This window comes from Alligator mississippiensis, chromosome 1, assembly GCF_030867095.1.
Source record: "Alligator mississippiensis isolate rAllMis1 chromosome 1, rAllMis1, whole genome shotgun sequence".
In the NCBI taxonomy this organism is placed as follows: domain Eukaryota; kingdom Metazoa; phylum Chordata; order Crocodylia; family Alligatoridae; genus Alligator; species Alligator mississippiensis.
In genome coordinates this window covers 79,315,395-79,459,573 of record NC_081824.1, presented here as the reverse complement: position 1 = coordinate 79,459,573, position 144,179 = coordinate 79,315,395, and the positions used below count along the sequence as shown (strand labels likewise).

Below are 144,179 nucleotides of genomic sequence, written 5' to 3'. Positions count from 1 at the left end.
CTGGTGCTTTATTGCAGCCTTTGCATGTGTGTGTGTGTTTGTGTGTGTGTACTTGAGAGACAGTACCCCTCATAATTTGAAGGTTTGATTTATGGTTTTTTACTCTATCAATTTTGCACATTCTGTGTAATAAACCCAAATTTTAAGGATCCTGGGAGTTGGTAATTTGTCACCAACATATGATATACCTTTACATAATAAAATAATGATGATGATGATGATGATAAAATTTGCAACTGTCTAGTTGGTTTAATTAAAGATATTGCCTCTACCATGCTGACTGCTTGTACTTTTAGACCAGCACGGCTACAAGCTTTATCCCTGATATACTTTTATATATTTTCATTTCTTAAAGAACCTTCAACAACAACACCTATCATTCTGGAACAGAGAAATAGTATATGATTTTGAAAATATTCTGTTTTGCCTTTGTTTCATACACTATTGCACTACACTTATGACTAACTACCCTTATGATTGGTTTGAAATGCAAGGTATGAATACTACTTGGAGATATTTAAGTTTCCTTTAATGAAAGAACACTTGAAGCACTGATAGTTCTGCACAATTTTAAGTGCCCAAACTGCAAAAATGTATATTACTTGTATGACGCTTAATAGCCTTTGTGCGTTTTTCATGTGAAATAGCAGTTCATCAGACTAAAGACTAGAAAACCTGTATCTTATTTGCTGAAGGATCTTCACAGAAAATTATAAACAAAACATTTTAAAAAAAGTGCACTTGAGCTATTCTAAAGGAGTCTGATGTTTTGAAACAGTGGATCACTTTAACAACTGAAAACCAGGATCCTTCAGGATATCTCAGTTTGGGCAGTCAAAAAAAAAAATAAGGTACAAAAAGCGAGGCCCAACAAAACTTCCATTGTTAGAGGTAGTTGAAAAAAAATGGTGTTTTCCATTAAAAAAGGAACTACACATGATTATATTTTTTTGATTATTTTTGATATTTTCTCCTATCCTTCTCTCCTATTCTTGTATAAGTTTGTTGGTGAAACATTTTTTATAAATTGTAATCAAAATGTTCTGGGTTCTAGTCCCTGGCTCTTCCCCGATGGCAATTCTGCATATGAAGTCATTAAATAGCATACAGAGGAATAGATTCTGCTCTACTGGGAGCAGGAGCAAGAACCCATGGTCCCCATTCTTCCTGAAGTGTCTGTCTCATTGAGTCATACTGCCTCTGGTTTGTTCTCCTTCTTAGCCCACGTATCTCCCCTCTTGGGAAGCTATTGATCTAGGTATGTTTTTTTAAAAAAACAATAGAATGAACTGAAGAGGCATGCTGTAGTTTTACAAATTAAATAACTAAAGTATGTCTGGGATTTTCTGAAAAATGGAGAGAATTTTCACATGATCAAAATGCTACATAAGGGATTCTCTCCATTGTTTCAAGCCACTAAATTAGGAAACATGTATATTTTACCATAAGGATACACATTGTTTCTTTCTGGTTTAAGATATGAGGTAATAACAAAGTTGGCCTTTATCTAAATTCTAGCAGCATAAACAGTCTTATAAACAGAATTTTTAAAGTTTTCTGCCTGTGGTATTAGTTCACCTGATCTTCAAAAACAGTAGTTCCTAGTACCTATATGCTCTAAGGTTTAGTGCTCATAGTCAGGCTAGATTGAAGAGTATTTTGAAATAAAGATACATTACATCATTTGGGGCACTGACAAATGTGGAAAAAAAATAGCACTTTACAAGACCAGGAAGTACATTTGTTTGACCCAATTCCACTGTGTCTGTATAGATCAGGCATTTGACACTTTTAAAAGGGCTTTTTGGCACTTTTATCTAATAGCTGATTCAATCAGCTATTAGATAAAAGCTAAAAAAAAAACAACCTAACCCACTGCAATGCCCGATCTATACAAATGTTAGGCAGGCTGGGTCAAACAAATGCAATGATTCTTCTGGGTATGCACTGAGCTTGGTGCAGGGGTGGGCTGAGGTGAAAATAAAGCGCTGTTTTGTTTTGTTTTCTTTTCACATCTGCAAGCAGCCTTTAGTCTTTTTCCCCCCCCATGCCTGCCTGATAAACGGTCAACCAATATCATGGAAACCCTATTTTTAAAGGTTCTGGTCTGCAAAAAGACCATAGGAATCTTAGTTGAACAAGTGTAAATCTGGAAGGATACCTTGAATTGCATGAAGTCATTCTAGTCTAAAGCCAAGTGAATGAGATCAAAATGTATTTACAAGAAATAATGGCCACAAGCTAGCAGAAAGCAGATTTAGACTGGACATTAGGAAGAACTTCTTCACAGTTAGAGTGGCCAAGGTCTGGAATGGGCTCCCAAGGGAGTTGGTGCTCTCCCCTACCCTGGGGGTCTTCGAGAGGAGGTTGGATATGCATCTAGCTGGGGTCATCTAGACCCAGCACTCTTTTCTGCCTATGCAGGGGGTCAGACTCGATGATCTATTGAGGTCCCTTCCGACCCTAACATCTATGAATCTATGAATCTATGTAGCTTTTCCACCATACAAGCTGGCTAGGTATAAAATGTGGGATCATTGCTTATAATGACATTTGAGAGGTCCAAACATGGCTGATTATAGTACAATCTCACATTCATCTGTTTTAGAGTTCATTGCAAGTCATTTATGGTCCTAGCATCTCCTGTCTTTAATGACCTAATAGCTGATCTCCCCAAGTCATTCAATAGAAATTCAAGGATGATATTATTTCAAGCAGAGTTGGTTAGGAACTGATTGACAATATGCTCCCCCCACCCCCCAAGCAGGAAAAATGATTTGTTGCTAGAACTGAAACTTTGAGGCAGGAATGCTCCAATTTATAATGTTGTTTAGAAATAGTTCTCAGCTCCAGAACAAGATTTCTGGTTAAAAACCCAGGGAAAATGAGAGACATCCAGTTCAGGCACAGTACAGACTTGAATGTGATTCTTCCATATCCCAGCTGGGTTTCTTAGTAAGTGGGGAATAAAATTAGTATGGGTTGCTCTTCATCTCATAGTTTCATAGTTTCATAGTTGGTAGGGTCGGAAGGGACCTAAGCAGATCATCTAGTGCGACACCCTGCATGGGCAGGAAAGGATGCTGGGGTCAAATGACCCCAGCTAGGTGGCTGTCTAGCCTCCTTTTGAAGACCACCAGGGTAGGGGCAAGCACCACTTCCCTTGGAAGTTGGTTCCAACTCCCAGCTGCCCTGACAGTGAAGTAGTGCCTCCTGATATCTAGCCTGAATGTACGCTCACTCAACAATCAACTAGCCAGAATCTACTCTCAGGCTGTTGTTCCTTGTTACCCCCGGTAGTGCTCAGGGGAACAGGGACACTCCCATTGCCTGCTGGTCCCCCTTGGCAAGTTTATAGGTGGCCACCAGATCCCTTCTCAGCCTTCTTTTGTGGAGGCTGAACAGGTTCAGGTCCCATAGCATCTCCTCATACAGCCTGCCCTGCTGCCCCCTAATCATGCGAGTGGCCCTCCTCTGGACCCTCTCGATGCTTCCCACATCCCTCCTGAAGTGCGTTGCCCAGAACTGGATGCAGTACTCCAACTGTGGCCTGACCAATGTTGCATAGAGGGGGAGGATCACCTCCTTGGACCTTCTCGTGATGCATCTATGGATGCATGACAAGGTGCGGTTAGCCTTCCTGATCGCATCCCTACATTAGCAGCCCATTTTCATCTTGGAATCAATAGTGATTCCAAGATCCTTCTCTGCCTCTGTGCTGACAAGAAGGGAGTTCCCCAGCCTGTAGGTCTGCTGCTGGTTCTTCCTCCCCAGGTGCAATGCCTTGCACTTGTCCATATTGAAACCCATCATCTGCCCACCTCTGTAATCCATCAAGATCTAGTTGTAGCCTGTCCCTCTCTTGTAGCGTGCTCACTTCTCCCCACATCTTAGCGTCACCTGCGAACTTGAACAAGGTGCTTTTCACCCCCTTGTCCAAAATGCCGATGAAGATATTGAACAGTGGGGGCCCGTGGACCGAGCCTGGGGAACCCCACTGCCCACATCTCTCCAGGTCAAAAATGACCCATCCACCACTGCTCTCTGGGTGCGGCCCTCCAGCCAATTTGTGACCCATCTGACTGTGTAGGCATTAACACCACAGACTCCTATTTTTTTTTTTTTTTTAATGAGGATGGGGTGAGAGACAGAGTCAAAGGCCTTCCTAAAGTCCAGGAAGACTATGTCCACAGTGACACCTGCATCCAAGGCTTTTGTGACCTGGTTATAGAAGGCCACCAGGTTGGTCTGACAGGACCTTCCTCTAATGAACCTGTGTTGATTGCCCCTAAGTATAAACTCCCCTTCTGGCCCCTCGCAGATGTGCTCCTGCATAATTTTTTCAAAGAGCTTCCCCAGGACCAAGGTAAGGCTAACGGGCCTATAGTTTCCTTGGTCCTCTTTCTTCCCTTTTATGAAAATGGGGACCACTTTGGCCCTTTTCCAGTCATCAGGCACCTCACCAGAGTACCACGAGTGCTCATAAAGCTGTGCCAGGGGTCCTGCAATGACTTCTGCCAGTTCCCTAAGCACTCTGGGTTGGAGGTAATCAGGACCTGCTGATTTGAACACATCTAGTCCCTCCAGAAGTTCCCTGACTAGGTCCTCGCTGACCCTGGGCCTGGCAGCACCTCCTTTGGGTCCATCCAGAATCCCAGTGTGGGGGATGTCCCTGTCTCTGCTCAGAAAAATGGAAGCAAAGAATCTGTTAAAGAGATTAGCTTTGTCATCTGATGCTACCACCAGATTACCAAGCATGCCCTGCAGAGGCCCCACATTATTTGGCATCTTCTTTTTACCCCCTATGTATTTAAAAAAGGACTTCTTGTTATCTTTGATCTGGGTTGCTAGTCCCAGTTCCATCTCTGCCTTAGCCTTCCTAATAGCCCACCTACAATCTCGAGCCAAGGAGGTATAATCCTCCATGGTGATGGCCCCTCCCTTTCATGGGGTGTACACCTCCTTTTTGGCTTTGAGGAGTTCATGGATGCTTTTGGTGAGCCTTGGGGGCTTTTGAGCACTCTTGCCCACTTTCATCTGCATTAGGACTGTCACGCTTTGGGCTTGGAGGATCGTATCCTTAAGGAACAATCACTCTTCTTGGACTCCCAGCTCCCCTCCCCTCCGGGACCTCAGTGCCTTCCTGACTAGTCTCCTTACCTCATTGAAATCTGCCCTTCTGAAGTCCAGGGATGCTGCCTTGCTGCAGGCCTTTGACACCCTGCACTAGATGGTAAATCTCACTTTTTATTAATAATTAAATATTCATTGGGACAATGATAGAAGAATTACTTTTGACTGAAAGACTATAGTCCAGATTCACAACACTGCCCTAAGATGTAAAAAAAAAAAAAAAATAGGTTCAAGCCCTTTCTCCAATGAGCAATTAAATGTGAAACACTTTGAAGAAGAGACATGTATATTCATCCCCCTTGTGATTAGGGCATTTACCTGAAATAGATGAGAAGTTGAGAAGAATAAAGAACTGAAACTTAAGTCTCCCAGATGATGCCTTTAATAATTGGTCATTTTTGTGTGGGTCTTTTCAATCTGTTTTGTCACAACCCCTATCTTTCTGTCAGTCTTTTCTTAGCATCTCTTGAAGTAGGCTATAACCAACAAAACCTCATGCATCTCTGAACCAGTCTCTGAACTTCCACCTGCACCTGACACACTTAAAGAAAAAGTAAGTTTTAAAAAGTAAGTTTGTTTTTTTTTCTACCCAGCCCTGATTAAAAATCAATTTAAGACAGTCATCTAAGATTCCATGTTTATTTTCTCACCCACCTTCCACAAAAGGTCACAAGTGCCCTGAGATAAATATCATCATACCCTCTCCAATATGTTTCCAGCTTTTATTTCATATAGCCTTTATTATTCTGTACACAACTTGAACTGATTGAAGACTCTACAACAAGGATCCCAGCTGAGTGAAAGGTTTGAAATATCTTTAAACCCACACAAACAATATTTGTTTTGAAGGTTTATGACAAACTGGGTGTGTCTACATGAGACTTGCAGTTGATACCAAATTATGGGGTAAAGTTAACATACCAGAGGGTAGGAAATGAATTCAGGCAGATTTGGACAGGTTGAAAAAGTGGGTGGAATAGAATAGGATACAGTTCAATAAGGACAAATGCAAGGTGCTGCACCTAGGGAGAAGGAATCACTAGCACGCTTACATGCTGTGGGAGGACTTTCTCAACAGCACAGCAGTGGAAAGGGACCTTGGAGTCACTGTTGATGCCAAGATGAACATGAGTTATCAATGTGACAAAGTGATCAGTAAAGCTAACCACATTTTATTATGCATTAACAGGTGCATAACAAACAGGTCCAAGGAGATGATACTTCCCCTTTATGCGGCATTGGTCTGGCTGCAGATGGAGTTTTGGGCACCACACTTCAAGAGGGATATGGACAACCTTGAAAGGGTTCAGAGGAGGTCCACTCGTATGGTTAGAGGCCTGCAAGAAAAGCCCTACAAGGAAAGATTTAGGGCCCTGGATCTCTTCAGCCTTCGCAAAAGAAGGCTGAGAGGTGATCTTGTGGCCACCTACAAATTCATCGGTGGGGGACAGCAAAGGAATAGGAGATGCTCTGTTTACTAGGGCACCCTTTAGAATAACCAGGAATAGTGGCCACAAAGAAACAGAGATCAGATTTAGGTTAGAAATCAGAAATAACTTCTTTATGGTAAGGGTTGCCAAAATCTGGAATGGGCTTCCAGGGGAGGTGGTGCTCTCCCCTACCTTGGAGGTCTTTAAGAGGAGCTAGACATACACCTGGCTGGGTCATATGATCCCAGTGCTCTTTTCTGCCCTGGACAGGGGGTCAGACTCAATGAACTGCTAAGGTACCTTCTGACCCAAACATCTATGAATCTATGAGATGTTTTACTGCTCAGTAGACTAATCTACTACACAGTAAGGCACCATCATGGAACCATGCACAGCAGCTATGCTGCAGTATATTAGTCTACTGCAAGGTTAGCTAGTACCTGTGAATACAGGTATTAGATTAACTGTGCAGTAGTTCCTATGCTGTAGCACTCATATAGATACTGACTAGAAGTAAATTTGCTTCTGGTCATCCAAACCAGCAGGGAGTCCAGTCCTGGCACTGCTCAGCTCCCCCCCAGGTTACAGCTTCTAACTCCCTGCTCAGCTCCTGGCTCCCTGCCCCCCTTGCTGGCAGCCGCTCCACTAGTGTCACATCTCCCACCCATCTCCTGGCTGGGTCAGGATTCCCTGCCCAGCCCAGGGCTTACTGTCAGCTGTCTCTGGTGATACAGCTTCCCAACAGCCCTTTGCTGGAGAGGAAAACCCCCAGACACTGGGCTGGCTGGCAAGTGATATGTCCAGATGTGCATGAGTCTGGGACAGCTCTGCTGGCTGCTTTGGCCCTTTGCACATCAGAATTCCTCCTGGCCCTGTGAGCATTAGGACTGGTCCCATTACCTCTTCTAGCCTCCAGGCTAGCACCCAGGGGGAGCCTGGAGCCCCCTGCTTCAAGGGAGCAGAGAAGGAACAGCCTGTACCAGGCTACTTCTGTTTGGAGCAGATTTGCTCCCAATAACATGTGCATGTAATTGTGCTCCTGGGGAAGTATTATTGCACCATATTTTACTGCACAGTAATATTATAGCACACTAATAGGATGTGTAGATGCATGCACTTTATCATGAGCCTAAGTTCAGTGAAAGGTACACTATGTTTCATTTACATTTGATTGATAATGAGTCTACTTTGGAGAGAACATGGACCAGATGGTCCTTTCAGCCAAAATAATGTAAAATTTGTAGTCACATGATTTTGATGTAAACTCAGTGGCCATGTCCAGATGAGCAGGGGCTCTGCACTTGCAATGGTAATAAGATTTGAATCTTATTACAAATTTGTGCTGCTACTCTGTGCCTCAGTGCATGCCCCTGCATGTGTGCTTTGTTTCAGGACAGAATGAAATGGTGCTTTTTACCTGATGTTAAAAAATGAAACTTGTTGGTGTTAGTGTACATAGAGAAGTAAAATAAAATGTTCACCTGGACCCTCTGAAACCAGCAGGTTTCTAGACATCTCCAGTGTTTGACTCAAGTTTAGAAAATTACACTGTTGAAATAAATACATACATAAATAAATAAGCAAATAAATAAATAATTAAAAAAAAAACCCCGATCAATCAATTGGCACTGTCATTCTTTACAGAGCATGGTGTATGTGGTGATGAGCAATTTGATGGCTGTTGAGTCAAATGCATGAGTGATAGTCCAGCCCACAGGTAGGGTATACCCATGCACTAGCAATGCTCTGAATATGAGCAGCAGATCCTTTTCTCCTCTGATGCTGGTCATCATAAAACTTGATCCAGTTGGCTTTGCAGTGCCTCGCTCCATCTGCAAGCTGTGACTGCCAACCAGAGTGGCATTTTGCACTCCTTTCCCAATCATCCACAGAGATTCCAAATGATGCAAAGTCATCTTTGCAAGCATCCCAAAATCTGCACAGCAGTCTGCCTCTCTTCCTAAACTCTTCATGAGGTTCAGAGTACAGCACTTTCTTTGAGACCCTGTTATCTGGCATTCACTTGACATGACCAAGGAAGAGCATAGAACAATAACAAACTGTCAACTAAAGGGAAAATCCAAATTTATGAGGTATGTTTTATTCACTCATCTATATGGCTTAGAAACATGGATGACCTATGCCAAACATATCAAAAGACTAAACTGTCAAAAGACTGTCAGATGCCAGCATAAAATTCTTCAAATAACATGGCAAGACAAGGAGAAAAGGTGGAAGTGTTAATTGTGCTGGTATGTCATCCATGGGAACATTGATTAGTAAGAAAACACTCAGCTGGCTTGGTCATTTTATGGTACAAAAAGCTAAAATAGTACAATGAAAACAAAATACTAAGATTGAGTTATGCCTTGTAAAATAGTTTATCTACCCTGGCTTGGAACTAAACCTCCTTTGAGGGCTTATGATCCTTACAGGTGCTGAGCTGTCTGTGGGCCTGATACAACAAAGCACTTAAGCATACACTTAAATTAAAGTGCATATAGCTTCCCATTTAATTCAATGGAATTAATTGCTTAAAGAAAACAGAAAGTACTTTGTTGCATGATAATCATTATATGTTCAGTAAGACTTGCAGAAGTAAGCAACATATACAGTATATTAGGTGTACATTGCTATGTACACCTATATACAGTATATCAGTGACCCTAGTCCAGGGAATTCACATGTGCTGTGTTCTTGTACAGTCTACATGTCAGTGGGTGCGTCTACACATACATTTTATCCAGGACCAGTTTACTTGCAGGTAAACTACTCACGAGTAAATGCTTCCAGACAGGTGTCTACGCATGCAGGAACATGGGAGCAGATTTCCTGCTCCTACCAGGAAATGACTCCCACTTCCCACCACCCTGCAATGGGCCTGTCACCACCAGGGGGAGCTTGAGGCTCTGGCCACAGCTGCCAGCATCCAGCAGCCATCTTGGAAAGGCATCCCCACTCCCTGCCAGCAAATTTCCTGGCCAGGAGAAGCATGCAGAGCACAGAGGCAACATACAGCAGCTGTCTTGTCTCTGCGTCTGCCTACATGCACCATGATTGCTCCAGCTCCTGCCCCTGGCAGCAATGCCCAGCACCCTGGGTTCCTTCTGGCCACCCTGCTGGCCCTGCTGGCCCACTACACTGTCCACCAGCTGGCCTATGGCGATCTAGACCCTACTAACTCCCCCACGTGAAGTGACCACCTGCCCGACTGTACCAAACCATTCCAGGGCCACTGCTGTCACACAGCTTCTGCATGGACCCTGTCTTACCGGCTGGGCCCCAGCAGAGATGCCCTTGATGTGCCCCTAGATGCCACTGTTGGGGCCATCCATGCCCTCCTGGGCCTCCAGCCCTGCTGCTTCTGGGTCTACTGGGCCCACCAGGACTGGTGGCTGCATGTTGTTCAGACCACCTGGGGCAATGAGCAATGGCTGGAGGAATTCAGGATGACCTGGGAAAAATTTTCTGTACCTTTTGGAGCATCTCTGCTTGCACCGGGACAGCAGGACACCACAATGCAGCTGCCTCTCCCCACAGACACCCAGATGGCCATTGCCCGGCTGAAGCAGGCCACTCCCAACAGTCTCCACTATGTGGGGCATCTCTTTGGTATAAGCAAATCCACTGTGGGGGAAGCTGTTCTGGAACTGTGTGGTGACTTCCAGGATGTGCTGTGGCATGCAGTGCTCTGGGTGCATGACGCCCTGGTGGTAGTGGCAGGGTTCTGTGCCCCACTGCATCAGGGCCCTGGATGGGACCCACATCCCTACCACCCGCCCAACCTATGAAAACCATGTCTATTACAGCCAGAGGGACTTTCATGCCAGGCCTTTGTCGACTACCACTGATGGCTAAAAACTCATATTTAGAGGTTTGTTTTTAGGAATTGGCTTGTAGGTAAAGTAGATATTGCATTAGAAAGATGGTCCAAGGGTTAATTGATTCCTAAAAGCCTGTTTGTGACAAAGTTTCCTTCAGCAGACTCATAGGCTGGGAAATTGAAGACATGTACCTCACTGTTCCATAACATGAGATAAGGTGGTAATAGGTCACAATGCCAAATTGCAGGACCCTTGGGAATTTCTGGCATTGGTGGCCAGATCAAACTAGGAGACCGGTAAAAAATCAAATTAAGTTGTTTGCATATGATTGGTTTGTGAAACAAAGGAATATGCTGATAGGACAGTGTGGATGGTATGATGACTACAGGAAAACCAATCAATGGTATCCAGAGATGAAGAGTCATCTCAGGGGAGAAAGAATAAAAAGGATGGATTTAAGAGCAGCAAAGGTTTCCCCCTGAGGCCACCATGGACAGAGGGCACACCACTGGCCTGTCACACCCATCCCACTGGGGGGAGCTGGGTTTCAGCCTTTGATCTCCAAGCTACTGACATCTGACATTCAAGAGAGAACCTCAGAGTGAAGCTCATATACTAACCAGATGTACCTTGCATCTGTAACAGCTTTAGGACTGGCAAATATAAATTTGTTTGTATTATTCTTATCTGCTATCACAGAGTATCAATACAATTTGACTATTATTGAATGGAGAGGTTGTGGTTGGTCTGATGGTTTGAATCCACCTGTAACAAGGTATCTGGGTCATCCAATGTCAACATCATGGCCTTCACCAATGTGAGTGTAAGCTGTACAGGCAGTGCCCACAATTTTCATAGATTTCATAGACATTAGGGCTGGAAGGGACCTCGGAAGATCATCGAGTCCAGCCCCCCGCCCAAAGGGCAGGAAGTCAGCTGGGGTCATAGGATCCCAGCAAGATAAGCATCGAGTTTCATCTTGAAGGTGTTCAATGAAGGCGCTTGAACAACCTCCGGTGGCAGGCTGTTCCAGACCTTGGGGGCTCGGACAGTAAAGAAATTCTTCCTTATGTCCAGCCTGAAACGATCTTGTAGTAGTTTGTGACCATTCGACCTCGTCATCCCTTGGGGCGCTCTGGTGAACAAACGTTCCCCCAGATACTGGTGGTCACCCCTGATAAACTTGTAGGTGGCCATCAGATCACCCCTGAGCCTGCGCTTTTCCAGGCTAAAGAGCCCCAGGGCTCTCAGCCTGTCATCGTAGGGTCTGCTTCCCTGACCTCTGATCATGCGCGTGGCTCTTCTCTGGACTCTCTCAAGCTTCTCCACATCCTTTTTGAATTGTGGAGCCCAAAACTAGACGCAGTACTCCAGCTGCGGCCTCACTAAGGCCGAGTACAGGGGGAGAATGACATCCCGGGATTTGCTTGAGAAGCATCTATGGATGCAAGCCAGCGTTTTGGTCGCTTTACAAGGGTGGGATTTCATCCTGGAAACAAGGAAATGTAGCATACCAGTAAGGGTATGAAGGAATAATTTACATTTACATTTATGAACCTTACATTTGAGACTGAAAGTTTAGCTATGAAACCTTTGCTCAGCTTTGGAGATATCTATTAAACAAACACAATGGAAGTCACACATATTTGAACAGTAAGTGATCTGTTGATCAGAATCAGTTTAAACAATTGCAATTCATTTCTGATTCCCTGCTGATATACAATATTGTTACTTACATAAATCTCTATTCTTCTACCAATAAAGTTATCATCAAATATTGTAACTTAGTCTTATTTTTTAAATTACCTGGAAGATTTTTTCTTCTTTTTTTATAATGTAGTGTGATAGAATTCTAGTTGAATTTGAAATTTGCTATTAGAAGAAAATAAACAATGTCTTTAATATGTGAGCAATTAACATTCAATTAAATTTTCAGGGAACAAAATCTGTTTCTCTATAATATGCTGTATAACAATTCAAATGTACATGATGCATATCAGCTGATATAAGCAGCATAGCTCCAGTGATTAAATTTAGAATATCTCCAGTCAGTGGGGAGATATGTTGATTTTCACCAGCAAAAAAACTTCCATTACTTCTAATTTTTCTGAATCTTATAACAAGCACGAACAACAATAGTGACTCCAATTATCTTAGTCCAAAGCATATGATTTAAAGCAGTTTGGGAACAAATAGCACATATCATCTCTCTTTTTCACCCAACAATCATGAATGAAATCAGCTGGGTCACATTCCACTTCACCCTTTAGCCACATAAGTGGAATTAGGTGCTCTGTGAAAAACTGTTAATACAAAAGATGGGTAGGTCCGCATCCTCCTCACCACTTCTTATTTTGGACTCAATAGTAAGAGTCAGATTGCAGTTGTTAAACAAACAGATACATTAATAGTTTTTCAGTGACTTGAGAACAACAGAATAGTCACACATACATACCTGAATCTACTTGTTCATAGGATATGTGGACCAGATTCTGGTCATTCCTGTCCATGAAGGGTCATAACACTGACTGTGTCCTTGTACCCCTGTTTTTGCCGTGGCAATTTAAGGAGTATTTTCAATGTTTTGGCCATTATGCCTGATAGCTGTACATGAGGATAGTTCACAAAGATTTTAAGAAAAGGTTAGACAAACACCTGTCCAGGAAAGGAACTATCCTCCCTTGTACAGAGGGCTAGCCTGGATGATTTTCTGAGGTCCTTTCTAGCCTTGCTTTTTTGTGACTGTATATTTAACCAATTATTTGTAGATGCTGTGGGTTAGGTCTGGTTATGTCCCTAAATTAGTCAATAGCATAGTTTTATGCAGATTTGTTGATAGTTTTCTATCGGTTGAGACTAAGGCATGAAGATACTTGCAATCATCATCCCATGATCCTTCTTCTTTCATTAGTTAGATCTTTTATCATTTCCTATTTTATATTTTCTTTTTTCAGGCATTTTTTTGGTTTTGATCAGAAATAATCTGTGTTCAGGGAAACAGCCATTTGCCTGCTTCTCCTGACTTCTGCCATACAAGAGGAGCCAGGGGAGGGGGCAATTAAAAGAGGAGAGACTCTATGACCAGCAGCCAGAGCATCTACCTGGAGGACTGAGCCTCCATGCCTGCCAGTGCACATGTGCACCAAACCAGTTATGTTTCACAGTGGGTTTTTTGACACTGGGATCTTCTGGTATCAAGTTTTGTCACCATGCTGCTAAGTTACAGTGCAGCGAATGGTTGCACGTGCACTGTGTACAGTTTGCAGTGCTTCAAAGAGCTTTGTAGGCACCAAAACTGCACATATGTGCTCATCTGGATATGCTCTAGAGGTTTTTCTGACTATTTCATTTCACTACCAAATTTTTGTTACTTAATTTCCTTAGACATTTTTGTGGTAGTGTGTAGTTGGTTTTGTTCAGTGTGTTTCTGGTGTGTAGGTTGGAATGTCTTTCCAATTTCTATATTTCCTCAAGGGCCAGGCAACTCATGGAAGATATTTCTTATGACAAGAAACAATCCATTTAAAACCCCAAACATGTCTTTTCAGTATTTCAGGAATATTTCCACTGTTTATTTACAATCTATGACAGTCTCTAAATACTTGAGATGTACCCAGCGTTTTTCAAACTAAATTTCTAACAGTTTTCCTTTTAGATAGACACATTCTCTTTCTCAACAGCAAGCAAATTTTATTTTTGCTTTTGTTTTATTTTCACAAGGTATGTTTTAGAAATGGCTTTAAAATGTAGATTTTTCATTTTGTTCAGCAGTGTGTTTGCTTCCTACTCTGACTATTTTGAAAAATGATAGTGTTAAAGTGATTTTCTAGCCATGATGGTCTTACATTCAAAAGCTTTCAGCTACGTGGTTTGTCCAATCAGAGATCTCATCTGAAGAAACATTTGCCTCTAACATATTTTGATTAAAAAAAAACAGGCATTAAATGGCATAACTGCAAAATACACTGGGCGCATCTACACATGGATTAATTTGCCACAGTTGTGGTGCATTAAGCTTAGTACCTGTAATAACAGATATTAACTTAATGCACGGTAATCGGCACCACTGTGTAGTAGTGCCAGCACACATCTTTAAGTGACACTTGTTACCTGTTAGCCCTGTGTTCCTGGGGAAACATGGCACATAACCCAGCCTGTCTGACTCATGAAGGACATCCCAATCCTCCTCCTTGCCCCCTGCCCACCTCACCTCTGTCTGATCCAGAACTGATCAGAAGCGCTTACAAAAGGAAATGAAAAATACAGTGAGAAACACACCTAAGCCACTCTGGATAAGTGTAACAAGATTACAGCAACTTCCCCCAGTCTCATTTACATTCAAGATGGGAAAAGGGAGGCAACGTAATTAGCATCAAGAGTGGAGAACAGAGTTCCAAGACAAGGACTGCACTGAACTCTGAGACCAGAGAAGCACAGAAGGACTGGATGATGGGGGAATCTCTGCTCCAGATATTAATTAACCCATGCCTGTACATATTCTGCTCAGCATTTATTAGAGCAATTTTATCGATAAATCCTATATTGGTACCCAAAAATACTGTTTCTGCCTGATTGCATTATGAGCTCCCTCTGAGTAACACCTCCCAGAGCCAGAAATAATCAGTTCCTATTGTCCAGCATAAACAAATCTATTATCCTCCCTTAAACCATCGTTACTTCCATATAAAAACCTTCACCCAAGCTCAAGTATCTGTCCTGGTGCTTGGATCCAAAAAGCTGCACCAGTTCTACTAAGACTAACCCTTCTCCTTTTTTGCCTGGAATACCTTCACTGATCATGCTTGGGGATCTGCCTGTCAACAACCACCTAGGAACCTTGGAGTCATGAGACCCCAACTCTCAGCTGGAAGTGCTGAGTAACCCAGGCTGACTCAGATGTGCTCTGTTAACCTGTGTGTGTGTGTATGTGTTCAACTAATTCTGTTGGGGGTCAGGAGCGGAGGGAGCAGGGCACACGTGTGCCCCACACACATGTGCCCCCTTACCTAGGCAGAAGAGGCAGCAGGCAGCAGCAGCGGTGTCAGCAGAGGGGGAAGCAGCAGCTGATCCCCCTAAGGTAAGTGGGGTACAGGGTGCCAGCACAGCTGAGGCAGATCTGAAGGGGAAGCTCTTTGGATCCCTCTTATTTCAGCCAGCAGGGAGCCACACTGCCAAGCCATCTGTGAGCAGCATGCATGAACAGTGCGTGCAAACAGGTGCACTCTGTAAGGGCGTGCCAGCATTTGCGCCAGCGTCCGCATAAGGCGGGTGCGTGGTAGCAGCCTGGAAGGGTGCCTCCAACAAGTGAGAGTAGTAGACTCAGCTCTGCAGACATGGTGCGGATGCAGAGCGCAGCTGCTAGGGGCCCCACTCTGGCGGTGCCACCTGCCTTGGGCTCTTCTGAGGCCTCCACCCAGATGGAGCTCCTGGTAGGGTCGGTAGCCCCTTGCCTGGCTGTCTGTGAGGGAGGCTCAATGGGGTCCCAGCTGCCGGTGGGAGGGGGAGGGCTGGTGGTTCCCTTGCCTGTCCCTCCTGTGCCCGACTTAAGGCTCTGGAGGAACAGGTACGGGAGGTCCAGACTGAGGTGAGCAGGCTGTAGGGGATCAGGGCTGCAGAGGATGAAATTGACTCATATTTCTGTTCACTGCATGACCAGTCATCCAGGAGATGCATTCAACACAGGAGTGGCAGAAGGTATCCACCAGATCCAGGGCTGCTCAGGCTAGTGTGGTGGAGGCTCCCCAGGTACATCTGAGGAACAGATATGAGGTCCTGGCAGCCGTGGTGGAGAATGATGAAGGGGATGCCTCCAGCAGGGACGATGCCACTCCAAGCAAGACACAGGTGGTGCAGAGAGGGAACATCAGGAGGAAGAAACGCTGGGTCCTCGTCATCGGGGACTCCATCCTAAGGGGAACGGAGGGACCCATCTGCCAACCCAACCCCATGGCATGAGAGGTCTGCTTCATGCCTGGGGCTTGGTTTCAGGACATCACAGAGAGGATCCCAGCCTACATTCAACCCTCAGACCAGTACCCCATGGTTCTCATCCATGTGGGAACAAATGACGCAGCCAGAGGCAACCCAGACCACATCATGAAGGACTTCGAGGCCCTGGGGGCCAATCTCAAGGAGACGGGGGCACAGGTTGTATTCTCCTGTATTTTCCCAGTGAGTAGGCATGGACGGGATAGGTTTCAACACTGACAAGTGCAAGGTGCTGCACCTGGGGAGGAAGAACCAGCAGCAGACCTACAGGCTGGGGAACTCCCTTTTTGTTAGTGCAGAGGCAGAAAAGGATCTTGGAATCATTACTGATGCCAAAATGAACATGGGCCGACAGTTTGGGGACGTGGTCAGGAAGGCCAATCACACCTTGTCATGCATCCACAGATGCATTTCAAGCAGGTCCAAGGAGGTGATTCTTCCCCTCTATGCGGCTATGGTCAGGCCACAGTTGGAGTACTGCATTCAGTTCTGGGTGCCGCACTTAAGCAGGGATGTGGACAGCATGGAGAGGGTCCAGAGGAGGGCCACCTGCATGATCAGGGGGCAGCAGGGCAGGCCGTACGAGGAGAGGCTATGGGACCTGAACCTGTTCAGCCTCCACAAGAGAAGGCTGAGGGGGGATCTAGTGGCCTATTATAAAATAGTCTTGGGGGACCAGCAGGCATTGGGGGAGTCCCTGTTTCCCTGAGCAGTACCAGGAGTGACTAGAAATAACGGTCACAAGTTGGCAGAGGGTAGATTTAGACTAGACATCAGGAGGCGCTACTTCACAGTCAGGGTGGCTAGGATCTGGAACCAACTTCCAAGAGAAGTGGTGCTGGCTCCTACCCTGGGAGTCTTTAAGAAGAGGCTAGATGAACACCTTGCTGGGGTCGTTTGACCCCAGTGCTCTTTCCTGCTATGGCAGGGGGTTGGACTTGCTGATCTGTCAAGGTCCCTTCCGACCCTACAAACTATGAAACTATGAAACTATGACGGTGACACAAGGCCTGCATTGGTGAGGTCAACCAATGGTTACCGAGTTGGTGCCACCAGGCAGGCCTCGGGTTCCTGGATAATGATCTGTACTTTCACGCAGGGGACTTGCTTGGGTGGGATGGGCTACAACTCTCTCCTAAAGACAAGTATGTGTTCTCTTCCAGGTTGGCTGATCTTGTGCGGCATGCTTTAAACTAGCTTTGCCGGGGGATGGGGCCACAGGAGGACTTGAGGATACCTCCCAACCAAGACAGGTGATGTGCACAAGGAGTACCTAGGTAAACAACAGGGGTCCAGGTAGTCCTGGGAATCAGAAGGTGGCAAATTCACCAATTCAAGGCCTTAAATGCCTCTACACCAATGCTCATAGTATGGGGAATAAGCAGGAGGAACTCGCCCTCCAAATAGCTAGTTCAAACCCAGACATAGTAGGGCTCACAGAAACCTGGTGGGATTCATCCCATGACTGGGCGGTTAACATTAGGGGCTATAGACTATACAGGCAGGATAGAAGGGGGAGGAAAGGCGGGGGTATGGTGCTTTACGTCAAAGAGCAATACACATCCTCAACCAGCAGGATGGGGTCTGAGGAGGGGCAGGCTGAAGTGCTCTGGGTCAGGATACAGAGGGGTCATGGGGAAAGAGACTTAACAGTGGGGGTCTACTACAGACCTCCCGATCAAGGGGAAGAGCTGGACCACAAATTCTTGGGTCAGCTTGTGGAGGCACTTAAGGCAAGGGATGTAGTTGTCATGGGTGATCTAAATTACCCAGACATCTGCTGGGCAGAGCAGTCAGCTAGGTCTGACCGCTCACGAAAGCTCCTTGCTGAAATACAGGACCTCCAATTAACCCAGGAGGTGTACAGTCCCACCAGGGAGAATGCCCTGCTGGACCTGGTCCTGGCCACAGGCGATGACTTGGTGAGGAGACACTGTCTCCCACCCCATTATCATTAAAAAGCTAGGCAACTGTGGCATTGATGCCTACACACTCAGATGGATTGCAGATTGGCTGAAGGGTCATACTCAGAGAGTGGTGGTGGACAGGTCATATTCAACCTGGAGGGAAATGGGCAGCGGAGTCCCTGAGGGCTCGGTCCTTCGGCCCGCGCTGTTCAATTTCTTTATTAGCGACTTGACGACGGGGTGAAAAGCACCCTGTTTAAATTCATAGATGACATCAAGATTTGGGGTGAGGTGGGCATGCTAGAAGGGAAGGACAGATTACAGTGGGATCTGAACAAGTTACAGGGGTGGGAAAATGAAAATAGGATGGGATTCAATACTGATAAGTACAGTGTGCTGCACTTAGGCAGTAGGAAGCAGCAGCATACCTATAGGCTGGGGAACTCCCTTCTCGAAAGCACAGTGGCAGAAAGAGATCTTGGAGTCATTATTGACTTCAAGACGAACGTGGGCCAACAATGCAAGGACACAGTCAGTAGGGCTAACCGTACCTTGTCGTGCATCCACAGATGCATCACAAGCAGGGCCAAGCAGGTGATCCTCCCCCTTTATGCGACCCTGGTCAGGCCACAGCTGGAGTACTGCGTCCAGTTCTGGGTGCCGCACTTCAGGAGAGATATGGACAGCATTGGGAGGGTCCAAAAGAGAGCCACTTGCATGATCCAGGGACAGCAGGGCAGACCCTACAAGGAGAGGCTATGGGACCTTAACCTGTTCAGCCTTCACAAGAGAAGGCTGAGAGGGGACCTGGTGGCTGTCTATAAACTTACTAGGGGGGACCAGTGAGGAATGGAAGACACCTTGTTCCCCCGAGCGCCTCCTGGAGTAACAAGGAATAATGGCCATAAGTTTCATAGATTTCATAGACGTTAGGGCTGGAAAGGACCTTGGAAGATCATCGAGTCCAGCCCCCTGCCCAAAGGGCAGGAAGTCAGCCGGGTTCATAGTATCCCAGCAAGATGAGCATCCAGTTTGCTCTTGAAGATGTTCAATGTGGGCGCTTGAACCACCTCCGGTGGCAGGCTGTTCCAGACCTTGGGGACTCGGACAGTAAAGAAATTCTTCCTTATGTCCAGCCTGAAACGGTCTTGTAGTAGTTTATGACCATTTGACCTAGTCGTCATCCCTTGGGGCACTCTGGTGAACAAACGTTCCCCCAGATACTGGTGGTCACCCCTGATAAACTTGCAGGTGGCCAGAGTTGTTAGAGTTGTTAGAAAGTAGGTTTAGACTAGATATTAGAAGGCACTACTTCACAGTCAGGGCAGCTAGGATCTGGAACCAACTTCCAAGGGAAGTGGTGCTGGCTCCTACCCTGGGGGTCTTTAAGAGGAGGCTTGACATTTACCTGGCTGGGGTAATTTGAGCCCAGTTTTCTCTCTTGCCCAAGGCAGGGGGTCAGACTAGAAGATCTACAAGGTCCCTTCCGACCCTACATCTATGATTCGGTAGCTGGAGAAACCCAGCCCCATTAAAACTAAGCCCTGTAAGGTAGCTCCATTGGGAGTGAGGGCTTGCAGAAGGGAGAGATAGAGCCCCATATAAAAACACAAGTGACACAAGCAGCACATTGATAGAATTACAGAGACCCCAGAAACAGCATTCTAATAAATGAGCGCACCTCAAAGTGACAGGCAAATCTGGTAACATGCTAATGCACAGTAGGCTAATTCTACTATGCACTAGCGTATTAGCACAGCTTCAGCCATGATGCACTAATGAGCAGTAGCATTAGTCTATTATGCTTTTAGCATCTAAGGTAGGTGCACCCACTCATAACTATTTCATGTGATTATTCAAGGAACCAACAAAAAACAGTTGCTTAATGGAGCTTGTTTTACAATAAAGGTGAAAAATATTTTTAGCCATCCTCAACCAGTCAAAAATCATAATTCAGCCCCATCTTTTTCTAACATCATCAGATTTAAAAAAAACAACATATATATGCACTTCTTTTCATTCATTCTAGAGCCTTTGGGATCTCTAGGATACACATCTTCTCTTTTTTTTGAAAGACAAAACTCAGATTTCTATGCAATCTCATGATTACAGGAATTGAAGCTTTAACAAAACACATGGATATGCTATGATTTAAATTAAAATTGAAAGAGTTATTTTCTAAAGAAGTCTTTACTCTGCTACAGATTTTGCAAAAACATGCTATTGCACATGCAATCACTTACAAGATCTACGTTTGGTGTATTTACATTTAGTTCTAGAGTTATATTTTTAATCATTATTTTGAATCTCCTCCTGTAACCTTTCACTCCAGCTAACACATACTGAAGATTTTAGCAAGTAGCTGTTAGATTACGCATTGGTTTATTTCTAAACTTTTAGAAAAGCATGCTCTTCCCATAGTTCATGGTTCTTCTGTAGCATATTTCCTTGATTTCTATTTATTACCTCCAGTCTCACTTTCACCAATAGAGCAGGACTGTTAGAAGTAATGGAACTGTTACTGAGTTAGGCATTGCTTCGCTGTGTAAGGTAGCTGCACTGGATCCTAAAGTAGGGATCAAACTTCATTAGAAAAAGACTGATACATTCCTATTGGTATGTGCCTCTAATTGTAAAGACACTTTTAAATTAGAAACTGTTGGGCTTTTTATTATAGGGGTTTTTTTTTAATTATTTATAGCTGCATACGTATAACTCTAAGTATGTCATACACTTTAAGCAAGTTATCTGTGTAGGAGATTTCTTGTGCTTAAGATGAGCAAGAATCCCTCCCACGTAAAAGAACAAATTAAAATAGCCAGATGGATAATTCAAACTGTGATTAATTGAGAGGATTATACCCCTGTAAATCTGAGAAACTGCATCAATCTCCTCAAGGTATTACCAAGAACCAATAATTACATTAGTATATTTTCTCTCTTTTTAAGGCTCATCACAGCATGAAGCAAAAGAAAAGAGGACGGGAGTAGGAAATTCAGGCTGGCTAATCACATGGATTAACAATAGGTTCAAATGAGCTGATTACCAAAGGGCCTTTGAGGTAGTCACTTCTCTAGTTTGGGAGTCAGCTAGAGAAAATGCAAAGGCTGCATGAAGGGGCTATTTGGGGGGGGGGGGAAATCTCTTAATGAGTGACCTCTATTTGAAAAACAAGGCAGAGCAAGCTTATAAGTGAGATTCTGGCCCTTGACTTTACACTCTGCTCTCATTATAAAAACAACCTTGGAGCTAATCATGTCAAAACCTGCAAAGGTTCCCTGTTCTTGTAGGGTATTTACATAAAATAATAACAATATGGAATATCACAGTAATATTCCAGGACAAAATAATATGCAATTCTAATTACCTAACTTTGTTTTAAAAACAATTCTGAGTAAAGGTCATTCCCAAGGTTATCAATAAGTTTTACATTTCATTTTTGTGGCATAGGAAAAAGAAATATAGCACCCTAAATATTTCACACAACAGACTCATAAGGAGTGTTGCACTGAATGTGATGTCCCCATGTGATTTCCAATTGGACAACTACTGCTATAGGATAAACATTCAAAGGTGACACAAAACATATTAATTGTGACACAGTTATAGTTTCAGTACTTATAAGTATCTGAAACATCTGTGTGAATATTAGCTCCTCAAGCAAGGACCTGACTTCCCAGATATTTGTCATAAGCTATAACTGCAAGTATCCTCAAAGGGTTCAGAAAGAAGTGCAGCTCCCCACTGTAACTGAGAACACTTTGCAGGAAGTGTTCTGGGTTACAACGATCCCCTGGACCAAACAGAAGGTCACTGCGGATCCACGGGGGAGTGGAATCTAGCTTTTGGTTGTCAGCCTGCAACCAGTATTCCCTACCAACAGTCCCTGCTCCCTGCAAGAGTGCAACATTTTCAGGATGGTGGTGATAGGAAGGGAGCAGAGGAAGATCATTCTAGGAGTTCCCCAACCAGTGCTGGAGAGGGGGGTGGATGAGCACCCCCATCCCCAACTGAAGTCACTGTGCTCTCTTTCTCCCCTCCCATTTTGAAAACAGCAACAAGATGGGAGGAAGGCAGACAGAAGTTACAGAGAACACTGTCATTTGAAACATCTTCATCTGATCTCTCATGCAACGAGGGTTCAGATTTTCACCCAATTGGCTGATTTTTAAGATGTCTTCAGCCATGCATTTGTGTTTGGTCGTGGCTATAGGCTACTTTCTGTTGCCAGTTTGGGCAAAAATTGTCACTTCTGTCTGCGCCCAAAATGTTTCCTCTTTATTAATAATTTGTAGTACAGCATATCAATATAACACATTACAGAAGTCCAGAGTGCGGAACTTTCATATACACAGCAGAATACTCACTCATTTAACTGAATCATTTGAGCTCAATGAGACTTCTTGCATGAAAAAGTACTTAGAAAGTAAGGGCTTCCCAGCCCAGACTGTTATTAGGAGCTCTCTATAGGTATGTTGTTACCTTCAGTGCAATGAGGCTACTTATTTGAGTAATATCAAGATATAATATAGAGTACTTTGAGGCCTAAGTACCAAAGGGTCACAGTGTACCACCCTTATTTATACCATATTGAGCTGTTATTTACTCATCAAATAATATCTTATCAAATGATCAAGTAATCCCAATGAACTCGCATAGGAATATTTGCAAAGTAAGGTGCTACTTACTATGCTAGTGTCTGTCCCAATGTGGGTAACATGGGCACTATGGATAAATGAAATGAGATTCACTTCAAGGACTAAGAAAGAATATACTACACAGGTTCCTATAAAATTATTTATGAGCTTTGCAAGTTGTTTCAATGCTAAAAACATAAACAACAAAGCTGTGACCACAACATCTTTTCATGTAAATGGAAATCTCTAATTGCTCCTGGATCTATAGATAACCTACTCATTTTCCTCATTAGTGTTTCTTGGCCACAGTCCCCATCAAGCAATGGCTTGTATAAGTAATGATATTCCAGGGGGAACTTCACCACCACCTGCTGCTAATTGAAAAATAGTGGCATTCTATATGAATTAGAATTTGTTCATCAGCTTTTAGTGAGTATTGATGAGAAACAGGAGTATTAATCCCTTCTGGAAATCAGTGAACACATAAGAAGGAAAAGTGGTTTTGAGCTAGACTTTTTTTCATTTTACAAAGCTAAGTGGTACCTGCCTAGCCAGACATTTTTTAGCACTTAAGCACACCTTGCACTTCTGTTTTATTCTCCCTTGATCTGTGGCCAAATCAAATATCCCTGTACCACTGCATACTTGTCATAAACAAGATGATGGAAGAGAAGGGCTTGCCCACAGTTTAGCCTAACTGTTTAATGATCAGGGTACTTCCTTGCATTCTGTTCTCATTTGACTCAGGAGAGTATTGGACTCTCTATATCTACTTCCCAGCACAGCATTCAAACCACCAAGCCACAGGTCAGGCCTTACCAAAAGCCCCTCTCCACCCCTTGTCTTGAAGCTGAGTCACCACACTTTACATTTATACACTGGATATGAGCAAATTTAAAATAAATGACAGATGAGTAGGGCAGGGTATGGTTCTTTTTTCTTTTACTTTACCTGCTTTTTTCACTTGTGCAAAATTTAGTGGTCCAAAATGGCCCTTGTAAATACTAATGCAAAAAATTAGCTTCAGATTTCTAAGTTTCAACTCTTGATTGGATTGAATCAGCCAGAATCTTTGTTTTATTCACAGGTTTTCATTTGTCTTACATATACATTATATATCTTATGATGATCTTTACATATTCTCTTCTATCCTAGAGGCATGCAGTGTACCAGTAGTGCATCAGTCTCCCAACACCTACTCTGGAGAAGGCTACATGTTCATGGTACTATATATTCCTCCAGTTTGTGAAGTGTTTTGGTATTTAAGATATATTATTTTATTAAATGATTAATTATATACAATCTTTATAATCCGCACATACATTACTTATTATTGATAAGCATGATCCAAATAATGTGTTTCTTTTAGGGGAAATTATAAAAGAATTAACTAATGTTGAATATTTGTGATCTGTGGTAAGTATTAAAGTAAGCACTGAAGAAAACATAAGATGCTGACTACTGCCCAAAAAGACCTACAAAACACAAATTCATTTTGGAAAGGTCTTAACACCTCCTTGATTTTTTAACTGTATCTTTGGAGGTTAACAATGTCCTTAATTGTGATTCATTCTGAATTCTAGGCATTGAAGGGAAACCAGGAAAAGAAGACTAATGCTTTGATGCTCCTGAAAACTTCTGTTGGGTGTCGAAGCAAGAAAAGAGAACTGATAGCCCAGCTACTATCTCATTTGCAAAGTTTTATCCTGAAGAGGAAACAACATTTCTTTGGACAAATAGCAAGATATGAGTCCTTACATGTTATCCTCTCCAACCTGATAAAAAACAAGCAAAGAACCAGAAGGCATGTGTATGGTGGATAAATGACAAAGCACTATGGTGAAGGGATGCAGTTCAGAAAGTGAACAACAATTCTGAATGAAGTCACTTTGTGTCATACACAATAGTCTATTTGGATGATTCATTTTACATAGGCAAATGTTTATTTATTCTTTAGGGCTGTATGAAGCTTTGGGTGGTGATACAATTCAGAGGAGATTCAGCCCAATTTGGTGGCTGAATCTCCAAATCTGAATCGAATTGAATCAGGGGACCCATTTAAAAGTCTGAATCAATTCAAAGATCTCTGAATCTTTGGAAAAGATTTGGAGAGCTTTGATGATTCGGGCAGTCCCCGGTGGCTGCAGCAGGGAGACACAGCTGACTCCAAGCTGGTAAGTACTAGGGGTGGGAGAGGGGGGGCTGAGAGTGGGGGGAGAGAGGCCTATGAGGAGACCCCTGCCAGGCCCCCTGACCCCCCCCACTCTCCCAGACTGCCCCCCGTCCGCCCCCCCACCTCGGTACTTTAAAAAAAAAGCCCTGCTGCTTACCAGATGATGCTGGGTGGGGGGGCGATCCTTGCTGCCCCTCACTGCCCCATGCTACATGGGGGGGTCTGCCACAAGCCCCCCAACCCCACACTTCCCCAGCCTCCCCATGGGTGTTCCTCCCAGGCCAGCTCTGGCCCTTTAATACCACCCCCCCCCCAAGAAATGCACTGGGACTCACTGCTCCTGCAGCAGCATCAGGGCTTCAGGGGCTCATGCAGAGCCCCCATTGGGGCACAGGGCAGCAGGGATCACTCCTCACTGGCAGGAGTGGTGAGTCTGGGGCTTTTTTTTGTTTGTTTGTTATTCTTAAAACGCTGGAGCTGACCCAGGCAAGGCACCCATGGGGGGGGCTGGGGGAGGGAGGAGGCATTTGGGGGGCTTGTGCAGAGGCCCCCACACAGCATGGGGCAGCAGGAATCACCCCCCACCTGGCAGCACCTGCCGAGTTGGGGCTATGTTTATAACAAGTGCTGGGAGCTGGAGCGGGCAGGGTAGCCATTCCCAGGCTGGGAGAGTGGGTGGGGGATGGGCCTGGCCTGACTGATTCGGAGATTCAGTAGCAGCCAAATCTCTGAATCAGATTCAGCTGAATCAAATCAGGACAGTGATTTGAATCACTGAATCGAATTGCTGTCCCCTGAATTGGCTGAATCTGAATCCAAAGCGAATACTAGCTGCTTCGCACAGGCCTGTTTCTCTTACAGAATTATTAGAAGAAAATATTTGTGAAGCCTTTTTGGATATATAAACAATGGCTCTAATATTTAATTTGTTTGTTTTTTACTGTTAGTCATCTACAATGTTTCTTCACATTTCCAAAGATAAAAGCCAAAGCCCTGAGGTAAGTGATGAAGTGGGTGACCTGAAGGAAGTACAAGCAGGAAGGGGAAACAGGGAAGGACTTATCATTCTGCCTGAGAAAGTAGGGCAATCAGATAGTAATTTCAGGATCTATACATGAATACATAGAGCCTGGAGGACAAGCAGGAGGAATTTGAAGTGCTTACACATTCCCTGCATTATGGTGTGATTGGAATAATAGACTTGGAAAGATAGTTTGCATGACTGGAGTACTGCCATGGAAGGGTATAAACTGTTAAGGAAGGACAGGCAGGGGAGAAGAGGAAGAGTTGTGCTGTATGTAAAAAAGCTGTAGGATTGCTTAGAACTCCAGTATGAAACCGGAGCTAGGACTGTTGAAACTCTTTGGGTTCAGGTCAGAGGGGAAAACAACAAGGGTGATATCATGGTGGGGTTCTGCTATAGACCACCAGGCCAAGAGGATGAGGTTTATAATGCTTTCTTCAAACAGCTAGTGGAAGTTTCCCATTAACAGGCCCCAGTTCTCTAGGGGACTTAAATCACCCTGACATCTGCTGGAAAGGCAATACAGCAGTGCACAGGCAATCCAGGAAGTTTTTGGAGAGTGTTGGGGACAACTTCCTGGTGCAAGTGCTGGAACATCCAAGTAGGGTGACCTGTTGCTCACAAACAGGGAAGAATTGGTGGGGAATGTAGTAGTGGATGGCAGCTTGGGCAGCAGTGACCACCAGATGATTAAGTTCAGGATCCTGAGGGAAGGAAGGAAAGAGAGCAGCAAAGTAAAGACTCTGGGCTTCAGAAAAGCAGACTTTGACTCATTCAGAGAATTCATGGGCAGGATCCCCAGGGAGGCCAATCTGAGGGGGAAAGGAGTTCAGGAAAGCTGGCTGTATTTTAAAGAAACCTTACTGAAGGTGCAGGAACAAACCATCCCAATGATCAGGAAGACTACCAAGTATGGCAGAAGACCATTTTAGCTTAATAGGGAACTCTTCATTAAGCTAAAAAACAAAAAGGGGCTGATAAGAAGTCAAAACTTGGACAAACAACTAGGGGGAGTAAGAGAGTATTGCTTGGCCATGCAAGGATGAAATCAGGAAAGACAAAGCTCAATTGGAGTTGCAGCTAGCAAGGGACATTAAGGGTAACAAGAACCATTTCTACTAGAATGCTAGCAATAAGAGGAAGTTTCGGGAAAGTATGGGTCCTAACTAAATAGGGGGAGGCAACCTAGTGACAGATGATGCAAAAAGGCTGAAGTATTCAATGCCTTTTTCACCTCAGTCTTCACAGGAAAGGTCAGCACCCAAACCACTGTACTTGGAAGCAGTTTGGGGAGGAGGTGAGCAGCCACAAAAAAACAGTTTAGGGACTATTATGAGAGGCTGATGTATACAAGTCCATGGGGCCAGAGAGGATGCACCTAAGTGTGCTAAAGGCATTGGTCAATGTGATCTCAGAGCTACTGGCTATTATCTTTGAAAACTCAAGGCACTCAGGAGAGGTCCCAGATGATTGAAAGCAAATATAATGTCCATCTTTGAGAAAGGGAAGAAGGAGTAACCAGGGAATTACAAATTGGTCATCCTTACCTCAGTTCCTGGAAAAATCATTGAGTAGGTTCTCAAGGAATCTGTTTCTAATCACTTGGAGGATAACATGATTAGGAACAGTCAGCATGGATTCATCAAGAGCAAATCATGCCTGCCCAACCTGATTGTCTTCTATGAGCTAGCTAAATTGTTGAACTTAAAGAGTAGTAATCAAAGGCTGGATGTCTAGTTGGCAGTGGGTATCAAATGGGGTGCCCCAGAGTTCGATCCTGGGATTGGTTTTGTTCAGTATCTTCATTAATGGTCTGAAAGATGGAATGGACTGCATCTACATCAAGTGTGTGGATGATACCAAGTTGGGGGGAGTAGTAGATACACTGGAGGGTAGGGCTATGATTCAGGATTCAGAGACCTCAACAACTTGGAGGATTGGACCAAAAGAGTTAATGAGGTTCAATAAGAAGTGTAAAGTTCTGCACTTAGGATAAAACAATCCCCAGCACCTCTATAGCCTGGGGCCTGCTAGGGTAAGCAGCAGCTCTGCAGAAAAGTAACTGAGGGTTACAGTAGCCGGTAAGTGGAACATAAGCCAAAAGTGTGCCCTTGTTGTGAAGAAAGCTAATGGTATATTGGGCTGCATTAGTAGGAGAGTTGTCAGGAGATCAAGGAAAGTGATTATTCCTCTCTATTTGGCACTGGTAAGGCCACATCTCAACTAGTATGTCCAGTTTGAGGCCCCCCACTACAGAAAGGATGTAGACAAATGGGAAAGAGTCCAGCAGAGGGCAATGAAAATGGTTAGGGGTCTGGGGCACGTGACTTCTGAGGAGAGGATAAGGGAACTGGTCTTTTTTAGTCTGGAGAAGAGAAGACTACTTGAAAGGTGTTTTCAAAGAGTATAAAGCTATACTGTTTTCTGTGGTGGCAAATGACAGAACAAAGAACAATGGTTTCAAGTTGCAGCAGGGGAAATTTAGGTTATATATTAAGAAAAACTCTCTCATAAGGAGGGTAGTAAAACACTGGAACAGGTTACCCAGGAAAGGTTATGGAATCTCCATCCTTGGAGGTTTTTAAAGATGTGACTAGGCAAATCCTTGGCTGGGATGATCTAGTTGGGGACGGTTCTGTTTTGAGCAGGGGGCTGAACTAGATAACCTCCTGATGTCCCTTCCAACCCTAATTTTCTGTGAAACTATGATTCTATGATTTTCCCTACTTTGCTCCAGACTTAAAATATATAGATACAGAGATATGATGTCTTACAATCATAACAAAAAATACTCATACTTTCTCTCTTTTCAAAATGCACCATATGGCATTTTACTATTGTGTCAACATCTATTTCACATTAACTTCCTCAGTTTTCCAATATAATGGTTGATTGCATGCCCACTGGAGTCAAAGATCTTTCTGTCAATTTAGTAAAAACTGGATTGAGAAACTTGGGCCTTTCTCTCTTCCATCTGCTGCCTGGGTATAGTCTTCTCTCTTAGATATATATATCCTTAAAAAAAATAATGATAGTTATTGATTCATCCAAAATGCATCTTATTGAATATTTGCAATATTATCATAGATTGAAAAACCTTTGTTGCTGTTGATACTCACACATTTTCTTTATTATATATATATATATATATATATATATATATATATATATATATATATATATCATATATATTATATATTATACATATATAAATATGAACCAATGGGAAAAGGAAAGCTGGGAAGTATGTAAGAAAGGCAAGAATTGAAAAATTAAAACATTTCAAAATTTCTGCTTTCTGTCTTATTTCAAAATTTAGTTATGAATAGAAATTCATAAAAAAAACTCCCAATACCTGAAAAAAAATCATATTTGAAATTGCAGAATGGAAATAACTTTATTTTTTCCAGGCTTTCTCCTCTTTTTGGACTAGCTTTAGCAGTACCAGAAAATGCAGAGTGAATAGTTTTTTGACACACGCTCATCATTTAATACTCAAATTTAGTTTCTTTCTTTAGGTAATATCATTATGAAATTAATGTTCATCACTCCCCTGCACACCGCAGTGCAAGCCAGTTAATGCTGTACTCTTCTTTTGGAAAAAAACCCACCCACTTCTGAAGACATGCCCATTTGCAACAGTTGTTGTTATAGAAAATTTATTTACAGGCTTTATATACTGAATATGTAGGGGTTGTTCAGACTAAAATTTGCCATTCCTGACCAAGAGAGGAAAGACTTGATGCACCTACAGATCACTGTAAAAAAATACAACCATATTGTTCTCTTGTTATGAGTTTTCTTTCTTGATGGTGGCTGTGTACAGATATTCAGACAGGTTAGATGGGTTTAAAATGGCCATCTGATGTTACTTACTTCACACAGGTATGGAGCTTATACTACTTGGTAGATCTAAGTGCAAACTGTGCATAAGTTCAGGATGGTTAGATCAGTCTAAAACTGGCTGACCCGATTTAAGTTAATCCTACCTCTGAGGTACACTTAACTTAGATCAGGTTGGCCATTTTTACATCAATCTAACTGTCCTGAGTTTCTGTACAGTTCCCAGAAGAGCCCCAGGGCTGGGGAGGTGGAGTCACTGGCCCTAGCCCCAGGGCTGCATTTTTCCTACCCCCTCCCTGGCACCAGGCTACTTTTAGTGTCTGCAGCCCCACCCCCTAGCCCCAGATGGACAGCCCCAGACCAATCCCAACCCCCCACAGCCAGTCAAAATCATCGTTCTGCAAGCTGCTCCCAGTGCTGTTTTACCAGCATTTGTGAGTGCCCAGGAGCTAAGCAAGTAAGCTAGGGTGGGACAGGGACAGGGACAGGCAGGATGAGGGTGTTGATTCATAGTGCAGTTGCTCATCTTGGGGTTGGGGGAGCTAAATATAGTCCCTGGTCCCAGAGGGAAGAGAGTTACCCCTTTTCCCTCCCCCATAGATCATGAGATCCCCCCAAACCCATGTGGACTCCCCAGTTCCCCCTGTGGACCCTGCCTCCCCAACATCCTCCCAACCCTCCCCCCTGCAGATTCTGCCTGCCTCCCTCCAGATGTAATCTGTCTCCCTAATCTTCCCATGGATCCTGCGTGTCCCCTCAACTCCCTGATCCCCTACCCACCCCAGAGATTGGTTGACCCTCTGGTCCCCCTGGCCCCCCACTAGCCTTCCAATCCTGATTTAACTTAGATAAGGTGGTCATTTTTAACTTCATCTAACCTCTCCCTAACCTCCCTGAATATCTGTATGCATCCAAGAGTGAATGTATTCTCATTAAATATTGAGCATTAAAATGACAGGTATCAAGACTAGGAGAGGTCATTTTTAGACTATGCATTGTTCAACACATCCTTTAAAAACAGAAAACTTACCAATAATGAAAAATATAAGCATGGTATCCCCTTTTGAACTAAAAAACAAAAGAAATATAGAAAATTAAAATTGAAGTCTCATTTGATAACCTGATACGGTCATTTACTTTGTGAGGCAACCGTATGTCATTTGAATGGGACATATTAAGAGACAGAAGAATATTCCATCATTCATTGCTTCTTGTCATTTTTTTTTCAAAAACTGCTTTCGGGCACATCTATGATAACCAGCAAGCTAATCAGAAATGCATCTTTAAAAAATGTAGATTTTAATAAGGAAAGGTAGGTGCAAAAGTCAGCAAGTTACTTTAAGTATAACTTTAAGCACATTAGTAGCTTTGCTAACTTGAAATAGACAACTTATGCCCTGAAAGTTATGTAGGTGCATGCGTATGTTGTTGGCTCAAGGCCAGAGACCATGAAACCACCATATAAATAAAGTATTTTGGTAAACTTGAGATGTAAGTTATTGTTCTTTCTGTTTTTATCTAGCTTTCTCTGAGAGTCCCAAATGTTACTTAAATTATGGATTTCAACACATTTCAAAATAATTAAAAATAAATATTTGAATTCAGTACATGTTTTATACAAAATTCACCTTATTAAATGACTGTGAATTTACTAGGTTTTTTAAATATGAGGGTATAAACTGTGCCTTGACTAACACCTAATATAATAGTAAAGTTGGGCAGGGTGTACATCACTGTGAAATTTAGCTTAACACCTAAATTAATATATTACCTAAATTAATGCAACTGACCTGATACATTACAACTAAATAAAAATTAAGAGAGTGGAGGGCATTATATTCTATAATTAACACATCAGATTCTATTGCATTGGTGTATTAACTATAAAAATATTTTGTATTCTACACACCTTTACAACAACAATTGTAAAATAAAGCAGCAAATACGATGGGAAAGTAAACAAAAAATATTATGTTTGTAAGCTTAGTCACATCTCTCTTCTTTCTGGTCTCTTTGAATTCACCCTCAGGTGTTTGGCTTCTTGCCCTTATCCATCTCAGTGTAGAATCATGAGATTCTTCTACTCTTAAATGTTTGCAATACTCCTCTGCAAACCCTGCTTCATTTTAGGCACCTTTTGGGAACTTGTAACCAGTGAGGCTGAAACAAAATACCTTAGTATTCTGAAAAAAATATTGGAGAAAAAAAGGCAGGGTAAATCAATGAAAGGCTAATATGACTAGGGGGACTATAGGATAGACTGAGTGAGTGAATAAGGGCATGCAAGAATGACTGTGTATCCTACCAGTTGTGCCAGCTGTGATTAATATTTAATTATGTAATACAAAGAAAAACAACTTTAGGAGAATAGACTGAAAGAACATATGCCCAGTAGCAGGTGTTTAGGCACCTGGGGGTCTTTATCAGTAGAAAGTCAAGAACCTAAGGGCTTTTAAACCTGAAAGTCATGTGGGGTGACTTCTAATGGCCCTAAATATTTGGATGAGGCGTATAAAGAGACAAATAGGAAGCTAGGTTGAAGGTAAACTGGTGCAGGCATGTAAATTTCCTCAATACTTCAGGTTCCTTTCAATGAGCTGGATTGTTAATCCAGATGCAGAGGCATATGAGAGCCTCCAATCAGGGCAAATCATCTTTTATGGTCTGAGAATTGTGAGGAAATAACTGATAAAGGCAGAATCATTTCAGCCTGTGTCTACTGCCCACTGCTAAAATTCAGTGGCATAGTTAGTGGCCAACCCCAGGATTTGTCAAAGCCTTCTCAGGACGGATGATGGTGTTAATCCAGTATGAGTCATTAAACTGGGAAGGAAATGTTCTTGGTCTCTTCTCTTGTAAGCTTTTCAGTCTGTGAGGAGGATGGCCCTGCTCCAGCAGTGGAGAGGCCCAAACTAGGTAGGACTTTCCCCTGAGGAGACCCAAAACCAGTCCTATTTTGGTCCATAGTATACTTCTGGGGGTGTACTGGGAAATGTAAGCAGAACTAATTAATAAAGACACAGACAGCTTGTGTAGAGCCACTGTGCCACTCAGGAAGAGGTAACCCACTAGAAAGGGAGGTAAGGGAGGAATGTCTGATAGTCTCTTCCTCCCTGAGCTGGGATTGTAAATCTCAATTTTTCTCTTACACTTGGTCAGCCAGGTCCTGTGGTTGCTTCAATAGTGGTGTGAGCACCCTGCTCCTGATACCCGAAAGCCTCTGGTAGGGCTGGGGATGGCAATAGTGGTGTGAAGTTCATAGCTTCCCCACTGGGGTCCAGCCCCTGGGAACGCTGTTGTATGTGTTCCTGGCAAACTGTCACAGGTATGATCCTAACATTGGCAGGATCCAGATTTAGAAACTGGGGATCTACTGGACCACAGGCCCAGAAGCCAAGCTGAGGTCACAGTACCAGGTGTTGGTTTATATCTGATGGATCATGTCAAGGGATCAAGTGAATCTATGGTCAAAGCCAAGCCAGTGGTCAGGAGTCAAGGTAGACAGGAGCAGGGTACAGGGGTCCAAGGTAGAGGCAAGTCAGCAGTCACAAAGCTAAAAACATAATTTTCAGGAAAATGACACAGGGGGGAAGTAGGAGGTGTTTTTTAGCCCTATGAGCAAAAGCCTGTGTCCTTCATTGGTTCTTCTGGGTCACAGGGTCCATCACTGGAAACCTCATAGAAGGGCTCAGGCTGGGCCAAGTCCAGCACCCAGCCACTTGTTTAGTGGTGTCTCATCCCAGGCTCCTTGTCCATGAGCCTAGAAGACGCAAGTTTGAACCTCTGGGGTCCTGACATTTTGCCTCTAACTAGCCATCTGCCCCCTATCTGAGGGACCATCTCCCAACTCTCCCAGTCTCCTGTTAGGGAGCATCACTAAATTACAGCTTCTATCATCACATCACCAAGCACTGAAATAACTTACCTAGAGAGGCTGTAGAATTTCCATCCTTAGAAGATTTTAAGAACAGGTTAAAGAAACACTCCCCTGGAATGTTTTAGTCATGGATGAAAGGGAAGAACTGATAGTACCCACTTTTGACCTGTAGATAAAGGTATTTGCCCATGGAGCAGGATACCAATATTTCAGTTCTTGCCTGAAGGGGTTTGACCCTATATCCCCACTCAATATGCAGTGTGTCATGAGTTAGGTCATGTTTTTCATGCCTTTCATTGAAGCTTGCCCCATGGGCAGCTCAGAGTGACAAAGTCAAAAGAGGGTGGGATTGGGTGGAGAAAGGAGGTGAGAAGAAGGGTACTATAAGCAACCAGGAGTGTAACTTTATAATCCAAATGAAGTGAACACTGTCAAGGTGGAAGGGTCAAGTTCCTGCTCCATGCTTTCCATGCTACTTATTGAAGAATGAATGCATAAACAGAGCAAGAATTAAGCAAGAGGGAGCTGGACCTAATATTTAGGGGACTGAACTAGAAGTGCAGAGCTGGGTTTTGGTCCCTGAGTGTAATATCCTAGGAAGTGAGAAATATGGGTTCAAACCCCATCAAAGTAAGGGAAGCTCAGAAGTTGCATGCTCTTTGATCAAGTGCCTTCAACACTGGGCTAAAAGGTAGTACCTCTTATTCCTCAGCCAGGTACTTTGGCATGCAATATTAGACACACTAGCTGGCTATATGGATCCCTAATAAGGCCAGTCCCCCTTGACCACCTTTTCTTTTGCCAGTCAATTTCTCCTTTCACCTTGAGTTTATGGAAGGGATCTCTTCATTAATGATATGTTTAAATGCTAGTTGAAAGGTAAAGGGTTTGCTCAGAAAAGCCAAGACCCACCAATTACGTTTCTTGCCCCACTTTTTTTTAAGAAGAGTAATGCCTTGCCTAGTAGCAAGAGACATATTAAAGAGACCTCTTCACAGCAACATTTAGCCTTTGGGTTGGCCTTCTAACAGTTACATCTGATCTCTTCTAATGGTTACTATGTTTGAAATTCAGTCTTGGTCTCTTCTCTTGTAAAATGATTCACTAGAAGCTTCAGATTATAAATTATATTTTTCAGTTAGTGCAATACTCATAGGTACTGCAAAATCTCTTATAATGAGAGAGGTTAATACATCAAAAAAATCCATAGAAGTGACTTTTCTCTCTCTCTCTCTTTCTCCTTTGCTTCTGGCTTTCTTTTCACAGCTATTTATTTACTATTAAAATATATTAGACTGAAGCATACATTTTTCAATTGTAGAAGCAAGCCTAGAAAAACACAGAGAAATCACATTTTTAGTGTCAGTAAACATCCTGTTCAAGATTTACCTAGCTTGAAAACTGAAGCATTTGTCAGTGTTTTGTTTTGTTTCCACTGCAGAAAAACATGTGGTTTCCAGCCCTGTGTACACATCTTCATTCCTCTCTCTCTTTTTATCTCAGTATCATAGGATCATTGAAAAAGTAAGCTGGAAGGGATCTGAGAAGGTCAGTTAGTCCAACCCCATTTCAATTACTCCAGGCTTATCTAGCCTGCTCTTAAAGGCTACAAGGATAGAGATTCCACAGCCTCTCTAGGTAAACTATTCCTTTGCTTAACTACCCCAAACAGATAATGGACCTGTTTCTCATGAACACATAAATTTGTGTAACATTTCATGCCATTTCAGCATCAATAGGATCAGAGGAGAGTAAAAGTGCCATTAGATGCTTGGTGGCCTAACGAGTTTAGATGCCCAAAAGGAACGTAGATGTTTCACAGAGTCCAAATAGGATGCTGTTTAGCCATTTAGGGTGACACTGTATTATTTCTTGGCCACCTGAAATATCACCTGGACAAAAGGGAATCATTTGATATTAGGGCTCAGTGAGAAGCTTCAGTCCCTGATTCGATTTGGCGGAGATTTGGCCCAATTCAGTGGCTGAATCTCCGAAACCAAATCAAATCAGAGGACCCTTTAATTTCTCCAAATTGAATCAGAACCCTCCAAATTGATTGGGAGAGATTTTGAAAGATTTGGAGATTTGGACATAGACACAGCTTTAAATGTTTTTTTCTACATACCTCTAGATAGCAAGTGGCTCGTGAATGCTGCGATACTGGAGTACAAGGAGTGTCCCACAGGAGTGAAGAGGGCTCCCCAGCATGCTCAGCAACAGACCCTGAAGTGGACCAGAAGCACTTCTGGTCCACTTCTGGGTCTCTGGGGGAGCACGCAGGGAGGCCCTCCTGTTCCCTTCTAGCTCAGCGACTGGTGCCTCCTGGGTCTGGGGGGGGGGGCACCTGGGGTCCCCCTGTGGCCAACTGTTGAGCCAGGGGGTGCAGGCCCCCACCCCATGCACTTCCCAGTGGACTTGGAAGTGGACCAGAAGTACTTCCAGTCCACTTCCAAGTTTGTCGCCGAGCATGCAGCCCTGCACTCCTATGGGGCACTCCTTGTGCCCCAGCATTGCAGCATTCAAAAACCATGCTGGTACCTCAAGTTATGTAGAAAAAACATTTAAAGCTGTGTCTATGTCTGAATCACTGAATCTCCAAATCGGCATCGAATCTTCAGATTTGGCTGCATCAAATCAAGTACAGTGATCCGAATCAACAAATTGAATCACTGTCCCTGATTTGGGCTGAATCTGAATCCAAATCAAATAGGGCCTGCTTTGCACACCCCTAGTTGATATAATTTATTTGAAGTTTAAAAAAGCCATTGAACTGGTGTCCCATGATGTCCTCATGGAAAAAAATTGGGCAACTGTGGCCTTGACTACTCAAGTCAGAGGTTTTGTAGCTCAGCAAGATGACTGCTAGCCTGGGCTCAAGATGGGGCCTTTGGTTTCAGTAAGGTAGATTTTTCCTTCCTGAACTGTATACCAGCCATTTTTTCCAATGACTCTTAGCAGCTGAACTTCAAAGGAGCATCAGAGAAGGTCCTACAGAATGCCTAATCTGTAGTGTGGCAGTTAAAGTGTTAGGTTGGTAAGTGAAGGATGTGGTAGTTCAAAACCTTGAGCTTTCCAGGTAAATTCCATAAATACCAAGTCTTGGATAGGGTCACAGTTCCCTGAAGCTAAATCTAATAATCATGGGTTTTAGCCAACTCCATTGTGAGGCATCTGAGGCTCCTGGCACATGGTGCACTTAAAACATTATTAACCATTTAATCACATCTTAAGTAGTAACCTGGTCATACATTAATGAAATTAATGACATGATGAAACAAGGAATAACTGACAAAATATGTGCAATAACTTTAAGGCTGATTCCTATCATACCATGAATTGAATATGTGGTCATGCTGATTGGGGCTCCCATCCTCCAGAACTCATGGGAGCCTCTGAGACCCATGTGATCCTGAAGCTAAGACTTCCAATCAACTGATTGTCACTCCCAGCCTCAGTGGCCCATCAGAGTCAAGGGTTCGAATTCGCCCCTGAGGCTAAGAGTCACAATCAGCTGCCACTGCCAACTGCAGGGTGCATTGTAACTCATGACTCTGATATGGTCCTTTGGCTGGGAACAGTGGAAGATTGGGGTTCCCAGACTTCGGGGCAGAGCTGGAGTCAAAGGCTCCACTACATCTCCATTGCTGGGAGACCCATCAGCTGATCCAGGCTCCCAGTGGCAGAAGCACACCCTGGGCTCCAGTTGACATACCACTTCTGGAATGAGATACCACCAGATTATACCACCCTTTATCAGATGGGCAGTCAGAATCAGTAAACTAAATTATTGACAGTACCTCAGATGCCTCTTGAACTATTATCAGGACAATTGGACTTCCTTACTACCTCTGGATGAGTCTGAATACAATAAACTGGAATGCTTCAGTTAAAACCTGTACTTATTACATGAATTATGGGTTGATTCAATTCAGAGGAGATTTGGCCTGATTTGGTGGCTAAATCTCTGAATCAGAATTGAATCAGGAGACCTATTAATCTCTCTGAATAGAATCAGAAGACTCCGATTTGATTCAGAGAGATTCAATGATTCAGCCATAGACACAGCTTTATATGCTTTTTCTACATACCTCGAGGTACCAGGCATGGCTCGTGAACACTGAGATGGCAGGGCAGATGGAGCACCGCACGGGGTAGGGGGTGGTCCCCTGCATGCTCGCTGGTGGACCCAGAAGTGGACCAGAAGTACTATGGCCGAATCACTAATTCTCTAAATCAGAATCAAATCTTTAGATTCAGCCAAATCAAATCAGGACAGTGATCTGAATCAGTGAATTGAATCACTGTCCCCCGAAAGGGCCGAATCCAAATCTGAAGCGAATACTGCTTGCTTCGCACATCCCTATAAACCAGTATGTTATTGAAATAAATAGGTTGAGAAAGAACTGTGCTATTAGTAACTTGACAAAACCTTGTGTGAGAGGTAAGATTATTGGTGGTACTGCAGACACTGCATTACTAAAAAGGCTATTGCGTGAGGGGCTCCTGTCTCTAGAAATGATTAACCAATTTTGAAGGGCAACAGAGACTATGATTGCCCAGGCTGTACTGCTGAATGTACCAAAACAAGGTGTTGTTCATGCAGTAGGCATGAAAAAATGTGGACAGAAAAAGCCATCTCACTGGGTGGAATTTTTCACTGGCCAAGGGAATGCTAAGAGTGAGACATCAAATAGCCTGTTATGCAGCAAATGTAGAAGACAACATCACCCCAAATGTTGTGCTGCATTTGGAAAGCTCTGTTTTAACTGTAACAAGAAAAAACATGATGCCAGCTGCTGCAGATCCCAGATACAAAACGTATATAGTTGAGAGCACAGCAGAATAATTTTGTATCAAGCAATGAGTGAAACTCAATGAGAGGGACTGAATTTTGCCAACAGAATTTCAGGAAGTAATGGTTTTACTTAAATTGGACACTGAAACTCAGGTTAATATTTTACTAGAGCATGAATATAAAAAAAAAAATTGAATTAAAACCCAAAGTTGAGTCCAACAAACATGAAAACAACTGGCTAGCCAGGAACAAATATCTCAGTGAAAAGCAGAGGCATTACCAGCATCCAATATAAAAACAGAGTATAAAAAAAAAAAAATCTCATTTACTGTGGTGCCAGGAAAGTGATACTAATTTTAGGTCTGGCAGCTTGTGAAAAACTTAATCTAGTTAAGTGTTTGATTGCAGTGCAAGAAGACACTCCCTTTATGCTTCTTGATGATTCTCTTGGCTGTTACTGCCCAACTCTGGACAATTTTCTTAGGAAAAAATCAAGTGTCCCCAAACACAAAAAGGTACATTTCTTCTTATGGGGAGAAATGTAACTATAGAGAATACTATCATGCAAAAAGAGGAAATCAGCCACAATGGTCTAAAGCTAATGAACTTTGTGCTATGTACAGCACACAGGTGCCAAATGGATAGGTCAATCAGATTTCAGTATAAGGATTCCAGTCTATCAAGCTTTGGAGGGAAAGCTTTCCACTAAAAAGAAATGAAAAATGGGGTCTGATATTTCATCAGTCTGAGTGAAATCTCTTGAAAGACTCACAGAGATTTGTTAAAAGAGCTGCACAAAAGCAGGAATAGAAACCTGCGTGGGAACGACTCACTCCAGAATGAACCTAGTAACCTCTACTTTGTAGAAGAGTGTTAATTATTTTTGTGTTAAATAGTTTTTGTAGTTATTGCTAAAAGGGAAGGTATAGTGATAGAAGCTATAATTTAGAGATGCTCCCTAACCAGAGACTGAGAGAGTTGGGAATTAGGAAATGGTCCCTCAGTTAGGGAACAGCTACCCAACTAGTTAGAGACAAAGGATCTGCAGAGATTGCCCACTGCTCCACAATTAAAATGTCGCTGTTAGTTCTTCTCATTCATTGTATGCCTGTATTTATATTATAAGCTATTATGTATATTTGTATCAAAAACACAAATTATATTAATTTAATAATTCATTTATGCAAAAAAAGTTATGATGGTTTTTGGAAGCTTAATTACTAAGAACATATAATTTATGCAAGATTGTATTAATTTTCTAAATTATCTAAATAACAACAAAGAGCCTGTCATCCTGTGTGATGTAGTATGAAATGGAAGGCAGTAGGATAAATTATGTGTCATAACTTTAGAAGGTAGCACATAGTTCTAAACTGTTTGTTGCTATGCTTTACCTATGCGCCTTTGGTACTCTCTGTGTGTTTGTGTTGATAGATCTGTTTACTTAAGATATCTTGTGCAAAGGTCACATCATTACATATAGATTAAAATTGAATATGGCTGTAGTATCAAGCTCAGAGACAATACAGGAATCATGGGAATATTATCTCTTTATGATGACATTTGAGCTAGGACCTTCTTTTCCTCCATGTTATCAAATATGACTTTGCTTCAGTTCTTCAAAGTTCAGACCACAACAATATATGCCTGAAGAAGGGTGACTGTGCCCAAAAGCTTGCTAAAAACTTTTTTCCAACTACTCATTTGGTTTAATAAAAGATATCACATCTACTCTAAGAACCTTTCCTGACCACAACAATATATTTTTGGTGGGGGTGCAAGGTACAGGGGAGGGAAAATGTATTATTTGTTGTTCAGCTTTTGAGAGTTAGTATAACACACTTCCTTTTGCACAAGGGAATGATTCGACCCTCTATATATAATTTCCAGTCAGTTGCCATCTATAATTAATGTTTTATATGTATTAAAATATTGTTCTAGAATTTTTACTTCCTCTCTTTCACTAGTTCACAAACTTTATGATACACATTGGGAACAGGCACACAAACAAGTTACAACAAGGTAAATGAGGGTGGGGAATTAGTGCTACACGACAACTGCCTGTTCTTGCCTCAAGGTAAATAAAAGCTAACCACTTCAGCACTCTTTCATTTACCAAGCAGTAAAAGCATACACAGAGATAGATACCATATAGCAACTGAAACAGCATAAATCATTGCCCTCACATACTTCACAGTAACATGCTTATGTGCCCATGCCACAGATTTTGATCCAAAATCTACAAATTATTCTATGTTGACAGGCCTATAGGCAAAGTGATAGGCTTTTTTGCTGAAGGGAAGCGGAAGAGCAGTGGATGTGAAATACTTTGACTGAAGAAGGATTTCATTACTAGTTCTGGCAACATTCTCATTTGTAAGCTAATAAAAATATAGTCTATATGAAATTAAGATGGATGTGTAATGGATTGGATTATTATGCTCAAAGAGCAATCATCAATAGCTCAGTATTAATATCTGAATTAAGAACTTGGAGGATAAGAATTGAGTTCATACTTCATAAAAAATTGTAGATGACTCATAGCTGGGAGGGGTAACAGATGTTCTGGAAGATAGGAATTGATACATTTGATAAATCGTCTTGATAAATTTGAGAAGTAGTCTGAAAATAATCAGATACAATTCAATAGGCAAAAGTGCAAAGTACTGCATGGAACAATCAAATATACAAAAATAAATTTTGGAAGCATTAGCTAGTTCGCAGTATTACAGAAAAAGTACTTGGGTTTTCACCCGATATGAGCCAACAGTGTTCTATTATTGTTAAAATAAAAAAGCCAATAGCATACTGAGATGTATTAATATACACATGTAAGTATCACTGCAAATCACAGTTGTTTCACTCTATTCAGCATACTGTTCTAAGATGAAGCCTTACATGGAGTAGTATATCCAATTTTAGTCACCACACCTAAACAAAGACATGGACAAAGAAATGGGAAAAAGGTCAAAGGACTGCAACACAAATGATTAGAGAGTTAGAAAATACAAGGAGAGATTAGAAGAACCAGGATTATTTAAATGAGAAAAAATTAAACTGGTAACAGTTTCATAATGGTCTTTAAATACCTGAAGGCTAGTAAAGAGTACAGTGACAAACTATTCTTCATGTCCATGGGGGAGAGGATATGAAGTAACAGTTTAAATTGCAACCAAGGATATTTAAATTAGATACTGAAAATAACTTTCTAATTATGAGTACTGGAATAGATTACCTAGGGCAAGTCTACATGAGACATTTACTGTACGGTTGGCTAATTAGCTGCACCGTAAACATTGCACCTCTATACGTGCACCCCTAGTAGGCTAAAGTAAACTAATGTACTCTACAGCAAGATAGTACTTGTAAATACTATCCTGCATATAATACATACAAGTATTATCATGCTGTGGAGTAACAAAACTGCAGCAGCACATGTGTAGATGTTGCAAAGGGGCTGGCTGGGGCATGAGGATGTTTCAGTTTGGGGGCTGCCTGCCAGCTAGTCCCAGGCTGAAATATCCTCAATGCCCCAACCAGCCCTCTTGCAGCACATTGAGTTAGGGGAGAGCAGCCCTGGGCTAGCAAGGTGCCCCACCAGAGACCTTCTAGCCAGGGCTGCTCCAACCCAGCTTAATGTGCTGCAATCCTGGGCACACATGTAAATGCACACCTGGGAGTGATAAATTCTGGTGTGGTAAGTTTATCTTACCAGAGTTTATTGTAGCACATTAATATGCACATGTAGATGCATCTCTAGACAGAGCCTAGAATCTGCATCACTGGGAGCTTCTAAAAGCATGTTATATAAACACTTGGGTGAGATGGCTTAGTCCAGGATGGTGGTGCCTTGATCAGGGGATTTGACTATATGACATCCTAAAAACATTTATCCCTATTTCCTCTATGATTTCTATTTCTGTTTCTTGGTGAATGTCTATTGATTTCGGTATGTGAAACTGGGGCCTTATATGAAAATAAAAGTGTCTCCAGCAGGGTTTTATTTAATGTCTTTCTGTTTCTCAGCACTCATGCATGCAGAATTTACTCTCCTGGTATTATTAATTTTCTATATTTATGATGCACATATTTTCCATTAATTCCATAATTTTTCATTAATTTTCCATATTTATGATGCACGGTAAAAATCTATTGAAGAAAACATTATGCTTTATTATTTGTGATGACCTACCCTAAACACACATTATTTTTTTTTACATATTCATACACTTTCTGCATCTAGCTATGTGATTCTTAATTATTTACTATATTATAGCAAATACATTCTGATTCTGGTAGTTTTCTTCCTACTTTGAAAAGAAAATACTACCTTCCTTTTAAAAAAAATAGAAAAAAAATGTTAAAAACCAAATGTTAACTTTATTTAATGAAAGCATGAGTGGGCATTTATTCATCATGAAAAACTGACTATTTATCTATGTAAGTAAATGTAACCTTTGTTATGGAAATAATTTTTCATGTTTCTTTTCATCTACACAGATGCATGTGTTCTAGGTAGACACGGTTCCTTGGGTGAATTTGATATCTTTTATTAGACCAAACCAAATGGTTGGAGAATAGTTATTAAGCAAGCTTTTGGGTTCAAAAACCCTTTGTCAGGCTAAGGAAGCTGCAGCAGTTGGTGTGTGCTCTTCCTGGATGGAATGAAAAGTAAACAAGCCAGGGGCTGGGCTGGGGAGTCAGTTGCCAGGCAGATTGTAATGTATCAAAAATCCAATGTCTATGTTTAGTCCATGATCTCTAGTATCCAGCAGGTTGATGAAATGGAGCTCATAGGCTTGTCTCTGGGAAGTGTTGTGTAAGTTTCCCTTGAGGATCAGGACTGAGAGATTGGAGACAGAGTGGCCCTCCTGTGAGAAATGTGCCCTCACCGGTAATTGAGGGTTTCTGTCTTTGATGGATTTCCGGTGTGTGTTCATTCTGGTGCGCAGTTGTGTGTTCTAGGTATTCTTTTAAATGTATTTACTTTTACAAGTACTTTATTTCCCCCACAGATTTTTAAAAGTTGAGTTTTGAATTATAGCTCTAGAGAAATAAATGTAAATGAACTAGAGGTCCCTTTGTTTTAGTTGAATTTAACATACATGATCACATTTTCAAGTGATTTTCATTAACATATCTGTGTTTGCATTCAGCTGTGTATGCTTTGACATGATCAGGAACTAATATTGAATGTATCCACATACAAGTATTTTCTCCTGGGAGAGCCCCAGAATAAAAATAGCTGCTGCAGGAGAAAAATAACCTGGAAATAACCAGAGCTACATCACTCCTGAGAGAGTTTCTCTTAGGAGAACCAGTGTGTGTACATGTTCCCTTTGGAGAGAAGCCATAGCACAGTCATCCAGGATCTAAGTCAAGGTTTAGGTCAATTTTATATGTATGTAAATAATAAAAAAGATGTCAAAATTGGAAATATTTTTTTTTTCCTTCAAGAATGATCTGCATTTCTTTCTGAATTCTTTCCCATTACTACTCCCACCCATCAGTCCTGCCTTTTTTTTTTTTTTACCTTTACATTTCTAAGTATGTAAGTTTGTAAGGCTTCCTCCGTCAAACATAAAAAAGTCATTTTTTAGGACAGCAACTTCAGCATACATTGGATGTTTACAAATGCAAAACTGCAAATGTGGATTTCATCACTAAAGCTCTTAATTTGGATTTTTAATTTAAGGAGGCAAATATGGAACTGGGTACAAGGTTAAAAATACATGAACAGTGGTGTGCTGCACTTATCTTCAAAGAGGTCAAGTTGATATAGTTACATGTTCCTGTTGACTAGTGGCAATAAGCAGCATTTTTATTCCTTTGCATATATCTTGAGTATAAAGCTGAGAGAGATGTTTGATTTGTTTACTTTGACAGTTTAGGATTAGTTTTGTACTGAAATTCTACCTGTTCATCTTGTTTGTTTGCATATTGTAATTCTGAATACAAGCACATACTCTCATCAGCACATAAATTACAAGTTCACTATTAAAATGAACTAAGTTTTATCAGCCAATTAATCAGAATGCAAAATAGGTACATTTTAAAAAGGAGAGCTAATTTGACACTTGCAAACAAGATCAACAAAAGTAAAAAAAAAAGTGAAATATTATAGAACAACAGGAAAGAAGGAAAAAGCTGGGGAAATAAATTGTTAACCTTGGTACAAGTATTACCTAAAGTGTTTAACAGCCCCTCAAATCCAACCTTTATTCCCTGACAGAAGTGTATTAGTCAGCAATCTCAGCATCAAAGTAGCAAGCAGGAAGTCATCATGCACATTACAGGCTGCTGCTATCATGGATAGCAAAAGAAGGGTATAGAAACTGATAACCTGAGTAGTTTATATATGAAGGCCTCTTTTTACTCATCTGGCAATGTACAGAGGTAATTAATTCCTACTTTTATATCTCTTTGTCCTGCCACAATAGTGCAAATGGACCTTTGTGTAAATGAAAGCAAAGTCCTGGGATTCAAAAATAACACTTTATGATGCAAATTATGCCTTAGATTTGAAAACTCAGGTAATTATTTTTAAATAAAACCACATGACATTAATTGAATCTTTCACTACTTTTTACTTACATGTTCTCAAAGACTTGGGAAAACCAATAAATGGTCCCTGAAATTATGCACAGTTTTTCAATACATTTACATCTTTGCTTCATTTTCAAAAAGCAACATGCATGTACAACCCTGCTCCAGGTACATATATATATTTAATAAACGTGGTGTCAACAAGCATTCTTAGGTGAGTTAATACATTTAGAATTGGGCTGAAAATGCACAGTGACAGTAAATCAATAAAAGTTCAAGTAGGAAGGGACCACAGAGTGAACAACTTAGTAACCAATAACACCAGAAATGTCAAAAGGGGCAATTTTCTCTTTTCTTTGGAAAACAACTGTGCATGGTGTTGGGGTACTAAGACAAGCATAAGCTTCACCTTACTAAATGCTTATGGGAAGCAAAAACCTGGAGGGAACAAACTGAATGAATTTTCCCCTTTAGTTCAGTGTTGAAAGGTTAGTATAAACATTGAAATCCTGAGTTAGTGTCTGTGCTCTTCTACTTGGGTTCTGGATGCTTGACCTGAATTTTTACAGGTCAGTTTACTGATGTGAAGCAACTAATTTTCCATACCCAGACAGTATAAAAACAGCTGTCATGTTTCAAAATAACCATACATGGTGGTCAACTATAAAGTTAGATATATTATATGAAAGCAGCCATAAAGTGAAAAATAAAATAAATACAGAGACAAATGTTGCTTCCATTTTTCTCACATTCACAGAAAGGAGAGAAAAATATAATGTAAAGAATGGTGGCCACCTTCCTTAGTGTAATTTTGGGACCCATTCAATCAAAATGAGAGGATATATGAAAAGAGTAAATGAGAAGGAGCCTGGTTTGATGATACAGTGGGTGTGTCTACATGTATATTTACATGCACCTAAACTTAATGCGCCTTTGCTTAAGGTGATTTAGACACACATCTACACATGGATGCGCTAATATACAATAAGGCACATTAAATTTAGGCGCAAATATCTAAGTTGCATTATAGATTCATAGATTCTAGGGTCGGAAAGGACATCAATAGATCATTTCTCATCGAGTCCGACCCCCTGCATGGGCAAGAAAGAGTGCTGGGTCTAGATCATCTAACCTCCTCTTGAAAACCCCCAGGGTAGGGGAGAGCACCACCACCCTTGGGAGCCCATTCTAGTCCTTGGTCACTCTAACTGTGAAGAAGTTCTTCCTAATGTCTAGTCTAAATCTGCTGTCTGCTAGCTTGTGGCCATTATTTCTTGTAACCCCTGGGGGTGCCTTGGTGAATAAAACCTCACCAATTCCCTTCTGTGCCCCCGTGATGAACTTATAGGCAGCCACAAGGTCGCCTCTCAGCCTTCTCTTGAGGAGGCTGAAGAGGTCCAGGTGCCCCGGTCTCTCCTCATAGGGCTTGGCCTGCAAGCCCTTAACCATACGAGTGGCCCTTCTCTGGACCCTCTCCAGGTTATCCACATCTCTCTTGAAGTGTGGCGCCCAAAATTGAGCACAGTATTCCAACTGCGGTCTGACCAGCGCCCAATAGAGGGGAAGTATCACCTCCTTGGATCTGTTTGTCATGCATCTGCTGATGCACAATAAAGTGCCATTAGCTTTTCTGATGGCTTCGTCACACTGACGACTCATGTTCATCTTGGAGTCCACTAGGACTCCAAGATCCCTTTCCGCTTCCGTTCCACCAAGTAGGTCATTTCCTAGGCAGTAGGTATGCTGGACATTATTCCTCCCTAGGTGCAGCACTTTGCATTTCTCCTTGTTGAACTGCATTCTGTTGTTTTCTGCCCATTTGTCCAACCTGTCTAGGTCTGCTTGTAGTTGTTCCCTGCCCTCCGGCGTGTCCACTTCTCCCCACAGTTTTGTGTCATCCGCAAACTTGGACAGAGTACACTTCACTCCCTCGTCCAAGTCGCTGATGAAGACATTGAAGAGTATTGGTCCTAGGACCGAGCCCTGCGGGACTCCACTGCCTTCCAGGTCGATACCGACCCATCCACTATGACTCTCTGGGTGCGACCCTCTAGCCAATTTGCCACCCACCGGACTGTGTAGTGATCCAAGTCACAGCCTCTTAATATCCAGATTTATCATAAATAATTACAAAAAACCCCCCCTTGGAATTGTGCAGAATGCAGCAAGCCCACCTTCTGACAGGGGTGGGTTGCCAGGAGCTCATAACTCCAGTGTAGCTTTCTAGGAACAATTCAAGGTGCTGGTTTTGACCTATAAAGCCCTAAACAGTATCTAAGGTGCCATCTTCTTCCTTATACCCCATTGTGATCCTTAAGGTCAGCTGAGAGAAACCTTCTGCAAGCACCAGTGTGCCAAATCCTCTTGGCAAAAACATGTGGGAGATCATTCTCAGTAGTCTTCCCTCAACTTTGAAATTACCTCCCTCTTAAGGCACACCACAGCATGAACATCTTATGGAAGTATTGTAAAACCTTCACATTTGACTAGGCATTTAGGAAACAAAGCTAGGCTGGAAAATGTAGTGGTTTTCTGCTTTATGGGTTTTTTTCTGTACTATAAGCATTTGTTTCTGTTTTATGAATTATTCTGCACAAAAAGTTATTGTATGTTGCCCTAAGACTTGTTGGGAAGGGTGGCATATGAATTAATTAAATAAATAAATATTAGATATTATGCTTCACACTGGATGCTAATCTCTCACTATTATTAATCAGAATGAAATCCAAATGCATATAGATAGAAGATGAAGGGAAAATATCTCCCAAATGGCTGCTGTATAGGTTTTACATCTTGTAAAGGTTCTCATACTTGCCATTGTCAGAGACAAGACATTTAATTAGATGACCCTCATGTGTGATCTGCAGTTCCTATGTTCCTATGTTTATTCACTATAAACAATGCAGTAGATTTGTTCACCCATGTTTTGTGTGTTATGTACTGCAAAGCAGCTATGACCTAAGAGTCTGCCTGGATTTACACAACTAAAGCTTTGCAGCATCAGAATTATGAAAAAAGCCAGAATATGTCAGTGGAACTGTTCCAAGAGTCATTGGAATGTTTTCCCTTTTGTTTTCAGTGCTTTAATAATTTCTAAACCCCTCTTGCCTATCTTGCCATTTTAAGCCTATCAAAGGTTTATAATCTATTCATTCTGAGCTCAATTTTGTAATAGGCAACACAAATATGAAGGTATAGGATGCTTTTTTATCCCTATGAAGTCAGTATTGTCATGTCTGACACAATGCAGCAGATCAAGCAGGTGCTGTGGCACCACCATATACACTCAAGGATAGATGAACTGAAATGGGTGGAACTCTCCCCGGAAACATACACACATCCCTGAACTACCACAAAGGAATAACAGGGAAATGACTTGAAAGCTTAATTCCCCATGAAGCACATAGATAAAGGTATAGGTACAGACTATGGTACATCTCCTGCAGTTGGGACAGTTCAACTATGAAGGATGCCTTACTTGGGCCACATTGGAAAATGAAAAAAGACACTTACAGTTAAAATGCATATGTGATGGGTCAGCAGGATCATAAAACATCATTTCTTCTCCCTGACTGGCTGATGTACACATTCAACAAGGGTGAAATTCACCCCTATATAGAAACACAAGTTCTATGCAATATTTAAGTCTTGTAGAAGGGGTTTAAGTGGGATGAAATAACATGTAGACCTTTTGCTGGCTGATTGAATTTTATCCCACAAGAATAATAAGTGTCAACTATGGTGATTTATTCAGAGTGAAGTAAATACCTATCCAAACGTTCCATAAATAACAAGAATCTGGAAGTGAATAAAAGTGATGCTTAGGAGACGGCTCATATCCTAAGAAGGACCAAAATGGAAAAGATTTAAGCAAAGGACTGTTTCTTGAGGTCAATTGCAGGATCATGATCTATCCCAAAGACTGATGGAGAGGGAATCAAAAGCAATAGATTTCTACATTCTCATTTTACTGGCATTCACATTTCTTAAGGAAATCTCAGAGATAATTAATTCTTCAAATTGGAATTAATCTATTTTCTTTACTTTATAATATTAAATAATCTAGTCTTTCAGAATAGCTTAATAAACACATTCATTCATTAGGAACTAAAAGCCAGGCACAAATGATAATGGCAATTATTTGTAATTTTGTTGTGTATAACAAGTATAACAACAATAATATTATTTGTTATTATTTGTATATAATATATATAATTGCTATTTGCTCATTCTTTCATTTTAAAACACACATTGCTCTTTTTTATTAATCCACTGTTAAGAATCACATGACATTATTAATAAACCAGCATTTCACTTTGACCATATTGGCTCCAACCAAATATAATTTAATGTTGTCCTTGGAATGATCTTTTCATACGTTATTTACATAAACAAAACATGTAATAAACCCTACATACTTCAATCTCATTGATTAATATTATACATTTATCCTGCAATGGAGCACTTTACAGGTTAGGGATAAATAAACTAAAAAAAAGAACGTGTGCAGGAAAATGAAGCATTTAATATACAGTTCTACAAAGACCATTCTGTTTAAATTAAGACTGTGGGCCAGATGTTCATCTGATGTAAATCAGTGTAATTCTATTTGAAGTAAAGAACTATGCTGATTTACCCCAGATGAAGATCTCTTCCTTCAACTCATGGGCTATCTCTGCTTGGCTAGAAAATGATTAAATTAGAACAGTTTTACAGTGAACAATCTGGGCAGTTTCTTTATTTTTCATTACTTTCTCCTCAATTTTTTTGATATCTTTCACCTCTTAATTATAACATACAAAGCTACTAATTCCATTCACAAATCTAATTCAGATCCAGTATACCTATTTGGTAAGGGACAGAAGTTACACATAAACTGGTTTAAGTGATCAGGAACCGGTTTAAACCTGTAACAGAACAGAAATTCAGTGTACATTAAACCAGTTTCAAAGTGTCCAAAACTAGTTTAAGATAAACCTGTTTTAATGTAGCACCAGAATTAAATGATTTGGGTCAAACAACTTTATGCAACTTCTGACCCAGACCCTTTCCTGATTTAAGTTAAATCAGAGTCCCCCAGCATCCCAACATGTTTTTAAGCCCTGGGCTGTGCTCTCTATTGCAACAGAGTGGGGGTGGCCCTGCCCCAAGCTGTCAACAGGGACTTTCTATTCCCAGCAGCCAGGAAAAGGGCAGATTACCCCACTACACCCCCTCCTCTGCTGGTGAATCAACCCAGCTCCCAGCTGGGGTTGGGGAGTAAAGCCCCTACTGCCAGCTACCCCCCTACACCAGGCACAGGGTAAGCATTATCCTCGCATGCCCCCCCCCCCGCCCCACCCCCACTCCCACCTCAGCTGGCCCACAGGTCGGGAGTGGGCGTGGTCAGAGAATAACCCCAGTTCCCAGCTCAGGTGAGAGGAGTAAAACCCGTACTGTGGGCTCCACTACTCCCCATAGTGGAGCATCCTTGGGTCAGCCTGGAGCCCATGGGAGGGCAGACATTCAGGCAGCAGAGGCCCTGATGCACTCCCTGCCGAATTGGCTGCCTCCAGAGAATGCCCCAGTCAGGGCAGCAGAGTGCTCTCCCCCGGCCATGCTAGGATCTGCCAGGCTGCAGACCACACTCACCAGGGAGCCCCATACTGTAGGACAGGCTGGGGCAGTGGAGTTGCAGCCAGCCACGCAAGCCCCCTCTCTCCTCAGTGGTGATGCTACCCTGTACCACAGCCTGGCAAGCAGAGTGGGCTGGGAGCCACAGAGGCTATGCCAGGCAGGGCTGATGGGTAACAGGCACCGGCTCTGGCCATGCATCAGGGGAGGACTCACACCACACCCACAGGGAGTTTGGGGAGTGGGCGGAGGGGCCCAGGGCCCTGGTGGAGATGAGGCATTGAGCTGCAGCTCTGCCCAGGAAGTGTCAGGCAGCTGTGATGCTGACCCTCACCCCAGACCAGCTCCAGCAAAGCCACAGTACCAGTGGCTATGCTCACTCCACCACTCCTGGGACACAGTAGGAGTATGGAATGGGTGAGGAGGAGGGATGCAATGCAGGAATTAAACCCCGCTTCCCCTCAGGCTACTGGGGCCTGGCTACACCCCCATTCCTGCCACTGGAACAGCCAGTGAGTGAGCAAGGGTAGCAGGGCTGGGGACTCCTGGCACGGGCTGCTTTCCTCCTTTCCTTCCAGGCACACCCCAGCTGGGGTCCCTGCAAGCCAGGGTGGGGGTTTAAAACCGTCCCCAGTCATACTCAGGCCTGCCAGGCCTGGTCACCCCCTCCCCTCTAATGCATTTTCCCTCCAGCTAAGGGCTTGTTCTAGCGCCCCCCAGCTTCTGGCCTGAGGCACTGTAGTCATGTGCTTGCATTTCCAGAATCAAAAGTGAATGTCTATTCACTTGCAAATTGGTACAATCTAGGCAGGTTAAATTAACCTGCAAAGATTGAATCAGCTCAGGCTGGGGCTTTTTTAATGTCTGTACCTAGCCCTGAAGGCTCTAGTGTATCTAAACTACATGCAGGACTAGTTACATTTATTAAATTTAACCATTTGACTAACATCTATTATCTGACATTGGGCTTTCGCTAGTAATTTATGTGGAACATATCCATAACACATAATATGATTGACTGATACAGACAAAACTGATGTAATGGATAAATAAACAAAACCAAATATTTCTGCCCTTTCCCAGATATGAGGAGAGGAGCCTGTTTTACTCTTCCCAGCACAGCAGCCTGGCCCCTCCTTGCAGCATGCTGTTCAGCTCACAGCTTGCTTCCTCCTCCTCTGCTTACTCTTCTGGGAGTTTTAGAAGCTCCCAGCAGGACACTCCCTTCCTATCCAAACATCCTCTAGCTGGGCTTTTTTGACAAGGCTGATGGCTCTTTTTTTAAAGGACAGACCTCCCAGTTACACTAACCCTTTGAAAGGTAGGAATTTAAGCCCTCCATACCTTCCTTTAAAATTCTCTGTTAGCTTTTGTGTCTCCTTGTTGGCTTTTGTAAATCTCCCTATACCCATCCACTGTATAGGGAAACCTACACACCTAAGTCCGGTTTATTAATTCCCGTGGTCACCAGAGGACATAACCGCTAAGCTAGTACTCACGTGTGGCCCTAGCCTTTTGGACCACTTTTTTGTCATAGGGGGGAAAAAAAAGAGCCCATCAGTTCCACCAGAAGCCTGTGTGACTTCACAAATATAACTCTATATTAGAAATCAGGAAACCTAAGTTATACTTCCAGTTCAGTCATGGGTTTACTGAGTGATTTTAGGCAAATTGTGTCATCTTCCTGTGCCACTGTATCCCATGTTGCTTATATATTTCCAAATTGCATTAAGATAAACTTATGAAAAGTGCTAAATAAGAGCACTTTTCATAAGCTCAACCCAAGAACTGCCTCTCTCAAAGCTCTTTACTAGGCCTGTGCAAATAGGGAACTATTCAATTTGGATTTGGCCGATTCACATGCCAGCAATTCAATTCAAAGATTCAAATCATTTTTCCAATTTGATTCAGCCAAATTAGCTTTGGAAGATTCGGAGCTGATTCAGAAAGATTTGGAGATTTGACCATAGAGTATAATGGGGAATCAATGAATAGCTATAATTTTGTCATTTTTTGGCTGATTCAGATGAAACATGCAGGGGTGGTAGCCTCTGCTGAGAGCATGAAGCCTGCCAAGCTTCAAGGTGATAGGTACAGGGTTTTCTGGGAAACTGAACCTCAAAATTATGAAAGCAAAACTCATATCATGTGTGTGTGTTATAACACAGCAGGGGGAAAAAAAAAAAAACAACTGTGGGGATGGTAACAAAGCCTTCCAAGTTTCAAGGAGATAGATACAGAGGTTTCCGGGAAACTGAACCTCAAGCTGCTGACAAGCAAAACTCATGACATAGGTGACACTGTGTGTGTTAAGGCATAACAGGGTGAAAACTGCAGGCCTGCCAAGCCCTGCTGTGGCCATGAAACCTGCCAGCTTTCAAGGAGATAGGTGCAGGGGGGTTCTGGGGCCCTGCACCTCTGGCTGCTAATGGGCAAAACTTGTGATATAGATGCTTGTGCAACTGTGTCTGTCTTGGGGCACAGGGTGGGGTGAAAACTACTGCAGGCCTGCTAGGCCCTGCTGCGGTCACAAAGCCTGCCAGTTGTGCCTGTCTTAGGGCCCAGGGAGGTGAAAAAAACTACTGCAGGCCTGGCAGGCCCTGATGAAGCCATGCAGCCTGACAGCTGTCAAGGAGATATGTGCAGGGTGAGTCTGGGTTCTGGGGCCCTGCACCTCTCATCGCAGGCAGGCAAAACTCATGACATGGTTGGGTGACACCGGATGTGTGTTCAGGTGCACCCTTCCTGGTGCTGGGATCTCTGCACAATATGGCAGTGTGCCCCATTGAGGTCTCCTCCTCCCCTACAACCTTGAACTGGTCCACCACTGTAAATGGCAGCAGGTAAAAATAACTTAGATGGCTCAGCACCAGTAGCACCAGCAGCATGTAAGGTAGCCAAACTAAGCTGTCACACCCTTCTTTCCTCTCAAGTAGGAGCACCTAGTGCGTGTCTGTTAGGTGCCCCCTCACTGTGCGACTCTGTGTGTGTGTATGTGTGTGTGTGTGTGTGTGTGTGTGTATTTGTGATCAGGTGCACCCTTCCTGGTGTAGGGGCCCCTGCACAACATGGCAGTGTGCCCCAGTGAGGTCTCCTCCTACCCTGCAGCCTCAGTCCAGTCCACTACTGTAAACAGCAGCAGGTAAAATAACTTAGTGAGTAAGCAGCAATAGCACATTCACACCAGCAGCATCTCTGGTAGCTTAGCCAAAATGTCACAGAGCCTTTTTTTTTAAAAAGGAATTGAAAGCAAGAAGTAAAGATATTGGTTTGTATATATGTTAGTCCTGGTGTGTGATGGCTTATCTTTTTATGTGTATATGTTTATTATGAAAAAAAATGGAATAGAGAAATATATCTTAGGAAGCTTTTGGGTTGAAAAACCCTTTGTCAGGCTTAGGAAGCACCTGCAGTTGGTTTGTCTCCTAGTCCTGGATGGAAGGAATAGTAAAGAAGCCAGAGGCTGGCCTGGCACACAATGCAGGCAAGAAAGCCAGTCAGTGAAAATGGAAATGGAGGGGTCAGGGGGTGAGGGACAGGTTGGGATGGGGGGGGGGGAGCAATGGTGATGTAGCAGCACACGTAGAAGTGCACAGGTACCTGGCGAATCAGATGTCCAGCAGGTTGCAGTGTGTCAGAACTCCACTATGTATATTGAGTACATGATACTGTACCTACTACCTAGGAGACTGATGAAGTGCAGTTCATAGGCCCAGCTCTGAAAAGTGGTTTGTACATTGAAACAAGTACCTAACCTCATTACCAGAACTGAAGTCAACTTTCTACAGCTCAAAACACAAAACCTGCCAACTATCTCCAGTACCCCCACAAACTTCACACCAGATTCTATCCAAGACAGCAATACCCAACTACCTGTTGGGGCACATTCCTCACCAAAAAAACCCACTCTGCTTCCAGTCTCTCAGGCCTGATCCTTAGAGGGAACAAATTACAAGTGTAACATGTGCATGACTGCCAAGCACTTTTAAAATGGCCAATTTTGTGAAAAATTAACTCTTGTCAAACCAGCTATATGATTAAGGCAGTCTAAAACTGAAAGCCTTAGGGAACTCGAGTTCCCTTGTTGGTTACAAATGTCCAACTCGGGATCCTTAAAAAATCTGGTTTATTAGGCAGATTGAAGCACTGTAATGAAGTTAAATCATAAACCTTGGGGCTGGTCCCCACGCGCGCACGCACACACACACACACACACACACACACACACGCACACACACACATGCACACACACAGTAGCAAGCTACAAGAGTCAGGTATACCTATCCCATAGGCGCTGGAGTCTGTCGTTGAGGCTTCTTTCAGCATAGTGTTATCTTCTAGGAGGGGGTTGCCGGCTGGTCCTTCTGGCTGGGCAGGTCAGGTGCTGGTCAATTTAGAGATCAAGAGGGCGTCACTGAGGGTCACTTTTCACTGCTTTTTATCTGTCCTTGGCAGACTTTGGTGACTCCCCAGTTTTCAGGTTTGCCCAACCCAGGGGTCATTGACCCTTGTGGGACTTCCCCCCTCAGTGGTTACTGGATGGCATCTGTCAGCCCCAGGGGTCGTCCGCATGTATGTGCGGGTTTGGGAGTCCATTCATGAATTTTGAATAGGGCTCTGGGAGCAGTTGATCTGGAGATATTCAGCCCAAAAGTTGGTCCCTGGCCTTGATTAACTCAGGCCAGGGCTTCTAGCCCTTCATCAGTGACGTTTAGAGATTTCCCGGTTGTTACATTGTCTTCTATTGAGTTCTTCCGTTGGTTGATCTGCAGTTTCCTTAGGTGTTAATCGCTGCCTGCTACCATGTTACACATCCAATCACTGATTCACTTGCTCTTTCAGGGGCCAGCTTGATACAGGGAAGGGCAGTTTGATTCCTGCCCTTGTTAATATTGTTACAATATATAACTTACTTATGAAACTAAACACATTTAGTTGAAAGTTGAAAGGTGAGGAGTATAAAATATAAGCTACAAAAGTAATGCCATGGCACACAAATAGATAAAAATACCAAAATACAAGGGGAGATACAAAATGCACACATACAAATTTCAAAACACAATTCCTTATCTTAAAGTGAAAGAAAGAGGAAGGAAGAAAAGGTAGAAGAGGAAAAACATATCCAAGGAGGGGAGAGCAACTGCAGGCAAGAGGAAAAGAGGCTTTCTGCTACACCCTTGAGGGTTAATTTTTCATATGGGAAGGGAGGAACGGGAGCAGCACCCAGCTGCTGGCTGTTTTGCCCAGCCTGAGCTGGAGGTGGAGTTAGAATGGAGTAGGGGTGTGCGAAGCGCGCCCTATTTGACTCAGATTTGGATTCAGCCTGAATCAGGGACAGTGATTTGATTCATTGATTCGAATCACTGTCCCTGATTTGGTTCAGCTGAATCCGAATCTTAAGATTCAGTGCTGATTCAGAGAATCAGGGATTCAGACACAGACACAGCTTTAAATGTTTTTTTCTACATAGCTCAAGGTAACAGTGCGGCTTATGAATACTGCAATGCTGGGGTGCATGGAGTGTCCCACAGCAGTGCAGGGGGGCCCTCCACATGCTCAGCGGTGAACCTGGAAGTGGACTGGAAGTACATCTGGTATACTTCTGGGTCCACCAGGAAGCATGCTGCCCCCCCCCCCGTGCTCCCCCAGCTCCACAGTTGGCCACGGGATGACTCTGGGTGCCCCCCCAGACCCAGGAGGCACCAGTCACCAAGCCAGGGTCATGCAGGGGGGCCCCCAGTGCACTACCTTGTGGACCTAGAAGTGAACGAGAACTACTTCTGGTCCACTTCCGGGTCTGCTGCCAAGCACACTTGGGGACCCGCTTGCACTTCTGTGGGACACTCCATGTGCCCCAGCATCACAGTGTTCATGAGCTGCCTGCTACCTAGAGGTATGTAGACAAAACATTTAAAGCTTTGTCTATGGCCAAATCACCAAATCATTCTGAATCTCTCTGAATTGATTTGGAGGGTTCCGATTTGATTCAGAGAGATCCTCTGATTTGATTTGGATTCAGGCCAAATCTCCACCGAATGGAATCAGGGACCGAAGCTTCACACAGTCCTAGAATGGAGCCCCCTCACCACACAACCCCCCCACCTCCTGTGACTCCAGCTGAGGTATTGGGGGGAGCTGGGCCAGGCCCATGAGGTAAAGGAGCTCTGTTTCACCCCTGACTTCCAGCAAAACAGCCACTGTATGGGTGTTGCTTTTGTTCCTCCTTCCCCTACTGACAGGCCTGGAGGTGGGGGGGGAAGGGCTAGGGAGAGGGGCAGTTCACCAGCTTCCTTTGAGGTTGTTGGACTGTCTCTACTTGTTTTCTAGGAGGACCAGTACAGGCAGGCTTGATTCCTTCCACCCCCCCAACCCAACAGGGAAACATCGGTTAGTTTTGAGGGGAGAAGGGGCTAACTCACAGCACGTTGTATAAAGTGCTATGAGTAGAGCACAGCCCCTAATGTCTGTAGGCACCCATAGATTATTTTTCAGTGACTGATGTCTCACTTAAGTAAAAACATGTTTAATTAACTAATTTTGAATTAGTTAGTTGGGAATAAACTACAAGTTTTGAAGTTTAAAGATATAAGTATGCTCTGCCTTTTTATCTCTTTTCAGTTATCTTTTTCCATATTTTCAGTTTAGTGTATTAAGCTACCTGTCAAGAAATAATATCATGAATGATGCAGCAACACCTCCAACATCATATTACTATGCACAGGAAACTTGAAATGTGAAGAAATAACATTTAGAACACATTTTTTACCAGCCCCAAAGTATTCCTGTCATTGCATATCCTACACAATTCCTATCAAAGACAATGGGACCTACTCATGCATTATTAAAATATGTATTTGGCTCTAAGAATTGACAACTCTGCCTAAATATGAAGTTAACATACTAATAAATGGCAAGCATTTTCATGGTTTAATTCATACATGAAGTTTGAAAAAGTGCCTTCAGAATTTCTGTTCAGGTGTAGTTACTAAAGCAAACTAGCCAGAGCCTTTTTATTTAGTGTCACAGGGGCATGCTTCTAGGTCCAATCTCAATGTCAGCCCACCTCCTGTCTAAGGGCAAACCACCCACCTTACTCACCTGCCATGCTTGTTGTAATTTAATGAAGGTAATAATTAAGCAGGAGGCTGCGCTTCCAGTGCCCACTGTTAAAGGGTGATATGTACACACTCCAACTTCCCCTGTACATGTCCCATGACTCACAGATATTACCCTGTTTGTTCATACTGCTTCGGCTTGCAGCCGGGTCAAACTCTGACCTTTGTACAGCCTCTAACATACTGACCTGATCCAGCCTCCCTTATACCACCCCCCTCTTACATGGACTGCTGTCACTTCACCCATCTCTGGGCCACACACACCCTGCTCTGCTCACTTGAGCATCTCCTATAGGCCTTCAGGCTTGTTCTTGCACTCCTTGAGTAGCCCTGGCTCAGCCTCTTGGGTCCCTAGCCCTCATCTGAGCGGTGACTACTCAATTTACCAAACTCTGGGTTGACTCTACCCCTAGCCCCTCACCAGGCTTCACATCCTTGCCCCCTCCTTGGGGATCACTCTCTACCATCTCACTAGGGCTTGGGGTCCTCCACCTGCAGGCTCAGGCTCAAGTGCCCGGCCCACCTCACCAGGGTCCTCCACTCCTTTAGGACTCTGGTGCTTCTCCAAGTGTGCCTGACCCCACCTTAGCTCATACACTACCCACTAGGCAATGGCGGGAAGGGTTATTAAGGTGCCCGACACCAGCTTTCACTGGGGAGGCTTGAAGTCCTGGTATTTAAATGGCACTGCCCTGCCACGGGCACCTTCTGGCTGCATGCTCCAGTCCTTAAAGTGATGGAGCGCTGCAGCTGTTCCATCACATTTAGTAAAATTAAATTCTAGTTTGTCATCTATCTAAAAGAAAAGTGGCATGCACAGGGCTTAGGGCACTAATTTATGACTTCAGGAACCTTCAGGAACCTTAGAACAAGTGCTTGGTCTGCTACAGATTCCCTTTGTGACCTTGGTCAAATCATGTAGGTACATAGCTGGATCTACAATTTTCGATAGGGGGCGCAGATGGTGAGGTACATCATCACCTATAAAACAACACATACTTTTCTCCAGTTAAAAATAAACTAGAAGCTTTACTGACATACTAGGGGCTTATGGCTGTTTATGACTGAAGCAAAAACAAGTACAACTTCATTGGAATGCGTTAAAAACAATGTGCAAATAGCAGACAGACAGCAGAACAGATAGCAGAATAACAGAATATAGGATAGTATGATGCGTGAAACATCAAGAACATTAAGAAAAATGAAGGGTCATTAACACCTGTGGAATTAAGATTGTAGGTGCATATGCAATAAGTGGATTTAGATATTTAATTCCAAAGGTGTGAATCAAGTGCCACTTCACTTTGGAGGTGCAAAAACTCCATATATGTAGCAGTTTTCCCCGGCTGCCTGAAAATTTCACCTCAGCACATGTTCAAAACTTCATCAGGTTTGTTTGGTGAGAAGCTCAGTGCCTAATTCATTCTTAAGTCTCATTAGAATCCAGAAACTAGGCTAAGGCTTATGTCATATGAGAGCCTGAGTCTGGTAGACATTCTCTGATAACATCCTTCACATGTTGGCCAGATCAAGTTGTTCCTCACCAAAGGCAGTGACAGCTACCTCTATCTCAAGTTATAGACAGAGTTATAGACCTTTTATATAAGTCCCTAGTGAGTAAAGCATTTATTCAGGAATTAGGAGAAACAAATTTGATTCCCACCATTTCCCAATGCAGTACAAGGCAAGATTTCTACCACCCATGGAGCACACACATTTTCAGTGGGGTGCCTTGAGTCTACTGACGGATGCCTTTAGTCTAAGGACCTCCAGATCACAGGGGGTCAAAGAAAGCTCAACAATACCAGGCACTGAAGTTAATTTTGTTTTGTTATATGTTTATTTATTATCATTGTGGTGTCACAAACCCAGACTGGGGGTGAATTTCAGTTAGAAAGCAGCTAACTTATATTTATGTTTTAAACCAGAAGCCTGAGAGTGGCTGTGAAGGGAGGTGTGGAGGCCACATGGAGTGCCTGGAAAGGTGCTGCCACTCTTTCTGGAGGCCAGGACTGCAGACTGAGGATCTGAGCCTCAGGCTAAAAAGACTATCTAAGCAGACCCAGACTCCAAAAGGGCAGTGGGTGATAGAGAGCCCCAAACCCCCAAAAACTATGTAAGCAGACTCAAGTCAAGCCTGAGGAAGAACAGAGTCAGAAGTGCACCCTGAGCTCACTGGGCTGACAGCAGCTTCCCCACTTTGCTTTAACATCAAGGCATGGAAGGTGAGACAGCAGGGTAGGACCCTGAGAGGCCAGAATGGGAGAGTAGGCCAGGGTCAAGGTGGCCACTAGGGAGTGACACAGATGCCTTTGAAACCTGTCTAGTTACACCTACCCATATATTAAAATGAAAGAGTGATCATAGTACTTTCTATGCTCTGGAACCTGGATTGATAGAGACATTTCATTCGCCACTAAGCATCAGACATATTGAATAGCTCCAGGATGTATGTGGAATATACTCAATTTAAACATTTCCCTGGTCAGCTTGTTGGCAGTTTTGATTCCCATAATGGAGTGCCTACATATCCTCATACACTGTAAAAAGGGCTTAGGTACTTAGCTCTGAGTTCTACTCTGGGAACCAAACATTATATTTTAGATGCTTCAGGCTTTATTGGACATGACTCTTATGGCAAGAATCATAAAAGAATTTAAGCACTGAAGCATATAACTTTAGGGTGCCTTGATGCCTCACGAAATCCACAACCCCAGGTCAGGCACTATGGATGGGAAACCAAAGATATTTATCTATTAATTGTTATACTTTCTTCTTACTCCATCTGAGTAATCTTAGCTAGCATATATGTATACTGAATTTGAAAGGACACTTGCAATTGGTTATATGGACATGTTTATACACAAACACATAATAACATATGCTTACATTTTGCATACTTATTTCATTAATAAGATTATTAAGTTAATTAAAGACATTTCAGGAAGCTTCTGATTTTTGTCACCCAAGGACAAACCCCTACTACTAAGGGACAGAACACCATTGGTCATAAAACACTTAACTATATTTGCAGGCTCTAAAAGATAGCTTTTATAACTTCTACTTACTTTGATGTTTTGTACAATTTTCTTTTATGGTATGGTTTGGGAAATGTACATGATAGTTATTAAGCTATAGATAAATAGTTATTGGTATCTGTGCTTTGTATTTAATATATAATTAGAGTCTTTATTTGCAAGTTATAAATATTCTATAGTTGGCAGACTGTAGAGCTAGAAAACATTTAGTTAAAAGTCAAAGCAATCAACAAGAGTTCTTCTCAAAGAACAGGATACCTCCTACTTGCAGGGTGTGTATTAAGGATGTGTTCAGGGGCAGGGGCTGAGCTTCCTCATAAGAGAAGAGAGCCCCCCTGGAAGATTTGAAAACCATAACCTTCGGGGGAGAGGGGCTCTGATCAGATTGCTCCTTCCAGTGAATCAGGTGTTTTTTGTGCAGACCGCCTTCCCCTTCCCACCCCCCCAACCCCGAACCAAAGTGTAATCCAAACCCTGCCTATCTGTACAAGACAGTGTTTTAGTATCAATAACTGCTTATGTCAAGAAAACAAACTTGGTAAAATACTGAATAAAAAATGTAAAGATGTTCCGTTTCAGAAGAAAAAAGGAATGCTGGGAAGCATTATCAAGAAAAGCCTGTAATTTAAACTTAGTCAAAGGATGTTAAAGATTTTCATATTGAAAGCATTTTCTTCTGAAAGTGCTCTAAAGCCTTTTCAGAGAATATGGATAATTGCAAAGTGTTCAGCAGATGTTGGTTATCTTTCTATAACTCATGATTTGTCTAACAGTGCAAACCAGTTGTTCTCAACCATTTTGGACTCAAGGCACCTCTCAATGGACTCGAGGCATTCCTTCATATTTTTTTGTGAATTGAGTGGTACCCAATTTCAAAAACAAAGGTATATATTTCAATGTTTGCCTCTTTGCATAGGTGCTGAGCAGTGGGGATGGGAGAATGGCCAGGCCAGCATTAAGCCTGATCCTGCGCTTATCTGCTTATCTCTTCACACCAAACTTATCACCCTTCAGGGATCTCTTCAAAGAATCTGGCAGGACCCTGGGGTATCATTACATCCTGGTTGAGAATTACTAGTGTAAAACTTGGCTGCTTCTTTGCACTGTTATCATGATGTCAGGGAGACACTGGAGGAACTAAGTGGATATCTTGTTTTGCCAGTTTGATGGGGTTTAATCCTGTAGTTCCCAGTAATATTAATAGAAATTGCCTGTTTAACACCCTCTAGATCAAGTTCATTTTTTGTAATTCCATTAAAAGTATAAATTCCCCAGAGCCGTGTCTCTCCAATAACAATAAAAAATTAAAACAGCCTAAGAAAACAAACTTTCCCTATTATTTTTATAAGGGAACTGGAGAGGAAGTATCCTTTTCCCCACAGTTGCTTCTTTATAATTTACCAGTAGCACGAATCAGCATATTAAAAGGAAGCATATAGCATAATGCAGGTTTAAGCTAGTAAATTCTGAAATGTGCTGCAGAGGAGCAAAAGGTGTAAGTGCAACCATGTATAATGTCACTTGGGGTTAATGATGAAATAGATTGTTTCCCCATTTTCAGTGAAAGCATTTGTGAAAAGATGTATTGCTCTAAGTTGAAAATCTATACTCCGAGACAGCTGCTGACTGGTAATGAGATCTAATGAGCTGTCTCTTTACCAGAAAAAAAAATAACATTTGCAATAACAACCCCTTTGCAAATTGTAAGAGCATGGTAGCAGAGACAACTTCCCTATCCCAAACTGATCTCAGATGTTGGTATCAATAGAATTTCAATTCAAAGGCAAATTTCCATTCTCTGACTACTATGAAGTATAACCAAATACAAAAATTAAACGGGGAATCAAGCATTAGTATCTACAAAATAGGCATAATTTGCAACTATCTTCTTGTTGTTATATTGTAGCATCTGCCCAGGGTTTTAGCTTTTGTTAAAATAGTACTGACATTATTGTAAATACCACATGATAATTAACAAATAAAATTAAATGGGAATTCAAATTTGATATAAACAATCCTGGGTGGATCCAGGATCTGACAAAGGAGGGTGCAGGAGCAGCCACCCCCACTGCATTGGTAGCTACACCCCTTCTCCTAGCCTTCTCCTCCCCACCCTGCCAGGTAAGAACACACTCCACTGTGGCAGCATCTGGGGACTTTTATTAAGCCTGCAAAGCAAGTAAGAATCTCTCCCTTCACCTCCTAACATAGAGGCATCCCCCCATCCCTACCTGCTACTATTGCTTTCCCTGCTCTCCCAAGGGCTGGGAAGCCTCAAAGCTACTCTTCCTTGCTCCAGCTGGGCTGTGGGAGGGCTAGGAACCATGACAGCTCTAGCAACCAAGATGGGCAGGAGGTGGAGGTGGGAAAGGGGAGGGAAAGCAATGCGCCTTTGAGCACTGAAGGAAGGGAGAGAGATTAGCTCAGGCTAGATCCAATCTGAAAGTGGGGTGCAGCTATGTCACTGCATCCCCTCTGAATCTGTCCTTTTACTTAGAATATGAAACAACCATATTTTTTAGTTTCACCACTGAGGAAACAGAAAGAGGATGATATTAGGCTTAATTGCAATATTATTAACAATGGAATTAATCAGGAGTAATTGTGATTTAATAGTTATTACTCTTTTTAAAATATCATAAGTGTGGCAGCATGCCTTTGGGTGCTTGCCACTTTAAGGGTTGGATCAGGCGGCAGCTGGGTGCTTGATTGCGGCAGCCATTCTTAAGACCCAGGATATATATAGGGTGAAGCAGTAGTTTGTTTCTGGCTGCTGTGAAAGAGACATCAGCTGGCTGAGCTGAGGCTCACAACATCCTGGAGGTAAGGGCAGGAGCTAGAGGGATGGTTTGGAGGCTCCTCATCCTGGGTGTGACTGAAAACTGCACCCTGACAGGATAGGGAAGCCTGGTGGGATTGCCGGTGGTGTGGCAGCCCAGCTTAAATACCAGGACTGCTCACCTCCCCAGTGAAAGGCAGTTTGGGGCACCTCAATAACCCCTAGCCCCCACAACACTGTGGGTATAAGGGGGCCAGGCACAGCTATGGCCACCTGAGCCCAGGCAGTGTAAGACCCCAGGTTGGGCTAGGCATTTCTGTGGCCACCTGATCCCCCACAGGGGAATGAGACCCCGGAGGCCCCAGGGAAGGGATAGATGTGTAGCACCAGAGAGGGGGTGGTGGTGAGGTCTCTGAGGAGGGTTGAGTAGGGCTGAGGGTCAGCCTGAAGGGCAGCACATGGGCCAACCCCATAAAGAACAAGTTGTTGGATATGAGAAGCCTGGTGAGAAGCTAGAGCAGAGTTAGCCCTCTGTGTAGTGAATCGGCTAGCCACTAACCAGGTGAGGGTCACGGAAGAGGCCCAACAGACTGTATGTTGCCACCCGAGGCATGAGTTGGATAAAGCCCCAAGGCCTACGGGAGTCGCTCCAAGAGGAATCAGGGCAGAACAAGTTGTTGATGTGAGAGAGACCCTGTGAGGGGGTAGAGTGTGAGAGGCCCTAGTGAGAGGAGGGCGGCATGAGTGAATGTATGAATGAGGCCTGATGAAGGACTAAGTTCTCCTGGCTTTAGGCTGCGAGCAAAATGTCATCCTGGATACCATCTGCAAAGCATAGGCCATGGTGTAGGAGAGGTTTCGAGCTGCAAATGGTACCCTCTGGCATCGGGGCCTGTAATGGGTAGTCTCTTGCATTTTCCACCAGTTATGTGTACAGCAAAGTCATGGCAGATGAGACTGGGCAGACTGCCCCATAGACAGGTGGGTGGGCCAACTCGAGACTCAACCCCAAGTATGCCCCCTGTCACTAAGTAAGATCCAAATCAAAACCAGAACATCAGTCTTACCGCTTACCCTACTTAATAATTGTTAACTTTTGTTAAGACCTTTTCACACATGTAGCTGCTCTTAATGTTCCACAATATTAACCAGAAATGTTTCATCATACTTTGCATTGCATGGTATGTCTTTCTTGGATTTTCAAAAGAAAATGGAATCTGTTTTTGAAAGATTATGAAAACAAAGTTCCCTTATGGTGAGTTACAATAGGATGGAGAATTATTCTGGTACCATTAGTAAGTTAGATTTAAAAAATGCTCTCTCTGATGTAGTCAATAAATATCTATTCCAGAAAAATGTATATTATATAATGCAGGTGGTAAACTGGAAAAGTTCCAAAGTAGATGCTTTGATTTATTATTTATATTTGTTTGTTTATTTTTAAATCCATAAATTATTCTTTAGTTAAATGAGTAGGCAAAATTTGAACTATTCCAACTACTAGCTATAGGTATTTTATATAGAGCGAGCCCTATAACATAGCCCTAATATCTATCTGTAATAGAAGAGATAAAGGTACAAGTCTTTTTTTTTTTTCTTGCATAGCTTCAAGTAACTCCCAATTTGCTACTAAAATACCATTGTAGGTATATCATGATAAATAATCATAATATGTAATAAGGAATTTAATTCAAACAGGATTTGAACTTACCCATATATTGAAGATGCATAGCAAGAAACTTTTGCCACTAGGTTATATCGTCTTTGATTAATATCCTGGAGAACTCATAGGTGATAAATGAGCCAAAGAAGAGTGCCCATATTGTTCCATCAGTGAAAACTCTATTGAGAACAACAGAAAAATAATCAAATGTTTTCTATAAAGGCAATAGAATGTAAAGTGCTTTCCCCAACTGAAGTTAACAAAGAGTAAGCAAAATGTAATGAAAAGCCAACATAATATAAAATGCTGCATAGATGCCTGAATATATCTTAACACAAACTAGCCTTCATTCTACTTCACCTTCTTTTGGTATAGATAAGGTTAGCTGCGCAAATTAGATGCAATATTCTAATTTCAGAGCATTTTTAAAGCATGCCCACTTTACACAAGCTTGAATGACTACAGGGAGCTGAAGGAATGGAGAAGCATAGCTTTGCTCAAATGAGAGAAGGCCACAGTTTTTATTATATGCCATACATATTTTTAACAGCTGAGCAGAACCAGAAAAAAAACTATAAAACTAATCCTGAGTGTTCTCAGTTCAGAAACTAAACACTTAACAAGACACTTATTCAAATGATCCATATAGTGGAATCTGAATGCTAACTGTTGCTTTATTTCCCACTTTACCCACTCTCTCAAAGTCAGCTGATTAGAATTTATGATATGTTGCATACAACCTGAAGTTACCCTTTCAGACTGATACCTGCATGTGTCAATTAGATTCACTATTGTACCATATAACAATATGACATTTTGTTCACTACTGTTAGAATGAGATAACATTACAAAAATAAAACTGAATAATATTCAAATGCTTGTTTTTGTCAGAGCATCTTCTTAATAACATTTGAAGGTCATGGAATCAATTAAAAAGTTTCTGTGACAAATTGGAAATGTTGATCAGGCCTTTCTTTCTAAATAGGTAATAGTAAAGTAACCCTTTTTTTTTTTTAATTTATTCTGACTTCTTAGCATGCTTCTCCATATCTGATCAAAAATATTTCTGATGTTCTGAAAAGGGAAAGAGAAACAAATAACAATTCAACCCTGTTAGGGATCCTCCTGCCTCGCAGTTCTAACAGTAAAGAAGTTTTTCCTGATGGCTAATCTAAACCTACTTTCTTCAACTTCCAGCCACTGGTCCACATCCTGCTGTCTGCAGCAATGGGAAAAGAAGTATTCTTCCTCTTCTCTGTGGTAACCCTTCAGATATTTTGATACTCCTATCATGTCCCCTCTTAATTGCTTTTTTCTGTGAGCTGAACATGCCTATTTTATCCAACCTCTCCTTGTATGGCTTTCCTTCCAAACCCTTTTTCATTTTTGTTGTCCACCTTTAGACCCTTGCTAACTTCTCCACAGATGAACTGAAGGGCATTTAGGATAAACAGGGGAGACAAGAGCCTCTTTTAGAAGAAGAGACTATAAACAAGCTTGTCTTGTTTAGATGAATGAAAGAAATGTTATGGGGGGGCAGGGGCTGGAGTGAGACTAAGAAATAAGACTATGAGTGCATCATCAGGGTAAAACGGGGTCAAAGAACTATTTAAACTAAAGACAATGTTGGCACAAGATTAAATGGTTATTGACTAGCAATGAAGAAGCCAAGGCTGTACATTAGGAAATGGTTTCTAGCTTTCAGGGGAATGAACATAGAAACAGCCTTCACCAATAGGAAGAGAGGGGGCAAACAACATAATTTATTTTAAGATAAGTTTAAGAACATGTTATACCTTCCTACCAGAATGTAGGGTGGGATTTGATGATTCAGATGGTGCCTTGCAATGCGATGGCTTCCAGTTTCTTGTTTGCTATTTACTTCTATCTCAGATGACTGACCTAAGCAGTGGACTATAAAATCAATCTCTCTAATTCAATATATATGTAATTATTTATAGCAAGTGAAACAGCTCCCCTTGGATATATTGAGAACCAGGTGGTTACATTCTTTGGCTGACTTGTGGAAGACCCAGATATAACAATTTGTTCCATTCATGTTTTTAATATGGATCTTCCACATCCCAGCTAGCTTCCATGGACACCAAGTCATTTGATGTTCCATATCAGAAGAAGTCTAATGTTAAAAAGTTAAACAGTAAATATTGATTTTTTTTATTTTTTTTTTTAAGAGCAGCATAGCTGGGACAGGGACATCTTAGTGTTTGCTGTTTGTACAGCACTTGCTACAATAGAGTGTTAGGAGTTCGTATAAGGTAATGCAGTGCAAATAATAAATACAAGTTAGCAATGTTTTTTCCTTTTTTTTTTTTTTTATTCTGCATCTTTCAATAAGAGAGAAATGTAATGTATAGTAATTTTTCTGAGAAACCTTGTAATTTTGCTTTTGAAAGTAGGTAACATTATTGTGATATCCATGGTACCTACTGCATAAAATACCTCCTACTTAGGAAATGCTTGGGGAATATGGTGCATCCTGAAGCAATGCTTCATTTATATTTTTAAATTAAAAAGAAAAATTGTTGGCATTTCTTTTCACTAGCATCAATACCAATGCAATGATAGCTGAAAGCAGTAAAACCTTCTCACCAGTGAAATATGAAGCAGCTTAATATAGGTACTATTGTAGGTGACTTCTGGATGCATCCATCAAATTCAAGGCACAGTACAGTTAGAGTTTAGATGCATATAATGGTAAAAAGCAATTTTTGGAACATGTACAGGTAATGGGATGGATGTGTTCTATGCACAGTAAGCAGGAGCTGGTTGAGTAGGTCGATATAGTCTGATCCAGCATTTAATGAAGTCATTGGGAATCCTTCCATGGAGTTTAATATGACTTGAAACATTCTATGTAGGTTCTAGCAAAAAATGTTCTTCTGTGGAGTAGCTGCTATTCTTAAAACCACAAAGGGCTACACAGAACTTTAAGGAACATCCTTACACCTTCAGACAACTTGTATTACCAGAGCCTTCAGTTGCAGCATTTAGTGCTATTTATGTACCTCCTTTTTGCCTAAAAAGAGAGCTGGATTTGGGTGAGAAAAATATGATGTGCATCTTACCCAACAAAAATGAAAATTGCTTCTGTCTTTGCCCAGAGTCAGTGCATCTACATGTGCACTTTACTGTGGAGTTGACTAATTAGATCTGCAGTAAAGCATCAGTGTACATGTGCACACCTACTAAGACACAGTAAACTAATTAACTCCATGAATAGGATAGTACTGTCCAGGACAAATACAGTAAAATAATTACAGATGCTCAAATCCACATGTAGGCTATGACCAGGGTGGCTGGGGCACAAGGGTGCTACAGTGTGGGGGCTTCTTGCCACCCAGCCCCACACTGTAGCACCCTTGTGCCCCAACCAGCCTGTCACAGGGCACTAAGGTGCCTGCTACTGAGAGAGCTGGGAAGACTCCTCAGGTGCCGGTTGCTGAGGCAACTTGTGGGAAATAATGACCCACACCTGCCTAGCCAGCTGATGAGGAGGGGCAGGGCCTGGCTCCTATATAAACTGCAAGCAGGAGGCCAGGTGGCAGTTGCTATCCGGCAGCCAAGGAGGAGGGAGCTCTCAGCCACATTACAAAGGAGAGGCCTGAGGAAGGAGCTGCATCTGATACTGCAGAGAGGGAAAGGATCCCTGGTAGGATTGAACGTTGTTATGGCCAGGCGGCTTCTGTTTACATTGTAGCCAAGAGGCTTGTGTTTGTGTTTGCTATTTGTTAAACTGGTGGCTTGGGTGAGGCTATTAGGGGTTGGAGGAGGCCTCATAGGAGACTCACAGTAGAGTGGGGACCCCAGTGCCAGTAAGGGTGCAGCATTCGGGGTGCATAGACTCCAGCCCAGAGAAGGGCAGCATTGCAGAGAAGCCCCTGTGTGGGCATGGTGAGCCCCGAGAAGGGAGCATTACTGAGAAGCCCCTGTGTGGGCGTGGTGAGCCCCGGAGAAGGGAGCATTACTGAGAAGCCCCTGTGTGGGTGTGGTGAGCCCAGAGAAGGGCGGCATTACTGAGGAGGCCTGAGAAAAGGGTGCAGAGAGAGAGAGAGAGAGAGAGATGGGACTGCAGAGAGCCCGAGTGCCAAAGAGGGTATGGGGAGAGAGAGAGAGAGGGACAGAATAACGTTCGTTATATGTGCAAGGCTTGGGGCGTGGTATTGGGGTGGTAGGAGCCATGCATAGCCCATAAGGCTTGGGTACGGGGTCAGAACCTTATAGGAGAGACCCCAACATACCCGATAGGATCGGTAGTCTCCCGCTCACATACTAATACCATCAAGACATGGCAGACGAGATTAGAGCGGGATAGCAAAGGTCCAAGAGGACTCCAAGGACGCCCCATGTAAGGCGCAGATGATCCGGAAGATGGCGCTGGGGAGGGCTACCTGTCACACAGCCCCTCTTCAGCCTGTTGAGCTAGGGTGGAGCAGCCCTGGGCTAGGAGGAGGATACCCTGCCAACCAGGACTGCTCCACTCCAGTTCCAATTGCTGTGGCCCTGGGTGCACGTGAAGATGCTGAACTCAGGAGGCAGTTGACTGGTGCAAACTACACCGGAGGTTATTCAGGCACATTAATAGCATGTGTAGATGCACCCAGTGAGACCAAATGTTCTACTCTGGGGTTAGCGTAAAGAAAGATGGCAGGAGGGGATACTAGCTGTGCTAACAGGAAATGGGAAAGTGGATGGGGAATTTGTAGTTGAAGGGGAAATACTGGAAAAGTTTATAATGAAGCTGAGGGGAAAATGAGAATTTCTATGTCACACACAAATAAAAATTGTCCCGAGGCTATACACATAACATATTTTTTTGTTTGCATTCTTGAGTTTGTCCATCTAACTCTTAAACTGTAAGCTCTTCAACACAGGCTGCATATTTTGTGCTATGTTCCAATGATGCCTGGAACAAAAGGGCTCAAGTGCTGGGTCAGGCTTTGGATGCTAACAGAATGCAAATTATAGCAAAATGCATTGCATAACTAAAATAAACCTTTAAAACAGACATAACATTGCTAGGCCTTTTCACAGATTATCACAGCAGGTTTCACTATAATTATCATCTCTAATGATAAATGGATGTGTACTAGTCAATTGGACTATTCATGTGCTTAAAGATAGATATGTGTTTAACTACTTTGCTGAATTAGGGCTTAAATATGAAAAGACTGCCTAGTCTCTATAATTACAAAATAGGTTAAATTTTATATTTGAAATACATGTTCAGTGTTGATCATTAGTTCTTAATGCATTGTCTGATACAAATATAGGTTTCCTATATAAGGGACAGCTGCACTGTAAACCAGAACTAGCCCATGAGGTCTGCTGCCTCCTAGCACAAATCAAGCAAAAATAGGTTCTGAGATGACTACATGATGTTCCATATCAGAAGATGCCTAATCTTCTGGGGGCGAACCCCCTAGCCCACTAGGTCCACTGCCTCCCTGGGGCCTGCAACTGGGATGTTGCAGAGAGAATCCCTAGGCTTGTTCAGCCCTCCAACCATTACCCCATGCTTCTCATCCATGTGGGCATGAATGACACAGCCAGGAGTAATCTGGACTGGGCCATGTGACTACAGGGCTCTGGGGGCTAGGCTTAAGGAGTTGCGAGGTGCAGGTAGTTTTTTTCTCTGTGCTCTTAGTTGCAGGCCACAGACCTAGGAAGGAAGAATGCATCAAAGAAGTGAACCAATGACTCCAGTGGGGGTGCTGCTGAGAGGGCTTTGGTTTTTTTGACCACAGTGCACGCTTCAGAAAAAGGACTCCTGGAAAGGGACAGCATCCACCTCATGTGGAGGGGTAAGTCCCTGTTCTTGTCCAGGATGGCTGATCTTCTAGATAGGGCTTTAAACTAAGATCACCAGGGGATGGGGAAACACTGACTGGAGCACGCCAGGGGACCAGAACACTAGAAAGCTCTGAAGTTGGGGACACAAGGAGAGCCACTCTTGCAAGAGCTGGGGGAATAGTTCTCCCTCAGCATGACAGGAAATGGAGTGTCTCAATTGAAGGACTTGAATGATGGTACACTAATGCCAGGTGCATGGGGAACAAGCAGGAGGAGCTAGCCCTCCTACTCTCCAGTAGGCATTATGATCTAGTAGGGGTTACAGAGACCTGGTGGGACTCCTCACATGATTGGAACGTAGTCATAGAGGGCTACACCCTGCACAGAAGGGACTGCATAGGGAAGAAAGGTGATGTAGCTCTTTATGTGAGGGAGCAATATACCTTCTTGGAGGCTGATGTCAGATCCAAACAACAGCGGATCAAAACCCTCTGGGTCAATCTATGGTGGGGGCGGTGTGGAGGCACAATGAGGGAGACCTAACTGGAGGTATATACTACAGACCACCAAACCAGGGGAAGGATCTAAATCTGGAGTTGTCTTGAACTGTCAGAGGCTACATGTGCATGGGACATGGTTGTCATGTATAACTTCAATTATCCAGATATCTCTTGGGAGGAACACTTGGCTAAACTGAATCGATCAAGTTGCTTCTTGACCTGTATCAAAGAGCTCTGCCTGACTCGGGAGGTGCATGGGCCAACCAGAGGTGACAGTATCTTAGACTTGGTCTTGGCCAAAGGAAATGATATGATAAGCAGCTTTAAATATAGTGGGTAGCCTGTGTGAGAGCGACCACAAAACCATCACTTTCACTGTCTGTCACAAGCAGGCAAATCAGTTAGCAGGGTTGAAGTTCTGGACTTCAAAAAAGCAAATTTCAACAGGTTCAGTGCAATTGTAGGGGAAGTGCTATAGGACCAGGGACCAAAGGTGAAAGGAGTGCATGAAGAGTGGTCATTCTTCAAGGACACAATCCTCGAAGCACAAAAGAAGTCCATTCCTATGCAGAGGAAAGGTAGCAGAAGGGCTGGTAAGATCTCTTGGATTAAAAAGGATATCATGGTGCTCTTGAAAAAAGAGAGAGGAATACAAACAATGGAAGCTTGGCACAGTCCTCAAGGAGGACTATAGAGCAATGGCCCACACTTGTAGGAGGAGATTAAAAAGGCTGAGGCAGTGACTGAATTTAAACTAGCAATAGAAATAAAAAACAATAAGAAGTCCTTCTTTAGGTATGTAGGAAACTGAACTAAAACAAATGGAAGCATAGGGCCATTGCTTAACAACTCAAGACAGATAGTGACCGAGACTAAGAAGAAAACTGAATTACTGGATGACTACTTTGCTTCAGTATTTCACCAGACTAAGGGGAAAGTCATACTAGATAAGGTTCAGAATGGGCATGGTGGGAATGACCACTTTCCTACCGTTGACCTCGAGCTGGTGCGTGATCAGTTAGAAATCTAAAAGCCAGCAGGACAGGATGAACTTCATCCAAGAGTGCTGAAGGAGCTGGCCATAGTCATTGCAGGACCTCTGGTGAAACTCTTCCAAAACTCATGGCATTCAGAGGAGGTCCCTGAAGACTGGAAGAGGGCCAATGGTGTGCCCATCTTCAAGAAGGGGAGGAGAGAGAACCCAACCACCTATAGGCCAATTAGCCTAACTTCTATCCCAGGGAAAATCCTGGAAAAAATCATCAAGGAGTCTGTGTGATATGCTTGCAGAAGGTAGGATTCTGAATGACAGCCAGCATGGCTTTGTCATGGGCAGGTCTTGATTATCCATCTCAACTCCATCTACAGCCAGGTAACTTGCCACCTGGATAAGAGAGAGGAGGTCGCTAGACTTCCAAAAGGCCTTTGATCTGCTTTCCCATGTTCTCAATAGAAAACTAGAGGATTGCAGGCTTAACTGCTTGACAGTTAAGTGGTAGGAAGCTGGCTGCAGGGTAGGACCCAGAGAAGTCTAATGAACGTACTTGTGTCATCCTGGTGAAGTGACCAGTGGTGTCCCTTGGGGGTCTGTGATTGTTCCAGTGTTTTTCAACATCTTTATCAAGGATTTGGATGTAGGGATGAAGAGTTCACTGGCCAAGTTTCTGGATGACACCAATTTATGTGGGAGTGTGGTCACACTTGAAAATAGGCTGCAGATACAGGCAGACCTGGACAGGCTGGCAAGTTGGGAGGATCAGAACCAGACAAAATTCAACATTGAGAAGTGTAAAGTGCTCCATATGGGGACAAACAATCCCCAACATACTTACAGGCTTGGTGATGCCAAACTGAGTAGCACCGTGACTGAAAAGGACCTAGGGGTAATAATTGACCATAGCATGAACATGAGCCATCAGTGTGATGCTGTAGCCAGCAGGGCAAGCAATACTCTGGCATGTATCAACAAATGCATCTCAAACAAAACCAAGGAAGTGATTCTTCTGCTTTACTCAGCATTGGTGAGACTGCAGCTGGATTACTGTGTCCAGTTCTGGGCACCACACTTCAACAAGGATGTGGAAAAGCTTGAGAGAGTCCAGAGAAGAGACATCTGTATGACCAGAGACTTGCAAGGCAAGCCATACAAGGAAAGGCTGAGGGATTTGGGTCTCTTCAGTCAAAAAAAGAGAAGGCTGAGAGGGGACTTGGTAGCAGCTTACCGCTACATCGGGGGGGAATACATCAAGAGCTTGGCTTCCTCAGGGAACCCTTGAGGAAAACCAGGGTAATGGCCACAAACTCCTGGAAGACCATTTTAGGCTTAACACTAGGAAAAACTTCTTCACAATTAGGGTGTCCAGACTGGAATAAACTCCCTCCAGGGGTGGTGCAATCATCTACGCTAGAAATCTTCAAGAGGAGACTGGAAGGTCACCTCGCTGAGGCCACCTGACCCCACCTGTCTTCCCTGCCTAGTGCAGGGGGGCTGAACCCAATGATCTTGCAAAGCCCCTTTCAGTCCCTAACATCTGTGAATCCGTGAAACCTATGTAACATTAACTTTCTGTAGCATTCCTTTGTATATTATTCACAGCAGATGCAAAGGTTGTTTTTTGTTGTGTTTTTTTTTTTTTTTTTTCCTTTCATTCCTCTGGGCTTAGCTATCTGTCTCAAGTATTGTCCACTAAATGAATGAGCACTTTTTCCACTTGTTCCTTCAAGCAGGATGTTTAGTGTATAAGCCGCACTAGGAGAGTAGTAACTCCACATGAAAAGTTAATAAGTCAAATATAACTGCTAGCCAAAAGATTGCAGGCCACATCTAAATTGATGAACTAGGCACCTAAACAAGATTTAGGTGGAATTTAGGCTCCTAAATCACAAACAGCATTCTGAATCGACATGCTCCAGCAGCCACAAAATGCCTTATATGCCTGAATTCAGTAGATGCTTCTATTCTGGCCTGAAAAAAAATTGTTTGTTTCCTTAGCCTGAGGCACAGCAAGTAGAGAAGCAATCCAGTTCAAGCAGCCATGTGCCTAACCTATATAACAACCCAAAACAGAGCTGGGAAAAAAATTTCACTCTACATAAGTTCTTGGAAGGGTCTGATCCATTAGATCTCCTCAAGAACAGCTAATTCATGGCAACAACATGAAGTTCAGTACAAAGCACAGTAGCCACAGTTACTTTTATTTGAACATAAATATTATAGAGATGGTGTTCTCCTTTCGCATATCCTGATTGTTAGATCTTTCACCAAAGAAGTGAGAGACCAAGGCTCTAGGCTCTCCTCAGCCTGAGGGGATTAAAACTTTCTGAACCTTGCATTCTTTTCTTCAGAGCAGCCCAGTTTCAATAAGAGGCAATAAAAAGTGTTCCCCAACACTTTCTTTATTGCAGGGGGCAGTATTGTCAGAGAGATAAGGTGTGAGTTTCATGTTAACCAGGGTGTAGACTCAGGTCTCCCATTCCCAGGGTGAGTGCTATAATATAACTATTTGCCTGTTGCACAAAGGCACTGCAGGATCACCATAATGGTGTTTTGTTTTTTTTTTTCTCCAAGTGAAAAATGTATTTTATGCTCTGCTCTGTACTGAAATCAATATCGTCTGCATGCATTAGGCATCCAGTCTGGGTAACACCTCTCCTCTAGACATTCCAAATATCAGATGAAAAGAAGTACTAAATATACACCCTATATGAGTTGTGTACATTTTGAAGAGATGATGGAGTCTGGGGGCTGACTGGCTGGGCATCAGCTCTGCACAAAAGGACCTGAGGGTTACAGTGGACAATAAGCTGAATATAAGCGAACAGCATGCCCTTGTTGCCAAGAATGCTAATGGCATACTGGGATGCATTACTAGGAACATTGCTAGTAGATTGAGGGAAGTAATCCTTCCCCTCTATTCAGCACCGTTGAGGCCACATCTGTAGTACTGTGTCCAGATTTGGGGCCCCCGCTAAAGAAAGGATGTAGAGAAGTTGGGGAGAGTCCAGAGTAGGGCAACAAAAATGGTTATGGGTCTGGAGCTCATGACTTCTGAAGAGAGGCTGAGTGAAGTAGGCTTATTTAGTCTGGGAAAGAGTAGACTGAAGGGGGATTTAATAGCAGCTGTCCACTACCTGAAGTGTGGTTCCAAAAAGGATGGAGACAGACTTTTCTCAGTGGTGGCAGACAATAAAACAAGAAGCAATGGTCTCAAGTTGCAGCAAGGGAAGTTTGTTAAATATTAGGAAAAACTTTCTCACTAGGAGGGTGGTAAAATGCTTGAACAGGTTATCCAGAAAGGTTGTGAACTCTCCATCCTGGAAGGTTTTTAAGACCCAGATAGACAGAGCTTTGCCTGGGATGATCAAGTTGAGGATGGTCCTGCTTTGAGCAGGGTGTTGGACTAGATGGCCTCCTGAGATCCGTTTCAACCCATTTTTTTTTTTATTTATTTATTTTTTTTATTCAAGAAAAGTGAGGGGAAAAGAAGAGCTGGAAATTTCCAAGGGATGTCTTGTGTCTAATGAGGGGTGTCATGAGTCTGATAAAGTGTGCCTTGAAAAGGGTTGAGAACCAATGGTCTACATGACTCAAAGTTGATGTGGCCTGATGAACCTATTTCCAGGGTACTGAAGGAACTGTCACAGGAGATCTTGACCCTTTTGGAAATAGTATTTATGAAGTCATAGAGAAAGGTGAAGTACCAAAGGACTGGAAAGGGGTCAACCTCATGCCCCTCTTTAAAGAAGGCAAAAGTAGGACCCAGGGAACTATAGACAGGTTAGCTTCACCTGGATGCATGGAAAGTTACTAGACCATTTCAAAAGGAAGTCCATTTGTAAGCACATGGAGAAGGAAAGGCTTATCGCAAGCAGCTAGCATAGCTATATTATGAACAAATCATGCCAAACAAACTTAATCTCCTTCATCAAAATAACTAGCTAGGTGGATAAAGAGAATACAATGGTCATAGTGTATCTGGCCTTCTGCAAGGCTTTTGACAAAGTCCTACAAGACCTTCTCCTAAACAAACTGAATAAAATGTGAATTGGACAAAACTACTACAAAGTGGACAGACAACTGGCTCCAAGTGAGCTTCAGTCCAGAAAAACATTTGCTATACTTTGGGTAGCCTATAAGGTTCAAATCTACCCTACTTTCTATCTAATAGCACAAGTAAAGGGTAATTATAAATGGATTCATGTGAGAATGGCAGGAGATTGCAAGTGAAGTCACACAGGGGTCTGTCCTGCGCCCAGTTCAACATGTTTATTAACAATTTGGACACTGGAATAAAAAGCTTCTTGAGAAAATTTGAAGATGACACAAAATTTGAAAGGATTGTGAACATACTGGAGAACAGGAGAAGGTTCCTGACCGATTGTAAAGCTGTGCTGGAATTTACAGGATGAAATACAATGCTGACAAATGAAAGGTGTTGCACCGTGGTAAGAATAATCAATAACACAAATACAACACAGGTGACAACTGGCTGGGTGACAGCACTGCAGAGAAGGATCTAAGAGCCTTGGTGAATTATAAACTCAACAGACTGCAGTGTGATGTAGTTAATGTGATTTTTGGGCTTCATGGAAAAGAGCATTAGGTAAAAGATACAGGAGGCAATCTCATTGCTTGGTACTGGTTTGGCCTCATCTAGAGTATTGTGCGCAGTTTTGGGCTCCATCTTTTTAAAAGGATGGGGTGAAGTTAGAAACGGTCCCAAGGCAGATGGAAAAAATAATAAAAGGTTTGGAAGGCAGGCCTTATGAGGAAAGTATGAAGGAAGTAGGCATGTTCAGCTTGTCGAAAAGGCAATTTAAGAGGGAACATGATTATTAAGGTTGCCATAAAAGAGGAAGAACACCTTTTCCCATTTGCTGCAGAGAGCAGGACATGAACCAATGGCCTGAAGTAAGTTTAGATTGGCTATCAGGAAGAATAGATCGGCAGTGTTAGATAAGTGAAGTAATGGAATAGATTGCCTAAGAAAATCATGGAATCTCCATTATTGGAAGTGTTTGAGAAGAGGTTGGAACATTGGCCAGGGCTGATCTAGTAGCTATGCTTTTGCTTTACTATGGTAATTCACAGGCTCTGGGCTTGTCTGGTAGCCACGTGGAGTCAAGAAGGATTTTTTTTTTTTTTTTTTTTTTTTTTTTTTTTCCCTCTCCTGTTGTCAGGGTTTTTTGTTTTTTCCTGATTTCCTCAGAAGCACTGGGTGTTGGCAGCAGCCAGAGCTAGAGCTTTTGATTGCAGTGTGCCAGTGTTCCTGCTGGGGCTAAAACCTGGAGGTTTTTGCCTAGAGAACCTTGCCCCTCTAAGTCAGGCCAATTGCCACATTTGGGGTCTGAGAAGAGTTTTAGTCTGTGGTTAGATTGGTATGAACTATGTGCGTGTGTGCATGCACGTGCATTATGAGAAAGGGTTTTCCTTTCTCTGTAGCAGATGGTGTGATTCTCTTCCTTGAATCTCTTGATCAAGAGTATTTTAACAAGCTTTGCAGCAACAGGACCCTGGTTGCTATTATTCCCTGCTTTACCTGTGGGCAGGTTAAGTTTCTATGTCTTGTAGTTATGTGACGAGGTTGATGGTTCAGCTGTAGGTACAGGAAAGAGAATTTGTATGAGATGGTCTGGATGGGGATGATCTTACCTTCACCAGGCAGTTGAACTAGCTGACCTTCCAGCCCTACTTTTCCATGATTCTGTGATTTCACTATGCATGCACATGTCTACCCACTGCTGGACTCTTCAATCTGTCTACATCCTTTCTGTAGTGAGGGGACCAAAACTGGACACTGTACTCCAGATGTGGTCTCACGAGTGCTGAATAGCGGGGAAGAATCACTTCCCTTGATCTGCTAGCAATATTTCTAACAAAGGAAGCCCACTATGCCACTAGCCTTGTTCACAACAAGGGCACACTGTTGGCTCGTATTCAGCTTACAAATGGATTTTGTAATCTGAAGACCACCACAGGTCCGAATGGTTTTAACACTGGAAATTCCTGTGTGAAATCTCTGGGTTTAACTCTTGAATCATGTTTGCACAGTGCTAACAAGTCATGGAACCCCACATCTTTGAAATGATGTCAAAATACTCCAGGGTGCCACAGGACCCCAGTTAAGGATGACTGATTTAGATGCACCAAAAGCTGTCTGGCTGTTTATTTTGTTATCTTATCACTCGGCTTGTCTCCTTTCTTACCTAAATAAACCTTATTAGCTGACTGGTTATGACTTAATTCATTTCTGAAGACTGAGAGAAAGTACCTATTGAGCAGCTCCACTTTCTTTGCACCTTCTGTTAACGGTTTACCCTGGCTACTTAATGGTGGACCCACACTTTGCTTAGTCTTCCTTTTCTGGCCAAAATATAGTACCTTTTGTTTTTAACTTCCCTCACCAAATAAAGCTAACTTTTCATCTTTGCCTTCATGACTTTTTTTCCCCCTGAAAGTTCTTGCTACTTCCTGGTAGACTTCCTAGTTTCCTTGATGACTTGAATGTTTTTCCATTGCCTGTATGCTTTCCCTTTGCTTTTGAAGCATCCAAGAATCTACTTGTGCAGTCACATACATGTTTTGCCATTCCTCTTATGTTTCTATTACATTGGAATAGATTTTTGTTGGGCTTCCAATACTGTGGGCACCTTTTGGGTACCTTTTATCCTTCATCTTGTCTTTCCATGGCACCATGCATACTAACTTTTTGAAGCAATTGAAATCCATCTTTTTAAAACTCAGTATCTCAGATCTGTTGGTGAAAGTTCTAGCTCCAGTACTTCCTGAGCTCCCTTGCTGATTCTCTAGTTTTGACTCCTGGTTCTGACTCTGGTTTCCAACCCTAGTAGTTTCCTTGGAATTCCCTAATTCCAATTCTTTGCTCTTGATTTTGGTTCAACCTTTTAGCTCTGGCTCTTGACTTCTGACCTGAGAGATCCCTCCACTAACCCTGTCTCCTACTTCAGCTTCTAACCCCAGCTTGCTCTGACCTCAGCTAAGATTTCCAAATCTAGTTCTGAGACCAGACCCCAGTTCCCTGGGAAACAATACAGACTGCACCCATGCTTTGGGTGTCTAACCACTAGGCTAGAATGTCCATACACCAGTGCATAACAGTTGAGTCCTCTACTTTCTGGAATGCAAAGTTGTTTTCCACACAAGTTAGGAACTTGCTTGATTATTTTGTATTTAGCTGTATTATTTTTCCAGCAGATATCTAGCAAAATTGAAGTCTCCCATCAGTATCGTCTCAACTTTTAGCTAATTTTGTCATAGTCTTGAAGAGTGCCTCATCCTCCTTTTTTTCCTGACTTGGTGATCTATAATAAACCCTAACTGTACTGTACACTGGTGTTGTATCCTTCACTCAGATATGTTTTGATCTACTATGGTAATATCATAGTGATGTTGTAAGGATTTCTTTGGGTAATTTATTGGACCAACTGCATACTCAGGATAGAGATGGATATGCTTTAAAATGCAAGCCATTTTTCTTTAGGTCATCCTTCTTCCTGACCCAGGGAACAAGTATATGCATTTTTGACACATAAAGTGACACCACAAAATTTCCATCCAACCTGAAATGGATTGTAGTTCTCAATGCTGATGTTGCACTCATAAGAGCTGCCCTGCTGTGGAAGCCTGATCACCCAATCAGGACAATATGCCAAATGAGGGGGGAGTATTCCAAGAGCTAATGGGCTTTGGGAAGAATATCTTGCACAGGTGAGAGATTCAGATGTGCAGTCCACAAAAGCTGCACTGCCAGAGTTTGATTCCATTTCCATTGTGGCTGATTAAGCCATGATATGTCAGGACAACTATGTGCTACACATTTTATTTGTAGGTGGGAGCTGGACAGGTGGTGACCTGCCTATTTTTCAGACCGAGCCAGTCCACTTCAAGGCTGTCAGTTTTTCAACAGCTAAACAGGTAGTCATGAAAGATGTTTTCATCCCAGCTTAGCCTTTAACAAGATCTCAGCCTTCCTTTCTGACAATGCCAGGTATATATTTGAGGCTTTCACCAACGTGCTTTAGGGAACAAAGTCCAACTCTGTACGTGTTACCTGCAATGCACACATCCTGCCATTGGTGAGTGACATCTGGCACATGCAGTTCCATGATGTGGATAGCTTGGTGTCCTGTCTGAAGAAAGCCTTCAAATGCTGTCCTGGCCATGAGTTTCAGTACAAGGAGTCCATTGCCAATCAGTGTGAGGAACCACATGCTACTGTTCTGCTGCTACCTGAGTCTGTGCTCACCTGCTGGAATGGTTCTGTGCTGTCCAGTACCATGCCCCACACATCCAGTTTGTGACCAAAGAGCTGAACTTCACACCAAGTACACAGTACATGCTCCAGCCAAGGAGAAGGAAGACACTAAAGAGCAGGTGGCTTTTTGTGGCAGAAAATGCCACAACATTCATTGAGCTCCTCACCTGGTTTGAGGGCTGGCAGCCTTCCATCCACCAGGATCACAACAAAGTGATGCACTTACTGAGCTGGGTTGAAGCCCAGGCATCATTGCATGAACTTTCCAAGAGTTGAGGAGAAAACAAGCAAAGAAGGGAGGTGTTGAGGCAGTAGCTGCCAAGCTGCATCAATATTAGAGATACGATCCCTCCAATCCAACAAGCTTCATGTAACCGGCTGTCTTATTCCGTAGGGCAGTTCAAAATTTTTACCTGAACTACGTGGTTGTGCTGAGCTTTGATGCTCAGCTGCTCAAGTCCAGTCCTGGATGAGGGAAACAGAATAAGCTTATGTAAGCAGGGTCAAAGAGTGCCAGCAGCCTATGAACATAATTGTGTTCTGGGACTCTGTCAGGGAGTGGTTCCCAGAGCTATAGACGCTGGCAAAACAGTGCCTCGCAGTCCCTATGAATTCAGTGGATGCAGAGCACACCATCTCCATCTGTGGCCAAGTGTTCACTCCACAGAAACAGGCTATGCTGCCAGGAAATGTCAGCAGTTGCTCCATGCTCACTTTCAATTGTTAACATGGACTTTGCCTGAGGGTCAGTGTTCCATAAAAGTTAGCACTCAGTAAAAGTTGTTCTTTAATCAAGTCTATTTATTATGGTTTCATTAAGAATTCGAAGTGGTGAGGTTTGCTTAAAAGTTGTTGTTTAATAAGCGGTGAGCTTTACTTTCTGAAAACAGCTGCAGGAGAGCCTAGGTGCTGCTTCAATGGTAATCAGTGCCATGATGGGCTCCCTCAGCCACTCGGGTGTGGGAGAGCCCACCCTGAAAAACACCTGAATTTGGCTCCACTGCGCCTACAAGGAGCCCACTTTTCTCCCTACCGGAGCCTGAATTATAGTAGTTTCTATCTATCAGTGATGTGTATACACTGGAGTCAGAGAAAAGCAAAGACAGACACAGACCAGACACACACAAACACAACAGCCGTGCTAGCTGCAGAGATAATATATCCTTTAACCCTACTAATTATTCCCCTGTATGTGTAAGAACTACAGTGTGGGTACAAAATCACTGGAAGGTTATGTTCATCTTGCTCCTCACCATGGCCCTCAAAGTTTGTTATCAGTCACTGCTTCCTAGGATAGTGTCCCACATATTGTAAGTATGGGCTGCCACCTTTGTGACTTGACATATGAATTGGTGTATATAGCCCTACTGAAACACATCTTGCATAGTTATACCCCCTATCAAGACATCTAATCAGAGACCTGCTGCCTTCCTTATTTCACTATTTACCACTCCCCCAACCTTTGTGTTGCACACCAGTTTTATCAGTGATGCTTTTTTCTTCCAAGTCCTGGCTTAAAATATCTAAGATTTAGAAAGAGAGTCAAGAACTGAACCCTATGGAACCCTACTAGAAACACAGCCATTTGATAATGATTCCCCATTTACAAATCTGTTTGTAGCCAAAGTGTAACTCCAGATGTCACATTTATCCCAGATAAACCATTTTATCCCAGGACAAAAGGCAGTCATTCAGACATCCATGTCTCTTGTGCCAGGAAAATCCTAAAAGGGTTCATGGGATAAAAAGTAATATCAGTTTATCCCAGGGCATCACAAAGTGTGTCTGTGGTTATCCTGGGATAGTATAATTAAATTAATGACAGAAAAGTGGCAGTGCATTCAGATGATTGCTGAACCCTGATTAGAAGGGCACACCATTCCTAGAATATTTCTATTCTGAGATGAACACGAGCACAACTTTTCCCAGGACAAGTGCAACGTCTGTCCCCAGCCTTTGAGACTTACCAGTTTTAAGTGTGTTTAATGTGTTCCATTCTCGTTTCTTCATCAAAATGTGTGGGACCAACTCGGGTGTCTTGCAGATGTCTAATTATACTGTATGATATTAGTACCTTTATCAACCACATTTATAATCTCATTAAAAAAGATCAAGATAGTTTGACAAGATCTATTTTCCATAAATTCATGTTGATTGACATGAAATGTTACCTTCCTCTGGCTTTTTATAACCAGCAATCCAATTCTGTACTAGCAGTTCCATTATTTTGCTTGGGATAGATGTCAGACTGACAGGCTTGCAATTAGCTGGTGATCCTGTTTCCAGTTTTTAAATATTAGTATAAAATTAACTTTTCTTTCAATCTATGGAACTTTGCCTATATTCCTACACTTATTGAAAATCAACATTAATGGCTGGATAAACTTCTCTGCCAGCTCTTTTAAAACTCTTGGATACAAGTTATGCAGCCCTGTTGATTTCAAAACATCTAACTTCACTAGTTGTTTTTTTAACAACCTCTTGAAATACTGTTGGAATGGAAAATACTTCTTTATCATAAAATCATGTGACTATATCATTAGGCCTTGTCCTAAACTTTGAACAGAAATATTGCTGAACATTTTGCTTTGCTTTCATAATTGTTGATCATTCAAATACTTGTAGTTGTAAATCAATCTTATAATTAAAGCTGTTTCTAATGCACTTAAAAAAAATCTTATTATTTTTCTATAAATTTCATAGGCTTTTTCTTGTCCCTTTTTGCTTTCCTAATCAAATTTCTACACATCCCTGCTTTCCCTATGTATTTATTATGAACAACTTCAATTTTCCTTTTTGGTTAAAATATATTTTACTTTATTTTTTGTAGCTCATTTCACTTCTCATCTGAGTTGATTTTTTTTTTTTTTTTTTTTAAACCAGTGGAGTATTCAAGTTTAGTGTCTCACTTTAGCTGGTGTTGCCCATACTCCATCTTTTGCTAGTACTCATATACTTCCATTGTTCATGCAATGCCAGAACTCATTCTGTCAAATTCTCATGCCAATTTATTTCATGAAGAAGTACTTGCAAGGCTGGAAAGATGAATTGCAATGTTTCCTCAAACCAGTAATGTGGTTTCACTGGTAGTATAAACTTTCTGAGAGGCCAAAGGTAACTGCTGGAGCTCAGTCACTTTAATGTATTGTGTCCTGATGTGCTGTGCTCCCAAAATTCCCTACTACATTCCAGACTATTTGGAGCTGAAGTTGAAAAGCAGATAATCCCCCTCCTGATCGATACAGTTAACTATATCTGTCAGGATAATACGCTAAACAAATTAAAACTTCCCGTTCCTTAGCTTGAAGGTATTGGAATATATTAAGTGTTTTAATTATACATGCACAGTACATTTATGGCATATTCAATATAGGAGAAAATCTATCTCATGTCATACAAATTGAATCCTTTGCATTTGGTTATTTTCATCACATAAACTGATGCTGCCTGTCACGCACTTGTGTGCTGCCACATTCACCCCTTCTCTCCCCTCGTGTAAAAATGTTTTTTGTTCCACTGCCACAATGTCTATATCTTGAGATAAAATGTTGTGCTACTGCTGCCATGCAGCCTGTCACCTTAACTTAAGTGTTTCCCTATTGTGGCTCTCATCTCTTGACTACATCTTGGCAGCTGCTGGATCAGTCTTACAGAAATGAAGACAAGTACTCTGTGTTGGGTAAAAATGCTGGCAAGAACAAGGATGGAAATGGAGACACATCTATTTGTTTTTATTTTGGGGTTTTGTTTTGTTTTGTTTTCAAAAAGAGAGGTTTATGTATCAGGTCTATTGCTAATATAAGTAGTGCTGAAATGCCCATTTTAACTGATCAACAGCCTTAGGAACAGATCTAACAAAGATCAGCCACCTTTTTCACAATAGTCTAGTGATTAAAACACTCACCTGGGAAATGGGACATGTGGGTTGAGAGCCCTCCTATCACCCTTTTCAGTGACAGCGCTAAGGCTGGATTGAGAGCATCTCCCACATCCCTTTTGAAATCAAGCAATTGGTCAATAAGAAATGTAAGGTCAAAGTGCAAGGAGACCAGAAAAGAGGGAGCCTGACTGTAGCCTAATGACTACATGGACCAATTATGCACTTTTCATTAGACATTCATTGGATTTAACAGAAATAAGCCTGTCAGCAGGGACCAGAATCCCAGTTTCCTCTCCCAGCAAGATGGGCAATAACATAACGTTCCTTTTTGGTTTCTTTCTTCCACTACTCTGAGTCTTGCAATCCTGGTTTTCCAATAGCCCAGTTTCAACAAGTATGGCAGGGGTTGGCAATGTTTTTGGACAGAGTGCCAAAACACCCATAAGCTCTACTTGTAAGATGTTGGTGTGCCAGGGGCAGATGGTGGGGGAGCCACAAGGGGTGCAATCCTTGTTGTGGCAGCAAAGCACCAGCTCCTCTTCTGCCATCCTCCCAGACATGCATGTGCCAAGCAAAATGCCTTCACATGCCATGCTCTGCACCCATGCTGGGGGTTGCCTACCCTTGTAGTATGCCCTTGTATCTTTCATAGATTCTATAATTGTATAATCAGTGGCTTGAGTGGTATCTTTGGATATAAGAAATATGGGCTTGGCTGAGGAAATCTTAGAATCCACGTTTCATCACTTCCTAGCTGAGTGCTAAAACTACCAAGATATTAGGCAAAAGTTCTCCAACCCTCCCCAGTGTGTTTTGGAATGAAGCTGACTGCTTTATGCTGAAGTGAATGTGTAGATCACAGATGTTCAGAGTACTCCTAATAGATCAGACCTCTTTGGGAATTTAGGAGAAGTTTAGTCACAGCAAAAGAAAAGGAATTCTGCAAAGATCTTAATAGTCTAACATATTTGGAGGCTGCTTTGGCAAGGCCAATTTAGACCAGTCTTTGGAACTTAAGTATCTAAATTCCACCACCCAAAAATTTAAGCATTTACTGGAACTTATCTAGGTCAGAACCCAGGTCTTTACTTGGGCAACTTTATTCAAGGCAGATACTGACTGACATCAATAGGAGTTACAGCTAGAAAAGCAAAATAAAGTTGTTCAGAATTTAGTCATATTTGGTTATACTGATTGTTATAAGAATTTTACTTGAGGAAGAACTTCAGAATTTAAATCTGTGTTCGTAGTTCACTGGTTTATGCAACAGTGGGTGCGTCTATACATGCTATTAATGCAGCTGAATAAATTCCAGCACAGTTCATGCTGGACTTTATTGTTCCCAGGCACCATGTTTGCACATGTGCCCAGGATTGCAACAGATTGAGCAAAGTCAGAGCAGCCCTGGCTGGCAGGGGCCCTGGGGGTCAGCCTGCCAGCCTGGGGCTCAATATGCTGCAGAGAGGCTGGTTGGGGTATGAGGGTGCTTCACTATGGGGCTAGCTGGCAGGCGGCCTCTGCACTGTAACATCCTTGTACCCCAGGTATCCCCAACAGTGTCTACACATGCATTGCGGTGGAGTAAATAACTCTACCATAGGCAGCAGTATTATGGCAGCTAATTAGTTTACTTTATCCTAATAGCACTGTACATGTAGACAGTGACATTTTACTAGGGAGTTAATTAGTCAGCTCTGCAGTAAATGTCTCATGTAGACATGCCCAGTGAGGCTGTATTTTTTCCCTCTGGGCCTTTGCCTACTCTGTGTTCTGATAATTCCATGTGGGTTAGTTTAAGATGCCTGCTGTTAGGGAATAATTCCCCAGTTATTCCTTATTATATGCATGTGCTTATGGCATTGTGGCCCAAGTCACATCCAGGGTATGGACACATTAATTCTTGCAGCCCTTTCAAAAGGGGAAAGTTTCAAAGGACAATAGCTGGTATGTTCAAATTACTATTTGTGAATGAACTAAGAATGATTTATATGCAGTAAATTCACTCCAACTTTAACCCTGCATGAAAGAGTGTTAAAGGTGACACTAACCGAGGCACCAATGGAGAGCCAGAATGACAGGATGGAGCCAGGCCCAGAGTTCCTCTACATGCCCTGCACTTTTCCTGAGAAGCCATTCAGCCATATCTGTATGCCTCACTGAGAAGATAAAAGCCACAGCATCTTCTAAAAGTATGTATAGCACATCCACACGAAGAGCCTGTTCTTCCACATCTACTACAAGGCACACTTCACAGTACTTAAGCAGATAAAATCCCTCCAAAAGATATGCCAGAGCCCACCACAGTAAGGCCTACCAACCCAACCACTTCTCCATGCAGACTCCCACTCTGCATGCCAACTTCCTTTTGAAAGGGCTCCAAACATTCATGTGTCCAAACCCCCAGAGTGATCACCTGTTTCCTTCCTTTCAGCCACACCATAAGGTGCATTTGACCTTTCTGCAGAGAAAAAAAAAAAAAAGCATAGAAGACTACAAAAGATAAACTTGAGAAATTATATGCATATGACTGCCTAATACATAAGGAAAGAATGAAAAGTAAGATAAATCCAATCAAATAGCCTTGGTCTTATAGATACCTAATTGCAAAATAAGCCAACAAAAAACCAAAACAAAAAACAAAAAGTAAAACAAAAAACTCCAAGAATCGTTATATTGTAATGAATTTGCTATGTATCCGATTATCAAAAGAAGCATTCCAAATAAGAAAAGATCCAATTTCAGGTCTTTGGATCTGAGAAAAAAATTCCTTTGATTTATTCTGGGAAATTTCTTTAATTCAGCTAAATTCAAGGAGTTTTTTAATTCATTTGTTCAAAAAGGCAATCTCTGCAAGAAGCAGTCTTGAAGCATGGGAATGAATTTTGTACTCCATTTACAAAGAAATAGCCTTTTAGTATTGGATAAAGCTATGGATGGAGACTTCCTTAATCTTGCTGTGCTGGTTGTAGCTGAGGAATATTTGTGTAAATATTAACTGAGGTGAAGGACTTCCATTTTTTTTAAACTACCATGCAGAAAAAAAGAGATAATTGCTTAGGAAAAGGTATTTCACTTTAATGTTAAAAAAAAAATCTATTTGCTATTTGAAATTATAGAAGTCTGTAACCTAGACTGATCCTTTTACAGGGGAAGGCTTCAGCTCTGTGTGTGTGTTAAAATTTTTACATCATGCCTAGATTTGAGACATATAGCACAGAGGTGAATTTCACCCTCTGGATTTGGCAATGCTACTTGCTTTGAGGAAAAGTGAAAGCACTAGGAATGCACCCTTCCATGTTCCCATCCAGACCACTGAAGGATTCAAAAAGTTTCCTTTCTTTATGATTAACTGAACAAGAGCATAGAAAAGATGTAGCTCAGTTAGGAATAGAGCTCAATGCTCAGTAGTGTGATTTATCTACAAAACCATCCTCCAGCTAATCAGTATTGGTCCTAATTCACCATGTTTACAGATCGGACTGGTGTGTCCTGTCAGCTTTGGGTGGCAAGCAGTGTGTTTATATCTACAATTACTTCATGAGATGTTGCTAGGCAGAAAGTCAAAATCAAAGCCTGGTAGTCCATCATGCTAACATGATTAATTTGTGCTGGTTTCCATAGCTAGTGGCACCAAAAAGAGCAATATTGGTAGCATGACATCCAGCTGCCTTTGACTTTGCAGCCCAAACAAGCAGGTTTGCACCTTTAATTAGGGGCAGCTTTTGGCACAAGTGGGGAGGGAGGACTAAATTCATGCCCCTGGATCCATTACAAGGACTCACAACACAGTTTCAGAACACCTGCCTTTTTTTTTTTAAGATACGGCGTTCATTTTGGTTGATAGAATTTATATACGAGATGTGAAAACTGCAAACATATTTATTGCACTCTTTCCTTTTCTAGTCATATTAATGGGTGCACATACTCAATGTGATTGCATGCTGTATCTATCAATTTGTATATACGAAAGACGTGTTCTTTTCTATTAACCACCTTGAAGAAAACTTATTTGCAAACAAGAAGCCTTTTTTGTACCATAATGAATCTATTTTATCCCTGTTGAACGTATGCTGAAAAATGTCCATTGTTATTATATTGAAAATCAGTGCCAAATATATATATTTTTTATTAAAATACAACATTTCCTTGTAATGCTGCAGACACTGTTTGGGTTTTCTCTGAGGGGGAGGTGGGAAACAGCACAGAAAAATACTGATTTAGCAGAAGGAGGGGCAGAGAATTTGTTTAAAGGGGATAGGAGCTAAATGTAAAAAATGCACCTGCCACTTCTACACTGCAATAATTAAGGTAGCATGGGTGATAAATGTTAATGTATTTTAAATCTACCCTTGACTGTTTTCATTCCAGGTTTTGGGGTTTATTTGGTAAGGATTTTTTTGTTTGTTTTGCCTTTGCAGGGACATGCACATCTAGCTGCTTCTGTCTCAGAAACATGCCAGGCTGAGGTGGCAATGAGTTGCTCACCCCACTCTACCTCAGTGAACCCACCCCCGCAGTCTATTGGCAATGCTGCTCTTCCTGGCAGGTAGCAAACATGCACTGTAAGTCGTTTCCCTTGATATTTTATTCCATATCTTCAGTTTGTTGCTAATTAAATGCTTCAGTGATGTATAGTTAAATAACAACTGCTTCAGTTTTTATGTGAAACAAACAATTTTTATGAGTTTATATAATTTTCCAGATGCCAGAAAAAGAAATTCAAAAGAAACACTTCACTGGAGACTGCCAGATGATAACAAGAGTACACTGAGGTTCAACTACACTTTACCATGTGAACATGCTTGGGATTGAGGAGGGTTAATATGATACACAAAGACTTTCCTTTGACACACCTACACACCAGTGTGAGAGTGCTCCACCACCACACTCCTCTATTCTGTAGTCTTCTTTTTTTCTGTCAACTTCTTGTGTAACAGTGAGGGATGGTAGGGACTGATTAGTTACTGAAGAACTCACTCAAGAATGAGAAAAATGAGAGAAAGAAGTATCTACTGCCTATACAAGAAGACCAGAGATATGATAGAGCTTGTTTGCATCACACAAACCAGAAAATGTGGAAGTGAAAGTGTATGAGAAATGAGAAAGAACAAGTCATAGATAATACAAACCAGAGTGGCCAATCTGTGGCACTGGCTGAACACCACTTTTTGGATTGGATCACATCCAAGGAGCCTCTGAAGACTTTAAAAAAATCCCCCTTCCTCACCTTCTTGCTCTGAGGCATGCCCTCTCCCCTACCAACTGTTCAGAGGCACATCCTCTCCTCTCCCCTTTCCCCCATCTCCCACCTGCTGCTACTGCTTTCCCTGCTGTCCCAGAGCTGGGAAAGCTTCAAATCTGGTGTGACAGTTTAGTCAGGACATAGGCAGCCCAGTCTGATGGTAGGCCCTGAAGGGGAACAAGGAGGTCAGCTAGGTTGGAGTATTGGTGACCAGGGTATCAGGTCAGGGTCGGAATCAGAGGAGCAGGGAATGTGGGACAAGGCTCCAGGACATCCAAGAGGGAGATCTGAGAGACATAGTCATCCAAGGGGAAAGGCAAGGTCAGAAGCCAGGAGAGTCAGAGCTAGGTGCTGAGTTCTAGGGAAGATTCAAAAGCAGGATCAGAAAAAGACAAATCCAAGTCAAGAGCCAGGAGAACCAGGGAGCAGTAAATGTGAGGCTTGCCAAAACAGACTGAGGCTGTTGTTAAGGCAGACCAGCAGCCTGAGCCTACAGGTGTGCATAAAAGGACTGAGTCTCTTTCTCTGAACTGGAGTAATGGCATTAGCCTGGGATCAAGGTCAGGTGTGGAAGCTCAAGAGCTTGGCCCAGCTTGGCCTAACTGATCAGAGGCCCTGACAGCCAGTCCTGTGCTCTAGCCACACTGCTGAGGGGTGGGCTCAGCTGGGGACAATGACAGCAGCAGCATCAATAAGAAAGGGTAGTTTCCCCTTCCTGCATCTGCTTCCACAGGGACTGGGTAGGGTTGTGGAACCCTCCCTACAACCCTTTCCACTACTACCACTGCCTGTGTCCCAGCTGATCTAGTCACCTCCTAGCTCAACTGGAATGGGAAAGAAGAACTTTAAAGCTTTCCCTGCCTTAGGACAGCTAGGAAAGCAGTGGCAACAGGCAGGGGAATGGAGGAAGGGGAGGAAAAGGGATGTGCCACTGAGCAGGAAGGGGAAGGGAAGGTTCTTACCTGCTTTAGGGACTTAACAAAGTCTCCAGTGGCTTCAGGTTTGGTCTGCCCACATCCAGGATGGGAAGGGAGGAGATTAGGAGTAGCAGTGCAGCCTCCCCTGCAGTGTGGGTAGCTGTTCCGACATCCCCCTTCACCAAATCCTGGATCCGCTCCTTAGCAAGCTGTGTGCGCGCCATGTGGCAGATGGGGCAGGAAGCACAGAATTACAAAGGGAAGGAATCAGAAATCAGAGCAGCAGAGCGGTCAGGGGCCACAGGGAAAGGAGCAGAAAGCATAGCAGCAAATAAGGCAGGGACCAGAGATCAGAGAACAAAGTGATGTATCAGGCAGGGTATTGGATTAGCACTTGAGGATGCTAATGTGTGGCACACTTACCATAAAGGTTTACCCCCATTGGTATAAACTGACCTGTTGCTGACGTAGTCTAAGGAAAGGGACAGGATGAGCATTGGCCCAGATTGGAACAAGAACAGGATGTGGAATGTTAAAGAGAAATGCTTATGGATAGGGATCTAGTCTATACTATACCGTGTAGACATACTTTTATTTACATATTTCTACAACATTCTGGCCAGCCTAAATGCTAACATTAGGCTATGTCTACATAGAAAACTAGACAAGGTCCAGAGTGCTGTCCTTAGGCACATACTGCTCTGAAGGGCTGCTTCTTAAATAAGAATCAGTGTAGATGTGTTAATATGGTACAACAGGGGTTTGAAAAAATATGGCCCTTGGGCCAGATCTGGCCTGCCAAGAGATTTTCTCTGGACCATGATGGGTCCCTTGGTAAGGGGACAGCCTGAGCTGTGGTGCAGTCCTGCTGCCCCCGGCCACACAGTAGGGTTGGAGTGGTGTGGCAGCTAGACTCATTTTCCAGCAGCCCTGAAGGTGATGGCTCCTTCCAGCTACCACTACCACTGGATCTGGCCCTGCTGCCCAAGCACCCCAGCCCATCTACCCTGCATCCACTACTAGGGGCAGGACCTTTGTGTGCAGGGTGTACAGCCAGGTGGATGAGATGGAGCCACAGGCACACAGGAAGCGGTGTCCAGGAGTGGGATGGATGGATTGGGCCAGGATCAGGGGCCAGGATTGCATGGCCATGACATCATGGGCCTTCAGCATGGAGCAGAGTCCAAATCCACTGCCTACCCATCCCTGCAACAGGTAGTGGTTCTGCAGGCTGGGACATTCAGGGAGTGGATCAGAAGTCTGGCCCTGAGCTATCACCATCCCAAGATCTCAGACACAGCTCCCTATCTTTCCATGGACCCATTCTGTCCACCTGGCTGCATGCCCTTCCTATATGGGTCCTGGCTGGCCTCCATGGAAACCCCAATACCATGGGGCAGTGAGATCATGGGGTCAGAACCCAAGGCAAAGCTGTGATCCACTCCCTACATGCTCCTGACCATGGAACTAGTGTCTGTCACAGGGGAGTGTGGGTAGTGGATCATGGCTCTGCCCCAGACCCCAGCTCTACACTGTCACAGCCCTGCAATCCCAGCCACATACTCACCTGCCAATCCTAGTCCCAGTTGCCACTCCTCACCCACCCACAGCCCCATCCCAGCTGCCCAGCCTCATAGCAGAGTCAGTTAGGGAATTTTGTTGAGCTGGGACGGGGTGGGGAGGGAAGAAGAGAGGGTGCTGAATTGTCCCATGACAGTTCACTAAAACTTCCTAAGTGGCCCTCCAGCCCAAATAATTGCCCACCCCAGACCAGGTTGATTAGTTAGACCATTTCTAGCACCCAGAGGCATAACCAGTGTGGAAAGACTGGGGCAAAAGCCCTAGGTGCCAACTTAGAGGCTGGGGCAGAAGATAATGGTACCCATTGCAGCCACATGATCACGCCAATGACACAGCGGCAAATAAAAGTCACTAATGCCCCTGTACATGGCAGCTGCTGTAAGTGCTGGCCCTGTCATTATGCCTTTGCTAGCACCAAACTGATTCTCTTGCTGGTTTTGGAAATAGCTCCCTGCAGCAGGACACCATGCTTGATGACAACATTTGGGAACATGGTAAGTTAAGCATGTGACATGGGTCATGGCCCTGATCATGGAATGGTTTGCACTAATGCTGAACCCTATGAATCCTGCAAATTTCATTAGTTTCATTGAGATGTTGCATAGATAAGAAACACGGAAAATTTGGAGAGTCCATAGTAAATGTGTTTGGCAACCTCAGCAAATATATCAGGCACTCTATTTCTATTAATTAAAAAACCCTATTCTTCTCCTGCAGCATCATGAGAAAACTTATAATGCTCTTACTTAACTTAATGTACCCTGGGACAATATTCCTAACAATATCTTTACTACATATTTAATAGACAGTATAGAAAGTCAATAAGATTGTTCCAACAGGAGATTTTATAATAAATAAGGAGGCTATGTTAATGCTGCCTATGTCAGTTGAAATGACAGAGTGATTCTGTGGAGCAGTGGGAAACTGGCTGTACCTCTTAAATATTCATTTTTATATTTAACTATTATGTTCATGTATACAGTTTTGGACCTGTAGATCTTAAAGCCCTTTCAATGTAAACATCATTATGCACATTGTATAGATGGAGAAACTGCAAAGTGAAGTGGTTTGCTCAAATCAGCCAACAGCGAAGTTGGGTATAGAATGGAAGTCTCCTGAGTCTCACTCTGGTAGTCTATCCTCTAGGCCATATTGCTGTCCATTCCCTAAAACTTTCATTAATTTTCTGTAGTTTTAGGACAGGAATTGAGTTAAACTCAACCAAAATTCATTTTCTGCCACAGTTGTTTTGAATGGTATTATTGGTTTCTGATTATTAGAAAAAAAATGTTCATTGTCCAAAATATGATGAAGGATGGAATGTTATAGAGATCTGAAAGTTCAACTTACTCAGAAAAAGAATTTAAAACAATAAGGAGAGAGAAAAAGAGAGAGAGAGAGAGAGAAGGTAATTGGTATTTTTAGAACTTGTTCTTCCAAGACCTGGACCATTATACTCTGAAGTACATGGGCTGGGTTTTAGATCAGGCTTTTATTCAAACATTGGCAGACTTCTTAAAGGTTACTGTGTTCAGACTGTATGTTTATAGCATATGTGGGATCCATGGAATCTTCGTAGACATAGAGCTGGATAGACCTGAATAGGATGAATAGTTGCAATACAGACATTGGACTACTTCCACAGCTTTTAGAAATTTGTGAACCTCTCATGATTTCAATAACACTTTGAGGTTTTATATCAAGTGAAAATGTGGCACTTATTTTTAGACTAATAAATTGTATTGCTATATAGCTTGATGTGTCAGTCACTTTTCTACTAAATAAAAATATTTACAGTAGCATTCACAGTAAAGCATTCCTATTCAGGTTTTTTTTTTTGTTTTTTTTTTTTTGTTTTTTTCATTTTGAGGAATGTAAAGCTTATTAAAAGAAAAGTTTGTTCTTTCTCTTTTTGCCTGTTAATGCCTAGCACGCTTATTTGTGCCTAGTTATGACATATAGCATTACTCTGTTCTTGTTCCTGTTTTTAGTGCTCAGGGCACTATAATTTCCATTCATAGCAGGGATGTAAAATTTATTGTTTGTATTTATAGAGTTAACAGCAGCTGACTTTGTCATATATATTTTTCTAAGCTTCTCAGGTCTTGAGTCATCAAAATCACCCAGGGAGAGATTTACAGTAAATCAGAGCAGGCATTCTCAGTACTTGCTTTTTCCTTATAACTGTATGGTATAAGTCTTGTTTAAATGTGCTGCTGGAGGTAATTTCAGTGTTGGTATATTTAGTTTCTTTTATATTTTCAGCACTGTTGATAAAATAAAAGATCCCCCATGCACAATAAACTTGTATTTTCAGCACTTTGAAGTGAAACATAGTGCTTACAGCCACTCCAGTCTCTTTGGTTTAAAGGATATTATATGTTATTCTGTGACTTAAGGCTAAGGAGAACTTGGCCCAATCTACTAAGGCTGTGCATTTAGAAAATCTGGTCCAATTCTGTTTTCATTTACATTGGTATAAATCTTAAATAACACCACTGACTTCAATGAAACTACTCCAGATTTACATTAGTGTTAAGAATATCAGACTTTGACTTTCTAATTTCTTTCTTGCCCTAAGTGCATTATGCCTGTAGTTAAGGATTAAAACATTTTTGCATGGTTAACATAAGAGAAAGGCAAGTTCAGGATCAATTTTCAGCAATGACATGTTTTTTTTCCCTGTGCTTGGCAGAGCAGATGGGAAGAGCATGAACAGGGCATGAAGTTCAACCATGTCTGGATGAAAACATTAGAGACAGGCTGCAAGATAGCTGAAAATTTCCAATCCGTCTGGTAGATGGCCTTTTCATTTCATATTTGATTTTGAAATGGGAAAGAAATGAAAATGTGTGCCTAGGCTATTTTTAAATATTTAAAAGATTGTTTGAGAAGCATGGTTAAAGGGAACAATGGTTCAGTTTTGTGTATGTTGGTAAGCACAGACCTGTACCAGGGATGTGGGATAACCCTGTTCAGACCTAATTTCACCAGAGAAGTTCCAAGCAGACATCTCCTACTAGGATACTTAACAACCAGACTATCAGGTATTTCAGTGTGAAGCCTGGTAACTGTTTCACTTTGTAGAAAACAATGTAAAATCTATACTAATAGAATAGAGAAAGCTAAAGAAGTGTGTTTTCAAATATGTCCCCATTCTTGGGATTGCTGTTTAGTTAGAAATCTGAATACTTGTGATTCAGACCTTGTACCCTCTAGCTTTTAGGAGCTATTCCAAGCATTTTGAAATACAATTATCAGAAAAATCCCAAAATAGTATGAGATAGAAATGAGGAAAACCTATGAGAGGCAGAAACTATTTCTGTTGATGAAAAATGGGATCTCCCAATGGCGGGGCAGATTGTGCTGTATCTGAAGACCTGTTGCCACTCTTTGCAAAAACAGGCAGAAGAGTACCTTCAAAGTGTATGGAGGAGGTCATAGATTTATTTTGGAAATATTTGGCCTGAAGGTGAGCAGCTATGGGAAAGCAGAATCTGTTAATAGAAATGAGCACAACATAAAAAGGAAGTTGGAACCAAGGTACTTTCTGGCTCATGCTATAGACAAAAATTCCTGAAACGTTCAGAAGTTCATGGAGAAATATTCAGACCAGGCCCCTTATCCAGTTCAGATTGAATTCAATGGGATGATCTCCATTAGCTCTGGTAGGTGATAAATCTAGGGACAGGTTAGAAGCTTATCGGAATTTGATGTAGATGCTTTAAAGCTTCCTAATTATTTACATCATGGCAACAGAAGAAGCATACAACATTGTTTCCAACCAAAGTAAAATGCAGATTCAGCCTTATATAACCACCCCAGGCTCATTGCCTCATGGGTCCTTTGTTACTGGGGGTTAAGAGGTGATAATTGACTCATAAACATATTTTAGATTATGTTTTTTAAAAAGCATGTAAAGTGATTGTAGATTTATATATTTAATGGTCAGAAAGAACCATTACAATTTTTAGTTTTACCTCTTAAATCACAAAAGCCAAAGAAATTCACCCCATTCTTCCAGTATTAGGTGAAGAACTTCTAGTTGAGAAAGTGTATGCAAGTTTAAATCTATCTTTTTTTTTTTTTTTTTTTAACGAAAGAAATAAACTAATAAAGAATCCACCATATCTCTACATAAATTATGAAGACACAAGCTCTTAGAGGGTTGGAGTCTGATTGACAATATCAGTGAAACTTATTCTTTTAATTTATGTAATTTCCTCTCAGAGTTTATTGGATGACAGAGTTTACAAATACAGGTATTCATATATTTGATGCCTATATTATTAATATTTGTTGGCATCATTCTGCACTGGGGGTACACCTATATGGCTTTCTTCCAAACCATAGCTCTGTGGCTGACAAACATAATCTGTTTGCTCCCACTGCAGTGCACCAGGCAATTAGGTGGATGAAAAGGCCTCAAGAGCCTTTTCTTCCCCTAGTGCCATTTTCAGGCTTGCCAAGACAGACAGCTGGCATGTGCATTCAGCGATTCTCCAGGGCATTCACTCTGCCTAATTGCTGGTCTTTGGTAACCAGGATGAAGTGAATGGGGCTTATTTTGTTGACAGCAGATTTAAGGTCAGGTACAAAATTGTAAAGACATGCCCAAGCTCCTGCTGGAATGCCACTCTAGGTTGTGTCATCTTCCCACTGGTAACTGTGCACAACCTTAAACACAAGTAAATGTGAGATAGCATGTCCTTTAATGGGACATTCACCACAGGAGAAGATCATACAACTAAGCCCCGTTCCAATCCTTCTCCATATACATGATCTAGAATAATCAGTTTGGTTAATCTTTTTATCATGTGCATTGTATTGGCATGGTCAGGACATTCTACATTAATGGATTATTTGATTGTTCAGTAGCTGTGTCTAGACAGAGGATGTTACAAGTGACAAAAAGTGTCTGATTTTATATACACTGAGGTAATCTGAGGTATACTCTGAATCAGACATAGGGTTCATAGAGTTAATCAGAATTCCTAAGTGCTACATAGATTCCCAAAACCAACACATTAGTGAAATTATATTTGGCACGGGTGAAGGCAAGGGGAAAGTAAAATAAGAAATAGCTCTCAATCATAAGAGTGATTGACAGCAATTAAAACTGAGATGCTGCAGAGGATTTACATTGCTTGAATGGATTTAGAATACCCAGAGACGGACACATGGTGATACTTACCTAACAGAGAGAGTGTAAACAGAGAGGAAAATGTATAACATTTGTCACTCTCTGCTTGCTATCAAATGACTGAGAAATATTGCCTAAAATTTAAAAAAATTAAGGTTGCTATGCTTTTGTTCAAAATCCTTATACAAAATTCTCACTGCCATTAATAGGAGCTCTGTGTGTATATCAGTGTTAGTGAAAATCAATCATTGCTGAAAATAGCTCTGGATGCAGTTGCACATGAGGGAGCAATGTCTGTATTTAACTTACCTTTACTTGACTCAGAAGGTATTCCTCATAATATAATTCACTAATGATTTCCAACACTGCTACCAGATTTGTGATTGCTTTCTGACACTAAAATGTGCAATATGGCAAAACGTTTTAAGGGTAATTCACTGGAAGTCATGAGAACTAGGAAAACAGAACTGGAAAGGACCTTGAAGGTTATAGTGATCACTGGGTTCAATAAATACAGTCATACATGACAGAGAAGAAATAATAATGAACTTTATGGTGCAGCAATAGACAACCTCTTCAGTCCCTCTGTCTAAAAGCTACTACCTAACTGACGGACTATCTTCCAATTCCCAACTCTTCTAAATGAGAAATTATCTTCAAATTATAACTTCTCTCACTACTCATATCATCAAATCCTGAAGTGATGGTAGGAAACCATGTAATAAAATATTATCCAAAGGGCTCCACAAGAACATTTGCTTTGGCCCACCTTGGCCATGCAATACCCCATAATAAACTTAGGATATTTTGTACAAAATGCCTGCTGTAATATTCAAGAGAACAGGAGAGGCAAGATCAGTGACTTGGGCTCCTGTACTAACAGGTAATTTGTTAGGAAAAAATGGCCCCAGATGAGCTGAGGAATGTACTATGGCCCACACTACAGGAGAAGGTTAAAAAATAAACAAAATCAAAAAAGCTAAAGCAATAAATAATTAAATAAAATAATTGTGGCCAATTTGAAAATTCTTCTTGGCCCTTTATTTTCAGTTTGACCAAAAACACATAAGCCAACATCCAGGTATCTAAGAGGTTTCTTGTCCTATTAGGAGCATTAGCAAATCTGATCCTATCTCCCCAAAAATGGCATATTTAGCTGTTTATATATAGGATTTGTCTTCTGCAGTAGTCAAGGGAGCAAAAGTGCATCCTCCTGTAGTAATGACCTGATCTTTATCCCCTTACATCTAGCTTCCCACCAAAAATCACCTGTCCCCATAATCCTGTTTCTCCTGTTCTGTCCTGGAGTTTACAAGAATCCAACAACATAACACTTGCGTGCAGTGGGTAGGCATAACCCAAACGATCAAAGTCATGCTCAAACCTAGCAGACCTCCAGGCTAACAGAGTAAAAACATGCCACTTTCTGTAGCCAACAGCACAGAACAGAGTAATGAAGTTAGCACTACACTCAGTTGCCTCTGACATCCAACCTGTATGATGATATATTCATGTACAGTGTAGTCAAGCAGAAACCACTTTCAGCACAAAATTGCATACAAATTTGAATACATGCCTTTAGAGACCACCAAAAGATGACTTAACACAATGTTCTAAGCAAGCAATGATACTTCCATGCTCAAAATGTCACAAAGGTAAGCAAAGATGACTCGTGTCAGTTTGGGCACTACTCTGTTCCACTACTACCACCCTTACTGCTCTTGGATGCTGGCTCTGGACACGCTACTGTCCTGCACCCAGTACCCCACCGTTGCTGCAGAAATCGCTGGGGCAGGTCACATGTCCCCCTGTACTCCCTTCAGTTGCTGCCTATGAAGGGAAGGTTAGCTTTCCAAACAAATACTATTGGCTTTAGATGGTGAGACTACTATCTTTCAAAAACATTGGCATTTAATTGAAACAAAACAAAGTTCTCATACTTTAGAAACTACACTTCACCCAATGAGATTTCAATAAAAGTCCTGACTGTGTACACTCAAAAATATTTAGATGATTGAGCAAATTTAGTGTTGGTATGAATGCAACCCTATTTGTTTCTGTTGAGTCACGCCTGCTTGGACCAGGACTCAACATGGCCTATCAAATAATAGAAAGACAGACAAAGAAACTGATAGGAAGAAAGTATATTGTTTCTCTCTTAGACAACGATTAACACCACAGGACATTAAAAGAAAGAAAAATAAAAAAGCACTGAATGTTTGACTCTGTTGTTCTTTATTAATAATCAGATAATTGATTTAAATTAGTTTTGGAGCCTTCACACTAATGAAAGAACTAGTACAGACTTATGCTGACATGAATTGCTCCCAAGATATTTTCTGAACTACTGAACTGGCCCAAAGGAAGAGCAACAGAAGGTATTTCAGTTTATATTCCCGGCTCATCTATTTCAACTGAGGAGTCAGAGACTTCAGAAGATTTTCTTTGGTTCTGATCTCTAAGGGCTTAGAATAAAACATAGTAGAAGAGAATCTCATATTCAGTGTTAAACAACATTTTCTAGAACAATCTATGGTGAGATATACTCTATACCAAACAACTTTCCAATAAATCTGGGAAGGCACAGGGGGTAGGAGAAGTCAATGAACCATGCTGAGTAATAAAATGATCTCACAACACACAGGAAGATCTCATAGGTGTTTATTTTTAGAATACAAGGTTGTTCTATGTTGAACCAATCTTTTTTTACTATTACTGTTAGTTTTTGGCTAAGACATTAAAACTAAAATGTGCTGAAAATACTTTGTATGTCTTTGACTTTTAATTTACCAGAAAAGAATTCAGTTAGGACTCTGGTCTCCCATTAATACACATACACACACACTTGTGTGCACACACACACACACACACACACACATGTATGCATGCACACATCTTCAATTAGCATCAGTGGAAATGTATTCATGTGTGAAGACTAAAGAGTAAATCTCATGGTGAGTAAACCATACTGTTGCCTCACTTGAATTGGGGTTGAAATGCACTGTTTGCCCTGTCAGTGAGCTCAGGGCCTTAAGGGTTTTCATGCAGAAGTTCAGAGAAGGATGAGGAAATGAAACATCAGTTACAGAATAAGTTGATTAAATCACATTTTTTTAACATGACTTTAGGGAGGAGAAAGAAGAGTAGCAAAGGTAAGCTTCAGACTAAATTGTTAAATGGATCTAAGGGAATGAGAAAAGAGCCAGAGTGCATGAATTAAGGATTAACGTTTTAACATAGAATTTATCCATTTTCTAGTTTTCTAAAGCAATTCAGACTGTGAAGAAATATGTCAATTTTTCCCCCTTTTAGTAACTCAATTTCCCTTCTATTGCATTGAAGAAACCAAAGGAACACAGTGTTCCCTCACTAAGTAGCAGCAAATTAACATAATGCTTTTAGATATTTGCATACCTCAATATTTCGTGTGTTTCTTAAAGCCTCCACTCCTGGAGTCAAGTGATTTTTATGAGTCTCAGTTTGCTTTAATTAACAAAGGAGTAAATTTCTAACCCACATACTTACAAAAGAAAACTATGAAAGTGCAACTCAAAAACCAAAGAAACTAAGCTAAAAATCCCACAACTATTTTGAACTACCTCCGATGGCAGGCTATTCCAGACCTCGGGGGCTCGGACAGTAAAGACATTCTTCCTTACGTCCAGCCTGAAACGGTCTTGCAGTAGTTAATAACCATTCGACCTCGTCATCCCTTGGGGCACTCTGGTGAACAAACGTTCCCAGAGATCCTGGTGGTCACCCCGATAAACTTATAGTTGGCCATCAGATCACCCCTGGGCCTGTGCTTTTCCAGGCTAAAGAGACCTATAGCTTTCAGCCTGTCATCATAAGGTCTGTTTTCCTGACCTCTGATCATGCACGTGGCTCTCCTCTGGACTCGCTCAAGCTTCTCCACATCCTTTTTCAATTGTGGAGCCCAAAACTGGACGCAGTACTCCAGCTGTGGCCTCACCAAGGCAGAGTACAAAGGGAGAATCATGTCCCGAGATTTGCTTGAGAAGCATCTATGGATTCAAGTCAACGTTTTGGTCGCTTTACTAGCCACAGATTCACACTGAAGGCTCATGTTCATCTTGTGTTCAATGATGACCCCCAAGTTTCTTTCTTCCATAGTGCTAGTCAGTGTAGCACTGCCAAGCATATAAGGATGCTGCACGTTTTTCATCCCAAGGTGGAGAACCTTCATTTTTCAGTGTTAAACACCATCAAGTTATAATCCGCCCATTTGCTGAGCCTGTCTAGGTCAGCCTGGATCGCCCTCTTGTCTTCAGGTGTGGATGCTTTGCCCCAAAGTTTGGTGTCATCAGCAAATTTGGCCAGTCCACTTCTGACTCCAATGTCAGCATCATTAATGAAGATGTTGAACAATATGGGTCCAAGGACAGAGCCTTGGGGGATCCCACTGGTCACAGGGCACCATGATGATTGACTTCCATCAATTACCACCCTTTGGGTCTGACCACAGAGCCAATTTCCCAGCTGGCGGATTGTGGTGAACCCAAGGCCACAACTGGCCAGTTTTGCCAAGAGGTAATCATGGGATACCAGGTTGAAGGCTTTTTTGAAGTCAAGATATATGACATTAATCTCTTTTCCCTTGTCCAAATAATAGGTCACCTGGTCATAAAAGAAAATGAGATTGGTCAAGCAAGACCTACCCGCTACAAACTCATGCTGGCTATCCCTGAGGATGTTGGTGCCAGCCAGTCCATTAAGGATGGCCTCTTTAATAAACTTTTCTAAAACCTTCCCCGGGATAGAGATCAAGCTGATGGGCCTATAGTTTGTCAGATCCACTTCCCTCCCTTTCTTGAAGATAGGCACCACATTGGCCTTCTTCCAGTCTTTGGGCAATACACCAGAGCACCAGAGGATCTCAAAGATCCATGCCAGAGGCTGGGCTATTATGCTCACCAGCTTCTTGAGTACCCTGGGGTGTAGACTGTCAGGGCCAGCTGCCTTAAAGCTATCCAGCCTCTCAAGGTGTTCCTTCATGAGGTAAGCATAGATGAAGGGCAGGGGATCTCCCTCACCCAGACCTCCCTGTTCTATAGTGGGCATGGGTGTCCCATGGGACTGATGAAAGACCGACGCAAAGTACCCATTTAATAGGTTGGCTTTTTCCTGGGCGCCAGTTGTCAGTTGTCCCATCTGGTTTAGCAGGGGTCCAATGTTGCCCTTGCTTTTCCTCCGGCTCACTACATATCTGAGAAAGGACTTTTTATTGTCTTTGATACTCGAAGCTAGTTGGAGTTCAGTTGCAGGCTTGAATTTTCTGGTTTGCTCCCTGCAGGACTGGACCAGTGCAGAATATTCCTCCTTGGAAGTGAATCCCATCCTCCATCCTTTGTAGGCCTTTCTTTTTAGCCTCAGGAGGTCTGCTAGATCCCTGGAGAGCCAGGGGGGCTGCTGTGCCCTCTTGCTTCCTTTCCTTCAAGATGGAATAGAATTAGCTTGTGCATTGAGGATCACTCCCTTTAGGAGAAACCACTCTTCCTGAACTCACCTCCCCCTGGGGTCATGGTCCCTTAGGGCCTCACTGACAAGCCTCCTGAGCTTGTCAAAGTTGGCTTTCCTGAAGTCAAAGACTTCAGTGTTGCTGACTGACTTGCCAGCTTTACGGCGGATGATTTTCTTGGGTTGTGATGTAAATACATTGGACAATGGCAGTAGGGTAAAGGGACAGTTACTCTGCTGAATGTCCTGGATTTCTAAATAAAATAGAGGCAACAATTTGAGCACAGAAATGCATGTTGCCTGTGCAACTTACACTATCTACTGCATGAGCACAGTAAAGATTACAGGAACATTGTGTGAGTAACCACTGTCACTGTTACTCCTAAGGGAAATTTAGATGCTTGGGAACCAATAAAGCTACAGCAGCAATGATTCCATCATGCAAATGAAGCTTGGAAGTTAAATTGCATGGATTTTTCCTCTTCTAATAATTTTCCCAGTAGGGAACAACTTGCTTCGGAAGAGTAATATTGCCAGTGGGAGAGGGAGGAGGGTGCTTCCCCTTCCCCCACATTGGTCATACGTATCCAGATAGAATACATCCACTTGTTTCTTGGTTTTTAAAGTTTTAAAATAGACGATTGAAAGACATAGGAGAACTCTCTTCGATGTTAACATTTTCTTTTCTGCTTCTACTTTATTTAAAGGCCCATAGCATGTGATAGATACTTCTTCTAAAGAGAAACCTTGGTATATTATTCAAATTGCACTGGTCAAAAAGAATAGGACAACATTCTGAATTTAAGGGTGCCTACAGACATTATATTTAGTTCTGGAGGATAGATCAGGTTAAAATGGCTGCCTGATATACTTCAGTGATTAGATAGGTACCAGGAGCTTGATCTAAGGTAAGCTGGGGGAGAGGGAGGTGCAAGCAGGATCGGGGATGGAGGGGCTAGTGGGACTGTTGGGGGTTGTACTATCAAACAGCTCTTTCCATTGCCTTTTACTTGGAAAAAAAAGAGTTCTTTGCCTCATAATGTTCCTCAGTGGCCCACACTTCCATTTTGTAACTGAGGGCAAATTCTTTGTTCTTTTTTTTGTAAAGGTGGAAGAAAGAGTTAGTATTTCAGCTGGGAAATCTCATCTCCATAGCAGGATGTGATAGAAGGCATCACTATATTTTCTGATGTCACCTACCAGTGATTCCAGTGCTCTGTATAATCCCAGATGAACACTAGAGATGTGTTGCTATAGGGGTGCTGTCCAGTGGATCTTCCCTTCATTCATAGGATTATTTGTTGCTGTATCAGTGCAGTCGTGCTAGGACACAAAGCAGAGGATAGAGTCTATGCTGGTAAAATGTCAGGTTCAAGATTAGGTCATTCTACTCACTTAGCTTGGAAAAGAAAGTAAGGTAAGTGGGATAAAAGAATTGATATAGATATAGTGCTTTAAAAAACTAGTAGTGATTAAGGGACTTGAAGCTTGTCATGAACATGAATATAAACCAATAAGAACATACATAAAAAGTGCCATACTCGGTCAGTCCTGTCTCCCAACAGAGGCAAAAATGGATGCTATACAGGAAGAGTACCTTTTCTAATTCTACTACATCCATTTTTTTAGATGTAGGGGACAGGCTTGCACACACTATTTGAGATGTGGGCATACCTTGAATTAATACAATGATGTTCTCCATTTTGATTTCAGTTCCCTTAATGATGCACAACCTTTTAATTGCTTTTTTGGTCATTGCTGCACATTGATCTGACATTTTTAAAGAATTGTCTGCAATGAATCCAAAGTCTCTTTCCTGAGTCATAACAGCTAGTTCAAAACCCAGCATAATGTATGTACAGTTGAGATTATTTTCCCCCAGGTGCATCACCTTGCACTTGTCAACATTGAAGTTCATCTGCCATTTTTTGCCCACTCATTTAGTTTGGTGAGATCTTTCTGCAGCTCCTCTGTATCATCTGGAGACTTGATTACCCTGAATAATGCTCCTAAACATCAAACATGGGGCAGGAGTTGTAAAAGGGCACTGAGGCATCTCCCTGATCCCTGTGATACAGTTTACTCAGGCATCCTCACTGACTGTAGAATTCACATCACTTTAATTCTCAGGGGACCTCTGATCAGGAGCTAGGCTTAGTCTCAGTGAGCATCCTCCCTTTTCTGAGCTTGACTTATAGATTCATAGATTGTAAAGTCAGAAGGGACCACAATGGATCATTGTGTCCAACCCCCTGCCCCTGACAGGAAAGAGGACCGAGGTCAGATGACCCCAGCCAGGTGACTATCCAGCCTCCTCTTAAAGACGTCCAAGCTAGGTGATAGCACCACCTGTCTTGGAAGCCCATTCCAGATCCTGGCCACCCTTACTGTGAAAAATTTCTTCCTAATATCTAACCTAAATCCACTCTCAACTAGTTTACACCTGTTATTCCTAGTCACTCCCTGGGGCACCTTAGTAAACAGTGCTTCCCCTATTCCCCATTGACCTCCTCTAATAAATGTATAGGCGGCCACAAGATCTCCCCTCAGCTGTCTCTTGTGAAGGCTGAAGAGATTCAGCTCTCTTAACCTCCCCCCGTAGGGTCTATCATGAGGGCCACTAATCATGCAAGTGGCCCTCCTCTGGACCCTCTCAAGATTCCCCGTGTCCCTCTTGAAGTGTAGTGCTCAAAACTGGACACAGTACTCCAACTGCGGCCTGACCAGTGCCGCAGAGAGGGGGAGCATCACCTCCTTTGTTCTATTAGTCATGCACCTGCTAATGCATGACAAGGTGCAATTGGCCTTGTTGATGACCTCATTACACTGCCGGCTCATGTTCATCTTGGAGTCAATTATGACTCCAAGATCCCTTTCTGCCTCCAAGCTACAGAGAAGGACACTCCCTAACCTATAGGTGTGCTGGGGGTTCCTCCTTCCCAGGTGGAGTACCTTACATTTATCTTTATTAAATTGCATCCTATTTCTCTCTGCTCATTGATGCAACCTGTCCAGGTCAGCCTAAATCTGCTCCCTGCCCTCCGGTGAACTAACTTTGTCCCATAACTTGGTATCATCAGCAAACTTGGAGAGGGTGTTCTTCACACCCTTGTCCAAATCGCTGATGAAGATATTAAGTAATATCGGTCCGAGGACCGAACCCTGCAGGACCCCACTGCCCACCTCCCTCTAGGCCGAGAAGGAACCATCCACCACCACTCTCTGGGTGCGGTCCCTAAGCCAGTTGGCCACTCACCTGACCATGTAGGCATCCACTCCACAGTCTGCTAGCTTCCGAATGAGGATAGGGTGCGAAACTGTGTTGAAGGCCTTCCTAAAGTCCAGGAAGATGACACCAGCCTCGGCTCCCACGTTCAGGCAGTGTGTGACCTGGTCCTAGAAGGCTACAAGGTTTCTCTTTGTCAGGCAGGATCTACCTGTGACAAACCTGTGCTGGTTTCCCCTCAGCATCGTTTCCCCTGCTGGGCCTGCAAAAATGTGTTCTTTGATTATTTTCTCTAGCATTTTCCCAGGATAGAGGTAAGACTGACTGATCTAAAGTTACCCGGCTCATCCCTTCTCCCTTTCTTGAAAATGGGCACCACATTGGCCCTTCTCTGGTCCTCAGGGACCTGGCCAGAGCGCCACAAGTGCTCGAACAGCTGTGCCAGTGGCTCAGCTATTACACTGTCCAATTCTTTCAGCAGCCGTGGAGGTCATCCATGGAGGTCATCCAGGCCTGCTGACTTGTACCCATCCAGCTCATCCAGGGGCTCCTTAACTATTTCAGAACTAACCATAGGCAGACTGGTGCCATGTGGACATCCGTCACTGATTGAGGTGGGGGAACTGACTTGGTCAGTACATAGAAATACTGAAGTGAAGAACTCATTGAAGAGCTCTGCTTTTTTTCCCTGCGTCAACCACCAACTATCCTGATTTGTCCTACAGGGGCCCTATCTTGCTCTGAGCTTTCCTTTTGCCCACTATATACCTGAAGAAAGACTTTTTTATTGTCCTTGATTGTTGAAGCCAGCCTGAGCTCAAGCCCCTCCTTGGCCTGTCTAACTGATTCCCTGCAATAGTGTGCCAGGGAGAGATATTCCTCCTTGGTGGCTGCTCCCTGCTTCCATTGCCTATACATCTCTTTCTTTGCCCCCAAACTCTCCTGGAGTTCCCTGCTCAGCCAAGAGGGCTTTTTTGCCCCCTTACCTCCCTTCCTATGTAATGGGATAGACTCCTTTTGAGCCCCAAGGATCACTCCCTTAAGATACCTCCAACCCTCCTCAACCCCCATATGCTCTATGTTCTTGAGTTGCATCCTCTCACTAACTAGCCTTCTAAGCTTGCTAAAGTTGGCTCTTCTGAAGTCCAACACCTTAGCCCCACTAGTTACTTTACCCACTCTTCGCTGGATAGTGAACTCGACCAAGTGATGATCACTATCTCCCAGGCTACCATGAACTCACATGTTCCCCATGAGATCATCCCCTGTTGCTAAGACCAGGTCAAGCAAGGCTCTATCCCTGGTGGGACTAGACACCACCTGGGTTAGGTGGAGGTCCTGCACACAGTGTAAGAACCTCCATGAGCAGCTTGTTTTGGCTGTCTGTTCCTCCCAAAAGATATCTGGGTAGTTTAGATCTCCCATGACCACCGCCTCCGTTGCCCGTGTGGTGTCTGCTAGCTGCCCAGAGAATACATCATCTGGCTCTTGTTCCTGATACTGAGGCCTGTAGTAGACCCCCACAACCAAGTCCTTTTCCTTTGACCCCCCCTGGATCCTGACCCACAATGCCTTGGTGTTCCCCTCCTCCACCCCCGCCTTAATGGTGGCAGACGTATACTGCTCCTTAACATAAAGTGCTACCCCCTCCCCCACCTTTTCTCCTTCTATATCTCTACTCAGCCTTGGTGAAACTACAGCTGGAGTACTGCATCCAGTTCTGTGTTCTGCACTTCGGGAAGGATGTGGAGAAGCTTGAAAGAGTTGAAAGGAGGGCTATGCACATGATTAGAGTCCTAGAGAGCAGGTCATGTGAGGAGAGGCTGAAAGACTTGGGACTGTTCAGCCTGAAGAAGAGAAGACTCAGAGGGGACTTTGTGGCAGCTTATAAGTATATTAGGGGCATACATCAGGGCCTGTTGGGAGCATCTGTTCACCAAGGCCCCCCAGGGGAGAACAGGAAACATGGGCACAAAATGATTCAAGTTCACTTCAGACTGGACATAAGGAAAAATTTCTTTACAAGTTGAGTGCTGAGGGTCTGGAATAGGCTCCCTCCAGATGTGGTAATCACCCACCCTGGTGATCTTCAAAAAGCATCTTGATGCCTACCTTGCTGGGGGTCATCTGACCCCAGTGATATTTCCTGCCCAAGTGCAGGGGGGTTGGACCTGATGATCATGTAAGGTCCCTTCCAGCCCCTAACGTCTATGACTCTGTGAATCTATGAATCACTCCTGGAGGCCTTGGATTGGTGGCAAGCATACCAGGGTGGAGCTAGCCAGGGGCTAGCTAATCCACATTATCACAGAAGGATTGGGAAAAGTGATACGAAACAAAAATGTGTTGTTCAGGTTTTCAAAAGGGACAAAATGTTAGGTAACTGAAGAAGCCCAACTCCTACCCACAGGAAGCAGAATTCTCCATATGATTTAGAATCTGCACAAGTGCCTGAGAAACCAAAAACATTGAAAACTTCTTCAAATGTTAATAAAATATTAGATGTATTCTAAAATAGAGCAATGATGTGATACCGGATATGGTTAAAATATCTCCCCTGCCAATATTTGAATACCAGATGTAAATTTGTGTCCACATTAAGCCCCTTCTCATGCCTGCATGTGCAGATGGAAGACATAATTTTGTGTTTTAATTAAATACAGAATGGGCACCCAGTCTTTACACGTTAAACATTAATGACAAGAGTGTGACATAGGTGCATATTTATTTTTTTTAATAAATGCTGTCCATAGATTTGAAGATTGTGTTGACATCATAAACTGCTCCCCCCCTCCCCCCTCCCACAAGCTATATTAATGTTTTTTCAACCTGTTTCATATTTCTCTCAAAAACAGGCCAGTCCTGAGAACACTTTCTTGTCAGGTTTACAATCAAATGGGTAGCTGACAACAGACAAAATGATGTAATGAAAATAGAGAAATACTCCCCATACAAAACAGTATTAGTGCTGTAATTAATGAAGCTAATATGGAAAGCCACCATTAAACAACCTTTAATGTATTTTCTCACTTTAGTCACCATATTTAAAGGGCCCTCACAGTGCATAAAGTTATCTTTTGCATTAGTTCTGGCAGCATCAAGACCTCAATTTAAGTTTCTGCTTCAGAAAATCTTTTTTTTTTTTTTTATCTACCCTGTTCATCTTAAGACCTTTGAAATGTGCTCAAGATCCCCCCCCCTCCCCCCTCTATTTTTAAAGCACTTAAAAGCTTATGTTGTGAGGCATATATTGGATTCAGTGAGGGGCTGCCCGTGTGAGGACTGGGTAAAAAAGATTTAAGTATTTCAGTTTTTGACCCTAAGAGTCAAAAAACATAGAATATTGAGCAGGCTTGTGTGGTACAAAATCTAGTTGTTTCGTTTGCCAAACTGAACCTATCATTGTAGGTCTCAGCAATTAGATTCAATTTTTTAAATTTCTGATTAGTTCCTTTGAACCAATTTTTGGCTCAGCCTTTCTCTATTGGTTGAAAGCTGATGGAACTATTCATCCCTTGTGTGCTCCTCTGAAGTATAGGTACATTATCTAATTAATCATTGCAACATCCCTAGGAGGTAGTTTAGGTAAATAAGTATTTAAGGTGTATTTAGTTGAGTATAACATGAGGCCCCTTGGTGGATCATCAGTAATCCTAGATGGATTTGATCACAAGCTTTTTTTTTTCTTTTGAAAAAAACCCCAAAAACAAATAGCAACACCAACACTGTGTGAATCCTGTTCCGTTTTGGTTTATGAAAACAAGTTCGAATGTTTTACTATTTTTAAGTTTTAAGTTTTGAAAGTTATTTTAAGGGGTTTTTTTTCATTTTGTTTAAACAGTAAGCATATTTCATTTTTCATTTAAAAGGGACTTTTTGTAATGTTTATTTAATCTTACTTAAATAAATATTTAATAAAAACTGCTTGAATCTGCAATGAACCATTTTGTTTTGCATAGAAGACAATGATCAGTATGACTCCAAATATTTATTTGATTTGCTGATTTTGTTGAACACCTGTATTTTGTTCAACCCAGAGTATATATATATTTAATTGTTTAGATAACTTTATAGGGGCTAGTGAATAAAAAAAAAAAAAGTTATTTACATGACTCTGTTCTTTTCCACCAGGGGTCAAACCTAGGACCTGTGAATCTAAAAGCACAAGCCATTACTGTCTGAGTTAAAACACCAAGTTTGGTTAAATGAAAAGCTGTACAGACTAGTGAAGGCTGGTGTGGTTGAGTGGTTAGAAAGGAACAAAAAGTCATACTCCACGTGTGGGTTGCTTGTTCTATGCTGTCTGGAGGAATTCCTCTCTGTTGATAGATTGCACTGCATTGCTGTGACCGCACACAACAAATGCAGTAGATTAGTCCTGGATCATTCTACTAGCAAGACAAAGAAAGGATATTTTACTTTAAAGGCAACTTGCTGAGAAAATTGTAGTATAAGCTTTGTGCACTTTAATTTAAAATAATTTTGTTAATTTCCATTGTTCACCTATAAGGCTAGATTGGACAAGCACACATTGGGGAAAAAAGGCTGGTTAGATACTTTAAACTCCACATACTTTTTTCATCTACCATTTATAATACTCTGAAATAAATTAAAATGTTAATCATATACCAGTCTAATAATTCCCTGATAATGAGTCTGAACTGTAAATAATCTACTGTGCTAAAATTACATGAGGATGCTGCCATCACAACACCCCACCCCCTATACCCATTTTCTCCTAAATTTAATTAGCTCACACTTTCTGCCCAAAAGAGGAACTCACTTTGAATGAAATCTTTAAAAATGCAGGCTTCTTTTTTAGTTACCATATTTACCCAAATCCAAGATGACTTCAAATTTAAGATGACCCCTGTGTCTGGGCACCTTTGGTGTCCGCCACTTTAAGGGCAGAAAACAGGCAGTAGCCAGGTGCCTGATGAGGGCAGCCATTTTGGACCTAGGGATATAAGCTGGGCTGCAGTTTGCTGTAGAGGGATGGAGGTAACATCAGGCTGTGAGGCTGCTCTGGCCAAAGTCAGGAGGCAGGGGCAGGGGCAGGGGCAGGGGCAGGGGCAGGGGCAGGGGCAGGGGCAGGGGCTATGGGATGGAGATGACCCATTGTCCTGGGTAAGACATAAAATTACACCCTCCTGGGAAAGGGAGGTCTGTTGGGGCTCCTAGTGGCATGGGAGCCTCCAGGAAATGCCAGGCCAGTTACCTCCCCAGTGAAAGGCATGTTGGGGTGTCTTATAACCCCCAGCCCCACATACCTGGTGGTGTTCTAAGGAGCAGGGGGAACCCAGGTTCATTAAGGAGCCCTGAGGCAGAGATCAGGCTGGAGGAGGGACCTGGGGCCACACCCAGGTGGTAGAGTTAAGCCTGGGGGCATGAGTCAGACCCTGTGTGAGAGTGGTGATGAGCAGAGTGATCTTGTGTGAGAGGGGTGATAAGTAGAGAGACCCTGAGTGAGAGGGGTGACAAACAGAGCAGCCCCGTGAGTGTAGGTGAGTAAGAAGGCCCAGTGGGGGCATGGTGGTCTGGAAAGGGGCTAGGAGTGAAATAAGCCTACAGTCATACAATTGGTCAGTCAGGTGAAGGTAGTGGGAGACACCCAACAGACTGCGTCAGGGCTGACTGAGGAGAGGAGAGCTAAGCCTGAAGCCAGGTGAGTCTGGGAAGGATGAGTGTGGCTTCTGAGAGGGCAGTATGAAAGAGGCTGGGTGAGAGCCTGCAGAATAAATGGGACCCCAGTGAGAGAGGGGTGCCATGTGAGTGGCTCTCTGGGGCTGCAGAGAAGAGCAACAACTGTGTACCCAGTTTTCTCCATCCATAGGCCAGAGAAGTTACAGCAGAGTAACATCTGTGAGGCATGGGACCCATGGAGAGGAGGTTGGAGTGGGTATTAGACCCTTGTCAGCAGGGCAAGTAATGGGTAGCCTCTCACCTTAGTAACAACTCTCATATTTTTCCGTCAAGGTGTGGCAGGAGAGTGAAGCCGGTGGTTAGCCCAGGAGCAGGGTGGCCGGTGAAGACCTGACGAGGAGGCCACCCTGTTACAACCCCTCAATGAATAGATTCTATATAGGGAAAAATTTATAAATGTGTTGGTTTTTTTCCCTATATTGAATCAAATTATAAGGGGGTCATATTATTTTTTTTTCCCCTACAGCTTCATTAGCAAGGGAGAAGGCAGTGGGGGTGTCACCTGGCTCCCTGCCATCTGCACCCCCAAACAGTTGCCCCCTGACGTCTGACACCACCCCCATGGTGCCTATGTGCCCCTGCACCTTCCTCCCCTGCACCTATAGTGCCTGTGACCCCTGGTGCCTGTTCCCCTCCAATGCTACATTGCTATCCCACTTGCCACCATGGCCCTGATCCAGACTCCAGATTTCACCCACTTGGACAGAAATGGTTGTGGTGACAGCAGGTCCAGTCCTGGCCCTACTCTAGCCCTTGGACTGGATTGGAGCTGGAGCCAACACAACAGACAGTGGCCAGAGCTACCATATGCTCTGTGCCCTGGGCCAGAACAGGGCCAGAGCCATGAATGATGTTAAGCAGTGAAGGGAAAGCTGGGATATGTGATCAGGGAGCAGGGTATGTATGGGAGAGACAGAGGAAGCACATGGGGGGATAGTCAGTGGAGGGCAGACAGGAAGGGGCAGCAGCTGTGACTCTGACTCAGACCCTCAGCATGGGTCGTAGCCAGAGGCAGAGTAGCCACCTACACCCTGCCTTGTACTTAAATCCAAGATAAGCACCCCCCCCCCCCTTAAATATGTAAAAGGACCTTGCCTTGGATTCAAGTAAGGAGGGTAATTTACTGTTTGTGAAACAGCACAAACACTGCAAAAGATTGCTCAACTGACCTCAACTTACACTTGACAAACTCTTCCTTTGTTTTTTGTTTGTTTGTTTGTTTGTTTGTTTAAAGTTGTGGGGTTATGGGTGGATATTAGCATCTTACATCAGAAGACATCCTTGATTTTATTCACACAGTGTGTATGTGCACAGACACTAGAGTGATGGAGCCTGTAAATGTCAAGTTGGAATATTTACTAACAGAACAGACACTGGATGGTTTCCACCCTACCAAAATTCTGAGCCATGAAATGAAGGGCCTCATTTTGGGGATGAACATGTGGCTCTCACATACTCATTACTTTGGCTTTTCCTTTGAGCAGCAAACAGAGGGGAGCAAACAGAGATGGAGCTTGCCTAGAGATTTTACTCAAGGAGGGAGCCAGAGAGAAGGAGTTTTTGTGTGTGTGTGTGTGTGTGTGTGTGTGTGTGTGTGTGTGTGTTTGGGGGGGGTTGTGCAAGAGCCCTCGTGCAGGTGTTTGGTGTGCAGCTTCTTGTGGTGTGTTTTGTTTCCCTCCCTCCATTCTCCCCACTTTTTTTGCTTCCTCACAGTGTAAATGTTCTCCAGACACTTGTGTGGGATGTGCCATGTTTGTGTTCCTCCTAGAGAGTCAGGAGCACTTTATTTGCACCAACTGTAAGCTGATGTCTGCCCTGGAGGAGAATATTGAAAATTTGGAAGCACAGATATCCCAGCTGCATTGCATCAGCAAACTGGAAGTTTACTTGGACAAGAGTTACAAGAGACTGGTACTGGAAAGGCCAAAGGGCAACAAGGACAAGTAGCAGCATCTGACTACTCAAAAAAGGAGGACCCCCCAGAATTGAAGCAGAACAGATTGAAGACATCAACCGCTTTCAAGCACTTTTCAGTGGAACTGCTGAGGAAAAAGCAGAGGAGAGGAGATCTGCGGGCATGGTGTAGAGGATTCAGCAGACTATAGAGCAGATAGTACAAAGCCCCAGTAACAGAAACTCCAGGACCACTGCATCAAGAAGGAAGAGAAGAGTGGTGGTAGTTTGTGACTCACTTCTACAAGGGACAGAGGCACCAATTTGTCATCCAGGTTTTGGGGCCTGGGAGGTATGTTGGCTACCAGAAGCCTAAATTTAGGGCATCATAGAGAGACTGCCAAAGCTCATCCATCTTTTGGCCTACTACCCATTGCTGCTTGTCCATATACGCATAAGCAATACTGCCAGCAATGACACACTGAGCAGATCAAAAGTGATAATGTGGTTCTTGGCAGGAGGAGTAAGGACTTTGGAGCACAAGTTGCATTCTCATTGATTTTTCTTATGGAAGGCAGGGGTTCAGGCAGAGACCATTTTTTTTCAGGAAGTAAATGCATGGCTGGGATGGTGATGTCAACATGAAGACTTCTACTTCTTTGACAAGGGGTGGATGTTCTTGGGAGGTGGACTGTTACCAAGATATGGAATCCCTCTGTCAAGAATGGGGAAAAGCATCTTGGGGTGTCATCATGCCAACCTGGTAAGGAGAACTTTAAACTATGTCCACAGGGGATGTCTGATCAAAACCCTCCAGCAACAGAGCAGACAGTCCAGAGGGGAAAGGATCAAGGATGAAGGAAGAAGCAGCTTAACTCTGGAAAAGGGTCAGAGAGCTAAAGGATTTCAACAAGTGGTGTAAAAGGGAAGCGAGTAGGTCAAAATACATCTGATGTAGGTATACAAAGGCAAGACATATGGGGAGTAAACAAGATAAGCTAGAAGCTGTGGTCTGTGAAAAGAACTATGATCTGTTTGGCACCACAGGACACAGTGGGACAGTTCTTATGATTGGAATGTCAACGTGGATTTGGAGAAAAGGTGATGCTGTTGCTTTGTATCTTAAACAAATATTTTTTTCTCTGGTTAAGGAGGAAGAAGACAGCAAAGCAGAATGCATTGGATCAAGTTGGAAGGTAAAAAATGCTGTGCCAATGTAATGGTGGAAATTTATTACAGGCCACCTAATCAGGAAGAGGATGTGGATGAGGAATTCTTCAAAAAGGCATGGGATGGTACTGATAGGGACTTCAAATTTCTGGATATTTGCTGGAAGAACAATGCAGAGAAACAAAATGTCAAGCCAGTTTCTAACTTGTGTGGAGGACAACATTCTGTTTCAGAAAGTGGAGATTACAACCAAGGGATTATTTGTTTTGGGTCTTGTCCTGACCAATGGGGAAGTCCTGGTAGAGATGTGAAGGTTATGAGTAACTTGGGAGGAAGCAATCACAGCGGAATAGAATTCAAGATCCTAAGATGGGGAAAGAATGAGGTCAGCAAAATTATAATGTTAGATTTCAAAAAGGCAGATTTCATTTAACTCAAGGAGTGAATAGGAATGGTGTCATGGCAGGATAGAATGAAGGGGCAAGGTGCCCAAGTACTAGGAGCTTCTAAAAGGAAAGTGTACAGGCAATGAAAAATGGTCAGGTCACCAGGGAAGTGTACTAGGAAACAGCAAGAACCTGCAGGACAAAACCAGGAAGGCAAAGATAAAGAATGAGCTGAATCTGGCAAAGGAGGTTAATGACAACAAGAAGAGGTTGGCCAGAAAAGAAGGATGAAGGAAGCTGCCCTCTGTTAACAAGCCAGGGAAGATTAACAGAAGATGCAAATAAGAGGATCTACTCAATAGCTACTTTGCCTCAGTCTTCACAAAAATGTTAATCTCCAGCCAGACACCTAATAAGGATTATCTGGATAAGGAAGGGGACATGGAGGGAGGAGATTACAAAGGAGATGGTCAGAGAGATTTTGTTGGGTCTGAATGAATTCAAGTCAGCATGGCTAGATGAGATTCATCCTAGGGTCCTGAAGGAACTGGCAGAGGAGATCTTGGAGCCCTTGGTAATGATCTTCATGAAGTCATGGGATATGGGCCAGGTCCCAGAGGACTGGAAAAGGGTCAGTGTAGTTCCCCTCTTTAAAAAAGGCAATAAGTATAACCCAGGGAACTACAGACCAGTTAGCCTCACCTCAGTATGTGGAAAGGTACTGGAGTACATCCTAAGGAAGGCCATTTGCAAGCAGCTGGAGGAGGAAAGGTTGACGACAAGCAACCGGCTTGGATTTATGAAAAAAAAATCATGTCAAACAAACCTGATCTTTTTCTTTGACAAAATAACTACTTGGGTGGATGAAGGGAATGCTGTGGATCATTGGTGACATGAAAGTAGGGGAGCACAGGAGGCACATGCCCCTCCAGATTTCTCTGCTGACAGCAAACAGGCTGCAGCTCAGTTGGAGCCAGATCCTGGCAGCAGCAGGGGCAGAGGTGGCAGTGGTGTAAATTTCTGCATTGATGACAGGGTTGCAGCTTGGCTGGAATCAGCACCCAGCAGCAGTGGCAGTGACAGTGTTGGTGGCAGCATGGAGCTGTGCCGCCCTGACTGGCAACACTGACATGTTGTGTATGCTGTGGATATAGTGTATCTTGACTTCAGCAAGGCTTTTGACAAGCTCCTACACAACCTTCTCATAACCCAATTGAAGAAATAGATAAAACTACTATAAGGTGGATAGAAAACTGGTTCAGTAGTCATAAGCAAAGGGTAATTACTAATAGGCCCATCTCAGAATGGCAAAAGCTTTCAAATGGAGTCTCGCAGGGGTCTGTCCTGGGCCTGGTGCTGTTCAACATACTTATTAATGATTTGGATGCTAGCATGGAAAGATTCTTGAGCAAGTTCACAGACAGCACAAAACTGGGAAGGATTGTGAACACGTTGGAGGATGTGAGCACAATTCAGAAGTATCAAAGCAGATTAGAAAGTTGGACTACAGCTAACAGGATGCAGTTCAATGTGGACAAATGTAAGTGCTACACCTCATGAGGAATAATAAAAAACATAAATATAAAATAGGTGACACCTGGCTGGATGGTGACATTATGGAAAAGGTGTTGGGAGTTGTAGTAGGCTCAATATGAGTCTGCAGTTTGATGCAGACCCCAAAGTGACTGCAATATTGGGATGCATCAATAGAAGCTTTAGGTGCAAGACCTAGGAGGTGATAGTGGTTCTCTACTTGGTACATATCAGATTTCATCTGGAGTATTGTGTGCAGTTCTGGGCTTAACACTTTTTAAAAAGGAAGTGGAGAAGTTACAGAGGGTCCAGGAGTAGATGACGAAGACAAGAAAGAACTTGGATAGCAGGTCATATGAGGAAAAGCTGAAGGAGCTAGACATGAGCAGATATGATAGCACTCTTCAAGTACTTGAAGGGTCACCATAAAGAAGAGGGAAAGCACCTTTTCTTGCTTGCTGCACAGAGGCGGATGGCTACCAATGGCTTGAAAGTACAGCAAAGTAAGTTTAAGTTGGATATCAGGAAAATCTTCATTGTTAGAACAATGAGGCAGTGGAATAGACTGCATGGGGAAGTTGTAGACGGTCACTGGAGGTGTTCAAGAAAAAGCTGAACAGCCACTGGTCAGGGATGACCTAGGTTTAGCTATGCCTATGTACAACCATGGGTATTTCCCATGCTTCTGGGCTTTGCTGTTTCCCCCACCCCTTTCTGCTACCTGTGTCAAGGGTTTTTTAAGCCTCCTTCAGAGGCACTGGGTATTGGCTACAACAAAGGCTGGGGACATTGACTGGGGTGTCCCAATGCTTCTCCTGTGACAAAAGTTAGAGTTCCTGGCTGGAGGGCCTTTCCCCTCCACTCGAAGTCAGGCCAATCACCATAATTTGGGGTTGGAAAGAATTTTACCCCATGCTGAGATTGGTATGGACTGTGGGGATTTTTGCTTTCCTCTGTAGTGAAGGGTTTGGTCCTAGGATCACTTGTGATCTCTTTGGACCTGGGATCTCTTGAGAATAGATAGACAACCTTTTACGGAAAAAGGCAGTGGTCCTATGGTTCTACTGCTTTACCTGTGGCAGGTTACAGTGTTAGGTCTGTGTGGATCAGGGTTGATGTTAGTCATATGTAGAGTTTAGATTATGGATTGTATAGGATGATTTAAATATGGATGATCCTGTTTTAGGCATAGGGCTGGACTAGACAACTTCTGAAAGACCCTTCCAACCCTATTTCTCTATGATTCTTATGCCTTGGGTACGAACATGTGCAGGCATTTTTGTTATTTATTTGCACCTAGGAGTCCTAATCATGATCTGGGACCACAGTGTGGTAGGTTCTATACAAATCCAGCATGAAAATGCACTCTCTGACCTAAAAAATCTACAAACTGAGTTTATGACAAGAGATAGCAGATCTATACAGATGCAGGATTAGAGGAGGAATGAATAGTAAAGGAGTGAAATAGTGAACTGCTATTAAACAGGAGCACTAACAACACATGGACAGCCTAACCCTTATAATTATAGATATATTATATCATATCATATTTTTATTTGAGAGGTAGTTAATTGTGGTAATCTGAAGTCAGGAAGAAAGAAGGGCAGCATGGCCTGGCAAGGGACAGCCATTACACATAAAGAAGTTTAAGTGATCAGAACCCAGTTTAAACCTCCAACAGAACAGATGTTCAGTGCACATACACCAGTCTGAGAATGGCTGAAACCAGTTTGAGATAAACCTGGTTGAAGGTAGTATCAGACTTAACTGATTTGGCTCAAACCAGTTTATGCAATGTCTGTCTCAGACCCCACTGTTTTAAGATAAACCAGACAACCCCAGCATCCCAGCATGCTCTCTGGGCTGGGTGGGGCTCTCTGCTGCACAGCAGGGCTGGTCCCTCCCCTCTGATCCCTGGCTGTACCTCCAGAGACTGCAGGCTGCTTCCCCACTCCCCTCACCACTCCCTGCTAAGCAGGAATTCTGCCCCCATACCAACACCTTGCTGACGAGATGTCTGTGTATTAGCTAGCAGACCACATGCTGGCATGGTCTGTGCTGAATCAAAAACCAGAACAAACAAGTAGCTGGTAATGTCCCTCTGTTTTCTTAATTGGGTGATAAACACTGTTATCAATTCCCTGCTGTGCTAACCAAAGCTCCTGCAGGAGCCTGGCCATGCCTCCCTCAGCTACATGCTGTGGAAGGAAGGGAAGGCTGTTGTAGCACCGCCTGGGTTCTAGCTTCAGCCACTGCAGGTACGTGTCTGCATTTCTTGGATGTTTGTCCAGTTACAAATATGATTTAGCCTAGCCAGGTTAGACTAACCTTCAAAGATAGAATCAATTCAGGCTTAGGCTTTTTGAATGTCTGTCCCTAGCCTGAGAGACTAACTTGTTCAAAGAGGCACAAGCTTTTTAAGGCAACATAAACCTGTATCTGAGAATGTAGTGCTACAAAAGCTTGTGAATGTCTCTAATGTTCAACCCTGCCCTACCTTCTGCCAAGTTTGTATGATTTTTTCTTAGGTATTGCTGTAAAGTAGAATTTTAAGGAGTGATATCAAAGAAATAAGGAGATATCTTCACAGATGTTTATGGGACCCTCTTTCCATTTGAGAATCCAGATAAAAAAAAAGGACAAAAAGGCTTATTTAAAAATCCAACAAATGACAAGAAAGCTAATATCACAGGCTGATCAAAAGTGGAAATTACCCTTTTAGTATTGAATGGAAGATAATAGGTGATGTTGGAAAAGACTGCAAAGTGAAAGGGGAAACAGTAAAAGGAGACAGAGCTTGTGACATGGGTAAAATAATTGAGTGGGAAAATAATCACTGAAATAGCATTCTAGGTGAAAGTGAGCAAAGTTGCTTTGAAAAATGCCAAGGAAAAAGACATTTCAGTAATTGAGCTGTAAGAAATTTAGAACCTGGAGAAAAGTTTTAGTTGCATGGAAGGATAGAAAGGACATATCTTAGAAATAGTGTGCAGAAAGAATCGGCAAGACTTCGATGCATCCTGTGTAAAGAGCAAGAGAGAGGTCAATACAAAGATGCTGCCAAGGCTTTGTGTCACTGTGATAGACAGCATGGTGATGTTTTCTAAAGGGATCTAGAAAGGTAAGGTGAGGGGAAAATAAGAGGTCTGTTTTAGGCATTTTGGAACAATGGGTAGTCATTTATAAGAAAATGACAGAGAGAAAAGCCAACATTTTAGTTAGGACAAAAAAACCACATCCCCAGGAGTGGGAACGTGTTCTTTGCAGTGCTTCAAAGGCTTTTGAGACACCGTAAAATGCACGCAGCACACGTGAATTTGTTCACTGCACTACATATTTTCAGTACAGTGGCAAAATTTAGATACTAGGAAATCCCAGCATGTAAAAAATGCCCAGAGAAAAAAAAAGTGGTGTGGTGCACCTGGAAGAAGCATGGACCACCTGAAACTGGAGTATGGCCAGTCAAAGCCATGTTCTGTCTGCAAGCCTGGATCACCACTTCTGCAACCTCAGGAAGCCCCCAGGACCCCGGGTCAGACTGCTTGGGCAATCCCAGGTGCTGGCCCCAGCCTTTCCTTCCCCACCCAGGAGAATTTGCCCCGTTCCAGAGTGCTCATGTAGGAGTGTTCCCTGGGGACAACTAGCAGTGGCACAAATGTTCTGCTGCTAGTTGTCCCAGGGGAACTCCATGTGTGCAGTAGTGGGGATGTGCCCAAGGTCTGTGTTTAGAGAAGAAACTATTGAATTTTGAGTTGTCAGCACAGAGAAAGTGATTCAATTTGTATTTTCAGATTATATTAAACAGAAGCAACAAAAGACAGAGCCTTCTAGAACCCCTACAGAAAGCTGGGGGAAAGGGCTAATGAGGAACATTTAGCAAAGGGTGTGGTGGAGGAACAGTTAAGGCAAAAAGCAGAGTTAAAGGAAAGGAAACAATCATGGAAGTGAAAAAGAAAGAACATAAAGAATGCCTACTATATTGATGGGGACTGACAGGTCGAGGAACAGGGGGATGGAATACTGTTTCTGGTATCTATATTATTAGAGGTCATTGAAAATTTTGTCAAGAACAGCTGCAGATAAGTGCGAAGAGGAAGCATCAGACAATAAACACTGTAGGATGGAAGTAGGAAAGATCAGCTTCAGATATCAATTCAAATTATGCAATCAACCAATTTAGTAATTTAAAGGAGAATCTGATGAAGTGTTAGTTGGAGAAGCAAGTGGACACAATAATGGCCATTATTAATTTATTAAAGATGTAAGAGGCAAAAGCACAAGTTAAAGTGAAGGAAAACAGCCAGAGAGAACTAGAAGATAATACAAGTAAAGGGCAAATCAGGAGGCACAACAGAGACTAGATGCAAGAGGGTCACAGGGAAAAAAGAATAAATAGCTTAGAGGAGGAAGGGAAAGGAAAAGAGAGACAGGTGCTGAAAGGCTGATAGAGAGTTGAGTGGATTGCTGATGACTGACTTTGTGGATACCGGAGGGGAAAGAACAGAAGATACAGTGCTAGTAAAAGAGAAGGATAAGAAAAAGTGGGAAGTGATTGGAATCAACAGGTATATGAGGGATACTTCATAATATATCACCCTTTCCTTATTTCTTCTCTCCCACACACTATATGGCTTTACCTCCATGAAGAAGGGCAGTTGCAGAGAAGCTGTATGATACAAAGGGGTCCAAGTCTCTGAAACAGCCAGAAATTTAGTTTCTTCTGGCAGAAAGGTTTTGGATAACTAGAAATGCTGTGGTCTCTCCTGTTCTTAAAACTTTTCTGAAAAGGGGGTTCTGCTGGTTTGTTATGTATCAAAAAACACACTGTCTATTTACTGTGGTCATCCACCTGACAGTAGGGTTATACTGGCCAGCTGAAGTTAAACAGACCTTTTTCTCCCATTGCCTGTCTTCTTAAGGTGTAAGCTCTTTGAAACCTTGCAATGTTTTCAGTTTTCCTAGCAACTAACAGACTGTGAGGGCCCTAATTCAAAACCAACACCACTGCTACTAATAAATATTCTGTTTTTGGCTCTGCCTTCCAGCAAAGGTGTCATTTGATGTGAATCATGCACACGCACAAACATGCACACACACACGAATTGGAACTAATCGACACATTTTACAAAGAACTCTGAACAGAAAACTCATGGTTTGGATTACTTCATTCCATATCTGGATTTACATCAGGGATAATATTCAATTCCCCAGGAACCAATGACCTGGATCAGATTTAAAGAGGCATCTTAGAAGTGAGAGGTGCTCTACATTATTCCCAGTCACCCTATTACAGAGGCTTGTACTTTATAGGACAAAAAAAAATGTTCTCTAAATGTGAATTTCTTCTTAAAACATTCATCCATGCTTTTGCTCTTTTTTTTCTTCTCCGTTCTTCTGTTTAACTTGCTGGTGCACATTTGCTTGTGTTTTCAACCATTTAAAAAGACATATTGTATATAGTACATGTATATATAATAAAAGAGAGAAACTTTTTTTATTCACCATAATCCTTTCGGCTTCAGTTTCTGTATTTGAAAACACTTAATACTTTATGAAATAAGTTTCTTCAATTATAGTCTAATTAACTACTAATATCTACAAATAAAATGTATGAAGCTTATCTAAAACTGAATCTTGCATTGAAGCACTAGGGGTAGAAGCTTAAATGAACTATATAGTGTATCTTATTGGATTGATATATTTTGAATGCTAAGTCACTGACTTTTTCGAATACTGCTAAAAATCATAATACCCCTGAAATAGGAAATTTGGTGATGCCATTCCTGCTACTTAAAAAATGTTCACTATTTTCAGAAGAGCCATATTTTATTTGAATTGATTTCTTTAGCTTTAATGAACCTGAAAATATTTATTTCATACACTAAGCTTTGTACAGCAGGAGCATAGAATCCCAATGGTTCTCTCTGGCTTCCTAGGTTTGTATGTCAGTGTCAGGTAATACGCCTTCTGACTGAGACTGATGTTCAGCAAAATGCTGCGGCAGACACTCACTTTCATTTCATAGTCAGTTTCATCAAACAATCTTCAAAGACAATAATCGAGAAAGCTTGCTAATGAACATACAGTATTTATATTTCATGTATTTCCTAGGTTTTGATTTTGTTGATGTCTTAATAATACCTTGCAGCTCCAAAGAAAAATCAAGTATGGGTTTTTAGATGAAATGCAGCTAAACAAGGAAGGGTTGATCATCACTATTGCTGCAGCTGCTGTTTTGTAGTGTTCTGAATGTGTGTCATGTTATAAAAATGAAAAGAGATTGAACATTTTTAGAAACCATTTTAAACTCTAACAAAATCTATTATCCCATAGATTAATTTAGTGATGATATTTGGAAAAAAAAAGGTCTGGGCTGCCATTTTGTTTTTTGGGGCTGGCTGGCAAGTCTTGGCAAGAAATCAAGGGATCAGTAAATAAGAAATACCTTTGATTAATACAATTGCATAACACACTCTGTAAGAAAGAGACAGTGGTCCATGGTGCTTATTGAAAATGATTTTTTCTTCTAATCTTTAATTGAAATCTCCTTTTATTATCAGTATTCATTAAAAAGAAATAGTTTCAGGCAACTATGTATTTATCATCTATAAATACCCACTAATGGAGTTGTTAGTGGGTATTTAAAGAAGATAAATAAATAGATAGTAGAGTACTGGAGTCTTAAAATTCCACCTGCCCTGTAGGAGGATTTCCATTGTATAACCCTGAGTTGATATAAAATGATCCTCAATCCTTTCAGGATATGAAGAAGTTTAAGACTCTTAAAAATGTAACAAAAGTCCCTACTGTAGATACTATGCAATGTTATAAAATGTGAAAAGTGAAATATGATTCAAGAGAGAGAGCCTTCCAAACAAAACCTCACCTGTCACAGATTCATAGACTTTAAGTCCAGACGGGATGCTTGTGATTGTTTAGCCTGACCTTCTGCATAACACAGGCTGTGGAATTTTGACCACTAAAACAACCAATAAAACTGGCAACCAAATAACAGTCAAAGACAGACTAAATAAAAGCATCTTGTAGGGACACCTGCAGCTTGTCAAACATGGTTGCAGGCCTTAAAGCAATGGTTCTCAATCTTTTTTGGATTCAAGGGACACCTCTTTTGAATCAAGACACCTGTTTGAAAATGCCAGTTGTTTTCTCTCACTCATGTTTTGACTGTGGAAAAATAATAGAATCAATCTTCTGTTGCAAAGAACTCAGAAAGCCCACAACACGTCAGAATTTTTGACACTATGGATTCCTATTTGAAATCTCTGGCCTCATCCAAATGAGCAGGGGTGTGCATTTGCAGCAGCACAAATAGTAGTGGTACAAATCTGTGCTGCTCCTTTGTGCCACAGTGCATACTGCTGCCTGTGCGCTTTACAGCAGGACACATTGTCCTGCTAATCCACATGCTGCAGAGAGGCCAGCTGGGACACAGGGGGCCTCAGTGTGGGGCTAGGCAGCAGGCAGCTCCTTGCTGAGGCACCCTGTGCCCCAGCCAGCTGGGGAGTGGCATGTGGAGATGGGGGCCTCGGTGCAGGGGCTTCGCAGCATGCAGAAATGGAGAAGCAGGTAGCCCTGGGCTGCCTTCTCCCCCTTTTCCATGTTTTCCCTAGTGCATACCACTTTGGTATGCTTTGCCCTGCTTTTTTTATTCAAGGTCTTATTTTTCCTACTGGGGAATCCTGGTAGCAAATTTTGCCCCAGTGCCACAAATTATCAGTGCTTTGCACCATTTAACATGTTGTGTGGTTTGTGGCAGCCCAAAGAGGTTTGCAGTGCTACAAACTACACATGCCTGCAGGCCTGGATCCAGCCTCTGAATCTATGTTGTGAATCATGGGCAGGTGTTTGCATAACTAACAGTATATAAAGACCCCATGGCATACCCATAAGGTTCTCATAGCATGCCACGGTTCTCAACTCCCTATTGATAATCACTGTCTTAGAGAGTCAGGTCCAAGGAATAGAGGATACTAATGTCTATGTTTATTTTAGCTGCCAGAATGCAACATAAAATAAAAGAAAGGACTTTTAACCAACTATGTCCTGCAGCATATGTGCCTTTATTGAATATCACTAGCATTTTGGACTGCACCTGAAAGTGAAACACTAGTAGATATGAGTAAATATTACAAAATTCATCTTTTCTCTGAAATTTTTATTGAAATTTTTAACTGTGAGAATAGTTAGGATGAATTATCCACACATTTTCATCTGGGAAAAAAATCCAAATTCTGACAGGTTACAATGATGGTTAAAACATTCTACATTAAAAAACAAAACAAAACATGGTATATTTTCTTTGGTTTACCTCTCTATTTTTTTAATCATAACGCTTAAGAGGACATCAAGAGTCATGTACTCCACATCTTAACTCCTGCAAAGATTTAAGAATTGGTAATTCTAAACCGGGGGTGGGCAAAATATGGCCTGTAGTCTGTACCTGGCCCACCAATTGATCCTATTTGGCCCGCTGGCCACCATCAGGAGCCTGAGGAGAGAGAGCCATGACCCACACTGCTCTGCTCTTCTACAACAGGGGCTGGCATGGGCCATGCAGCATGCAGACTCCTCCGCCCCTCACCCCACATCCATCTTTCCCCACCCAGCTATGTGTTGGTGCTATAGTGCAGTTAGGAGGTGAGTCCAGGCTGGCTATGGAAGGGGCTGAGCCCAGGGTAGCTTCCCCAATTTCCCCAGTGAAACACAGTGGCAGAAGCTCATTGCAGTGGGTGGATAGGCAGGACAGCCACTCAGCACACTGCATCGCAAACTGTCCCATGTGGGCCCAGCTGATGGTGGCCATGGTGCCAGGACTGTGCACCTGCAGCACCAACAGGAAGCTGGGCAGAGGAGGGTGGATGTGGGGGTCTCTTCACCTCTAGTGAAGGAAATTCTATAAACCTATTAGGCAATGTATTTCATTATTTTATTGTTACAGTTAGGAATTGTTTCCTTGATATTTAATGTAAGCTACCATACTGTAGATTAAACCATTGCCTGATTTCTGACTTCTGGCAAGGAAGACTAATATATCTTCATCTTCTTTAGATCAGTTTATAAAATATTTGAAAATTATTATCATGTTTCTTACCCATACTCATCACCTTCTTAATTAGCTTTTCTCTAAACTAAACATATCTTGCGTCCTTCAACCTTTCCTTGTGGGGCTTGCATTTTAACACCTTCGTCCCTGCTCACCCCCAAATCCTCTCCAGTTTCGCTACATTCAGTGGATCACACTAAGATGATAAATAATAATAACAACTAAGGTATCCTATCTTCAAGTCTCTTTTTGCAACTGCTGGAGCACTGTACTTGCCCCCAAATATTACTAGAATGAATGAGCACCTATACATGAGAAGTGAGGCTGCTCCACTGGTCAAAGCAGACTCAAATAACTGGGTCTGCTGAAGCATGTAAATTTATGCGCTCCAGCAGACTTCAGCATCTCATGTAGCAGTGTCCCTGCTCTTAAAAATGGCACCAGAGCACTTTAACTAAAGTTTGTTCAATGAGCTTTAGTTAAATCACCCCTGCCACCATTTTTCAGTGTGGTGACACTGATACACAAAATGCTCTTGGAGTCACTCTAAATAAAGCGTCCTCCCCCCCCCCCCCCCCCACCCAAGCATGTGTATAAATGCCCAAGCATTCCTTATTCCCTCATTTCCTGTGCAGTCTATCACACAAGGTAGTGCCGTGATTCTAAAAGTTCTTTCCTTTTTATAAGCACTAATCTTGGGCCCTTTTTGTCTGTCACTAATAGCTGTCCGAGCAGATATTAAAGAGCCAAAAGAATTAAAGTCACAATAAATAATAGGCACTAACGATGGCCACTGTTCCTTTTTGATAAATTAGAATCCAGTAATTCAGACTCTATATGATCTATAAGGTGTTTCTGAATAACAAGGTCAGTCAGTTCTGCTTATGCAGTCATTGAATAAAGAATACTACTTAGCTTGATACTGAACTTTTCATCCATAGATTTCACAGCACTCTACAGGGAGGTGAGTATCATTATGGACTTGGAAAGAAAGACAGGAAGTGACTTGATGGAGGTCATTTAGCAGGCTAATGGAATATACGAGGAAAAGAATCAAGGATTTCTAAATTTTCCTTTAGTGCCGATACATTGTCACCACTGCTCACCTCAGTACTGCAGTCCAACAATTCTACTGACAAACAGTCCTATCTATTCCCATCTGTACTGAAATTTACTTCAACTACCTTGACCCTCCTTTTCTTTCTGTTTCTCATGCTTATTCTTATGAAGGAGCTTACTGATCTGAATGGCTCACAAAGCAACAGAGTTTAAATGCACATTGTAGAAAATCTAAATACATAACTGAGAACCACTTTCTAAAGGAATGTCTGATCCAACCAAGGAACAAAGATTTGCCAGGTGACTTGTGTGTCCAATTAAAACAGCTCTCATTCCAAATTGCACATATTGATTATTTGAAGCAATAGCTATAGCTGTTCATGAGCAGTCCTTTGGCTTGAATATTCTCTCGTAAAACTTTTATTGAACAATTTCAAATGATGAGCAAACATGTGGAAATTGCAGTCTGTTTGCAGATCATTCATGGACAGCAAAAGAAACAAATAGAGCGAACAAACTGCTCACTATAAATAATGATTTGAACTTTTCTCATTATTGAAAAACACTTCAACATTTGTTGCCCCTGAAAAGCCTGATATAAAATTGAAATCTACCGTTTTTGTTTTCAGTGCACTCAGAAATGTATAAGCTATAGAATCCATAGTGGTGACTGAGATTTGAAGACATAAAAGGCACAACAGAAGGAAATGAACAAGCTGTGTTTGTAATGATGCTATACATGTGGAATAACATTTATTGGTCTTCCTATGAAGAAATGTTATTCACAAGGAACAGTAGTTAATATTTGATTTATTGAGATACTTATATTTGTCATTTATACTGAAGATAAATCATTATGGGGATTATGTTTTTATGTCTTTAGGTACCATATATTAAAGGGTTCTTTAAATCTAATCTTGAAAGGATTGTGAAAAAGAGCACATCACAAAGCCAGGCATACCTTGTGTTATAGGAGTTTTCCAACATTGCAGTACTTTGCAGATGTGTAGGCAGCAAATTACACGACTCAGGTTTCTGAAGTGTTTGCAGATAATCAAAAGTTATCCTCAGCCTGCACGTATCCAATTGGCAAAAAAGTTATAGTTGGATATTAGCTTTTCAGATGTTTTTAGTACTAAGAAAATATCATTCTTCAACACAGCTTAAAGAACTACAACAGAAAATGCAATAGGAATCAATAGCAAAAACAAAGTTTTATAGAACATGAGAAAAAACCCCAAATATCGTATGTAGACACTGTATGCAATAAAGATAATGTCTTAACAGACATGATTTATATTTAATTTATATTATACCTAATTTCCACCTAAAATGTAAGGAAAAGAAAAACTCCAAACAATTCAGTTGAAAACTAGTTATTTTTGGTTTTAAAAACTGCCACATTTTTTATTGGGTTGTGTTACTACAGCTTTTCATGGAAGATGCATCTTAGGCAGTTCATAATCTCTATGGGCATCCTGACCTAAAGCAGTCCCAGACACCTTCCTAAGCAACCACAGGCATCACAGGAATATTTGACTATAGCCATGAAATTAAAGACTGTATTATAATGCCTACAAACAAAGTGGCCAAATGTATATTGTAAAGGAAAAATAAAATTTTACAATTTGCTTGAAGGGTCTGCATAGATTTCAGCACCATAAAGCTCCTCCATTCTTTCAGCCATTATAAGATAGTCATTATGATCATGTTAAAAACATGCCAAGTTGTTACAACTGACATGCTGGAAGACTGTTAACAACATATAGTACAATGATTTAACAGAGAGAGGTCGTTAATTATGTTAGTCTGAAGAGAGGCAGAAGGCTGGGCAGGCTGGCACCTTAAAGACTAATGATTTTAAAATACTTCTGAATGACTTAACGGTTACTTTTCTTTTCAACTGCCCCTTGTCCTTTGCATCCATTTCTTATATTTCATCTCATGCTTAGACTGCTTGCTCCTTAGGTCACAGACTGCTGTTTGCATATTTGAATACAATGAATCAATTGTCAGGAACAAATAACACTATGGACGCAGATTGTTCAGAAAAAAACAATGAGCTACTTTATATTGTCATTTCAACTTTATTTCATAACACAGTATAATTATAATTAATGAAGAATACACATGAATGATGATGAAAGATGGAGTAATTCATAATTATTACTAAAACATGTATGATACTATAAAACGGGAATCAAACGTCTGACTTATGAGCCAGATTTGGCTCATGGAGTCATTCAATTCAGCCAACTGGCAGGCTGCCAGAAGTTGGGGAGAGGGTACTGAAGCAGAATTCAGGACCCTTGGACCCCCATGGACATTGGTGGCAGGGGAACGAGCAAGGATTATGCAGATACAACCCTTACTTGCTCTGCCACCACTGTCAGACCTCTGCCACTACATTCAGACCCTGTATCACTGCTCCTAATGGACCCCTGACACTGTAGATTGATTCCTACTGCTTTGCCCAAATCTCCTGGCAACCCCCCCACTGACCCTTGCTGCTGCTCTGGGTCCCCTGACGTGACCACTGGAACCACTGCAGCTGCTCCTGGCCCTGTGGCTCTGGCCTGAAAGAAGTCCCCAGGGTCCAGATCCAGTCTGGGGCTGAGGGTGAGTTTGCCACCCCAGCGTATAATATTCTTCAAGTTATTTTACAGCAATATGAGAATATTTTTTCTTTCATTAACCTTTCGCACTGATTTTACTGAGACAAAGTTACCTCTGCAGTTTCAGCCTTTCCTTATATTCTATTATTTTTCCACTGTCTTGTAGAGTGTCCTGCTGTATCTGGTAGTCAATTCCCAGAAGTCATCTAAATCGGATTGGTGCTTTGGTTCCTAAATCCTAAGACCATCTTTGAAATCATCTCTCTGGTGTAGCAACACTGTTGCTGAATCACCAATTGAAAAATTCCAATTTACTTTCCTCTTTAGATCTACACAGAGAATGAGTCTACATCAAATTGGTATGATCAAGGAAGATATTGCTTCCAGTAGTTGCTCACAAGTTTCAAAATGACTCAAAAAGGTTGAAAAACTGTTTGTGCATCGATAATGAAGAAAACAGAAATAAACCACGAAAAGGATAAGAAAGGCCTGATCTAGGTCTCTGCTTATAACTGATGAAAGTAAATTTGCAAACAAAAGAAAGGTAAATGGAAACATATAAACAGACAGAGTGTATATTTCTGAGATAAAGAGATGGAAACCATTTGAACTGTAACTACAGATAGAAAAAATAAAATTTTGAAACTCTCTGTTGAACAATACTCTTTCATTTTACAAGGTAAACTAACTCACTTGGTAACAGATTAGGAAAAAAAAGAAACGTGGGCTTTATGCTTTTGTTAGTTTTAATGAAGTGGGGGGGAAATCAGATTAATTCACTAGAATTCTAGCACTTTTTCACCCGAGTTTTGCTACCTATTTCAATTTATCTGAATAGAATGAATACACTTTAGTTTTGGAAGAAACAAAAATTAATCATAAATTCAGAAATGTCAATGAGATACTCATTAAGGGCCAGATCAAAATTAACCTCGCAGGTACATAAAACAGGCTTAAAGGCTTATCTTTTGTGTCTGCCTAACTGCGTGGGACCACCTCCAAAGAAAAAAGTCCTACCCACTTGCTCCCACTCCCACATTCAAATGTATTTACAAAGGAAGATGCATGTCATAGAACAGCCCTCAGTGGTCTGACACAGATACACCAACACTGCTTTTGGTCTGTCACAAAGGCAGAGCCTGGCAAGGTGTGAGTATAAGAAGGGTATGCTTCTTGAGCAGTTTTCCAGGTATATGCAAGCCCTGAATCACAAACAGTGATCCAAACTGATCTCACTCTGTGGACTCCTCTTCAGAACCTAGATTCACTAGACACCTCCATTTTAAATTTAAATCCCTAGCTGCAAAAAACTGGGCAACTGCACAAGAACAGAAGGAATCTAGACCAGGCAACTAGGTGCCTAATGCCTACCTAAGGTCTATTGAAATCCAAATCTATGAGTGAAAAGCCTAAACCCTACCTGACTGCCTGATTTGTTGGGGAGGGGTGGGAATAAATGATGCTGAGTGACCATTGGCCAGAGTACACTTATCTAGCTCAATAGAGAATAATAGTTTCATAGATGTTAGGATCGGAAGGGACCTATTAGATAGAGTCCGACCCCCTGCCCTGGGCAGGAATGAGTTCTGGGGTCAGATGACCCCAGCAAGGTGTCTGTTCAATTTCCTTTTAAACACCTCCAAGGAAGGGAACAGCACCACCTCCCTTGGAAGCTTATTTCACATTTTGGCAACCCTCACTGTAAAGAATTTTTTTTTTCTGATGTCCAATCTGAATTTGCTCTCTTCCAGTTTGTGGCGATTATTTCTAGTTACCTCAACAGGTGCCCTGGTAAACATTGTATTCCTTATCCCCCCCCGCCCCCGCTGATGAGTTATAGGCGGCCACAAGATCATCTCTCAGCCTTCTTTTGCAGAGGCTGAAAAGGTTCAGGTCTCCCAATCAGTCCACATAGGGTTTTTTCTGTAGGCCTTTAGCCAGATGAGTAGCCCTCCTTTGAACCCTCTCCAGGCCATCCACATCCCTCCCAAAGTGTAGCGCCCAAAACTGGATGCAGTACTCCAGCTGTGGCCTAACCAATGCCGCAGAGGGGAAGTATCATGTCCCTAGACCTGTTTGTGATGCACCTACTTATGCAAGAAAGGGTGCAGTTAACTTTACTTATTACCTCATCACACTGTTGACTCACGTTCATTTTTTTTTTGCTACTTAGAGTGGTACTTCTCAGGCTGTAGGAGTGTTGGTGATTCTTCCTCCCCAGGTACAACATATGACACTTATCCTTGTTAAACTGCATCCTATTCTGTTCGGTCCATTTCCCCAGCCTGTCCAAATCAGCCTGGATTTGCTTCCTGCCATCTAGCTTGTGTACCTCCCTGCATAGTTTGGTGTCGTCAGCAAACTTGGGCAGGGTGCTTTCTACCCCCTCATCCAAGTCTCTAATGAAGATATTGAATAGTACCGGTCCCAGGACAGAGCCTTGAGGAACCCCACTGCCCCCATCCCTCCAGGTAGAAACTGACCCGTCCACCACCACTCTCCGGGTGCATCCCATAAGCCAATTTTCTACCCACCAGACCATGTAATAATCTACATTGCAACTGTTTAGTTTATTTATAAGAATTGAGTGTGACACTGTGTCAAAGGCCTTTTAAAAGCTAAGTAAATAACATCTACCTCTGTTCCTTCATCCAAGCATTTTGTGACCTAGTCATAACATGAAACCAGGTTAATCAGGCAGAATCTGCCTGCTATGCCGATTGCCCCTTAGCATCATTTAACCTGCTGGTCCCCCACAAATGTGATCCTTAACAATTTTCTTAAAGGTTTTGCCAAGGATAGAAGTGAGACTAACTGGCCTATAGTTACTGGTTCCTCCTTCCTTCCCTTTTTGAAAATAGGGACCACAATGACCCTTTTCCAATCCTCCAGGACCTGTTCTGAGCACCACAAGTGCTCAAACAGTTGTACCAGTGGCTCCGGTATGACTTCAGCTAATTCCCCAAGTACCCTAGCATGAAGATCATCAGGACCTGTTGACTTAAATACATTCAACCCCTCCAGGTGCCCCTTTACTAGGTCAGCTCGAACAGTTGGTAAGTTGGTATCTATACTGGGCTTACCTAAGGGCCCAATGGGATGCATATTTGTATTTGTGTCCAGGAACAGAGATGCAAAGAAATCATTTAAAAGCTCTGCTTTAGCCATCCTATCTGTTACCAGTTGTCCTAGTTCATCCTGAAGGGGCCCCAAGTTACCCTGCACCTTCTTTTTGCTTCCTATGTACTTAAAGAATGACTTTTTATGTTATCCTTAACTTTTGCTGCCAGCCTAAGCTCCATTTCCGCTTTGGCTCTCCTCACTGTTTCCCTGTAAGCTCGAGACAAGCAGGTATATTCCTCCTTGGTGGCAGCCCCCTGCTTCCAAAGCCTGTAGGCCTCTTTTTTTCCCCTCCAGACTCTCCTGGATTTCCCTGCTCCACCAAGAGGTTTTCTTTGCTTTTTTTTTGTCCCTTTTATGTGTACTGGGGTGGTCCTTTTCTGTGTCTGCAGGATAAGTCCCTTGAGAAATGCCCACCCTTCTGTTTATGTATAATGGAATGTATAATAGTGCCCAACTGTTGCTAAGAGCACGTAATAAAGAACCCAGAGAGCTGGGTTATATGCCCTTCTTATGCTGAGGCAATTCAAATCCCACATTTCCCACTGCCAGTAAGAGTGTCCCAATCAGTAAGCTGTGATCTAGATTGTTAAACCTTGGTGTCTACAAACAGAGGACTCATAGCTCCAGGAGAATAGCAATCGAGAGGGAGTATGACTTTGTTGCTTAGTGGTTATAGTACTTCCAGGGGAAAGGAAAGTCTTGGATTCTGGTGCAGCTGTCCGAGTTATTTCTGCTTTCTTAACCAAGTATGACTGTTTTATAAAAGAGTACTGGGACCAGAAGGCAAAAGATGGGAGGACAGCACCATCCGCAGTGCCCAAAACTGAATGGGGGGTACTGTTCTTTGTAGTCAGTTAGGACATTCTGGTTTCAGTGTACACTTCAGGCACAGACAGAAATACAGCTCTCCAGTCTAAGTGCCATGAGTTAGATTGATACTTCTGAGCCAACAGATGTTAGTTGTTGGGTCAAGAGGTTGGAGGATTGCTCCAATTTGGAGCTGATCCGGGGAGAGAGGCTCCATGTTTGAAGTGTCTATCCCCTAGCTCCCCCCCACCCTATCCTGTTCTGTCTTAGGATGGGTAGCGAAGAAGGCAGGGAAGGGTAGTCTGCTCTCAGGGTTCCCCAACCATGCTAAAGTAGGGGGAGGGGGCAGGTGGATTAGAGCCCTCCTGAGGTAGGGGGCTCCAATCCATGCACCCCCCTCCAATGTGGCTGGTTTACCCCTATAACAGACCTCCCTTACCTGCCTTCTCTCCAGTCCCATTCAGAAAACAACTCCTAGAGCAGTTCTGGGCTGTCAACTGAGTCCTGCTCCAGGCACGCACAGACAGAATTTACTGTGTGCGCCCCATTTTAGAGTGCTTTCACGTGAACCCTCATACAATGAGGGCTCATATTTTGACATTACCCAGCCCTCTTAAAGTGCTCTACAGCCATACACTTGTGTTTAGTCACAGTTTTAAAGTGCTTTCAGGGGCCAGATTAGGAAAAATTGTCACTTCTGTCTACACCTTTCCTCTCCAAGAAATCTGGTCTCTGAGATGATGGAAGGACCAACCTTTTGGCTCTTATGCCATCTTCCAGGTTGTTGATGAAGACATTGAACAAAACCAGCTCCAGGACCAAACCCTGGGGCACCCCACTTGATACTGGCTGCCAACTAGACATCAAGCCATTGATTACTACTCTCTGACCCTGATTCTCCAGCTAGTTTTCTATCCACCTTATAATCCATTCATCCACCCCATATTTCCGTAGCTTGCCTATGAAAATGTTGTGGGAAACTGTATCAAAACCTTGCTAAAATCCAAGTACACCACATCCACCAGTCTCCCTGCAACCACAGAGCCAGTCATCTCATCATAGAAGGCAATCAGGTTGGTCAGGCATAACTCAACCCTCGTGAATCCATGCTGACTGTTCATAATCACCTTTTTCTCCTCTAAGTAATTAGAAATGGATTCTAAGAAATGGATTCCTTGATTCATCTGCTCTATGATTTTTCCAGGGACTAAGGTGAAGCTGTTTGTGCCTTTTCCCAATCATCCGGGACCTCTCCTGATCTCCATGAGTTTTCAAAGTCGATGGCTAATGGCTCTGCAATCATATCAGTTAACTCCCTCAGCACCCTTGGGTGCATCCCATCTGGTCCCATGGACTTGTACAGGTTCAGCTTTTCCAGGTAGTCCCTAACCTGTTCTTTCACTAATCAGGGCTGCTCACCTCCCCCACAAACTGTGCTGCCCAGTGAAGTAGTCTAGGAGCTGACTTTGCTTGTGAAGACTGAGGTAAAGAAGGCATTGAGCATTTCAGCCTTTTCTGCATCCTCTTTGATTCCCCCAGTAAAGGACCCACACTTTCCCTGATCCTCCTCTTGTTACTAACATACTTCTTGAAACCCTTCTCATTACCCTTCACATCCCTTGCTAGCTGCAACTCCAATTGTGCTTTGGCCTTCCTGACATCCCTGCATACTAAAGCAATGCTCTTATATTCTTCCCTAGTTATTTGTTCAAGTTTCCACTTCTTATAAGCTTCCTTTTTGTTATTTAGTTTACTGAAGATTCCCTGCTAAGGCAAGCTGGTCTTCTGCCATACTTGCTAGTCTTCCTGCACATTGGGATGGTTTGTTCCTGAACTCTCAGTAAGTCTTCTTTCAAGTACAGCCAGTTCTCCTAGATTCCTCTCCCACTCAGTGTGGCTTCCCAGGAGATTCTGCATAGAGTTCCCTGAGTGAGTCAAAGTCTACATTTCTGATATTCCAGGGAACAACTCTGCTGTTCTCCATCCTTCCTTTCCTCAGGATCCTGAAGTCTATCTTCTCATGGTCACTTCTGCCCAAGTTGCCATCCACTATTACATTCCCCACCAATTCTTCCCTGTTTGTGAGCAGCAGGTCAAGAAGAGCATGGTCCCTAGTTGGCCACTCTAGCACTTGCACCAGGAACTTGTCCCTAATACCCCAAAAAAACTTCCTGGAACTCCTGTGCACCACTGTATTGCCCTCCCAAGAGATGTCAGGGTGATTGAAGTCCTCCATGAGAACCAGGGCCTGTGATCGAACCAATAGCTGTTTAAAGAAAGCCTCATTCACCACTTCCTCCTGGTCTGGTGGTCTATAACAGACCCCCACCACAACATCACCCCTGTTGCTCTTCCCTACAAAGGCTTAGAACAGGTTACAGTAAAATAACAGAACTGTATGAAAAGGAAGCAATATCAAAGGAAAGCAATATCAAAATAAAACAGAGACCCACTACAAAGTTATTGGTATAAATTATGATGACTTGGTCCAAAACTGATTCAGAATAAAAGCGCCACCTTCACTGAATCCTATTGAATGGATTTTTGATAAGGCCTTACAGTATGGTTTTGTATATAAATTAGATACTTTCCTATATTGATGTCTCCACTAACACAGACTTTCCTCACTACTCTTCAATATAAATGGCTAGTCAGGCAGAATCTAAGGAGTATTTTCACCTTTTGACATGTGCAAAGTCAGATACAACTTGCATCAAGATGACTTCATATCACTAAAACTCTAGTACCTTTATAGATATTATTTGAGATTTACTGTAATTCTTGCTGTGTTTTATTAGATGAAGTCAAAAGTGAATAGATGATAATATAATTGTGAATCATGATAGACTCACTTTGGCTTGATTACTGGCTCTTTGTACAATCAGGTGTGCACTCATCGCTAGAAACATAACAAAAACACACTATTAATGTCGCATTTTTAATTTTTTTTTAATTTTAAACAGACAAAAGTTTTTCACTATTTATTGAGAACTGTCTGAATTCAGAGGGAGATTTGCATGTAACACATTATCAGGATTAGCTTCTACATATTTATGCATGAATTTCTGAAGCCATATTTTCATTGTGGTTCTGAGCTTGGTAATGAATTCGGAGAATACCTTGTCTGGTCCAGCAGCCTTGCCAGTCTTGATTGCTTTAATATCTGTGTCAAGCTCATTGTCAGAGATGGAGGTGGCTTTATTAAGGTTGGTGTAGGCTAATTTAAGTTGTCCACAAGTCAGATGTCTAATCATTTCTGTGTGTTGCTTGTTTGGGTTACTGTACTTGCTGCTCTTGTACAGTATTGCATGTATAAATGTCTAGAAAGTAGAGGACTTCCAGAAATCTGGAGAAAAGATGATATCATTGCTATTCTAAAATCAAATAAACCACCAGGGGATCCAAAGAGTTACTGATCCATCTCACTACCCTGCCTTACATATAAATTCATAGACCATGTCCACATGAGCAGGGGCACGCATTTGCAGCAACACTAATAGTAGCAGCACAAATTTCTGCTGCTACTTTGTGCTACAGTTCATACCCCTGCAATCTGCAGTGGGACACATTGTTCTGCTTCTCCATGTGCTGCGGGGGGGGGGCTGGCTGGAAAACAGGGTGCCTCAGCAGGGGGCAAGTTGGCAGGCAGCCCCCCATACCGAGGCACCCTGTGCCCCAGCCAGCTTGGAAATAGCGCGTGGAGACAAGGAAGCAGGAAGCACTGTCCCTGTGCACTGTGGAGCTCCCACACTGAGGCACCCCATGCCTCAGCAAGCTGCTCACCAGCTGGCTGGGGTGCAGATTGCCATAAAATGAGAGAGCAGATGGCCCTGGATTGGCTGCTCCCTTGCCTCCATGTGCCTCAGTGCAGGGGATAAAACACATGGAGCCCCCATTGGGGCTCTATCTCAAGGCACACTGCGCCCCACGTGAAGCCCCCATCTCAAGGCACTGTGCCCCAGCCAACACTCCCCAGTTGGCTGGACTGCAGGGTGCTTCAACAAGGGGGTTCTGCAGCATGCTTCCCCATCCCCGCTTTTTTTCCAGCGCACTTTGGTCCCAAAGCATTTTGGCACTTAGAATCACTTTTTATAGGGTTTTTGTTTGTTTGTTTGTTTATTTGGGGGGTTTTTGCTATCAGGAAGTCCCAGTAGCATTTTTTCCCTGCCACTGCAAATTAGCCATGCCACACACAGTTTAATGTGCAACATGTGCAGTTAGTGGCACCAAAAGAGGCCTGGATCCAGCCATGGAGTGTATAATCCTAAATAGAATAGAGAATATCATTGATCCCCAGCTCCCAAAAGAACCACCTGGCTTTCAAAAAAAGTGTTGTACCACTGACCAAGTTACATTACTTACATTTGACATAGCAAATAGATTTGAAATGAGGCAGAAAACAGGTGTGGTCTTTATTGACCTCACAGCTGCCTATGATACTGTATGGCATCAAGGCCTCAAATATAAACTGCACTCTATGGGATCCTATACATGCGCAAGGAGCCTGCACCAATGTGCTGGAAATCCAGCATTTCAGCTGCTGGAGCGTGGAAATTAATGTGTTCCAGCAGACTGAAACATCACGTGTATCAGCCTCCCCATGCTGAAAAATGGCAGCGGGGTGCTTTGAACTAAAACTCACTGAATGAGCTTTAGTTCAAAGTGCCTTGCCACCATTTTTTAAGTTTAGGGATGCTGATATACATGTCAAGCAGGTACTTTTAATTAGCGTGGCTTGCTAAAGTTCCCCCCGCCATGCCTCCCAGAGTACGTGTAAAAATGCCTCAGGATACTGGACCACAAGTAACATACTTTCATCATGATCATGGTTTCCAGCAAATCATTCAAACTCACTACCAACCAAGGGGGAAAAAAGCACAGTATGAACTCTGAAGAGTGGAGTCCCCTAGCAGTCAGTGCTAGCACCAATACTTTTCAATATATATACATCAGATTTCCCACGTATAACATCTAAGCGATATATGTACACTGAGAATGTTGCCATAGTAGCCCCAGAAATAGACACAACAGAACTAAAAAAGACACAGAGTACTGACATGGAACTCATCACTGACTATCTCCACAAGTGGTTCTTAAAATTGACTACCAATAAATCAGTATTTTCACTCTTCCACCTGGACAATCACCAAGCCACGAGCAAACTGACTATCAGAGTAGGCAACAACATCCTTCCCCAGGAGCATACCCAGCCCATCTAGGAGTCATATGAGACCATTCCCTCACCTATAAATATCACATTCAGAAGGTCATCAGTAAAGTTTCTGCATGGGTAGCTGCCTTAAGGGCTAGGGATAGACATTCAAAAAAGCCTGAGCCTGAATTGATTCAATCGTTGCAGGTTAATCTAACCTGGCTAGGCTGAACTGGTTTGAAACTGGACAGACATTCTCTCTGAACTGAGGAAATTCAGGCACATGCCTGCAGTGGCTCAGGCTAGAAGCCGGGGGGTGCTAGAGCAGTCCTCCCTTCCCTTGTACAATGCTGATCTGAGGGGGGCATGGCCAGGCCCCGGCAGGACCTCTGATTAGGGAGGTCTGCCTGCATAGTCCCAGAACTTACAAACACATAGATGTACCCCCTGTACTCTCAGGCATTAGTCCAAATGATAGAAGAAGACAGATCGTAACATCACTACTGGCAATAGAGGCAAGAGATGATGAAAATCACCTGTTCCATCAGCTTTTAACAGAATACATGAACAGATGCAGGCTTAAAAGGCTTAAAAGTTGCAAACCCTTTGTATGTGAAACCCACAAGCTCCTGGAAGAGATTGGGGATGCTGAACTAAACTAATGGGTGGCAATGGAATGGGCTGACTGATGGCAAAGGTCACATCTATTCCTACAGCATCTCATACCAACATCAAACAAGTCCCCCATTGGGCAGGACCTTGACAGAGAAGCATGGGTCAAGCTGAACAGACTGAGATCTGGCTACAGATGCTTCAGAACAACACTTCACAAGATGAACATCGTGGACAGCCCCCATCCAAGTGTGAATTGCAGTGTTCAACAAACGGCAGAGCACTTAACCAAAAGCTGCAGTCTTTCCAATTGCACAGCCAGCATAGGTGGAATATACACATTGAGCAGTAATACTAGACACTGGCTCATAGATTTTGAAGTTGATATCTGACACCACACACAAGAAGGAGGATTAGTTTTAAAGTGGAAAGGTTCATATTATCAATGTAACCTTAACTCTCTCACTTTGTTCAAGATGAAGCAAATGCTTAATCTAGAACCAACTCCTAGGCACTAGGCATTTTATAGGAGGTAAATGGTACCCTGACCACAGACTATACTTAAGTTACTTAAACTACTTCTCTTTGGCTGCATCTACATGAGACGCTTACTGCACAGTAGCTCATTACTATTGCTCAGTAGCTTCACAGGGCACAAACCATGACGTGACGATACTGCGCAGTAGTAATGAGCTACTGCACAGTAAGCATCACCAGACAACCGTGAGGTGGCACTACTATGCAGTAATGCTGGTTACTGTGCAGTCATTTAGTACTTGGTTATGCAGCTCCTAATTGTATAATAAGCATCAGGGATGGGAAAAGTTATAGTCCTGTCATATATCAAAGATCAGTATCCATATATACTACAGTCCCATTGTACATCCTTGACCCCTACACAAGTGGTTCCGGAAGATGGAATTAACCAGGAACTTACCAAGTAATATTGCTGTTACAGAACTGCAGGCCTAAGAAACAGGCTATCACCACACCCCCTTGAACTCCCTGTAACAAGAGATCATGGCAAACACTACCACACAGTGAACGATATGACATCAATAAAGAGTGTGTTTTTTTCCTCATTCTTACATAGCTAGGCTGTAGGCTGTTCACCTGTCAAAACAAGTTAGTGTTGAAGACTGGAGCATGTGGTCAGTGTATCACCTATCAATCTTTCAAAGGCTAGTGGCAGGCTGGTGCTGGAGAAAGCACATACTGTACCTTCTTAAAAGGTATAATGGGCATTGATGCTGAGCCTGCTTCTTCCAGTCTCCCAAGAAGCATAATGTCTGCACTCCTCTATCTTGGCATAATGCCTCTGTCCTGTCATTTGGCACTGTTATCCTTCCAGCACGCCACTGACTGAAAGAGCTATAATTTAAACCATGCAGTATAACATAGCTTTGTGTTACAAGACATGGCCAAACTACAAAGCTATGTATTACACGTTAGGAGAGTGATTCTTTTAGAAAATTTATTCTTGTAGCTTTTTTTACCTGCCACAATCTTTCCACTGAATTATCTATCTTTTCATTTAATCTTCATTTTCAACCTACAGTATATTTGTTCCCAGTATTACATTAGATATTGAACAATCCATCCCTATGCTGACATTTTCTCTGTACGGCCCCTTTTATGAGTTCCACAGTCAGCTAGTTTTCCACTTTCTGTAGTTTCTGTCAGAACTTTGTTGCAATTTTTTTCAATAAAAAGAGGTTTAAGTATCAAATATTTACTGTATAAAAATATAGGGGCATTCCACTTTTATAAAGCTGAAATGCAGAATATTAGAGAAATATAACCTGCATTAAATACAAGAGGTTCTGTCAATGTGTGGCTTTGAATTCTTAGCTCTTCTCTCCTGATTTAGTCAAAACAGGTCTGTTGTTATGCTGGTGACAGTTATGTACATGTACATGTACAAAACCACCCAGAAAGTTAGATATTCAATACTACCAAAATACTCTATAGTTTATTGCTAGTATATATTTTATATATTATCAATATATATACTTATTGATAAATATTTATTTATATATATAGCATAAAATATGCTTATGATTTATACACACACACACACACACATATATTTTAACATTTATCTTGGTTGCATTAGAAACAAGTATATAAATATATTTATCCTTACATGCTACTACACCATGGTATTAACCACTAGTTTCCCATTTCTCTTTTATAAAAGACTTTGGACCATACATACACACACACACACACACACACACACACACACACACACACACACACACAAAGCATATATATATGAAAAGTATATCTATATATGCCTATACATTCATAGTTAGCAATATACATGAGAAATATTTCCACAACAAAGTATTTCCTTAAAATAACTGTATATATATTTATTTATAGTAAAGCTCCTAAAGCCCATATGACCATTGCTTTCAGCTTTCAATCAACATTCACAAATGAGGTCCACAAGAAGAAGAGGGCCAGACTTTATAATTCATTTCCATGGCAAAGAAAGTCTGCTCAGGGAAGCACAAAGGCAGTCAACAGCCATTATTACAAAAATAAATTTGGAAGATGAATGAAACCAGTCATTGTGCACTGAAAAAATGTTTTTATCTATAAAAGTTATTGCAAAGTAGCATAGTTATTTCAACTGAACTATATAGCTTGAACAAAAAGGAATAAAATACTTTAAAATGCTTAAAATTGTATTCTTAATATTGATAAATTCTCAAAAATGGTTGGCCATTGTCTGTTGATGTTTACCTAAAATTAGTAGTTAATCTCATCTTGAGTTTGATGCAGAAATAAAAGTAGAGAGTTATGAAATTTTGTATGACTTTATTTGTACTTAGGTTTTAAAAAAGGCTAATGTTTGATTAATTTAGTGTATTATATTTGTTGATTTCTTATTCAGTTTGCAAAAACAACAACTGTTGCTAAGATATTCTCAAAGCAAATTAATTATAATTATTTTACTTTGATACACGTGATGTAAAATGTGGATATTGATTGAAATTCCATTATCTTTTTTTCTGTGTAGAAATTGAAATTTAACAATTGTAATTCAATGATTTAAAAATATTCCAGCAATATTTAAACCTGTTATTAGAGCTGATACCATGAAGAAGATAAAATAAAACTTACATTTTTTTCATATCTGAAGGCACTGTAAGCCTCAGACACAAAATATATGATTATTTTTCATGTTTAAAAAGAATTGCCATATTTACAATATATCGTGCTTACCGTAAGTATGCAAACTTCATTTTTCAGCACACATTATTATAAAGAAAATGTTTTCCTTTTCATGTAAATTCAACATGATGGCATATTTTCTACTGAAAAACAAGCATGGAAATGCATTTTCTGGACTGTTAACTTGGCTTTGTGCCTAGGATGGCTTTTCCTTGCACTGCTTTGTAGGTTTCCTATGGTATGCCTAATTTTCCTAAGATATACTGTAATAAGTTACACTCATTTTGCTGTTTAGATACAGATTCTTTGATCTAATTTGTCATTAGGGACCATAAATTCATTTAGTCTGACACACTGTATAACCAGGAACAGAATTTCTCCTAGTAACTTTTGCTTTGAGCACAATAACCTATGTTTGATTAAAATACATCTTCCTAAGAGACATTTGTACTGGAGCATAATATATGAGTCTTTCACTATGACTCTTTTGATTTCAGAATTATGGCAAGGGATAATATTGATTGGCATATGTAGGGGTGTTGGGGGGGGGGGGTTGGCCACGTTTGGATACTGAGGGGAGAAGACTTGAAAGACAAATAACAGCCTCTCAGTTTACCTGATCACTGGACAAAGGAGAAAATAAATAGGATGCACTGTGACCCTTACATATAAAATACTATCCAGAAGATGGTCCTTACATCAAAAAGCCCCGCTATAAAAAAAGTATAGCGGATTCTTAAAATGACCTGATTAGAGTAATGAAAATCGCCTTTTCAAACAAAATAGGTAAATAGTGTCTAGTCATACAATCGTGCTACCTTTTACATGCTATATTTTTTTTTTTTATACCACATTTTTCAAGTTTGATATCAAATGACTTTAAAGTAGTAGTTGGCAGCCTTTTTAGGTTGCTGGTTGGAGTGACCCTGTTTGAGTTAAAAGCAGGAAGATGGTCAGGGACAAGGACCCAGCTGCCATCACTGCTCTTTCCCACCATGGCAAGAGGAAGTGCAATTGCAGCTAGAGTTACTCCCCATGGCAGCATGGGAAAGTAGCTGCTGCCAAAGCTCCCCCTGCCCACCAAATGACACCAAGCTCCACATCTGCAAGATAGATATGTGCCAGATCTGGTTTACAGGCTGTAGATTGCTGGCTCCTGCTTTGAAGTAATGAGTACATTTTGTTGTCAGTTCTCTCACATTTCCAACTCCTGAAGAACCTGGCATCCTGAATTTTTAAGGTGATAATTTAGGGAATAAGCCTAACTATATTTTCTCGCTCTGCCCCCAACCAGAACTAAAAATATGATGTATATGCTTTCAAAGTCTTTTACAAAATAGAAATGGGAAATTAGTGGTTAATACCATAGTGTAGCAGCATGTAAGGATAAATATATGTATATACTTGTTTCTAATGCAACCAAGATAAATATGAATAA

At 42.3% G+C, this 144,179-nt stretch overlaps 2 long non-coding RNA genes across 2 annotated transcripts; one reads left to right on the top strand and one right to left on the bottom strand.

The window, feature by feature from the left end:
- Positions 1-25,363: 25,363 nt before the first annotated feature.
- LOC109285425 (uncharacterized) lies at positions 25,364-128,317 on the bottom strand. Its single transcript, XR_002093161.2, has 6 exons — positions 128,208-128,317; positions 106,469-106,700; positions 104,413-104,535; positions 65,434-65,564; positions 30,990-31,027; positions 25,364-29,131 (listed from the first exon to the last, which is right to left on the bottom strand). It is a non-coding gene; the product is annotated as an uncharacterized LOC109285425 (long non-coding RNA).
- Positions 68,965-94,437, top strand: LOC132252090 (uncharacterized). The gene is made up of 4 exons (XR_009463831.1): positions 68,965-69,055; positions 71,051-71,207; positions 89,270-89,413; positions 89,554-94,437. It is a non-coding gene; the product is annotated as an uncharacterized LOC132252090 (long non-coding RNA).
- Positions 128,318-144,179: the final 15,862 nt, after the last annotated feature.